This window comes from Cavia porcellus, unplaced genomic scaffold (assembly GCF_034190915.1).
Source record: "Cavia porcellus strain 051 isolate PalLab524CR breed Dunkin Hartley unplaced genomic scaffold, mCavPor4.1 scaffold_4, whole genome shotgun sequence".
Classification (NCBI taxonomy): Eukaryota; Metazoa; Chordata; class Mammalia; order Rodentia; family Caviidae; genus Cavia; species Cavia porcellus.
In genome coordinates, this window is record NW_026947487.1 from 56,802,746 (window position 1) to 56,946,924 (window position 144,179).

Consider the following 144,179-nt stretch of genomic DNA (forward strand, 5'->3'; position numbering starts at 1 on the left):
AGAAAGGAAATATCACCCAAGAGAAGTAGGGACCATCCCAGTAAAGGTTTGTGTTTACAAAGCCTTCATAGAAAGTGGAATGACCAAGCTGGTGAACACACCTTGCCTTTTCCTCCTTGTCCTTTTGAGATGTGCCAACCCTGCTTCAAAAAATTCCAGATGTCCACTCTAACCCCATACCTTTGGTCCAGCAGAGACTGATAAGATGCATGACAAGATGAAAAGATCACCACCTTCCTCTGCATCTCTTTTAGGAGCATTAGCAGAGATGAAACTGAGAGAAAATCTGTCCTCACTCACTGAAGACACATAGGAAATCATCCCTTGTTCTCAGCAGCTAAGTGAGGCTCTGGCCCTGACCACAGGTGGACAAGATCTTGAATTGTGAGAGCTCAAGACTGAACTCTCTGATCTCTGCTCTGCTAGGCATAAGATGCACAGCTGTGAGTGATGTGCCATTTTGCCATCATCCGTGCTCAAGAGTTGGCATAGCCATGAAATTAACAAATGACAGGGTATCAGTTGCCCTGAATGTGAGCACAGGATGCATGTGTGGAATAATATATTCTAGCTCAAGGAAGGTGTTGATCCTGCACTGATCCCAAGTCAGGTGTTGTACTGTCATCAGCATTATGATGATTTTACCTTCTTCACAGTCAACAGCCCCAGAAGTAGCAGCTCGGCACCACTATGGGCAGATAGTGAGCAAATCTTACCAGGTGAGAAAGAGGATGCACAAAGGGCAACAAAGCAGAGCTCTGGGAGAGGTAGATACACAGGGTGGATGCACTATGCAGAATATCCCAGCTGTTAACTTTACTGAGCCTCATTGCCGAGGGCCCTGGCACCAACTGGTTTTAGTAGGAGTCACAAAAAGGAGATGTTGAGCACATTCATTCCCAGGTCATTAACGTTTCAGGCTCTGTGATAGAGAAAATTAAGTGGAAGTTCCCTCCATAGTGAACTATATACGAGGGAAGAAATAAAGAGGTAGCATGGGAAAGTCTGCTCCGGCTTCATCCCTCCATGTCTCAGGTTTCGTGCCTGTAAAATGAAATAGCACCAGTCCTTTCCTGCAGAGAATGAAAGCGTGCATGTGAGCACTGGCCTTGGTAATTGCTAACTGCCAGCATTACTATTACTCTTAGCAAATGTTGCTGCTTGTCAGAGGAGACCCAAGATACAGGGGCAGCTGGGGTCTTGAGGGCATCAGCAATGGAAATGATTGTGATGACCACGGCCTCTAGGGTCTCAGCCAACTTCATTGATCATAGACATGCTCTTCCAGTGCCCATTCTTAGGATGAACTTCATAAGTTGGCTCATTTTATGTGTCAATTTGGCTAGACTATAACTGTGACCAGTTGTTGAGTCCAACACTGATTTAGGTGTTTCTATAACGATATGTTTTATGATGTGGTTAACATTTACAGTCAGTTGTTATTATCTAAGGCAGATCGCCCCTATATAAAGTGGATGGGCCTCATGTACTCAGTTGAAGACCTTAAGAACAAAGACTAAAGTCTCTCAAAGAAGACTGCAGCACATGTACTCTGTCTGAGTTTCTAGACTTTGCACTAAAGACTGCAGCATTAATTTTTATCCAAGCCTCCAGGTTTCCAATTTGCTGTATTGTAACATGAGAGGTGTTATTCCAGTTCTTAAAGTAATATTTTCTTAAAATCAACAGATAGCTAGATGAAAAGTAAAGCAGAGAGATAGCTAGATAGATGATAGATAGATACAGATATAGATTTACAGATGAATATTGGTTCTGTTTTTCTGAAGAACCATGATTATTAATACAGATGGTTTCAGTACAGCTAGCTGAACAACCGGCCTCAAGATGGACGTATGCATGAACTTACAGAAAGTATTTAGTTCTCAAAATACATGACCAAAATTGAGCTCTGACCTGCCAGTAAATGCCATTTCACATGGAGAAATTATTGGTTCTCCTATACAGTCTTTGCCCACTTCCTCCTAATATCTCTTGCAGAGAATGACCAGGAACACTGTAGTAATTCCTGGTGTTTTGCCTCAGCCACTTGCCTCACAAGCCACTTCCTCTGCCTCCTGGTGAGGTGGCTGTTTCTCAAGAGTTGGTGGCTGGAGAGGCTTCAAGACAGAGAATGACACCTCTGTCCTGCAGATGGCATGGCCACAGGGACACACATCCTTCCTGGGAACAGGTGCATGACCTCTGAGTGCTTCTTGGAACAGAATACAGTCCGAATCTTCTTGGAATAGAACAGTTTGATTTCCCTGAATGTTAGAGAAGAGGAAACAAGAACTACGACTTTTTCAGATTTAAAGATTCATAATGCCTCACTGTACAAGTTGGGAAACTCTGAAGTGGAAATATACTTGACACTCAGTATGATCTCTTATATAGATGGATCTGGAACTTGTACATAGCCTCTAAAACAGTGATAGCGAACTTTTTTAGAGCTTTCAGTGATAACAAGCAGCCCACTGTGACATACATGCCATAGGTTAGCCCCCACAGCTCTAAGATATACTATATTTTCTGGGATCCTTGCTTGCTAGTTATACTTTGTCTTCTTAACTCTGGGAATGGATGGTAAAAGCACGGAGTTTGGAATGAGTTAACCTAAAATTTGAGCTCCATATCGGAAGTTTTCTAGCTGTCTTTGAGTGTGGTTCTCAAACTCTCTATGCAAGAACTTAGGATAAAAGTAATGTGATAGCAATTGTAATCCCTATCAGTCAGGACAGTTAGGTTATGCTGTACAACAAACAGCTCCAGAAATCCCAGTCATACAAAATGAGAGAGATTTATTGACATACATACTATATGCCATCACATATTGGCAAGGACTCTGCTCCATGACATCTTCATTCCGTTAGCAGGCAGAGGCACAATCTGAAATTTTACTGGCCTTCATAACAAGGTGAAGAGAAAACGAAGAAATAGGAATTAATTTTGAAATGCTCCTAGGTAGAACTGGCACACATTGTTACAAAACCACATTTAACTTTAAGAGAAGAAAATGCATGGATGATTGGAAAGGAAGGAGTAATGGAAATATAGCCAAGCAAGATCAATGTCCTCCATGCCAAAGGTCAAGGAGCATATAAGATAATCCCTTATATCATGGAGTATTTGGACACTGTAAAGAGTTTTCACACTCCTAACTATTCTCACAATATTCTGGACCACCTTGTAACTAAGAGTATCATGCTTTCCAATGTAATACTTCCTTTTGTGTTTATAATGTTAATATCAAGAAATACAAGTATAATCACTGAGGACTAAAAAAAAAGAACATAGATGCACTTTAGTTTGAGAATATGTTTTAGTGGCAAGAAAGAACCAAAAGACAAATGTATTGTATGTTTCCAGAACTCAAAAGAGCATCAGTGTAAAAGACCACACCAAATTCGTACAAGTAGAAATTTGACTTTGGAAATACAATATTATTTCTTCTTAAATACTTGAAAATTGAATGTTACTCATGTTTAAGCTCAAATTACATTTATTTCATCAAAATATTCAGATATGATAGTAATTAAAGGAATATAAGCTAATTTCACATGTGTAATTTATAGGTGGCACTTGCTAATCATTTGTCATCTCATGTTTGAACCCTCTTTCTCTGATTGTATTATCACAATTTTATGAATCAAGGTCCACTTCTTAATGGGGAAGCCAAAAATGCCTGTGATTTGCTTTCACAGGTTCCCTTGCAGCTAAAGAATAGTCACATGACCTGCATCCACCAATCAGGCACACTCTCACAGATTTTGCTCAGAAACTTGTGATAGAAAAAAGGAAAGAGGTTATCTAGACCCCTTTATGAGATGTTAGCAATAGTGGTGTCTGGCCCACATCCAGAGTGCAGTCAGATGAGCCTGCAGAGATAGTTCTGACATCTACCAGCCTCAGCAGGAGCAGTTTCTGTATTTCATTTGATGCTGTGAGACCTCTGCTTTTGCTTTCTGGTCTTCAGAGAAACTTTATAATCCACTCTATATCCTTTCATTAATGTGTCTTTTAAAATTAGCCACCATTGTTTTCTACTTGTTTGAAACAAATACATAAATATTGAAGCGATGTTACAACAAAAATATCTGTGTCAAAGCTTGGAAGCCACAAGAAATTCATACCCACAAACTTCTTAAAAGGGTTGAACATATATAACCTAAAATTAAGAGACATAAATCTACTGGGACTCTTATTTTAAAATGGGAAAACTGAGGATGTGAGAAAGAAGTGACTCTTGCTTTACAATCCTCTAACAAGTAATGATATTCAGACTAGGATTTGTATATTTGCCTTTAGGTGCCAAGTGCCTTCCAACAAAACAGCCCAGCCAGGGCAATACTGGCTTCTCTGGGCCAGTGACAAGGTAGTGGACTTGAAGCATAGAGGAAAGTTGATGATGGCATCTGATGAGCAGTCTGTACCCCAGCAGCTGCTCCCCTAAACATCCTGATGAGGGTATCCCATGATTGAGCACTAAAATTGATGGCCAGGCTTGGGCCCAACAGCATGAAGAGGGTGGGAGGAGCAGCCCTTGCCCTGGAGCCACAGACAATCACTCTGGAGTCCCCATCTCTCCAGTAAACAAGCTGTTGTGCCTGAGAGAACATGATAATAGCAGGCCCCGCCATCCTGCCCTCTCTCTGTGCTGGGAAGGGCTGCAATTATTGTCTTAACCAACTCAGATACGGCTTGCAAAGGGTATACATTTCCTAAAGCTGTATACAATTTTTGCAAACTTTCTCCTACACTCCCTTCTGTAGGCCTGGGGTTTCAGGTTCCCTCCCTCTCACCTCGCCTCTGAAACTGCTCCTGGGACGAAAGTGGCCAACACTTCAGCGTTCCACATGACGCTTGCTCCGTAGGACATCACTGCAGTCTTTCTTATCCATAACTAACATTCCCAGCTGTCACTTTAGTCAGGCTTGAGGGAGCACAGCAGAAAAGTCCTTGTTAAATGGGGCTTCCTCCCCAGATCTTTACTGTGCTACAATTTCGTCATCAAAGAGCCAGTCCTTTTGGCAAACCTTGGCTCTCACAAAGTACCTGCTTGACAGTGTTTATCCTTGAGGATATCAAAGGGGCTTTTTCAGAGAAGCCAGTGGTTCCAATTCCTGGAAAAGAGCCTATGGAAAAGGGTATCTGCCCAGGCATGAGTTGAGGGACAGGGTGAGTGTTCTCAGGAGCTCTGACATGAGCCTCTGTGAAGCAGTATTTGGCACTCCCCATTCATTGTGAGTTCTACAACCCCAAGAAGATGTCTGGGCTAAAGATAAATTTACTGAGATTGTCTGATTATGATCTGACTATAGATACTTAACCTTTGTGTTTTTGTCTCTTCATCTATAAAATGAGGGTAATAATTCCATCAGTCAGGACAAACCAGGTTATGTTGCAAAACCGAACAACCCACAAGTCCCAAACACTTCAAATAACATTGATTTCTAACTCCCATTGCAGATCCATCATGGGTCAGGAGTCTCTGTGTCGTAGTCAGATTTCCAATACAGTAACCAATGTTTGAGAGAACCAACTTATAAAGTGAAAAGATTTGTTTTGTCTCACAGTTTTGGAATCTTCAGTCCATGAGCAGGTTATTCTGCTGCCTTTGCTCCTGTAAAAAGACAGCACATCATGGTAGGAAATGTGTGCAGACCTAAGCTCCTCACCTCGTGTCTGAGATGTGAAAAGGAGAGGAAGAGAAGTGGCAGAGGATATACTACCCTTTGAGGGCATATCCCCTGTGACTTTAGGACCTTTCACTAAGCCTTACCTCCTAAAGATCCCCCCATCTCCCAGTAGCACCAAGATGGGATCCAGGGCTCTACCACATGGACCTTTGGGGGATACCTCAGATTCTACTTCCTCTATAGAGAATAGCTATTGACTCATGCTCTGGTTGACAAAGCAGAGGAAAACAAGAATGATGAAGACCTTGAACCAGCAATTAAATGCTCTGGCCTGTAAACATCACATGCCCCTTCTGTTTACAACCCATTGGCTAGAATTAGTCTTCTGCCCTGTGCAACCACAAGGGTCAAACAGTGTAGTCCTACTGGAAAATCCAGAAATACTAGTGAACAACATCAATCCCGACCATAATAATCACAGGACATAGCTCTAGGGAGGTTGGCAGAATTAAATAAATTATATTTCTAGTAAGTTATATATAATTAAAGCTGTTTATATTATATTGATGATCATTATCAATAAAACTATTAGAATAAGACACAGTTAACTACCAATGAAAGAATAATCATTGTTCTAATTGACATTAAATAAAATTATATTAGAGTACCTGGTGTGACGTCAAAAAGAGCCAAAGCCTGGCTTCACCACTGATTCACTTGTGTGAGCCTAAGAAAGATGCCATTCACCTCTCAGACTCCCATTCCTCATTTATACAATAGGTTATTGAGCTCAATGTCCAGGAATGATCCTGGAGAGTAGGTACAGTGGGAATGATGGGAGTCAAGCAGCTGGCTTTGGTTTATCCCCATTAGAGGGGTGTTTGCACCCCCTTGGTCTTGTGCTAAAAATCCTTGACATTGAAGCAGTCTGCATCAGGCTTATGAATATCAATCGCCAAATTATAGGTGACAGTGGCTTCTTAAAGAGGAAATGAATTGTTGCAACACAATCCAGCCATGTTGTATCGATATGATTAGCTAGTTATCCATGGAGTGCAGTAATTTGCTTTGATTTTTAAGTATCTGTTAGCAGCCAAGTCCTAATGAGGCGACTCCAAATTGATTAGATACTCCAAGATACAGCACGGTTCACAGACTGTTTCAGAAAACTGTCAAGATCCTGAGACTGGCATTTCATTGGATTTAATGATTGCTGGAGAAGGTGTGCATCTCAGCCAGATACAATCACATTTGTCAGCATGATCCTTTTAAGCACAATTCAATTAAAGTGTTATTCTCTAATTTTATTAGAACTGGAGCCCAGAGCTAATGCAAGCTCCCGATATTGCATCAGGAGGGGAGTGTGCACAATTTAATTTCCCTAATTGGAGTTTAGTGATCTAACATGCTTTTCATATCTTAATTCTTGGGATAATCCCTGGTTTTTGCACCTGCTACAGTTCCTTTAATGGAAATAAGCAATCAGAAGCAATGGTTATGCCTCATGTAGAATCACTGGGTCACATCTGCCTCATTGAAAGGAATTTGCACATCTGGATCCTTAGCTTCTACCTGATACTTTTCCACTGATCTGAGCCTTGACCTCCACTGATAAAGAGGCTCTCATGTCTGGGGGTAATCTGCTTTTCCAACATAGTTGACTATTTTAGAATAGGGAGGAGTGGAAATAATGTGGCCTTTTGAGTTAGCCTAGGATGCATATTCCATTGTGGGTCCATCCATTCATTCACCAGTATTTAATGGGTCCTTACTATGTGCCAGGCACTGTGCTAGGTGTTGGGGTATATTATGAACAAATCAGAGATGGCTCCAACTTCCTAGAACTTAGGATCATCAAATAGTAGTGACATCAATAACAAGATAGTCAAGAACTATGGAAAAGAGACCTCCTCCTATTCCAGGCTTGAGATTAAAGAGTGACTTTCTGAGGATGTGACATTTCAGCCAGGACCCTAAAGAGGTCCCCATGCCATACTGATCCAGGATGAGGAAGACCAAAGAAAGTGCTCTGAAGCCCCAAGGTCTGACCTTCCCTCTGGCTGTTATGCCCTTCCGCCTTCTTAGACAAGTCTAATTCTTCAGATCTTAGGCAAAGCCCTAAGGTGAGAAGCTTGAAAGATTTGTGAGGCTTGGAGTGGATGGACCCTTTTGTTCAAATGAAGAGGAAACCATCAAAATAATAAGAGAGGTGGGTAAAGGTCATATCCCATAAGGCCTTACATGTCTCAGTTTACACTTATTTCTGGCATAATTATTAATATTTCCCCTTTCAATCTCCCAAGTGTCCCAGGATAGGTGATAAATCGTGGTCACCCAGTTACAATTATATGACTTCCCAGTATGGGGGACTATTTTATTACTGACTTTTCTAGAATTTCTGGGGCATAGTTATTATAAAGATGAATTTCTAGTTGATTTCCTTATTGTTTTTACAGTATTTATAGATGATAAAGCCCTTATTGCATATCTCTGTGGCAGACCCCCCCATGCTGTGCCCCACCACCACCACACTTGGTATTTTGATGTTTTGTGTGTGTGCTTGAGATCAAACTCAGGGTATTGTTCATGTTAAGTTCATGCTCTACCACTGGCCTACACCCCACCCCAATCTTCCAAGTTTTATCCAGTGAAAACAGGAAACCAGGGCAATGTGAAGACAGTTGCGGTGCTGTATCTCCAGCACCTGGGACAGACACTCTTGGATGGTTTTATTTATTTTAAAGATTGCTGCAATAAACAGATGGAAAAGAAGGGGGGAATGGACAGTGGAAACCGGGTAGCCAATGGACAGGTTGTTGTGGTTTTTCTACGGGAGACCTTGTCTAGGAGGAAGCAGTGAAGATCCTGAGAAGAGGAGAGGGTTAACTTCAGATGCTCATTGGCTGTGTAACCTTGGCCAATTCACTTAACCTCACAGATCCAGTTATCTATAAAATAAAAGGGGCTATTTCAGAGAGGTTTCGAGAACTAATTTTGTACCATGCTGGGAATGAAGGATGTAGTGGAAGCATTGTTGTGTATGAATGGATGGAGACTACATCAGTTGATTAAAATGGTTTTCTAAGCAGTGAAAACCATTATTCGCTCTTGACCAATTTCTTCCAGTTGGGTACCGAGGATCTTTGGCTTAGTGACCTAGGAGTTAAGGGAGTTACCCTACCCTAGCCTGCTCCAAGGGCACAGTGAGCCCTCTGCCCAAACTTGAGTCTCCAGGGCTAAACAATTTCCTCATGGTTTAGTGAAAATTCAGTGTCATCTCTAGGGGTGGGCAGGCCTAACTCTCAAGGTATCCGAGGGAACAGAGTAAGGAAAAGGCTAAGTTCAATTACTCCCTATTAATGGGTGTCTGAAGCCACACTGTAAAATGAGGCAGAGACACCAGCTTCAGACAGTAATCCTACTTGTAAGAGAGTACTGGCTGAAACAAAACCATACAATAAAGTCTAACTCCCACCTCTTTCCTTCAAGGATGCACACTCCAGGGAGTTCTACTTTTCATGGTAGTATAAAATACAAAAAATAACTAAAATACACTGAACTCTAGTTGCTCAGCTCTTCTGGGTACCAGGTTGTTTAAGGCTATCAACATCCAGAGGAGGATGCTCTGATTGGTCCTTTTTACAGAGGGCAAAACTGGGACTCAAGAGCAAAGTAGGTAACTTGTACAAGGTCTTCAGGAGAGTCAGGATTTAACCACAGCTTTGCTGACCCTTATCTAGCACGGTGAACTGCCTGACATCATAACCTTTCTCTTCAGCCTCAGCCCTCAAGCACAAGGCCAACTAAAGGGCAGGTTTTCCGAGCACTGGCTGTGCAGAGTGCGGTTTCCACAGCCCTGTGAGCCCCACATGCTTAGCCTTAGCTCTAGACCAGCCCAGACCGATGGAGTTCCAGCCAGTATCCACTAAAGGGCTCAGACCCAGCTAGGTCAGCTATTCCTGGTCTCTGTGGGGATGTAGACCCCCAGCAGGGGCCACAGCTAGATACTAGGCAAGAGAGCACCTGATGGTTAAAAAAATAATAATAATAACTTCTCATATTCTCAGAACTTAACCGTTATCTTCTTTTGAGGCCCTCAAGGCTCTGGAAAATCTGGTCTCTACTGCATCTACCTTCTCACTCCTACCACTCTCCCATGCTTGGCCCCTCTGGCCTGCTTTCTGCTCTTCGCTTCTCTACTGATCCCCAATCTAGAATGTTCTCCATCTAGAACCTTCTACTCACTCTCAAATCCAAACTCAGATGTCACATCACAGAGGCTTTCCCTGATCAACCAATATAAGGTATCCCCCCTGCCCCAGTTCTATGTAGCTGTTCGGTTTTTTATAGCACTTATCACTACCAAAACTATCTGGATATGTGTTTTTTTTTTATTTCTTTTTTTCTCAGTACTGGGGATTGAACTCATGACCATATGCTTGCAAGGCAGACACTTATGCCGCTAAGCTAAATCCCCAGCCCCCGGATACGTATTTAACAATTATTTATTGTCTTTCTCCTGACTAAAACATTAATTCCCTCAAGAGAGTTTTTTTCTTTCTTTCTTACTTTCTATTTTCTTTGAGACAGGGGCTCACTATGTATCTCAGGCTGGATTTGAACTTAGTATGTAGCTCAGGCTGGCCTTGAACTGGCACCAATCCTCCTGTCTCAGCCTCCCAAGTGCTGGGACCCCCAAGTATGCACCATCACACCCTGCTCCTCAGGAAAGCCCATCCTCCCTGTTTGTCAATCTATTTACTGCTTTGTCCTACCCTGGGACACCGATTTGTGCATAGCAGATGACTGAGAAGTATTGGTGGGTAGGTAGACGGGTGGTTGGATTGACAGCTGTCATAGAATCTTGGACTACTAGGACTGGAATGACTCTCTGAATGAATGCCCAAGCCTTCTTCAGAAAAATAAATTTAAGCTTTGAAATCCGAATAGATATACCCAAATTTAGAGAGTGAGGTTATAGTCCTATCTTTGAATCTGACCCCCAAAAAGAGTACTGAATAATTATAAGAAGCATAAGTGGAAGGTGGAAAGAATATTGGATTGAAAGCCAAACCCTCTTGCCAAATGGACAACCTTAATCAACACGATTCAACCCTATTTGACCATTTGTACTCTTAGCTGCTTGGCAGAGGGAGGAACCTAGCCCAGGTGTCTGGATGACTGCTCACCTTTCCTTCTGTGTAGCTGCTAAGGGTTTCTCAGTCTCTCCTCTGGAGCTCTGGGCCCCTAGAGAATCCAAGGCAGGAAAGCCACTGAGCTGGGTGGCCAGATTGACCTGAGCTGCCCAGTTCTACCCCACTCCTTGGAAATGGCAGGAGGAGCACACAATGGCAGTAACACCGTGATGTGGTACAGGCCTATTTGCAAATTGGACCTGACCTGTAGACTCAGTTTATTCTACTTCAGCACACTCTCTCAAATTTCAGATTTATCTCTAGCATGTAATATCATGTAAAAATCCTGACATCTGACTTTCCTGAGAGATGAGAACATGGGGGGATTCTGAGCCCACCGGCCTGCTCTCGTTGGGTCACAATCCGGCAGGTCACTGAGTGATGGCTGCTCTTGCTTCTGCTGCTCATTGTGCATCTGGAAAATCTAAACCCACTTCAGCAGAGGGAAGCGAATGTCAGAAAGATCACCACAAGTGTACTAGAAGAGCTGAAAATCCAGGCAGGAAGGAGAAGGTGAGGCCACTCTACGATCAGCAACTTGGACTCAAAGGACCCAAGGGAGTGGTAGGATTGGAGGCTACAGCCAGAGGCTGGGACATGGACCTGCCCTCACAGCTGGGACCTCAGAGAAATGGGTTCCCCAAGGAGAAAGAGCTGCTGTCAGAGACACAATCTCCAATGAGGAAACGGGGAGAGAGCCCCTGGCTTCTTCCCACCCCCAGTGTCTGGTTGTACCTCCTATTGGCTCAACACAGCTGTCAGCCAGGTGCTAAAGAAGCATAGGAAAGTGGTCCCCAGGGGCCTGCATGTTAGGAAACAGGAAGGATGGGCCTGAGGGCAGGCAGGCAGGCAGCTGGCCACTCTTCTATGACACAGGCGCCATCTTGTTGCCTCTGCTTACTGGATCCATCATGTTAGCTTCCTGAGCCAAGGGTCAGGCACATGTGGGACCTGTGCTGTTGACAGGGGACCCAAGAGCTGAGCAAGAGAGGCCATCTGTAAAGTGTTGCTTCCAGGGCACAGGAGGTCTGTGTAAGTGGGGTGGGGTGAGAATGGAGGAATGAGACCCTCCTGAGGATGAAGACATAGATCTGCATAGACACATGACCTGTGACTCACACACCTGCCTTGGGACCAGAATACTTTTGATTCCTATCTCTCCCCATGCCGGATGTCTTAGCTTCTTCTCACCCTCGCCAGGTGACTTCTTTATGTGACACCCCTCAAGTGAGTTTCTATTTTTTTTTTTTTTTTTTTTTTTTACTTTTTTGGTTTGTTTGTGGTTATACTGGGCACTGAATCCAGGACCTTTGCATTGAGCTATATTACCAGTGTTTTTTAGTTTCTTATTTGAAGATAGAGTCTTGTTAAATTGCCTAGGCTAGCCTTGAACTCGCCATCCTCCTTCTTCAGCCTCCCAAAGTGCTGGGACTATAGGTGTTCACTATCCTCCTTGACTAAGGATCTTCTAGCCAACAGAACTCAAATGGATCAGGTATTTGGTGCTGCACAATGCTTTCTCCAACCTCAGGCCATCTTTCTGCTGATGATCTTATCTGAGACCATGCTAGCATGGAACATGGGCAAGCCATTACCCCCATTTTCCAGATGAGAACATTGAGACCAGAAAGAGTCCAGGGCCTTGTCCCAGGTTATACTGTGGGTTGCTGCCCACAGCCAGGAAACAGCCAGCACTAGCACCCAAGGAGTGACTCTTAGGGCTTCATTCCTTGGTACCATCTCCATTCTGCCACCAACATTCCCCTCCCAGAAGCTCAACTTCCCCTTCTGCCTGCAGAGCTAAGCTAGACTTAGTCTGTCAGCATGACTTGGATTTGGTTAGAAATGAGGAACTTCTGCCCTGAGCCACCTAACAGGAAGAAAGTAAGGAGAAGGGAAGAAATCTCTAGAGACAGAGGCAGGTGGAAAACATTTCTCAAAGAGTTTCTGCACTATTTGGATGACAGTAATCACTGACACTTACCTGGGTGTTACTCGGCAACAGCCACTCTTCTGAATGCCTTACATCAATTAGTGTATTCCATCCTCCAATAGCACTATGGAGGGAGGCAGGGGTACCATAAGTATCTGCAGTATCTGCAGCACAGAGATACAGTAACTGCTCCACATCACACAGTTATTAGATTGTAGGGCTGCAATTTGAACTCACACTCCTGCCTTAGTCTTCGCCCTTAACATGTGTTCATTCTTTCCATCTTTTCCCTGTGCCTGTGACAGGGATCCTACCGACACCTGCCTTACACAGGTACTAAAACAGGAGGAGGGGTACTGTGCCCAGGGTGTAAGCCTTGTTTCCAGTAAGATGGCATATATGCTTTAGGTGGTCATGACCAGGGAAGAGGGCAAGGGAGGGTCCACACTGACCACAGCTACCGTTGACAGTGTGTAGCTGCTGTTCTAAGTGCTTCATGAATATCAAAGCATGGGTACCTGAACCACATGAAGGAGGTAAAATAGAATCCCACTGTACAAAGGAGAAAACAGGTCCAGAGAGGTTAGAGGGTTCACTGAAGACCTCACAGATTGTACCAACAGCTCCAGAGCTCTTTGGCTTTTCTGCCTTCTCCGCTATACAGAGAACTTCCTTATGCCCAAGGTGCACCAAACACCAGCATCAGCATCTCGAGGCTCAAGGACCATGTCTGGAAGAACATCAGCCTCTCCTCTGGCCAGCACAGGAGGGATGGCTGAGACCTGATATAGACAGGGGTCAGGTGGCAGCAGAGGCCTGGAATGAGAGGTGCTCCCGAGCCAGCTGTGCACGTGGGCAGTCAGGTGGGCGCTCACTCAACAAGGAAACCCCAGGGTGCTCCATCAAAGAAGTGATGGGAAGGTGAGTGCCTCTCTCTGCAGAGGTGACCCGGCTGTCAGCATCCCTGGGGATCAACTCTGTGTGTGAGCCAGACCAGGGGCAAGTCAGAGACAGTGTAAAGAGAGGAGGGAATCATTCAAACTGAGGCAACTGGCCAGGGACATTGCAGGAGGGGACACAGGACAATTGGGAGAGGAGGGGAGGAAAGACATGTGGCACCAAGGGCAAAGCAAATTGAAGGGAACCAGAGAATTTTGGGCAAGCACATCTCCATCTCCCCACCCCCACCCCAGCCACCCCAGGCCCTTTGGCCTGCCCTCTCCAAGTTGGTGATGAAATGGTCCTATAAATAACAAATAGAATCAGACTGGCTTCTCCAGAAAATGATTTAAGGAAACAATTTAACAATTGTCTTTTTGAGGACTGGCCAAATAATATGATTCTGGCAACTTTCTTTCCAGGATGAGGCCACCAAGGTGGTGGGAAAGGAAGGGGACAGTCATAGACCTAGGCCTACTGCTTGGGGTTCTCTCTCTCTCTCATCTCTGTCTCTGTCTCTGTCTCTGTCTCTGTCTCTGTCTCTATATCTATCTCTATTTCTCTTTGTTCTCACTGACTGACTCTATCTCACTGACTCTATCTCTCTGTATCTGTCCATCTCTATCTCTGTCTTTCTTGCTCTCCTTTCCTTCCTATGCCTGACACTCGCAGCCCAGCAGACTGTCTAGGCAGTGGAAAGTGGCATGCACCTCTGGGAAGGCCAAGAGACCTAGAGACAGGCTCCAACCTCCCTCCCAACCTGAGCGCCCAGACATCAGCCACCATAAGGACAGGACACCCTACCCCCAGTCCCCGGCAAGCTCTATAGCCCTGGGATCCTGTTTTAGGGGAGGGACCCCTGCTGTCCTCCCATATTCTATGGAAAGCTAGGTCCCACCTGGTCACAACACCTCCTGGTAGCTGAGGGTAGGGAATGAGGCTTCCATGGCTGTGTGGGTTTCACAGGAATCAAACGGAGAGATGAACTTGTCCTTCCCGGGAAAGAGCAACTTTGCTTTGACTTTGCTTCATGGCTCTGGCTCCTGCCTCAGAGCTTCAAATTCAAACCCAAGCTAGATGAGGCACTAGCAGCTCTGCTTTCAGCTGGGATCTTAGAGGCAGTGCTGGTTCCCTTTCATGTGTCTTCCGTCTCCTGCTTGCATGAGACTCCCTCCTCTCTCTTTTTTCCCTGTCTCCCTTCCTTGGTGCTCAACCCTGGGGATGAAGTCTGGAACTAGACAGACAAAACCTCTGGCCTCATGGCTAACTTACATGCAACAGAGAGATGAGCATGAGCAGAGAAGTTCACAGTGGCGGTCTGAGCAGTGTTGAGCCCTAGGCCAAAAAAGTCCCGAGGCCACAGCGTGAGGCAGCATTGGATGGGGTGGGCATAGGAGACACACTAGATAGGACGTCAGCAGCGGCACAACAGAAGGGGGTGTGAGGGCAAGCAGAAGAGAGGCAGGAGGGTGGGCAGGATGGAGGACACGCAGCCAGATCACAGAGGTGCCCATCTTGCTCGGGATGAGATGGGAGATACGGCAGAGGGCAGCCTGGTCCGTCCAGGAGATGTGCCATGGGTACAGAGGTAGGGAGGCCAGGGAGAGGCTGGGAGAAGCAGTGCCGATGGCCGAAGTGGAGTGGAGATGGGACTGGATGTATTTTGGGCATGGGTAAAACTTGCCTAGGAAACGGTGTGTCATCCCTCGGGCCCTTAAGATGAGTCCTGAAGGCACGGTACACAACGGTCCCCTGTGTGTGAGACCAGCAAGCCTTCCTCACCTCCACTGTAGCTCAGCCTCCATTCTGGAAGGGAAGGCAATGAGGCCAGAGCCTTACCCTTCTCCTCAGAGCGCCCTGGTAGCCTCCTCACAGAGCATTTATCCTCACCGCCTCTGCCGGGGTCCTCTCTGCAAAGTGTTATTGCCCCCTTTTTGCACAAAGGAAAAAATATGCCTCGATTTCCATTGATCCATCCTGAATCAATGCTTTTAAAAAATCTCACGCACATTTGGCTTAAGAGCCAAAGCATGCATTTTATGTTTTGACATGGTGTCATCGATTGGAGGCACGCGTGTGCGCCTCACCTGCCAGAGCCCCGCGCCCACCCTCAGCAGCTGGCCTGGTCGCACCACGTCCTTAATGGCCTTGCCCCCGCCTGCACCTTCCATGCCTCCCTTGGCCCTCAGCACGGGGTCCTTTCTCGGGTTTTTTGAAAGAATCGATAAGGTGTCGAGGCCTCCAGCTGCTGCCTGTCACTCACACTCCGCTATTCCATAAATTATGTATCTGCCTCTCTCCATCTCTCCCTCTGTCTCTTTCTGGTTCTAATTTCTGTTGCGTTTGTTGATGGCTATGCGATGGATGACTTTTCTTAGTCTCAGAGGCAGGGGTGCAGATGAACTTGAGTAAAGACACATGGAGCAGGGGCACCAGGCAGAGGAAGATGACCAGGATAAGGGTGGAGTAAGAGGTTGCAACTGCTGGCTGTGAATGGCTTGAAGAGAGGAGACCTCACTCATCACTACCTGTGACCCCCAGCCTTCCAATAGGGCAGAAGGGATCAGAACCCATCCTCTCAGCCTAGGAACAAGGTAAGCATTTTGGGGAGAAGGGAGACACTAAATGGAGCACCCAAGTTCACACACAGCTGACTGTGCTAACCAGGCCTCCAGGCCAGCAGCCAAAGGTGGTAGGGTCCAGCTGTGGGAGGTAAAGGCAGGAGGCATTGCATTGGTTTGCAGGAAGTGGGCTTCCTCACTAGGAACCAAAACCTCGCCACTACCTGTGACATGTTAAAAGAGCAGTAGACTATTAGATAGGAGGCTCAGTCTCTGTCCCTCGTTTATTGTATGACCAGAGACAATTCTGTCCTTTTCCCAGGATATATAAACAGGAGAGTGAAGTGGTTGATATATCAAATATAGCTTCTATCAAATATAGAGTACTTCCTATGTACTACCTCCTTTTATCTCTGTGACAACCCAATCAGTGTGGGCAAGTACAATCCTGATTTGCAGATGAACAAACTGAGGCCAGAGAAAGTAGTCAGGTCTCCAAGGTCATATGCTAAAGGAGAAGGACATATGAACCCAGGCCTTTCTGGTGGAAAGGCTGTATTTCTATCACTCTGCCCTCTTGTCTCTTTATGGTCCCCCAGATCCTATCTGCTCTCTGAGTCTCTGTCTTAAAATACATCCTCTTCCCACCCGTGTCCTCCCTGTGACTGCTCCACTCCCTCTGTCCCTGCCCTCAAGCCTCTTCGCAGGGTTGACCCCAGCCACCTCTAAACAAGCATCTCCTCCTGACCCCTTCTGTCCGTCACCCTCCGTCTCTATCACTCCCATGCCCCTCTCTCTGTGGACAGCACAATGGTGGGCAACATTGTGTTTTCCCTGCCCAAGTATATTTTTGAAATAACAGCTGAGAAAAAATGAGAACCAGAAGTCTAAGTTATAATCAGTCTTGCATATGAGCTGGCACCAACCCTGTCCTTCATTTTGACCAATGTCCTCATCTGGAAATAGATATAAAGTAAGGCATTTTTTTACCTATCTTGTGATGGAGCTAGAAGAGATGGGAGAAATGGGTTAGGCTTCAAAACCAAAGTAGATGATGAATGAGGAAATATTTTGAAGTGCTAAATGTTAATGAAACACATTGGTACAGTTGTTGGTGCTAACATCAAGAAAGTTCTATTCTCACCTCGGGAAGGACTCTAACAGCAGTAGGCAGATGGTTTGAGTGATATTGGAGAGAAACCAAGAGGAAAGTCCTCTTTGCAGCTATGGAGACGACTGCTTACTGATCTTGGGGTTCCACCAAGAGGTGAGGCATCTTTCTGGACATTCAACAGCATTGTCAGGTTGGGACCCCACCTGTCCCCATTCCACTGATGTGAGACCAAGACTGTTACCCTCAAAACAACTGGGGCTCAGAACTGGGAATGCATGTCTCCAACAGAGAAAACCTCCAGTCCTGAGCCAAAAACCATGCAGGGGGACCCATCCATTTAGTGCTCACTCCCATGTTTAATAGATAAGGCAATATCTGCAGAGCACTTGGTGCAGTGCCTGGCACATGGTAGGTGCCATATAGGTGCCCACACTTGTCAGTCCCTCGTGCATTCCCTCACTCATAGGGCTAAACTGCATAACTCCAAGGGGAGTTTGCATATTCATGCAAGGGCTCTGCTCATTCCCTCTTTGCAGATTCTGGGTCAGGTCCTTTGGGCTTCAAAGATAAATGAGAGTTTGGTTTTCAAGGATCTCACAATCTGGTAGGAAAGGGAAAAGCCTTTGAACACCAATAATTCCAACAAAGTCCTGAAACAAGCAATAGTATCTTCTAGAAAGAAAGAAAGAAAGAAAGAAAGAAAGAAAGAAAGAAAGAAAGGAAGAAAGAAAGAGGGAGAAAGAAAGAAAGAAAGAAAGAAAGAAAGAAAGAGAAAGAAGAGGGATCAATTGCCTGCTAAACTCCAAAGGCAATCAACCTAGCAAGCCTCACAGATGGGAGGTCTCAGGAGGCTGCCCCACCTGCAGGGGGCAGCAGCTACCCATCCCCAGACAATCCTCCAGGAAGGGGGATTGCAGGTCTTCTGGCTTCATAAGAGAAACTGGAAAAGAAATATTTTTAAAGTGTATATGCTCTTTAAAATATAATGCAGGGAAAGTAGGAGGAGAGGAGAGATGGGACCAGAGATGAGAGAGGAAAGGAGAAGGGGGGTGACAGTTATCAAAGTATGTTATAGTTTACTGTGTGTAACTAATATGTGCTGATTTTAGACCCCCAACACACACACAAAGACAAAAATACAGTGCAGTCAAGGGACCACCCAGGTACTACTCTGGTTTGAGTTGATTTGCAAAAAGAAAGAAATCTCTGCCCAGGGAGGGCCTCACATTTAAACTGACTTTGAGGGTCTGGGAAGACTTGAGGGTGGAGATGAGAGGACAGAAGGTCAGGCAGTGGGAACAGTGAACCGTAGGGGCTTCAGTGAGACTCTCAGCTCACAGATTCGGAGGCTCCAGCTAGGGGTTCAGCTTTCTTAGCTGCTGAATCACAAGGGTGTGAGACAGGGAAGAGTTTGAAAGAGTACACTGCAGATAAACTGCAGAGGACTTTAAATGCAGCCTAAGGAACCTGGACTTGATTGAGCACAAACGCCTAAAAACTGTCCCTTCTGGAAGAGGACTATGCTCCAGGACCCACTCACTAAATCTTCACGGTACAGTTATGATCATCTCCATTTTACAGAAAAGAAAACTGAGGTTTAGAGAGTTGAAACCACTTTCCCAGGTTCACCCAGCTGCTAAGTGGTGGACCAGGGACTCACATCTAGACTTCTCCAATGCCAAAGTTTATGTTCTTAGCCGCAGTGTTATACATCAAGAGAAAACCAAAGCCGTGCACTTTAGAAAGGGTTCTGTTGCCTTGACATATTTTTAAATTGTCTAACTCACTTGCTCCCAGAGCTCTGTTATGTTTTATTGACTTGAAGATCAGGTTTCTACACTTCTTGAGAAGTCTCACCCCTCCCCTTTTTAAACACAGCTGTCTTGGAGGGTAGGGAGGAGGAGTGTTCTAAACAGGACTTGTTTAACTAATTGCCAATTATCTCTGAATAGGGTATGGTTTCCAACAGCTGTGAGGGATTTTGGGCCCCATCCATCGCCTACTGTTGCTGGTACTGGAGTGTGCTGAGGTATTCGTGGCCTCTTGCTGCAGAGCTGAGCCAGGGTTTGCCCCTCCTTGATCTGCACAGGCTGCCTCTGCCCCTCTTTTGTGCTGGCTGGCTGGCTGGTGGGCACTGCCTCTGGCTCGAGGGTGATAGCTACAGACTCCCCCTCTGTCAGTGCCAGACCACAGTCTTCATGAGGGTGGAATGGTGCCATTGGACTTCATGCCCACACCGCCAAGGCCCCTGTGTTTTACCATCTCCTCTGTGTATGTGGAGGGTTCTTGCTCAAATCTGAGACCAGCCCTTCGCCTCCTGCTTTCCCAATGGAGCAGAAAGTCAAAAAGAAAATCTTCTAATAGGAGATTCCAGGAGACCCCTGTGTAGATGGGTGATGTTAATTGTCCCTTCGGGCTCTGTCTGCTGGATTCCTGGGAATAGGCCGAGGGGCAAACCTTTGTAAATGTTAATCTCCTTATGCTTAAGATATCATGCTGTCTTTGATGTTCTCAAACATGTTGACTCCTATCTTGGTGGAGGGTGTGGGGCCTAGACAGGCAGCAAGCTTGTTTTGTCTGTTGTCTTCTTCCAGGAGTCCTCAGCGATGGTAAGCTCCTTACCAGTGGAAACAGAAATGGCCCAGCCCCCTTTTGAAGCTAGGTTTGGGGAAAGGGGCACAAAGATGCAGCGACACTGTGACACTCAGAGCCACTCTGTTCCCATCACCAGAATCCAAACATAACTGGAATCATTTTCTCTGCAATTCACTAGACTCCAGTGTATGCTTATTCATTACAAACTCTTCCTGCCAAAATGGAAAAGGAAAAGACTTTTTAAAATCCTTTCATATGTCCACTGGTTAAGGTAATGCTAGGTGCTGTAACAAACAACCAAGATGTATAACTGCTCAAATATGATGGAAGTGTGTGTATCCCTACTGTCAAAGCCAAAGAAGATTTTTCTCTGAACGGTCACTCAGGAAGCCAGATCCATTCCACCTGAAGGTTTTATTTAACATATAGGACTCTAAGGCTGCTGTCCTTGTCTACAGCTAGCAGTGGCAACAGAAGGCATAGTCATTTTCTACCTGCTATTGGTTGGAAGAAACATAAATCACTTCCTATCTTACTCCATTGACTTTATTCAACTAGTCCCAGGACTTTGTCTGGAAGGGAGACTAGGAAAAGTAGTCCCCAGTTTGCATCCCACTACCAGCTTCCACCATGGAAGTGCGGGCATGGGTCTTTGGTATACAGGAAGCCTGAGTGGCAGATCTTTGCCCTGAGAGGACAGTCCTGTTATAAAAAGAGAAAGTAATCGACTCAGAGTCAGAAGATGAGCAATAGGTGCAAGTTCTAGAGTCTGGCTCTATCTCTTTGGGTGCAGTGTTTGGTTTCCTAATCTGTAAAGTGAAGATAAAGGAGAATAGAAAAAAATAATAAGACTTACTATGCTATATACTATCAATACCTGTGATTGCCAACTAAGCTTCAACCTTATAGCATTTTAGGAAAAATACGATATAGTTGGCAATTAATATGGATTTCAAGTTTCCCTGAAAAAAAAGTAGGGGTGCTGGCAACATTGCATCTGTACCCCCATATGGTTACAATTAGGGAGAGCAGAATGTAATAGGCCCATCGCTGCGAATTGCCCTGGGATGTGCATCACTCCCATTGGCCCACTTGGCCCGTGGACATGGCAGTTGCCACCATGACTTTGAGATCCCAGAGCTTAGAAGTGTCATCTAGATTAATAATGATGATCATGTACAGACTTCAGAAGTGATTTACATCCACTTTTCTACTTTCCAAAGAACTTAGACATTTCCAAACCTCCATCCCAGATGCAGAATCTTGTACATTGCTTTAATTAAGTAATCAGCTCTATAAATTGCTTATTAACAACTAAAGCTGATGTATATAATATTTTAATGGTCAGTGTTTTGTCTTGGCAGAGCATTATGTTCTCAGGACTGTGCCACAAATTTTAGAACCTTGCTAATTTTCATGAGATAATGAATGAGAATTTCTAAAGACAGTTTTAGTCCAGCACTCAGAGCCCCATGTGCCCAGTAATATGATTAGGATGTTGGCCTGCTGAGGCCTGTTCTGGGGAGGATAAATGACTGACAGCTATAATTGATTGGCACTGGTAAGGATGCCAGGGGCATGACTTTGTCCAGGCAGGCTGGTTATCCCCTGCCAATGTCCACTTGAATATTGCTGGGAAGGCAGGAGATGAGCAATCACTGAAGACTTTTAATGATCTGTTGACAGAAATAAGAAATAGGATCATAGGACTGCTCAGCATAGCAAGTCAGCCAGGAGAGAGAAAAGAGAAAGAGTGAAACAGAGAGAAAAAAAAATACAGAAGAAACAGGAGGAGACAAAGAAGGAGAAAGAACAAGAAGAAAAGGAGAAGGAAAATAAGAATTGTAAGTATGTCACTAAGGATCCTCTAAGGTTTGATACTATAACAAAAGATTCGGTATCGCAATGGTTTAATGCAACAAAGGTTTATTTCCTGCTCACGGATACATCTCCATCACAGGTCAGCAGAGGTCTCCACTCCATGTTGTCTTCAATCTGGGACCCAGGCTGATGGAGTCTTCATCATCTGGAACAGGATTGTGGAAAGGAAAGAGAGGAGGGTGAATCATGCACTGAGTTTTAAACAACCGGAAGTGACAACTATCATTTCAACTGCCGGAAAAGAAAGTCATGTGTCGTGCCTGACACAGGAGAGGTCAAGTGCAACCTAACCTTACCACATGTCCAGGAGGAGGAGAAACAGCAGGATGTTCGTGAGCATCCCTAATATCTACCTCAGGATCCTGGTTTTGGAAGGGGCCTCTTAAGCTGTAAATAATAGAAAGTGAAACTCAAACTATCCAACCAAATATTGACTCACTAAACCAAAGTCAAATAGTAGGTCCAACTGTCTTCAGGCAAAGCTTAAGATAAAGAGTTATATCCTCTAAGAGTTGGTCTTTTTCCATCTTCCAGCTCTGTTCCCTTTCACTGGAACTTTATCTTCAGGTTTCATGTTCCCAAAGGTTCAAATTCAATGTGAAAACAAAGCCTCCCCTTCTTTTCAATTGGAATAAAAATCCTAGGCCTCAATCTTGCTGGGTTAAGTTGGGTTACGTGTGCATTCCTGAACCAATATCTATCTTCATGTGGTGGAATATCGGTCATGCCTAGATCATCTTCCTAGACCTGGACTCAGAATTGAATTAACTTCATTAGAAGTGTGTGAACCCCTGGATGGTTCAAGAGAAAATTCAGGATGCTAAAATGGAATCTGCATGCCCCAAACAAGACAAAACAAGCACCAACCAAGTAAAATAACACACATCTACTACAGGACAGAGATGCTACAATGCAGAGTTTTTCAAAATGCTTGTTTGTAGTGTGCTCAGGAGTTGCCAGTGAACACTGGAGCAGGGCCTCCAGTCTCATCTCTCTTTCTATTAGACCAGCTGTGCTTCCCTTGTCATATACATTGGGATTCAACATAAGATATTTAAGGAACAAGAAAAAAAAAAAAAAAAAAAACAGGGTCTTTTGCTTGCAAAAAAAAAAAAAGTCAAGGACATTAAAAATCACTGTTCTTTGATTCCAACTCATTTTACAAAAGATTGAGATTCAGAAGTTAGTAGACTTCTCCTCATATCTCCTTGACCAGAATTGTTCACATAGCCACCTAGCTGCAAGGAAGGAAAGGAAAGCAACAGCCTTATAAAGGAGAACAGAATTCTCACAACTGATGCAGATATGAATGGTTTATCCCCTAGGGCTGGGTGCACTATTACGCCCAAACAAAACTGGAGTCCTCTTAGGAAAAAAGAAGGAAGGAAACGGCTCTCAAATGCTTCAGCCATGGTCACATGAGTATGGACTTATTAAAAATTCCTTAAGGCCTAGATCAGGCTTATACTTCTGTTTATTTCTCCATTTCTGAAATTTGCCTGCAGTGATCACCTTTAACCCTCCCAATAATCCTCTGAGGATGCTGGCATTTAAGGTGTCCTCTTGGGATGGACTCCACATTATGACTGTCCCATTTTAGGGATGGAGAAATTGAAACTCAGAAATGAATTATGTATGTAAGGTCACACAACTTGTAAAGGTAGAAAGGGTGTTTTTAAACATGTTTATCCTTCATTTATACCTTTAGCACATAGAGGGGCAGAACACTGATTGAGGAGCTTTAAGCATACACCTTTGTACAGCCTATGAAGAAGCTGGACTGCAGGGAGAGGAGGACAGGGGAGAGACAGGTGTGCCCCACAGAAGAAACAGCGTGTGAAAAGGCCTAGAAGGGAGACAGACCTACACATGGCATTTCCCAGAGTGAGAGTGTCAAGTCTGATGGAACATCATACTAGAAGTCCTTGTATATATGCAGGTCCTCATATGAGAGCCACGAGGACCATCAAATACTTGAGGCAAATGACTTGTGGTGGTACACATGCAGTCTATCCTCAGTGTGGAAGATCAACTTCAGGGAGCAAGACTAGTGCTGGCCAGCCATGAGGAAGTTAAAGGATGACGCTGGATTATCATGGGAGAAGAGTAGCGAGTCAAACAAAGAAATGGAAGACATTGGACCAGTTGGATTTGAAAGCCACAGGTGATGGTTCAGAGAACTTGAAAAACTGACTCACTCTCTTTTTCTAGATGGTGGTGGCAGTAGCTAAGAGAGCCAGATAGAGGAGTTCATAGAGGAGAAAGCACCCAGGCAGCCTGACTGTGAACCACACTCTCCATCACATAAATGCTGGGTCCCTGTAATTATTCTACAGGCAAGAATGAGAACTCAGGACAGGGCTGGAGCATTCAGGGAGGAAATCCCCCTGATTGCAATGAGTGCATGGGATGTCAGCTTCTAGCGAGTTCTGTCCTCACCTTCTCATGCCCAAATGCCAGGGCAGCTGAGAGCTACCTTCCTAGGAGCAGCATGCGGGCTACTTCCCCACCTCCAGCCACTCTGAGTCTCAGCTTGCCCCCTGACCCGAGGTGAGACACTTGCATCTCAGGTTCACCTCAGAACTGATTTCAGGGGCTCCCTGCAGCTACTGGTAGAACAATAGCATGCGCTTGGTTACTTTCTCAACCTTAGAGCAGCACCTGGATGCCTCATGTCCATGACCCAGCAGCTAAAACCTTGTGTCTCACTTAGGAAGCTGCAAACCTAATGAGTTGAACATATAAGGAATTCATCATAAATGTGGGGCAGAAGAATAAATGCCCTCAGACAGCTAGGTTGAACAGTTTTGAAAAAGAAAACCAAAATGTGGGCTAGGGGTATAAGTGATAAAACACTTGCCTGGCACATACAAGACTCTGGCTTCCATCGCCAGCACTGATTAAAAACAAAGCAAAAAGCAAAGCCTACTACAAGTAGCCCTCTTGGAACAAACAACCTGGCACTGGCTTAAGATAAGTGGGCCGTGAGAGCTCAGAGCCAGATCTGAGTTTTCACAGGAACACACATGTGCACAGACAGCACAAAGCTCAAAGTGTGTGTGCTTTTTGAGATTATCTTCTCTTCCATCTTCCATAGGGGTGGGCACGCAGTGTGTGACCAGTGTATGCACCTGGCTGTGTAGGCGGTGCTAGAATGAGTGAGTTCCAAGGTGTTCTCCAGACATGCTTACACTCATCCTCAAGACCAGCTCAAAGACACAGAGAATATCAGCTTATTGTTGGGAACTGAAGTTCTGAGAGGCTGAGATGCTTGCCAAGGTCACACGGCTGCTGTGTGGCAGAGTTTGTGCACATCACTGCCTCATGCTCAGCAGCTGCCCCACGTGGAGAGAAAGCCACACTGGCTGGAGCCATGGGAGAGGCCTCTCCCTAAGTCTCTGCAGCACAGGTGGACATAGATAGTGGTGGAGGCATGGCAATCAGGCTGGGAAAAGGGCTCAGGAAGCCACTATTCAGCCAGTATGACCCCATCCCCATCAGGTGTTACCATGAGGAGACTTGAGGCCTATGTTTAGATAAGGAAGTGGCCCAGATGGTGAAGGGCTTTGAATGATAGAGGATTTGTGACTCAGTTTTTTGAAAGTATAGGTTTGATTTGTCCTCTTGTGTTGTACAATCTTTTATAGCCCCAGGGTTAGTTTCCTGGGTAGTAAGAGTACAGAGATGGAAAGATGGAGGCAGACCCTGCACACAGACCTATTAGGTCGACATGTTAGTCCAGGGCAAGCAGACCAGAGACTGGAGGGTAGGAAGTACGAGTGTGCCCTGTGGGGTAGGGTTTTGTGAGATGCCCACACTGGCATCCTCCCACTTGTCTCACCAAATTGAGGACCGTTGCTTCCTTGCAGGGTCAGAAAATAGTTCAAGCTTGGCAAGTAGCAGGTACCATGTTCTACTCCTGGTCGATCCGAGCCGCACATGACCAGGAAAACAGGTCACACTAAAAGCAGTGGAGAATGGCCAGTAACTCTGCGCTGGCTCCATCCAAGCAGGAAAAATGACAGCCAGACACCCCTAGGCTGTGGCCTTATGTTGGCACCAATTTAGGCAAGAAACTTTCCAGTATCTCAGTTTTTTCACTTGCTTCTACTGAATGTAAAATAACTGTTTAGATAGCACGTTAACTTTTGAACTCTGAGATTAGCAGATTTCAGCAAAAGAACTGGTGTTGGTAGCCTCAGCTATCATTTATTTAACCCTCACAGCAAAGATTTGGACCTTATGTCTCAGAAATGGCAGAATTTGAAACAAATTCAATTTCTTTCAATCGTCATTTGCTGCTGTTATGAAGATCACTTGTTATAAATAGAGACCTAGATGGACAGACAGTAAATTATAAAGACTAGATGTTTTATAGCCCCTGTTTGAAGTAGTGAATGTTATTTAAAAAAAAAAAAAAGACAGAAATAAAAGAAAAGAAAAAGAAAAACCAGTTCTCCCACCACAAGTCCCTGCTTGTATGACAGAAGTCCATGGTGTCACCTCTAGGAATTTTCCTTATTCAGCTCTTTCTGGAATGAGTGATTGATGTAATTAAAGTTATTGGTAAAGACTCAGTTACCAAGGGACAGATGAGTCAGCAGCAAGTTTAAGTAATGAAATAATGTTCCAAGGAATGATTCTTAAAATAAGCTTTTTTTTGGGTTCAACACATCTTAAACATTGTAGGTCAGCAAAAAGATGAGAAGTTGTTAAAAAAAAAAAAGGCAAAAACACACTATACAATTTCAGAAATTCTCAGATGAAGTCCGTTTCAATCTTATTAAATAATATTTATTGATTTATCATGGCGGGAACTCACATTTACTAAGAGTCCATTGTGTGCTTTCTGAAGGCTTTGTATACACAGTCTCATTTACCCTCTGAGATCCAACCTGTCATTATTGCTGTTTTAATATGAGGGCAAGAGAGGCAAAGGAGTTTGCCCAGGGCCGCGCAGCTGGCAATTACAGGCAAAGAAGGAACCAGGAAGGTGGCCTACTGGATCACCTACTCCAGGTCCTGAGCTGCTTTGCTCAGATTCCTTGGTGCTTAACCTGGATCACTAATATACCCGCTAATAACAGAAAGTGGCCGTCAGGATTTGAACCCACATTTATTAGTCTCTCATCCACTTTCTAAATTCATAGGCAAGTTCTCTAAGAAAGTACAAATATTTGTCTGAGAAGCCACTGGATTGTTTTCACTTCTCTTATCATTGTTGAATACACAGGATCAACCTTCGAGCTGCAAATTGGTGGTACAGAGATGACTGGGACAACTAGGGAATGGGAGGACATGGCATAGTCCATGCCACAGAGGACAATGGTTCAGACTAGAGCCACAGAAGGGAAGGAATGAAAAGAAATCCCTCAGAAGGACCCAGGAGACTCGAGGGCAAATGCATGTGTGGGAACAGAAGAAGTCAGGAGGTTTCTAAAGTGTCCCTCCACTAGGAGACCGAGCAAGGGATGGTAGCAGCTGATCTGAGGTTAGAGGAACTGAGGTGTGTGTGGAGGGATGTCTTCAGCTTGGGACGTTTTGAATTGCATGGGATCCTCCAGCAGCAGACACATCACAGGTAACTGGATGTGTAACTGGGAGTTAGAGTGAGAGCAGGGCCTGATGCAGCCTCAGAGAGGTACACCTGCCTGCAGGGCAGATAGGGAAGAAGCTACCTGGTTGCCTGTGCAGAAGTAAAGGCAAATTAGGATATATAAATAGTAACTCTTTTCGATTTCCTATTAACTTGTTTTGAAGTCCTGTAGTACTCCCACGATCTTGTTTTGACTGATTAGACTCTGTTCCATTCTATATGATAGTATCAAGTTTGAAGAAATAGGCAACTACTTTGAAGACAATAAGATTCACTAAGATGCCCATTCTGGTTTGACTATTGTCTTCTTTGGAAGTCCTGTAATGTTTACAGCGCCTAAGTTTTATTGGTCTTGTTCTCTACTGTTTTGTCCAACTTTATAATATCTAATAAGATAGACAATTCTTTTTAAGGAAGCAAGGGACAACGTTGATAACCATTGTTGATAAACTTGTACTCTGTTCTACACCATGTGCTACGTCTATCCTTGGTATTGACTGACAGCTTTGTTTTGCCATATTTGACTGTATTCTCCCCCCCCCCAAAGAAAGTAATAAGCACTAAGGAGTAATAAAATCCAAGATGTGTAAATTTTGTTGTAAAAAAGAGAGGGAAAAAAAAAAAAAAAAGAAAAGAAAAGGAGCTCTAACGGATATAACAGCAAGTGTGTTTGGGGGTGTTAAATAGCTGACTTTATCAATGTTTTTGGAACATTGAACACAGCTGTTTGCAGTCTCCCTGTTTGAATGTCCACCTTGTGTTCTTTGATACTGTGATTTGAGGAACTATTTTCAAGAAAATAGTGTGTAATCTACTAGCAGGTAATTTCTTACTGTTATGGTTTTTTGTTTTGTTTTGTTTTGTAGTTCTGTATTGCGTGTACCCTTACGCCGCTTTGGTTTGTTTTGTGTTTTTCTCTTTTTCCTCTTAAATAAAAAAAAAAAAAAAAAAAAAAAAAAAAAACAGAAGTAAAGGCAATGGTATTAATTTGAACAGCATTGCAACTGGGAACCGAACAACCCCCCAATTCTTAACATTAGACAGTTGCTGTGTGTTGCTAGGGTTGGCTGCAGGGATGAGAGGAGTAGGATAGGGAGCTCCCAATTAGCGTAGCTAAAGAAAGGGGACCTGGGGACCCCTGGGCAGAAACCTCTCTGATGGAGATGACATCCACCTGCCCAAGCCCAGAACCACCAACTCCCTGCCATGTCTAAACTTCACCCAGAGCTGGCGGCTCTAACCCCTCTTCTCCCTTGCAGAAGGAAACATGGGATTTATCCCCAAAGAGTAAGCACAGACAGGAAAAGGGAACCAAGGGTGGTCTAAAACTCCCATTTGAGTCCTGCCTCCCCAGAAGCACAATCTGAGATGAATATTTGAGGGAAGGGACTGATTAAAACAGCTCCTGGAGTAACCACAGTGTAGGGAGGTCAGTGTAGGGAAGAGAGGCAACTCTCCCTGGCTCTGTGTCACCAACCGTGTGATCATAAATTGCCTGATCTCTTCAATTTTCAACATCTGTATCTGCCAAAAGGGGTAGGTGTTTTTTCCCAAAATTTGGTAAGAATCCTAGTACATTGGTATGTACCTCTGTTCCCACCTATTTGAGAGCCTGAGTCAGGAGGATCACTTACGTGCATGAGCTGGAGACCAACTTGAACCATGTAGAGAGACCTCAATATCAAAGCAAACAAAATTCAGGAGAAAAAAAAAAAGGCCTGGAGGGTGTAGCTCAGTGGTAGAATACTTGCCCAGCATGCACAACACCATAGATCTGATCCTAGGACTACAAAACAAACACACATACATTGGGGGGTACATGAAATGATTCTAAGCTGGTATGAACAGATACACATATGAATAACCACGTCATTTTAAGGGCAGCTTGCAAAGCAAAAAGATCAGGCTGGGGGAGCAATCAGAGATGCTGAGAGCTACCATTTGCCTTCAGAGCCCAAATGGCCAAGAAGTTCATTGAATTAATTTTTTGTCTTTCAATCACAGGAGCAGTATAAGCACTCCTTTACAAATCAGTAAATGGTATCAAAATTTGAAATAAATTATTCTATAAATATTAGTTCCAATAATTAAAGGCTATGACAAAGATCTGGAGCCTGGGGCTGGGATGAGTAGGTTTTGAGGAGCAGAAAGAAAAGGCAAGGGCAGTGCCTTGAGTCCTGAATGCTGAATATCCTTCTCAGACTGCCCTCCTGCACGCACTGGGATCTATCAGGGTTTGCCAGGCTGAAAGGGAAAATTATAAAGAAAAATCTGGACAGAAAAACAACTTCACCAACCAAATAAACCAGGCCAGTGATTTTTCTGCCCCACTCTTTATAAGAGCGAAGAGGTGATATTTATTCCAAATGAACCCTTTCCCAAGTTGCCACTAATTTACTCTCTTATGCGATCCAAGAAAATTGGTCCTCTGTACCAGTGAATGTCTCTGCACATATGAGTACTTAGGAAAAAGGCCACCTATTACTACTAGGTTTAGATTTTGATACTGAGTACAAAGAGAGAATGAACAGAATAAACAAACAACAAAAATAAAAACAAACAAACTTGTGGTTTGGATCTTTAAAAAGTCTCAGAAACAACAATGTGGTGAATCTGATGTCAAATTATGTTAGCAAGGAGGGTGTCTGGAACATTCTGGAACAGTGAGGGTATTTGAAATCTGGGGCTCACAGATGTCTCACTCTGCTTGAAAGATGTTGAGATGCTGTTCCGAAGGGCCTCTGGGTTCCCCTGGGGACAAAGCCACTGATAGTTTACAGAAAAAAAAAAATTCTCCAAGCTGACAACCATATATATGAAATACAAAAAGTCAAGGAAAGAACTGAAAAAAGACACTCAAGCTGAGACTTCAAAAAAGGGGATTCAAAATAAAAGAACCATGGTCTAGGACTCTGTCCCCAACTCAAACCTGTGATAGAATTTGCTCTGTAAAATGATGGACAAAGGAACATTAATTTTTGCTTACATTGTGTGAGGTAATTGGGGGCGGGCAGAAGTCATTTCCGCTAGGAAAAATGAGCAAATCCTTTCAGAAAGCAATTATGTAGGGGAGAAAACACTCTCTGGCAGGGACGAGTCCCAGTGCCTCTTGTTGTTGAGTCTCGGAGCGAGATGGCACATCCCAAGCATTTCCCCATCTGTACTTCACACACGGAGTCCTGAGGAGGCAGCTATCCTCCAGCAGCGTTTGAGGAGGGCTAAGATGTTTCCCAGCCTAGCCTAAAAATATCTCCCTTGACAGCCTGTCACAATGTCTGAGATTCCACCATTATAAATTCATTCCTCTCTGTTAAGGCATTTTGTTTCTAGGAGTTCTCTGTTAAAATACAGATATCTGGGAGAACTTTGCATAGACGAAGCAGGAGAAAACTCAGGCTCAGGAGTCAGGAGACCTGGGTTTGGAATTCAGTTCTGTCCATGAATTCAGTGCGGCAGACTTGAGCAAGTCATTTTCACTGCCCAAACCTCAGTTTCCCCACTAGGGAAAAAGGACAGAAATAAAAAGGGAAGACATAGCCAGAGAAGGCTGAGATTGGTGGTTCCAGGAGAGAGGCTCTGTTCACTTCAAAATTTTCTCTGGATCTGTGCTTCTCACCCTGGATATTGGGTACATATTTTGCCACTGGCTACCCATAAGCCTGGTGTATATGTCCATGCGAGCAGATATTGTGGACCATACGGTTTAGGGGTGAGGCCAAATCCTATTTTACCTCTTCCTCCCTGAACGAAAAAAATTCATACCCCGAAGTGGGCAAAGGGTGATAGCTGTGCAAGCCTCTAACCCTAGCACTTAGGAGGCTCAGGCAGTAGGGTCATTTAGGCCAGCCTGGACTACACAACAGAGTTCAAGACCACTCTAAACTACAAACCAAGACTGTATTAAGAAAAAGAAAAAGAAACAAAATTCTCTGCTGCTCCCGTGTTTGACATCTCAACAAATGGCATTCCTACTCTCCCAGGTGCTCAGGCCTGAATCCTTGGAGGAATCCAGGGGTTTCCCCCTTTTCTCATGCCCCCATGGCTAACTCAGCAGCAAAGCCTGTTGCATATACCTGCAAAATACACTCCAAGGGCTACTGCCCTGGCCCAAGACAGAGTCACCTCTCCCTGGATCCTCCATCAGCCTCCTAACTGGCTCCTGATTCCACTCTTGGTTTACCAGAATCTTAGCTCCTTACACCAAGCCATCCCTTTAAGACATCAGTTAGATCCTACCACTCCTTTAGAATCTTCCCCACTTCTCTTTCTCTCTCTTTTCATAAATCCCAAAGACCTCACCAGCACCTACAAGACTGCATGCAGCCTGCCTTTGCTTTGCCTTGTCTCTTCCACCCCCAGCTTTTCCACTGTTGCTCAGATCTGCTCACAACTCAGGGACTTTTGCTGTTCCTTTTACCTAGAACTTGCCTCCTCCAAATGTCTGCATAGCCCATTCCCTAACTTCTTCAGATCTCTGCTCAAATGTTACTTCCTTAGAGTATGTTCCTTATCCAATTTAATTTTTTAAAAGACCCTCATCACCCAGACAATGTAATAAGTAATTAACACACTCATTTGTTTTCCTTTTGCCTTCTAAAATATAGGCTCAAGAATGGAATTGAGATTTGTTTTATTCATACTGTATCAAACCATGACCAGTGCATCTGTCATATAATAGGTGCTCAATTAACATTAGTCAGAAGAAGGAAGCATGAAGTTTTTTAAGTGGAGCTTCACTAAAAAGCAGCTCAGTGTAAGTGTTCCACCGGAGCAGACAGTGCTTAGGTCTTTCTTGCCCTGTTCCAGCAAGGCAAGATGATTTTTCAGAGGCACAGGCATGGCCCACGGCTGGGAGATCTGGGAAGGGAAGGGTGAGGGGTATAAGGTAGGCAAGGAAACTGTTACAACCAGAGAAAACAATCCCAAGCTGAACTTACAAGTCCACATGCTGCAGGTTCTTGACTGAGAATGGCAGAAATCTTGACAGATTCCAAAAGACAGGAGTCTGCAGACAAAAGGTTGAGTAAGAGCCGGAGGGGTCTGACCTATGCCTAGCCTGAAAAATTAGATTCTGCTATTAAAGGAGCCACAAGGCAGCTCCAATAAGTTCCCCAAAATTGAGCCTTATGTAGGTAACACGCCCATACACACCTGCCTTCCTAGGCTTCTCCAACTTTCCTGTCAATTTTTTAGGAGTGATGCCTTAGCTAGGAGAAATGAGGCACACTAAGGTAGACCGAGGCAGATTCTGTTTTCCACCCTCTACCTTTAGCTCACACCTGGGCAAGTGTCTCCTGAGAACTTGGATAGCATGACTTTCATAACTCCTTTAAGGATACCTATGTGCTATAATTCACACAAAACCTAGGTAATACCCACCCTCTCCAAAGAGGAGGACACCAAGGCTCACATAGGTTACAGGACCTGTCAAAGGACACAAAGCTAGTAGATGGCAGAGGCAGGGCTGACCTGCCCAAGGCCCAGTCACCTACCCTGTGAACTAAAATGTCTTTGGACTACAGTCCCTGTTCACATTTCCAGACTGCCTCAGGCTCCCAAATCACATTGGAGTCCCAAAGGCCTCCAGTTATCCAAAGGAACTGCAGCCTGCCTGGGTCTGAGCAGTCTGCCCACAGCGGGCAATGGTGCAGGCACTTGAATCCCTGCTGGAATTTCCTCTTGAATCTGTGGACAGGGACCACCAGCCAGAAGCAGTCACGGTTGAGACAGGTAAGTTCCCAGGGCCGGGAAGTTGGGGAAACTTTAGTAGTGGCTGACCCTAGAGGCTGTACCCCAGTTGTGTTGAGTGAGCTACAAGGCCTCGGATGCTCAGAACTCTTGTTTGATGTGCAGTGGCCAATAAATTCATTAATCATCATTTTATGCTTCATCGAACCCCCTCCAAGCCCCTCCATGGGAGTTTCACAAATTAGCCCCTGAAAAGACAGTAATTTCAGTTTAGCGAGGTAAGTGCTTTCTGATGGGCTCTGTGCACAGAGCTCTCCTGACAAGCCAATTCATCAGCTCCTGGGGATGGGGGCTCCATGGGACCTCCTGCCCAGCCCTGCCTCACAGGACTCAGCTGGCCCCAGTCTCATCACGTCCAGTTCTCCTAGCCCTGCCCCTTATAACCTGTCTGCCCAAGACAGCCTTGTCCTACACTCATCCTCCGCTGCCTGTCTCATCGGGCCTCTTCTTTGCTCACACTGACCTCCTCTCCAGCCCTTTCGAGCAGCGAAGAGACTTCTCAGGAAATTTGAAGACCAAAAATTGGAAAACAAACTCCAGGCGCAGGAGGATGCACTGGCGTTGAGGCTCTGAACTCGTTTGCCCCAACCTCCTCCCCCGAAGAACCAGGAGGCAATCCCCTCTCCTAATATCTAGTTTGTCTGGGTTCTGCTACTCTTAAAATTATTTAAGTGTCCTGTGTATTTGGAGGAAGAGAGATTAATCCACGGAGTCAGACTGATTCTGGGAGAAACCCTAGTCTCCAAAGAGGGCCATTTACGTTCTGAAAAGGGTCCTCCTTGCAACGCTTCCACTGGACTCTGAAAGGTGGGAAAGTGTGCTTGGTCTTTTGGGGGCCCACGGTCTTTCTTCCTGAAAATGTTTCCTGGGATGAAAAGGCCTCGCCTGGGGAAGAAGATAGTATTTTTTTTTTTTTGATAGAATGGGCCCCCGTGGTGTTACCAAGACTGGTGTATTATGCAAGACAGAGACTGGCCAAACTGGAGAATACTGGAGCGAGCATTGGGGCCTTGTACACACTATGCCACCACCGAGCCTCCTCACTATCCCAGCCTTGCCGCTGAGAAGGTCCCGCAGGAACCCCACCCGGAGTGCAAAGCCAAAGCAAAGCAGATAGACAACGAGTCGCTGAATCGCAGCCTACGCGGAGCGGAGCCGCGGGCCAGTGCGCCACTGCGGAGCTGAAGCGCTGAGCGACGCTCGGCTCCTTCATTAGCTTCCCCTCCACGCGGCGCTGCACGCCTCGGAAAATAAGTTAGCAAACGGGGAGCCGTTTATCTCTTTTATCTTGGGGCCTGATCCAATTAAATAAGTGCACATTTACATTTGCATCCATCAGGCGGGAGCGCTGAGAGCCTGGGGTTTGCTCCGAGCAAATAAAAGCAGATTTCACTGGGAAAGTGGCGTCTGGGCGCGCTGGGCACGTTCGGGCGCTGGAAATCAGTGCAGCCCATCAGGCGGCCGTGGGGGACCCAAGATTGGGGATGTTGGCCGCCAAGACGACGGGTGGGGGGAACCCCGTGGCTTCAAGAGGCGGGCCAGTGCTGGGGCTCCAGTTAAAGTTGAAGCCATGCCCCTGAGGCGCTATCTTGTTAGGCCGAAGTCTGGTCCTGCTTAGTGCCCGGGGCCCAAGCCGCATTTGTCAGCAAAACGAAAAGAAGACCAGATCTGGCCTGGTCGTAAAGAGAGATCCACAGGGTGAGTTTAGGGATGGTCCCCAAGCTTTGGGTAGTTTGAGGGAAGAGCAGATCATACGGTCCGAATAAGGCGAGATTTGTCTCTTGTTTGGTGACTGAGTGGAAGGGATATGCTCCGCCAGTATCTCTGCACGCGAGTGAATAGAGTTCACACGTCCCGTTAGCACTTCAGAGGGTAGGCGGACTCCAGCGGTTCTGTGCTTAACCAAGCCAACCTCATTAAACGTGCTTTCCAAACAGGAGGGTTCTAAGCAATGGGAGGGTAGTTCTGTTTGATTTGTTTTCCCTTTTAAAAATAATGTCCACCCTCAAAGCCAAAAGCTATTAAGACCAAAACGGTCTCGGGGGCGCGGTGGCGTGGTAGCCCCTTCGGGACATAACACACCGCAAATTAAACAGGCAGCGCGCAGCCCGGAATGAGACCTTGGCTGGGGCAGCAGAGGCGGAAGTGCGTGCACCTGGGGCCAAGCGCGAGTTTCCCCCTCCCTGCGCCGCTGGGGCTGTGCTCCATTAAAGACCCCTCCAGGGCTTCAGTCACCCACATATTTCTCAGTTGCCTGCTACCTGGTTATTTAAACAATGCAGAAGCCGTGGCGGCAATCCACAGGGTTAAAGCTTTTTAAATCAAAGACCCTGCTCCCCAAATCCTCAATGCTAACTAGGTCCCGAAAACCAGGCCTGAAGCGACTTGGGGTGGTGAAGCAGTTTAAATCTGAGAGTTAAAACTCTGCTGCGGTGGGTGGGGACCTGGTCTGGTTTTGCCTAACTCGCCCCTCCCGGAGAACACTACGGCTCTGGGGGACCAGTAGGCGGCGCCTTTCCTGCAACTGCTTCGTTGTCCTCCTCTGGCTCCCTCTGGAGAACGCAGTCACATTCCTTTCGCTTTAGGCACTTTGCGATGCGCTGTTCTGTGCCTTCAACCCAGTTGGCAGGTACTTGTGGGGGACAGGTAGGCTGGGGGACCGGTCTGGTGCCGAAACTGCACGCACGAATCTTCCCCTCAACCTTCCAGGTCCCAAGAACTGCGTGTTCATTCTTCCTAAATAGCCCTGAGGAGTTTGCAAATGAAGAGGCTTCCCAGCAGGCTCCGCACTCCGAGTTGGGGAACGACATTTTGGACCCCAGCACTCGAAGCTAGGGAGCAGGAAAGTGAAGGACCCCTTCCGCAGTCTCAACGGGACGGGGTGGGGGTGCGCCCTCGGGAATTTTCTGAACCCTTCTCTCCTCACTCCCAAAACTCAGGAACTGATTGGGCCGCCACAGACAGGCTAGAGGAGTGACTACCTGGACAGACCTAACACGGTGACTTCACTACCCTTGATAGTAGGGATTGATGCAGCTCCTCCAAGTTCCAAGGTTCCAGCCAAGGTGCTCCTTGGGGTCTGAAGTGACCCAGCCCGAAGCAGGTGGCCAACGCCCGCGCAACCCCAGCAAAGCAATATCTTAAGCTCTGCCTCTGGAAACCTCTGCGCCCCGCTCCATACCTTCCAACACACTCTGACCCCAGCACACGCAGGAAGGCCCCCACTGTCCCGCACTTCTAAGATCCATCCCTCCTAGATGGCTCTTGAGGCAACACCACAGAGGTTCATTTCGGTAGGGACGTGGGACTCCAGAGACACGCAACTGCATATTTCCTAAGTGTCCGCGGACTAGATTTGCCTGGCAAGCCACCTCCAAACTGGTCACCAGAAAAACCGCAGGCCACTCAAACCCAGCTCCTCAAACAAAAAGAATCCCAAACTTAATTGGGGGCTTGTAATCAATAAAGAAGTATGCAAAGAAAACCATGGACACTTGCAGAGGCCAGTCTCCGGAGGGATGCGAGTAGGGGACAGGGACTCAGGCACCAGTGAGGGAGCCCTGTGAGACTGCACCGTTCCTTGTTGGAGGAGAAAGGCTGAGTGCCTCCCGATGCAAGATCCGTTCCCAGGCAGCCCCGCGGGCATTCGGCTCGCTGCTCCGCCGAGCTTCGGCAGTGGGACCTGGGAAGCCCGGCCTGGATATTTGCATATTGTCGGGAACACACAGAGGCCTGTAATTTTCTTTTTAAAAAACTGTTCGGCCGGGTTGAGGGACAGTGCTTCCAAAACCCCGCCGAGTTGATGTCGTTCTTAAACTCTGTTAGAGAGGGGGACTAGCCTATTCTTCCGACTTTTTTGGAGGCGAAGATGATTCTTGGAGCCGCAGATTCAACAGGGGGGTAAGAGCTGATTGTGATCCAGGCTGAGGGGGAGGGGGTTTGGAGGAGGTTGCGGCGCTGGAGGGGGGAGGGCAAGTCATCTCTGGAATTCAATTGTTTAAAAAATCATTTATAATTAAAGGGACAAAATAAAATACGATCGTCTCATGCATATTTAATCATTCACACTTCCAGCTTTAAAACCACTTTCCCTGAGTGAATTTTCTAACTTAAACCATGAAGTTGATCACTGTTCACTAAAACATCTTCACAATGCAGCTTTCGAACTTTAAAGTCGAATAAACGAAAGGAACCTCGCTGTAGACTTTTTAAAATAGCAGAAGCAACAACTCCAGTGAAACTTTGAGGTGTGTCTAAAGCAGAGTAATCCTGAGAACAAATGCAAATATGTGCATTTTGATTTAGCCTAATTAAACCAGTGTTATGTGCAAACACATTCTGTCTCCACACTCAGGCTTGAGCTTAATCGAGCAAATTAATTCCCTTTGCTGGGGTATGTTTCTGTTGTAACACACTCCACCCCATCCTAGCCCGATTCCTGAAAATTTCCCACGAAGAAACACCAGCGGCGGCTCCCTAATCCGTTGCAAAATGGAGACATGGGCACTGCCACCAAACCCCAGCCAACAAGGGTGGCTGGCCTTGGTCTCAGGGTGGTGTCTTTTGTTTTAGGATTGAGATGTATCCTGAATTTGCATTTTGAAGGAAACATGCAGGATTAAGAGAAGAATAAAAATCTTTTAAAAATATTTCTATAGTTTTTTAGACTCTTGAATCTGAGATGGGGAAAGTGTTAAAGCGACGACAAGCCTCATCGAGTTCACCAGAGTTGGCCTCCTTATCTAGGCAAATGGCCTCGAGCTTTTGAAGACCACTTGTCCACAAAGAAGTTCTAGGGGGAGGGGTCTAGGGATCCCTTCGGGGGCTCCCCGCACTTCTCCGAGTCTCCGTGGTAGCTCCCTCCTCCCGCTGCCTCCCATTCTCTGGTCTCCGGGAAGTGCAAGCTCGAAATTCAGGACAAGTGTGACACCTACCTGTGAAAGGGGGGAACCGTCCCCTCACTGGAGGCTGCTCAGGCATCTACAGGGCCTCCCGCCACCCGGGCGGTCTTGGATGGATCGTTCACTAATTTAATCAAATCCAAAGAAGAGATCAATGCCCAATTTTGAAGGGGTAGAGAAGACAGTGACTTGGGAAAGGCTTCCCCTTGGCATCCCCTAACGCTCCCCGCCTGCATCAGCCAGCAGCACCTTTGAAATAGTAATAAGGGCTAAATCCGGCATAAAATCGAACTCATTAGCAAAGTTCACCAGCTGATTGCTTTGCATAAAACACGACACTGATTGGAAGTAATTAGGTTAAGCGATGGCACTTGAGTAGTGCGTGTCTCTAGCTTGCTTTGCCATCTTTTCTCCCTTCTGGGCACAGGCTTGGGTCTTTCTTCTCCTTTCTCCAGGGTCCAATGTCCCCCCAAGTGGCCCTCATCAGTGATCCAAATCCGAATTCCCAGGCAGGGCTGGGTTCCCTGGGGCTTCTAGCCTAATTATGGTTTTCCCCTGGCACAGTGAGAGTTGATGGAACCTTTCATTCCCCACCTCAAAAAAAGTTGCATTTGCACCTTTTGACCAAGGCAATGGACAGTTTATTGAAGCTTCTAAAAAGTAATAAGTGGCTCTGATTATGTTAAAATCTCTTTTAATTAAATATTTTGCATTTTACAAAGGCGGCTGCAGTTTCCTTTACTTTTTAAATCTAAGAGTATAACCTGTTTCCTTTCTGCAATAATACTTTATAGTTCATACCCCCCCAAAAATCAATAGGTGTAAAAAATTAAATTAAACTTGTATTTTTAAACTATGAAACAGTTTTGAGGGAAACACAAATGTATATATTTATATTACAAAAAAATTAAATGCCTGTACAGGTGTCTTGATTTCATAATTTACTTCAAAGATATTGAATTATCAATTTAAATACAAAAATGCTACATTAAATATACAGAATAAGATTTAATACAAATCTTTTTTTTTAGTTTTTTTTTCTTTTCGGTTGGTTAAGACATTTTTTGTGTGGAGATGTTTACATTTTTATGTCATCCATCTCCATAAACTATAAACTTTTGAATAGTAAGGGTCGTTTATTATTTTTCTCTCTGTCTTTCTCTGTCTCTGTCTGTCTGTCTCTCTCTCTCTCTCGATGATGGAAAAATAACTGCCAAGGCCATGTTTTTAATAAATTACAAAGTCCGGGACCGGCGCAGCCCGCGTTAAATGTCGGACATACCTTTCTTCAATTCATAGGGAGAGTCTTTGCAGAGGTCTAGCTGAGACTGGCTCCGCAACATTTTCGGGTCTTTAGCCAAAGCGTCCGCTCGATTCAACACGGTCTGGTTTAATCCATTGAAATGAGAGCCAGGACCCGTAGTGGGGCCTGGCCCGGGCCCCGGGTGGCCATGAAGGTGTCCGAAGGATCCATAGTTCGTGTAGCCGGGATAGAAGGGTGCAGTGTAGTAGAGGGGCCGGGACAGCACCGTCCCGCCTGGGAAAGGACACTGCGCCGAGGGCGAGCGCGAAGGCGCCGGGGCGGGCGACGCGCGACTCCCTCCCAGCGCTTGCCCCGCTACAGGGCCGGGGCACGGCGGGCACGGCGATCCCTCGCTCCCGCCGCCCCCGTCCTTGACTTTGTCCGAGGATGTGGCGATCTCGGCCAGAGACCACAGTTTGGGCTTGGCGAGCACCGCCGGCGGCGGAGGCGGTGGCGGCGAGTGGATGACCGAGGGCCCGCCGGGACCGGGGGGCAGCTCTCCCGCAGAGGGGTGCGGGCCGGGTGGCGGCGCACCCGCGGGATAGTGAGGGGCCGGGTCCTCCGTGAGCCGCGCCGCCGCAGGCCCGACCGGGGAGGGCACCCCGGCTCGAGGGGGCCCGGGCAGCGGGTCTTGGCGGCCCTCCGAAGGCGGCTCCTTAAAATCGGAGTCGCTGAGGCTGCCTTCAGTCTCCTTGCCGGCGGGAGTGGGAGGCCCCTGCAGCCTTTCACAGCCCGAAGCCGCCTTCTGCTCTGCTCCGCCTGTGGGCAAAACCCAGGCTGTCAGGGGCGCAGAGGCCAAGCGGTGGGGCCCAGGTTCCCGCCTGCCCCGGAGGCAGGGTCCCTCGCCCCAACCTCTGGGCCCCGCGCGCGCCCCCTCCAGGCCCCCTTTTCTTTTCTTTTTTAACTTCAGCTCAACACACCCTCTCCCTGCATCCACCAACCTGCTTCAGTGCCCTCGGGGTCGCTCTTATCCTCAGGCTTCTGGGGCTCATCCTCGTCATTCTTTTCCAGGTCAATGTTCTCCTCTTCCTCCTCATCCTCGCTGCGGTTCCGCGGCGTCCACGTCATCTTGTTCTCCTTCTTGAGGCGCCGGCGCGCATTGGCGAACCAGGTAGACACCTGGGTGAGGGTCATCTTGGTGATGATGGCCAGCATGATCTTTTCGCCCTTGGTGGGGTAGGGGTTTTTGCGGTGCTCGTTGAGCCAAGCCTTGAGCGTGGCCGTAGCATCCCTGGTGGCGTTCTTCCGATATGCGGGGTCCCCATACGGGTATGAGCCCAGAGGCGCTGCATATGGGTGGTACCCCAAGGAGCCCGCCATGCCGGGTGTGTGGTCATAGGGAGAGCCCTGCAGAGGACAGGTAGAGAGAAGGTGAGCGTGGACACTGGTCTCCACTGTCACCTGTACACCGGAAGCTCCACTTGCCCTGTGCCCTAGGGTCTGCGCGCGCGGGGGGGGGTGAACCCCAGGTTCCAGCTTCCCTTGCAGAAGGGTTGACCGATCCGGACCCAAGAGCAACCCCTCCCCTTTATCAGAAGGCAGTGGGGACCCCAATTCCAGCGCATTGTCCTTCGGGAACCCTTGAAACTATCACAAGCTGGACACCATCCTAGAGGCCCCCATCTGCCCGGATCCCGGACGTGGGTGCCCTTTGGGCAGATCTGGCCTCTCTCAGTGGTGAGGCCCTGCCCTCTGTCCAGCTAGAGGCCTGGGCGGCAGAGCGCGTATGTTGGGCGCAAGGGGGTAGAACAAGGAAAATCAAAGCTCGCCATTCTTTTATTTTAATCTGCCAAGAAATGCAAACGAAAAGCTGAACCTTACGCAGCGCGCCCACCCTTCAAAAATGCTATCCCAAACCGAAGCCACAGCGCTTTTCCAGAAATTGCACCCGGCCGAAAAAAAATCCCGGATGCATCGCAGCTCTGTCGATTTTTTTAGAAATTTAATACCTCCAAATCGGATTGCGAAGATAGGATTACGGATTTGCAACATTTTGCAGGATTAATTAAAGGCGAGGCCAAACACATTTACATAGATTTAGCACACTTCTGTTCCGATTTCGAGTCTGTTTCTTTTTGAACTTTGCCAAAATGGTAAAACCAAAAATAAATAAATAATGCAAGGAAGCCCTGAGTTTAAGTTTGAACTAAACACTGCTCTTTAATTGCAAGGACCTCTCTCCTTAAAATCCCTCCTGCCAGCTCAGCGATCGCAGAGGCACCTCTTTCCGTGCAACTCCAGAACCCGAGGCCCGGGCAACGCCGAAATAGACCGTCGGCCAAGTTTCCTTGGGCCTCGAGGTTTGGTTGGGATAAGGGGTCGACGAGTGGCGCCTAGGCCCGGGTCCCTCGCAGCACCCGCCCGCTCTCTTGGCCCGGATGACCCTCACCGCCGCAGATCCAGCCTACTCACCACGTACGAGGAGAAGGCTGCGGCGGCGGCTGCCGCGGGGTCGGCGCCGTACTGGAGGTGCGAGTTGTAGCCCGGCGAAGGCGCCGTGAAGGCGGTGGAGCCGGCGTAGGGGGAGAACGCAGAGCCGGAGGACGAGCGGCCAAGCTCATCCGTGCGGGGCCCCGAGATGACGCTGGTGCTGTACGCCGGGCACGAGTAGAGCGCCAGCGAGGCGGACGGCTGATACAAGTAGCCCTGCGGGTAGGACATGGCCACACACGGGCATGGGGCGCGCCGCGCCGCGGCCGCCAACGAGCCGGGCGGCGCCCTACGAGGGCGAGCGGGCGGGCACCTGGACTCTGGCTGCCCCGGACCGCCGCTCTTCGAGCCCGGACTCCCGGGCTTCGGCCCGCGGCGCCTCCTCGCTGGCTTCCCGCGCGCCTCCGGCTGCGACTGCCGCGCCCGCTCCTCTGCGCGCCTCGCTGGCTCGAGCTTGGCTTTTCCCCCTCCCCTCCCTGGCTGCTTTCTCTTTGCACCGGGGGGCTCTGCTTTTGGCTTCGCAAAGGTCCTGCCAAGATGCTAAGTTGGAAATTGAGGATTCTGACGCCTTGTGCGCGCCCGAAGCTCCTCCTTCCCGGGGTGTAGTCGGTGGGAGGACTGGCAGGAGCCTCTGCGCGGTCGCAGCCAACCCGGCCGCCAGGCGCGCCTCACCCTCTCCCTCTTCCTTCCCGGCTCCCTCTCCCGCTCGCTGGCGCTTCCCCTCGCCCCTCCCTAGCGCCCGCCTCTCCTCCGCCGTCCCCCTCACCCCCCTCTGCCCTACCACCCGCTTCTCCCCTCCCTGGTCTAGCTCTTTCTCTCTCTCTCCTTTTCAGACTCTAGAGCGCCGGCCCCAGGATGACAATCACATCCCAGGCGCGCCGATCTCTTCCAACTTTCCTTCCCTGCTAACTCCGGGCGGAGCGGCAGTCTGGACTCGCTGTGAGCCCCGATAGCGGGCCGGGCCACTCCGAAGCACAAAGGGAAAAAGAGACCGCAAACCGTGCTTGGGTGGACGCTCTGCGCTCCTATTGCCACAGCTAATCGCACACTTAGCGGATTCCTTTCTCCAAAAGGCTGAGCTGGGAGATGGCTAGTCACCCACTGCTCCTACGGCTTCTCCTTCAAGTTACGGGTCCCCAGGGCGAGCTGGAGATCCAAATTTAAGGTCCCCAGGAGGGCTAACGAATGCCCGTGCCCAAGGCCCAGGGAGTCTGGGACCACGGTCCCTCCCTCCACGCTGCAGCAGCAGGTGGGCGAGAGCCAGGCCTGGGGCGTCAGCAAGTCTCGAGCTGGGCTTTTCTTTCCCGAACTCCGTCCGACGGTGAAGAAGCTACACTTGGGGTCCGGGACTACCGGGGTAGTCTTTTTCTAGAGGAGAGGTAGGGGTAGAACTGGCCGGCCCCGAAACCAGCTGCGCCCTAGTGGGTTTTTCCACCGCCCCCGTATCCGCCCTCAGGGTCCGAAGCCGCTCTCTGGGAGCTTCCAGTGGGTAGTTTGCTCTGCGAGATCCTTGGCGGAGGAGGGTGCGGGGTCCCCTGCCCTTTTGTTCAACCGAGTAGCCGTCCTCTTCACACGCACTCTCGCAACCGCCCAAGCTCCACTGCAAACACTCGGCACAGCAGCGCCCAACCCAACCACTGTTTGTTCAGCGAGGCGCTGGCAAGGCAAACACACACCACTGAGTCACAGGCGGAGCCCTCACCAACCACAGCCACATAGTTAGAATACAAAACAGATCCTCTCCTCGTTTCGCTACCTTCAGCCGCCACAAGTCACCGACGCACTCGAAGTCTGGGATAGGGGCGCTGGTGAACCAGGGGAGGGGCCGGCAAGGTGTGGGGCTAGCCAGAGGTGGGTGTATCCCGGACTCTGTAGCCTTTTGGAGTGGGATTACAAGCAGGCCGACACATAACTATTTATAAAGTTTCTCGCAAAGACTCTGACAAGCTGGACACACTTCACTTTCTGAGCTCCAATCTCGGCACACCCGAGCTCACCCCTCTATCTGGCACCCGCTCGCGGCGCAACTCCACGCACGCGCGCTGACTCCTCCTCTCCCTCGCTCTCCTTCCAAGGTTCCACCCCCTCCCATTCTCCCCCCAGCTGACTGACCCCTCCAGACTACATTTTCCGAGAACCTCTAGGGCGGCCGAGAGCGGGCCCTTCCATTGCCCTCCCTTCTGATTGGACAGTGCCATCTAATGGCCACGCCCCCTTGCAACGTAGATCGTTTCCCTCAGAGTCCTGGAGCCAAATGGGCAGGAATGGGCGGGGATTACCCTGCGCTATTGTCATGGAGACGGGAAGCCAGAAGCAGCATTGGCGGGTCCTGCGGGCCAAGAGGGTTGCGGGCCCGCAGAGACTAGAGCGAAGCGAAGCGGCCTGGATGGCTAAAATATGGAAAAGCGTGGAGCCGGCCACTGGCGGTCGCTCCGGCTCACCCTCTTGTGCTCGGCGCAGGCCCAGGTCGCGGCAAGGAGCACTCTGGAACGTCCCCGCCTTGCTGTCTCGGCTCCCGCCTCCCGCGGCCGCGCAGCGCCTCCTCACCCGCCTCGGGCTCCGCCTGCTGCCGCTGCAGCAAGTCGCTCTAACGGTCGGTGGCAGCCCGCGTGCGCCGCCCTCCGGGGGCTCGCGCCTGCCACGAGGGAGCGTCCGCGCTGCAGAGGTGAACCGCTGCCGAGCCGGGTCCCCTGCCTGCCGCCCGGCCCGCCTCCGCTCGGGAACAACGTCTGCGTCCCCTTGCGGGCAGGCAGGATGCGACTTGGCTCCGCGCGTGGGCCGCACGAGCGTCCGGGTGACCCGCCTCTGTGGGTGTCGCTGTCAGCCGGCTGGCTCGCGTGGGCGTGTCTTCCTGGTTCACGAGTGTTCTATCACTGTCGGCTTTCGTCCGGGACGACGGTTTCAGAAATGGAGCCATGGAGGTTGGTGCCACCGAGAATCTGAATCTGTCACGCAGACATCCTCATTACATAATCCTGCCTCTCCGGGCCACAGGGCTATGTCTTTTCTCCCTCTTTCCCCACTACTCCACCCCCCGCGTTTTTACTTTATTCTGCTTTCTCTTTTTCCCCCTTTTTGGGGGGTCAAGGACTAGAGTGAATCCTGCAAGATACCGAAGCATTTAGAATTTATGGTTCTGTTGCTGTGGTTGTCACCTTCACTCTACATCAAATTTAAGACTCATTTCTTAAGGATGTCTTTATTTTCTGCTTTATTTGCACATTGATAGTTCTGCTGCTCGGCTGGCCACGGCCGTCCAGCGTCTGAGAGAGAACCGTGTAATAAAGGAAAGGGCTGATCATTAGCAGGCAGGAGGAATTCTGATACCATCTGGCGGATTTTCTCCATTTTTATATGAAAGCTTTCTCATTTCACTGGTAAACACGAGGTTTTAAGTTTTTATCTTGATAGTGCTGAGGATCTGTTCCCCTCTCCCTTCACCATTTCCTCCCCCTCCCTTTTTCTTTTTCATTAATCAGCGTTTGCGTTTGGGAACCTGCTTACTTGCTAGAGATACTTTCATTGACAGGTTTTTTTTTCCTCTCATCCCAGGTTTCCAAGAATTTTTTAAGAAGATTTTTTTGTTTATTCTTGCATTTGTATTTCTGAACATGTTAACTTACATTAAGGATAGGTTTGCTCTGATTGTTATTAATTTAGGGTTATTAAACTTCATTTTAAAGCTTCCTCGGGATTTATTGGTTTGTCATGTCTGCACGAATCCAGTTATGCATGACTCTTGAAATGCAGAGCTTTAAAATAAGAACCACAACTGTGTTGCCCAGACATGGGGAGCTTGCTCTTCAAGTTTTGGCTGCACAGTTGTCATTGTTTCAATCAAGTGCCAAAGAGGTTACTCCTGTTTATTTAGTGTAATAGCTGTTTACAGTTAAAACTTTAAAGACTCATAAAAGTAGGTCTGCTGTATTGTAAAGATCTCATCATTCTTGTGCGAGAGACACAACACCAACACCAAGAAAGGCAACAGATTGCTTCTGTCATATCGCCTTGCTGTTTTCGAGTGTACTTAAAGGATTATGATTGATAAGGCTGTCTTGCTAGAGAATGTTGACACAGGTGTGCATCGTTATCTTAATTAAGATCCTGAGAAAATGTTGTCTATAAATGGAGACAGAAGAAGGATGGCATATTTTTGTACAGTTTTGCTTTTGGAGAATTTAATTGCACTTGAAACCTCTCTTTGAGCTTCCAGATTTTGTGAGCAGTTTGGCAACAAAAGTTTTAGAGAGAAATGATTTTAATGTTAAGTGTCCCAGCATGTGCTAATACAACTTGTGGCCTTTTGGCATTACCTTGTATCAGCTTTCTTTGTACCCTACCTTTGTGGATTAAGGGGTTTTAACTTCAAAAGAAAAGCATGAAATAGAGCAGCCCATTGTTAAGCAAACATTTATCAATGTTCAAAGTAAATCTATATAAGAAGGCACACTTAATGTGAAGAAATGGTATATGTAAATATATGAGAAATGTATGTCATTTAATTTTTATGGAAAAGATGGTCTCATTGACTGTTTTATGGCTCTCAATTTCTTTTACCTCTCAAGTACCTAGCTAGAATATTTATGGAATGCTTTTTTATCTTTAGAAATAGAGGAAAACTTGTATTTCTTTCAAAGTACTGTTTTGTAAATTTGGACTGATGAGCAAGTGGAGATACTTCTTTAAGGATCTGAATCATAACCTGGATGACCACTAAAATAATATTACTATTTTTTACTTCAAATCTTCAAATGCAAAAAAAAATGGCAGTCCTGATGGATGCTGTTGATTATATTATCTTGGCTTATGCAGCACCTCATACCCTTTAACCTAAGTATCACATTAAGATTTCTCCCTTTTCTTGGTAGCTCATGATTTCCTGGAAGCTGGCTGTCCATTAGTGTGTGTCTAAGATGTATGTGTATTTTCTTTTAATATTAAAACTCATCATCGTAGAAAGAGGAAATGAAAGTGGAGCAGACCTTAGGCATACGATAGAGAAAAGCCAGGTACAGTCACAGCGCATTCCTGACTCCAAGGATAATTAGCTAGTTAGAATTTCACGTTAAACTAAAATCAAAGGGAGACTTACTTAGATTTGTTTGCTGAGAGCAAAACAAGAGGATTAATTTTGAGATAATTGCTTTATTTATCTTCCAACCAACCCATCAATTTTTTTTCCTCTGGCAGCCATAATCCCCGTCCTTATGTTATTATCTATGTGTTATTTTAAAATCTTATATGTTAGGTAAAAAGAAATGAAAGATGAAATAGGAGCATAAATTACCTATTGTCATTTTCAAATATAAATAATTAATATATTTATACATTCTAGAAATTCCAAAAACTTAAAAGTGTTCTATAGTTGAAGTAAATGAAATCAGGTAGTCATAAATTGAGTCAAATGTGTTCTGTTAGATTATGAATTGTGAAATGGCATAGCCTGTTTTGAGTCAGTAGTGTCTCAATATTTTAGTATGTTTCTCTTCAACTTCTACAATGTGTTAACATTCGTATTTTTAACATCTTTTTTATTTTTGTTAGCTGTTTCATAAAAATACCTTTTTCTTAATAGAATAGCAGCAGTTCAAGTAACGTGTAAAATCTAGAGTTGTTTTCCTTGTTCAATAAAGACAGTGGTTTGCTTTCACAGCACTACTCTGAAGTATGATACTAATAACTTATTTCTGCATAAATTTTCAGTGTTTTTATAGCTGTAGCATACCTAAGCACCAATTTAGCTTACCAAATTAACTTAGATGCTTCAGAATTGAAAACCAGTATATTCTAATACAGTTTGAGTCTTCATTACTAAGGGTGCACTTAACATTTGGTCAGGATAAGGGAACATAATTTTTCTCTTGCAGTTGTCATTTATGCAATCCATTTTCCTAGCCTTTTCTTGAGCTAATGATATTTCATACTTTGATACACCTTTTGTTTACTTGCCATAATATGGAGAGTGATACTTCAGAGAAAATTAGGTTAGATATTCACATCAAATATCACAAAAGTATTACTATTCTTCTGTGTTTCCTTAAACAGAAACATTTCTATTTTCTGTGCAGGTGATAAGTATGATGCCTGTGTAATACATTTGGATGTTTCCCACTAAGTTCACTTTCTAACCATGAAGTTCTTCCAAATGGTGGCCGACATTTGCTTAGTACATCCCAAGGGTCATCTGCAAGTGAGTGTCTGCACACGGTGGGTGTGCTTGTGTATGAAGTAACCCCAAAACAGTATTAGGTTAGGCTTTACAAAAACAATTTTTATTGGTAATAGGGACTACATGCAAAATGTTGAGAATGCCACTTGAGGCCTCTGATTATTAAAATTCTATGACTGCATTAAAGAGGAATGCAGTAAATAGAAAAATACACTGAATAATTTATTTATTTTTATTTATCATTTATCCTGGAATTACCTTGAATAATTTATTTTAACATTATCATTGGAGAGTGAAATTTATAACCTCATTGCTTTTCATAAAAATCAAGTTATAATTTATAGAAATGAAATGGTTATTTAAAGTGAATAATATGTTTATACTAAATCAAAGTTTTGAATTATTTTTAATATCTACCTCTTTGAAAAATAAATTCAGTGGGAATATCAACAGTACTCATTGAAACCAGACTCTTAATGATAGAGTATACAGGTATACACAAAATTTGTCATTCCTCAAATCAGAGTAGGATTGTTAACTACATGTAGAAGAAAAAAGCTGTGAAAAAGATTTATTTTGCTGAAAAAGAATTATTCTCTGTTGTGTAGTGGGCAAAACAAGGAACTGGAATTGACACTTAACATTCTGTTAAGTAATAAATGTAATTGTGTGACCAAGAGAAAGACTAATTTTACACAAGGCAGCTATAGTTAGTGTAGCCTTCAACAGAGCAAATGCTTCTCTATAAATACTTTCAAAGGCATTAAAGTTATTTTTAATGTAATATGAAGTGATATTTAATTATTCATAAATAATAGACATGTCCTATTACTGACTAGAACTTAAGGAATTGGAGTGTCATGTAAAAACAAGAGCTGAAACATTATAGCAAATTAGAAAACACACAATACAAATATAAAGAAACTGGCTTTAAGCAATCTGATTCCTCTTTGTATATCTTTAGACTTAGTTTTTTGTTTTGTTTGTAAAGCTTGTATAGAGTTGTTGAATTTAAAATAACAGGATCCAGCTTTATGATTTTTTTCTTTGTAAAAATAGATATAGGGACTATCTAAACATATGTAGATTTGTTAATTTCTCGTGTCATCAGCCTGACTGATTAAGATTCATACTTCATATATATTGTAGATATTAAAACGTATTAAAACTCTTTTCTTTTTATTTATAATAGATGTGTAAGAATCCCTCATACTTTTGCAAATAGGAAGAGAACATCTTTTCAACAGTTATGGGTCATGATTGATTAATTGTGAAGGTTGTATTAAACGTTCTCTTGTGGAAATAGCTAAAGAGTATGCTTTCTGAGAAAATGTATCATCCAGGAATAAAATCAATTGAAGTACTGGTAATTAAATTATAATTCCATGAAGGAAGGAAGTAGTATGAGAGACGAAGCTAACTATTGGTATTTTTCTCTTTAACAGTCCATAGTTCACCACGGCTGCTGTACTGGCTGTTGGAAGGAGGAGATTCAGAAGATAGGGAGGTAATATTCTCTCTTTTAAAAGAGTACCTTCCTCGGCAACCCGTACCCTTTATTATATATAGAATTTTGTTGAGTACGCAGCATGTCTTTAAATTTGGAATTTGGGGACTACCTTACTTTCCTTTGCTAAGTTTTTGAGGCTGCTTCTCTGAGGGCTACGGGCTGTATTGGGAGAGCAGAGAAATGCCATTTCGGCATACTCAGCACCCTTAAAATAGCCTCTTTCTGAGAATTAGATCTACAATGGTGTCTTGCACAGTTCTAGTGGGTGACACTGTAGTTTGTGGTTGACGTGCATGCATTTAGCATGTGGTTGGACTGTCCTCATTTCCTTCCCAGTCCTTTGTTATATTCACTTGGGGAGATGTGTCCTTTTCAGGATGATTTACTGTCCATCACAGCCACGTTCTGTGTGGAAGACTTGGTGGCTGACTACTCTTTTCTTAGTTCTGGCAAGAATTTGACTGGGACCAACCATCCTGGGGAGTTGTGCTGAACTGGAGCCCAGGAGAACACACCCGGGTTCTTTCTCTGCTTCAGAGCTGCAGGTCGCTTCCCACTTATAGTGTAACCCTAGGCTATGGCTAATATTTTCCTTTTCTACATGCTGGTTGGCTTGCTGCATTACGTACTTTGCAGCTGTTGCAGAGATTCACAGGGAATGGAAGACTCTGGTTTATTTTGGACAATGTCTTTGATAATTTACCCGTGTGCTTTTTCATTTTCAAAAACCTATTGTTAGCAATGTAGAAATCTTAGAGTCTTGAAGAAGGAAAACTAGATTCAGCTTGTACCTGTCGGAAAAGTTTCTATCTTTTGATGCTGTGTTGCCACAGTAACAGTGCAGATCAAATTATAAATTGGTCTTTGTAGAAGGCTAAGTACTTTGGCGAAGAATGTTTATACAAGATTAAATTATGTAATGGTATGTATATCTATGTGTTTTCCTAAGAAAAATTATATACTTTTGTAGTCACCAAATATATCTGCCCCCTGAACTATATCGGGGGAGGAATATTAATAAAACAATAAAGGACTTCATGGTCTAATTATGTAATTAGGCGATTGGTAAGAAATGTGATTTCTTCTACTAAAGGAACTAGTGTATATTTAAAAACACAAACCTTTGGAAAAAGGACTCTTTAATCTTCAAGTCAGATAGTGTTTTCGGTTAACAAGAAGGGGAAATATATCAATTTGTAGGTTCTTTATTTATGCCTATGCTGAAGGGATAAGCAGCTAAAGAAGCCATAAGATGTAGTCTAGAAAAAAAATAGTGGTATCAAAATTATTATTTGGAGATAAGTTTACATTTGTAAAGCAGACCAGTATTATGACTTTGGCCAGCTACGAATATTTGGGTTATTACTCTAGTTTTTATCACTCTGATATAGCTTGTGTAGAATGAAAGAATGTGTAGAAAATGGCCAAATTGACCATTTCTTACTGATCATTTTAAAGTATGTTTCAGTATTACAAATTTGAATAGAAGAAAAATACAAAATTCAAAATCTAGGCAACAAAGAACTTTATGCCTACTTTTAAGTCATAAAAGTATGATCTTTACATTTATGACAATATTTTTTGAATTTTTTTACAAGATAAAATATGGATATCCTGCATTCCAAATGTTGTGTTAATTCAGAATTTATTGTATGTAATGGGCCTTTAAAATAAAAGGCATATGTTCTTCAGAGAATCTAATTTGAGTCCTGGGCTAATTTCCTGGGTATGAGTACACAGAAAGCAGCCTTGATTAATTTAGAACTGCGAAAGGGGCAGGTAAAACTGTTTTCAGTGGAAATTTACTAATGTAGCAACCATTTAAATTAAATGTTCGTTAACATAATAGTGATGGCATTTTCTCCTCCTCCTCCTTGTGGTTTTGTCCAGCTAGATGTTGCAGTGGCAGTTGCACTGACTGTTAAGTGTTTAAATGATGACACCATTATGTGAAGTGATTTTGAAATGAGAGATTCCAGCCAAGAATTACATCTGCTCCCATCTCCTTCAAATCATACTCTCTGGCAGTACAGATTATGATTGATTTGTTTGTGACAGATTGCAGGAAACAGTCATTGATTTTTCAATATTTTACCTTAAAATTATTTACAGTTGTAACCATGGGGAGGTATTTCCATGGGCTGTCAGCCCCTGAAAGACTAGGATAATATTCCCTGCTCTCTGACAAGACAAATTACCTGTAATGAGTGCAGTAGCTGAAGGGTATACTTTTATTTTAAAATATGTCAATAACCCCAGTGACTAAACGAATATTGATTTAGCATAATGAAGCCTGAGTAATGTGAAAATGAGCTTTTTCAAGGGACATGGTAAAGACTTTCTTTTTAGCTGGTTGTAAGAAGCGTTTCATTCTTTTTAGCTAGCTGCTAGAAATACAGAGTTTTATAAGCAGACCATCAGGAATAATAGTGTCACTTGTGAGAACCAAGGGACCGAATATTTTTATCTTTGTTTTAGCACTGCTTTTCAAATCTTATTTTGAGTCTTAATTTTGGTCATAGAGTAGCTACTGATTTGCTTGATGTTTTCTTGAACCTACTTAATATCTTTACAGTTTTAATGTATTTTGCTTTGGAATTGCTAGTAATGAATATTAAAATACAACTATAACTATAGTAGTTTGTAGATGACATCATGACTATATTAAGATATTTCAAGTGGGTCATTGTAGTATTTAATGTGCCATATTTTATGGTAGACTAACTTAGTCTCTAGACATCAGATTGCTTTCAGTGGAAATGAAGATTAATTTACTTAAGTCCTGATTTTTTAGGCATCAGTGCCTGTTTTCATTTTTGTCAGACTTTTGTTCCCTTTTTAATGAATTTAAGCTCCTGATACATAAAATCCTTCAAATAAGCGTGATAGTAAGAAGTATATACTGTGTGTTTATGTGTGGAGGTGTATGAAGATTTTATGCCTGATGAAGTATCTCCATATCTAACTTGGTAAGGGGAAAATGGGGTAAACAATCCTGTAATATATAGCAGAAAAGTATTTAAACAAGATGTCAAATTGATATTTCATGGGAACCTAACTCATTTTATGGTAACTAATAGTCATAAAATCATTAGGTAAAATCCCTTTAGAAATTAAAAAATTAGTTTTGATTTAAAGGAAATTCAAATGGCTCATTGTGAGTACTAGCTGCCTTATAGTAGGGCATTCACAATGTTGAAATAAAATGGAAATATATCTTTTAATGGCAAAAAGGGTAGACTAGAACACCAAATTATTGTTTTATGTTTTTCCTGGCAATTTGCCTAAGGGTACAACATGGATGATCTCTGTCACTTATCTTATGTTGTGTCCTGCAATAAACTGAGTGCTTTATAAAATACTGCACCTGTGATTCTGTATGTTTTAGGATTTGATTTCTCCGTTATCCGCTGCTCCCCAAGTTCTTTCTCTTTTTTGTAAAATGACCTTTGAAATATAGAAATATGAAGGATATGTCATTATCATATATGTAACTGTTAGTCCAAGTTCTGCAAGCATTAATTTTTTTTACAGCTGTATAACCATACGATATCCACAGAATTACTTGTGCCTTCCAGAAAAAAAGAGATTTGTTCCTTCAGGAGATTTTTAAATAAAAATCTTTTCATCAGTAGATTTTTAAATAAAACCTATTTTCTTCATACAAATCTATGCTAAGAAAAAAAAAAACACCTGTAATTGTTTAGTTTATTTTGAAATGAAATTTTAAAAATGTTGTAGTTACCACCTCATGACTAAACTATCATTTAGTTTGAACCTGTGTTCATTTTATAGAACATGAGAACTATTCATGTGTTAAATTTAAGAAATGTATAGATAAGGGTCTTTTTGAAAATTACTCTCTTTTTTATACTATGCCCTTTTCTTTTCTCCTCTTAAAAAAATTTTACCCTGCCCTGTTGTTTTTTTTTTTGTTGTTGTTGTTGTTGTGTTGTGTTATGTTTTGTTTTTGTTTTTGTTTTGGAGGGGGGAAAATCTCTTCATATACAATATTTTTAAATTACCCAGGTTAGTACCTGGGGTTGTTAAAAATATTTGTTTTTGAAAAGGAGACCTACCTTTTAAACTGTTTCTTATACTAAAATAAATCATTTACTTAGATATGGTACATACCAATCTACTTAGTTGATTTTTTTCAGAATTCAGTTTGCTATGACTTGTCTGACCTTCTATGATGATTTAATATAGCAACAAATTAGCATATAATTTTATTTTCCAGTGACCTCAACCAATTGTAAAATGGTTTCTCTACTTTTGGGGAGCAAAAAAGTTTCTTTGGACTGTACAGATGTGTACTTTAAGTATTTGCAAATGTTCAGTGTATCCTGGCTAACATTTTTGTAATCAACAGTGCTTTAAAGTAAGCAGTTAGAAGAAACACTTCACTGTATTGCTAAGTTATTAAAACGCCTCCTAAAGGTAGCATTTGTAATTAGTGTACATAATTGACTAGTGATTTGTCTTCTCCCAGGCATAAAGCAGCATGGTAAAGTTAAGTACAATTAGTGAAATTTAAGATAGTAAGGACTGAAGCTGACAATGACCATAACAACTAAATGACTTTTTCTTTTAGATTCAGCCATCAGTCTCTGGACTTTTCTGAGATCTATTTCAATCTAGATACAAAGAATATGGGAAAATTAAGTGCTCAAGTGATTTAAACCTGTTTCAGATGGTCCTGTTTATAGAGTACAGTATTTTTTCAATTAAAATTTTCAGTTGTCACACAGAAGAAGGTTAGGCTCTTTTTGATCATCAGCTTTATTGAACATACTTACTGCTTTACAGTATGACTGTATATTTTCTGTTTTAATCAAAGTATAGGAAAAATAAAAAATTATGTTGACTCTTTTTCTAAAATGTCTTTGTTGGTCCAAATAAATATTCATTCTTGAAAAAGTTTTAAAGTCTTTTTATCATAATAATCTTTTGAGCAATCAGATATCACTAGAGGAATTTTAAAAATTAGTTTTCAAATTTTTATTTTGATTAGTACATGTTTTCAGTACATAATGATTATATTAATCCTGGGAGTTGGTACATATACCTAACATATCTTAATTTTTTACTTCCACTCCCCACTTTCTAATGCAGCTCTTAATTATATTCATGAGAGAAGACTTGGAAGTTATCCCTCTGTATATTTTAATTCTCTATATTTTAGCAAAATATATTACCTTAACTAGCAGAGCATTTACTATGTATTGTTACATTTGATTGATGAAAAGGCTGATGTCCAGGTCTTTTCATGGAGTTTCTTCTTTTGGGTAGACTAAGTAATGACTGATTACATTACCATTGGGAAATTCCTTGTCGTGGGCTTTGTGACAGCTGTTGGAAAAAGGAAAGATTCTTCTGTACAGGAGGCATCCATCCCTTGTTTTGTGGACTATTAAGGTGTATGCCTGGCCAGAAGTGGCCTTTAGCGGGAACTGGAGAGATTCACAAATGTCCAAAGCCCAGAAACTGCTGTGACTCATTGCGTGAATGATTCAGTTTGTACTTCATCTGCTTCCATGGTTTGTATGCATAATCCAAATGCCATGATGGATTCTGAATTATGGATCTCAATATGGCAAAGTAACAGTATTAGGTTATAATATTTTCTTCATTTTTATAATTAAATTATATTTTGAGAAAATTACAGATTAACATATAGTAGTACAAAATAATATAGAGGTCCTTGAATCTTGTACACAGTTTGCCCCAGTAGTAACATCTTGCCGTGTATAGTTTAGCATTACAACCTGAATGTTGATATTGTCGTAATCAGGAGAGGAAGCATTTTCATCACTACAAGCATCTCTTATATTGCTCTTTCATAGCCACATATATTTGTCTCCTTTTCATTGCTTTCTTTACCTTAGCAATCAGTTATCCATTTCTATAATTTCATCCTTTCTAGACTGTTATATAAATGAAATCTGAGCCAAAAACTTTGGCAAGTGTTTTTGCTTCTCCCCGGCGCTCCAGCATTGATTTCTAGAGACTCAGCCCATGTGTGTCAGTAGTTCTTGCTTTGCTGAGTAGCAGTCCGTGCTATGGCAGTACCAGTTTGTTTAACCATTCATTAATTGGGACTTCAAGGTTGTTTCTGATGCTTTACTATTACAAATAAAATCGCTGTAAACATTCATGTGGAGGTTTTTGTGTGAATATGTTTTAACTTTCTTGGGACAAATGCCCAGGAATGAAATTGTGGATAATATGTTAATTACATCAACTGTTTCTTTATAAGACTAGAATTGATTTCATGGAGGGAGAGGCAAGGAGAATGTCTGACATTCTTGTAGTATTTTTGCATTAACTACATGCATTATTTTAAAACATAGACCCTCTTGTAGTCGGATATAAGAAAACGTTTTTCTGCAATCTAGATTTTATTTTTATTTAAGAGAAATACTTTTTTAAAATGCTTTCTTTCTGACAATTTCTGTGTAAAGGAATAAAAGCACATAATACAGAATAAATAATACCCATATACTAGAGAGTAAATAATATACATATGCTGTAGAAAACGTGTTGATCATTACTTAGGAAAATTTTCCAAGTGTTAACACAGAATTGACATTCAAGGATATATTGCAATAGTCTCTGAATTCATAAACTCTAGTTTTGTTGTGTGCAGTTTTTAAAACTGGCTCAAGTGTAGAATAATTCAGTAATATTAAGAAAAATGCTCCTTTAATTGCACTTAGTAGAAAAAAGATATTTTGAAAAACTATCCTTTTTTTAGTACATGGTCCCTAAAAATGCAGTTATTTACACAGTGCTAAATAGAAGAAATGAATTGGTTTCCACCAAATCCTGGTATCTATACTAAGTTCTGTTTGCTGAGATTTAGTGTTGTATGAAACCATATATGCTGTTTTGGAGAAACCCATGGGAAAGATTTTTCAAGGAAAATTTTTACTCTGAGTTCCTATCATATATACTGACTTCAGCATCTTAACAAAAGATAAGACAATGTCTGTCTGTCTTTCTTTCTTTCTTTCTTTCTTTCTTTCTTTCTTTCTTTCTTTCTTTGTACAGAAATATAGGACTAATGAAATGGGCCCAGTGATCCTTCCAGCTGTAATCAGTATTATAACTCTACTTTTTTTGAGTCAGGTACTAAATTTAAGGGAACTTTTCTTTTATTATTTAGTATGGATCCATCCTTAGTCTTCTGTGGTTATGATCATATGATATAAGCAGCATGAGATATTAAAATAGCTCTTATTCTTAAAAGTGACCTGGATAAAAGATAGGAGATATATATATATATGGAATCTTTAAGTTTCAATATGAGGATTGGAGTATCCTGTGTTCTAGTGCTGATGGAGACTGGGACCCCCACAGTAAGGAATACAATGCAGCCCCTGTTCTGTTAGCAGGGCTCTCATAGCTCTTAGATGTGGGTGGGGAAAGTGTAAAATGAAACTAAGATCCAACATGATTACACCCATTGTTAGAAACCTAGACTTCAGCGGGAGAGAAACATTCATAGAGCTGAAACTGATGGAGCAGGTCTCAGAAAATGACAGGCTTGAATCTGAATTCTGAAGAACATACGTATAATATGGAAGAAGACAACAGATAGGGACAGAAATGATCTAGAATGTGCTTTGTTGCAAATGGGGTAGAATCTAGTCTGGCTAAGAATTCTTGGGGCATCAACAAGGTACATCATTGTTCAAAACTATATTTAACAGCATTCTGTGTTTTAGGAGCTCACCAGAAATGGGACATTTCTCTTTAAAAGAGTCATATTTCAGACTTAAATATATGGGTATTTGGGCTGGGGATATAGTCCTGTGTTAAGACTCTTTATTTTAGGCTTAAAATAACAAAATAATGTAGAGCTCTTTTGAAAGAGTTTCAAAATTAAAACTATAAAATCGCATGTGGATAAAGCATTATATAAAGAATACACTCATAAGATTATACACCACTCTGATGGCATCACTAAGACATTTCTTTGGGTAAATGAAGAAAGCTACAAGTATTTCTGTACATTATTCTTTAAAGTATGTAAGGTAGTAGGAGAGAGCTAAGAACCTTTGCTGAACATTCTGTATTTTCAGTTTACAGGGCTAAAGTAGGTTCCTATAATTTAATTTGAAAACTGAAGATAAGTTTTTAAAAATGTATATAAATCATGGATTTGACCAAAGTGATTATAAAAATATTAAAATTAAGATATTAATGATTTATATGTAATGATATTGATCCCAGTATCCTCAGCTATATGACATTGCCAGTGAAGAGGCCAAAATGAGTTGCTCTATGAAATTGTATTTTAGGAAAGGGCAAATTAAGCCAGCAATTTAAATATTGTGATTGTGCATGAAGACAAAACATTGTGGAATCATTTTTTTTCAGACTGTTCATATAGCATTTAAAAATGAAAGAAAAGGGAAATGGTACAATTTTACAGACTTTAAAAAATTTTACTGATATAGTGAATCATAGGTTGGTTCCTACTAGGCCCTCTAAATGCTACAGTGATTACTGTATTATATATATGTATATGTGTATTTCCTTAAATACCAGACACTATAAGTTTGTCTATAATTGTGTATAGTTTCCTCACATAAGTTTTTTGAGCAACTTATTGCTATATTATAACTCATTCTCCATCATTAAACCTTATGTATAAATATATTAAAGGGTTAGTTGGGAGATACACTAGGGACCTATTTTGTTTTTTCCAGACGCCTTCTTATTTAAACTTCAAACTCAGTGCGTAAAAAGAGCAGACCATTTCCACTTGTGGGTTTTGAAACTGGAGATTTGTTTCTCTAATGAGGAAAAGAGGCCAGAAAGGTGAAATGACTTGTAGTAGGTAATAATGAGGATTTAAACTTTCCTTTGATTCCAAAACAAATTCTGTCTACTCTAAGGTGGTTGTCCCAACTTCTGAAAATTTAATTTACAGATGTTCCTATGGTAACTCTATTCTTAGTATGTTTTATTCTATACATGTCAGAAAAATGTCTACCTGTTATCTATTCATGTCATACAAACATTTTGGCACCGAATGAGTGTACAGGTAGCAATGTCAGTGTGTTTATCTGAGAACTGGACTTCGGCCAGTAGAATACTGCATTTATTCATTGCTATGCATATGTACCTGCTGTGCTTTAACATTATGATAAGTCCAGGGGATCAAAGATGAACATGACATCTTTTCTGTTCTACATAATGGGCATTGGGATCCAGCCAGGAGATAAACTGATGACCAGCAGATAGTCTGTGCCTCTGTAGAGCTTACAGCTCAGTGTCTGCTGTGGAGGCCATTTTCAGCTAGCATGACCAAAGAGCAAGGGCACAGGGCACAGGGCACATCCTTCACCTGCCGGATGGAGGGGGCGAGTTCAAGGAAGGCTTTCTAAAGGAGGAGGTTATTGGCATTGAGCTCTAAGTGGAAGAGGACACTAGACACTTGAAACACCAAGACAGCTGATAACCTTTCAGGAGTCCAGTTTGAGAGGACCATGAGGGATGTTCGCAGAGAAGGGCAGAGACAGGGCCAGGCTGGGAAGGGACTGTTAGGCACCCTGAAAAGGTGGTTGAATTTCATCTTGTGGGCTGGTGGCCCCAGAAGGTATTAAGCATTACTTGGTTAGGTCTGGATTTTGTATGTATCACTTAGGCCTTAGTGTGGAGGATGTGTTGGAGACCAGTAAGGTTGGGTGTTGAGAAATCAGTTAGATTTTGGAAAGTTAGATGTCTAGGCAGGAGGTAACATTTATGAGTGGACAGCTTCTCCAGGGAAAGAGATGTTATGAAATTGATGAGCATCCTCAGATGTTAGAAAGGGAAGGACCCTATGACTAACGACATTAAAAAGCAGAGGAACTATAGCAGGGTAATAAGGGCATGCACGAAGCTTAGCAAAATGCTGTTATATTTTGGAAGGGGACCCTGGAGGGGGAGGTCTAGTGAGAAAACGTGTACTCAGTGAGAGCCCAAAAGTTGGTTTGAGACACTGATAGAATATCCATACAAGAGGTTTGGAACTCACAAGTAATTCTTTCATATTGGTGTATTTCTTTTTCCTCTTAAAGGCAAATTTCTTAAGAACTTTTTTCTTTTATTGTGTGTGTGTGTATATAGCTCTAATGTCCTATGCAAAGCAAGTCTCAAGATAATACTGTTCAGTATTCTCAGGCAACATTTGTTTTGAAAAAGATGAAGGTCCAGAAGTATATGAAGGAAAGAAAGAGAAAGAATACTCCTAACTGTTCTCTAAATAGTATAGAGAATTAAGTATAGGAATTTCAAATTGTGAATTTAAATTTAAAGAGAGAAGAGGATGAAATAATTCAGAGAAAAAAACCACTTAAAGGGTTTATATTTTTGGAAATTTGATGAACATGGATTACAACATATATTTAAATGGTCATTATCAGGTTTTGATGGAGTGTTACATCAGTTCTTCCACAAATACTTAATACCTAGTAAATTCTAGGGGTTGGGACAGCATTGATCTTAAGAGTGCCAACCGCAGTAGCCATGAACCTTCCCTCTGGGATTTTAGTCTAGCTGGTGGCTTGAAAGTCTATAATGTGGCTTTGTATGATATTCCTGTTGGTATCTGGTTAATGTAATCATTGAATAATGATTTATATTTCTTAAAAATCTTGTAACAATAAACGTATAGCAAGGCCCCCCAGAAGGTATTGCAATGTTCACAGATGAAAAAACAAAAAGATGAAAGGGAGGGAGGGTCCAGTGCTCTCCTGACTTGCTGGCTGTTGAGATGGGCAGTGGATTTGTTCTGAGCTAGGAATAGGACCAAATATGGACAGTAGTTCTTGGTTATTCCAGAGCAGCTAACAGTTAGACTTATGACTTTATGAAGTCATGACTTACGAACTCAAAAGGGTAGAGGCAAAAATAGATATTGAAAACACAGGTTTTAGAGTTAGAAGGGTGTTGGAACCTTGAAACTTTCATTTTGAAAGCCATCAAATCTGCTAAGATGAACTAATGTAGATTTTAAATTGTACCATCAAATGACATCACTTCTGAGCCAACACAATACATTATGTTTCTATCATCTTTTCTGTGCCCAACCTCATCTCTGTCCTTCATTTTTTAGGGGAATGGGTATCACTTCTGTCTGTATAGTCATTTTTTCTTTTTGCATTTTCTCTTGAATTTGTTTTTGTTGTTTTGAGATAGGGTCTCACTGTGGAGCTCAGACTGGCCTCAAAGTCACCATCTTCCTGCTTCCTCCTCCCAAGTGCTGCAATTGCAGGTGTGTACCATTGTACCTGGCTCCTCTGTAATTTAAAATGTACTGTTTTCATTATTTTTCTCAGTGATCGAGTTCTAATCAGCCTTTGTAGACTCATCCTTCACTTGGAACATTTGCCTCCTCAGCTGCTGAGCTTGTGGGAAGCTGTGTTTACAGAAATGTGTCTTCCCCTCAAATCTCTCCATTCTCCTTTCTCATTCATCCTGTGCCATCAGGTTGTCTGCTTGCTGCTGCTTATGGTTCCCAGCCCCCCCCCCCCATTTAGCCCAACCTGGTCACTGTTCTCTCAAGTCTGCCCTCCCATCCTCCCCAAGTCTACTCCTTAATCTGGCCCTTCTGTCGGAGAGACTGAATGGAGAAAGAAAGGTCTCTGTGCCCAGAAAGGCAACAGTCTTCCTTTTAATGTTGTCCAGGATCTGTGACAGAACACAAACTTTTTTTTATTAAAGTGGGCTTTATTTAGAGAATTTTTAGTTTTATACTAAAGTTGAGGAGATGGTACAGAAATCTCCTATGGATCACCTACCCAGCCTCTCCCATTTTCTACTCTCCAGATTGGTGTTTTGTAGGCTAATCAGTCAGCTGTCATTGACATCAGTCATCCAAACTCTGTGGTTTCCATTAAGGCTCTTTTTGATGTGTGCTCTCTAGATCTGGACAAAGGTATGGAGACTTGGATCCACTGTTGCGGTATCCTACAGAATCATCTCACTGCCTGTGTTAGTTTTTTTTCCTGATGCTGAGACAAAATAACACCCAAAGTTAAAGGAGGAAAGGTTGATTTTTCTCAAATACAGAGTGCTTCAGTCTAATTGGCTGGCTTCAAGGCAGAGTGGCATCACAGAGGAGAAACAGTTCATGGCAGGCAGAAGGCAATTTCCACCAACTGCGTACAGGATTGCAATTTCTTCACGTTTGCCAACATTTTATTTGGGGAGTGTTTTTTTGGTTTTGTTGTTTTTATAAAAACCAACCTAACAGGTAGTGATACTGACTTGCATTTCTTTGATGATTAGTGATGTTGAATATCTTTTCATATACAAAGTGGTTATTTGTTGTGTTCTTTGGAGAAATGTCCATTCAAGTCTTTGTTCCTTTTTAAAATTGAGCTACCTTTTTTTTTTTTTTGCTATTGCAGAAATTCTATATTTCTAAAATTAACTTCTTATGTGACATATGGCTTTCAGATATTCTCTGTCATTCCTAAGGTTGCCTTTTCGCCTTGTTGATTATTTCTTTGGCACTGCTGAAGTTTTTTGTTTTTTCTTTTTAATGCAATACTAGTTCTCTACTTTTGCTTTTGTTGTCTGGGCATTTGGTGTTATATCTTTTTTTTTTTTTTTTTTTTTTTTGGTCTTTTTCCTTTTTATCGGTACCGGGGATCGAACTCACGACTGCCTGCTTGCAAGGCAGGCGCTTATGCCGCTGAGCTTAATCCCCAGCCCCCATTTGGTGTTATATCTGTAAAATCAATGTCATAAAACTTTTCTCCTATATTTTCTTAAGGTTTGGGATCTTATATTTGCCTTTAATTCATTTGAATTAATTTTTGCTTATAGTGTAAGGATTAAATTTCATTCTTTTGGGACTGGGGATTTAGCTCAGTGACACAAGTATTTGCCTGGCAAGTGCAAGGTCGTGGGTTTAATCCTCGGTAGCAAAAGAAATAAATTTAATTTTTTTGCATGTCGATATCTAATTTCCTATTATCTTACTAAAGAGACTGTCTTTACCCTATTGTATATTCTTGGCAACATTATTGAGGATCCATCAGCCATGTAAGCATGGGGTGATTTTCCATCTGTATATATCCTTTAGTGAGATGTTAAAGTCTTTGATCCATTTTTTAAATTTTTAAAAATCAGACTGCTTATTTTCTAAACTCATTTTATTTATTTATTTAGGTACCAGGGATTGAACTCACAATCTCGTGGTTGCCAGGCAAGTGCTTGTGCCACTGAGCTGTATCTCCAGCCTGATTGCTTGTTTTTTTATTGATGAATTTTGAGATTTTGAAATATATTTTGATTAATAGTTCTATAATATTGATATTCAAGCGGATATATAATTGACATTTCTATAGACCACACTCAACAACAACAAAATACATTCTTCTCAAGCTCACATGGAGCATTCATTAAGACAGAGTACATCAGATGATGTCTAGGTATTTTTCCTAGTTGGTGATTTGTCTTTTCATTCTCTCGACAATGTCTTTCACAGAGTAGAAATTTTTAATCCTAACAAAGACCAAATTATCAGTCCTTTATTCCATAGATTATGCTTTTCTATTGTATGAAGTCATTGCCAAACCAAAGGTTATCAGAATTGTCCTGTGTTATTTTCTAGTTGCTTTATGATTTTCCATTTAGGTTTATAATTCGCTTTGAGTCAGGTTTCCTTAAGAATGTAAGATATGTGTATTGTTTACATGTGAATTTTCAGTTGTTCCAACACAGTTTCTTACAAATACTCTATTTTCCTCCATTACATTGCCTTTGTTTCTTTGTGTGGATCACTTCACTCTATTTATGTGTGTCTATTTATTTTCTCTTCTGTCCCATAGATTTGCTTATTCTGTCCCAAATTTTCTCTTCTGTCCCATAGATTTGCTTATTCTTTTACCAATAGCACAGTGTTGTTCTTACTGTACATTTATGGTAAGTCTTGAAGTTCAGAGTATCACTCCTCCAACTTTGTTCTTCTTCAGTATTATGTTGGTTATTCTGAGTATCTTGTATCTCCACATACCTTTAGTGTTTTGATAGGCACAAAATAACTTGCTGTGATTTCATTTCTTCTCTAGGTCAAATTGAAAATAACTGACATCTTAGCAGTATGAAACCTTCCTATCTATGAACATGGAATACCTCACTACTTATTTCATTCTTGATTTCTTATATCAAATTTTTGGACTTTTTCTTACACATATCTGGTACATACTTAGTCTTCATGTGTTACTTTTCTCTCATTGCTGAGACAAAATACTTGATGGCCACATTAAAGAGGGAAAGGTTTATTTAGCTCACAGTTTGTAGAAGTTTCAGTCCATAATGAGCTGGCTCCATGGCAGGATGGCATAATTGAGGGACAACCATTCATGGCCACAGAAGACAGCAAAAGCAACCAGAGCAAAAGGAGGGGAAGCAAACCTAAGTTCCTCCCTTGTATTAAAAGCAGGCTACCTGTCCTGGTGCAGGTGTATCACTCACATCTCCTCCTTGCCCTCTTACACCGGCTCAGGATGTTTACAAGTGACAGGACCCTGGCCCTTTGCTGAGTCATTTAGTTAAACTTCTAAACTTCTCAAGTTGACACAATGAACAATATCCTAAAGCAGTAAGGGCATGTCCTCTATACTCTAGGATGCAGACCTGCTGAGTTAATCAAGTTTCTAGACTTCTCAAGTTGACACAATGTATCAACCATTACACTTGAATCTGGAGAATTTTAATGTAAATAGTATTATACTTTTCAAATTCTGCTTGTTCATTGCTAGAATGTAAGACAGCAATTGATGTTTGCTTCTTACCCTTCTATCCTTTTCTATAGTTTTTATTTTCTGTTTTTGTTCATTCTTTCCTTTTCGTTTTACATTTAACTTGCCCTGATTTTTTTTTAACTTTCCTAAGGTTGAATATAGATTCTTGGTATCATATCTTTTTTCTTTCTAATATACTTATTCAATAACTTTATTGAATAATAACTTACTCAATATAACTTTATGTGTGTTCCACAATTCTTTAAGATAGCTGGAGATTGAATCTATTGGTTTTGCACTGAACACACTCCAAAGCCCTTTTATTTTTTGAGGCAAGGTCTTAGTAAATTGCTAAATTACCAAGACTGGGTCCAAACTGGCAATCTGTCATCCCTCAGGTTCCCAGGATGCTGTTAAATTTCTCTTACATTTCTTCTTTGGACTGCATGTTATGTAGAAGATTATTGTTTAATCTCCAGGTATTTTAGTTTTCCTGCTATCTTTTTGTTAATACTTCTAATTTAATTATATTATGTTCTGAAAGTAGATATTGTATGATTTATTTTGGGGGGTTTTTTGGATTTTTGTGTGTGTGCCAGGGATCAAACTCATGACCTCATGCTTCCCAGGCAGGCGCTTATGCCACTGAGCTAAATTCCCAGCCCCTATGATTTGTATTCTTTTAAAATTTTAAGACATGTTTAATGACTCAGGATGTATTCTCTCTTAATTAATGTTCCACATGAGCTTGAAAAGAATGTCTATTCTATTGTTTTTGGCTATAGTCTATAGATGTCAATTATATTCAGTTGAATACTGACTGGTATTGAAGAGCTAAATTTTACTTTTACTGATGATCTGCCTGTGGGATCTGTCCATTTCTAATAGAGATATGTTGAAGCTGCCAACTGTAATACCATATCCATCTGTTTCTCTTTGCAGTTCTATGCATTTTTTCTCATGTATATATTTGACTAATGTCTTATACATTAAGGATGTTTGTATTTTCCTGGAGAATTAACCCTTTTATTATTATGTAGGGTCTGTATAAATCCCTGACAACTTTCATTGTTGTGAAGTATACTTAGTCTGAAATTAATATAGCTACTTTCACTTTTTTGATTAATGTTATCATGGTGCATCGTTTCTCTGTTTTTTTTTGTTTTTTGGTTTTTTTTTTCCATTTTTGGTTACACTGGGGATTGAACCTAGGGTCTTCACACTGAGTTCCTCAGCCCTCCCCCCCCCTTTTTTTTTAAATTTTGAGGCAGCGTATCATTCAGTTTTTCAAGCTGGGCTTGAATTTGGTGATCGCTCTCCCTCAGACTCCTGGAATACCGGGATTACAGACATATACAGCCACGTCCCCTCCATCTATTTTCTTAAAGTTCCCAGGTTGTCATGGTAAATTTTTTTAAAAGAGCACTACAGTGGGTGTATAATGTCCACATTTATTTTTTAGGAGGATTTCTGTAGATGAATTATTTTTTTTCAGATCCATTTTATTCATAGATGAAAAGAAAGAAAAAAAGAAATACAACAAAATTTTGAAGTATATCAGTTGGGGTAACAATGGTACATACATTGCACATTGCCGTCTCCAGATCATTCACCCAGAGCACAAGACATCTGCCTTCAATTGTCCAAACAGTACCAATACAAATCTTTCTCTTCAGAGAAATCAGTAATATAACTCTTAACTACTTTTATATACATATACATACACATATAAATTTTTTCTTTCAGCTTGTCACACTAGTGAAGCAATATGCTGTTTACATATGTGTGTCTTATTTCACTAACAAGTATGTTCTCAAGGTGCATCCATTTACCTGTAAAAGTGTCCAGTTTATCATTCTCTGTGACTGAGTAGTACTCCAGTGTATGAAAATACCACATCTTTTTTTGTCCATCCCTCAGTCAATGGGCATTTAGGTTGTTTCCAAGATCTGGCTATTATAAAATGTGCTGCTATAAACATGGGTGTGCATGTATCACTGCATGATGCTTTTAATTCTTTTGGGAAGATACCCAGAAGGAGAATAGCTGGGTTGAATGGGACCTCTAATCCCAGTTTTTCTGAGGAATCTCCACACTGATTTCCACAGTGGTTGTACCAGTCTGCATTCCCACCTCAGTGGAGAAGGGTTCGTTTTTTTCCCTGAAACCCCTCAAGCCTTTGTTACTGGTTGATTTTTTGATCCTGGCCATTCTTTCTGGGGAGAGGTGGAATGTCAGTGTTGTTTTAATGTGCATGTCTTGAATGACTAATGATGTTGAACATTTTTTCATGTATTTATTTGCTGTTTTATTTCTTCATCTGGAAGTGTATATTCATCTCAGATGCCCATTTTTGGGCTGGATGTGTAGATGAATTATTTATTTTAATTTTCTGAGTTTTATTATATTATGCAGTGTGTACTTAACAGAAAAACAAAATATTAATAAAATATTAAATTTGTAACATGTAATGAGTGTTTTGAATAAATATATTTTCAACATCAACTGTTTACTTGCTTACAAAATCTAAAAAATAGCAACAGGTATATATTCTTATGTGAACTACAATGAAAATACTTATAAATCTTTTCCACAGAAATAATGTTTATTTGAATTATACCTAAGGTGATCTTCACACATGAAAACCACATGTTCCATATACATGTATTGCTTACACTAATAGCACATGTGTTTTGCTTTCTTGTCTTTTTTGACAGGTCATACTTATCACCTCTTTTATCTTCCTGATGTATCAGGAGGCTTGTATTATATTATGTGATATATATACTTAGCAAGAAAATAAAATCAATAAAATAAAATATCAAATATATACAGAGTGTTTAGAATAAGCATAACCGTTTTCTACATCAACTGTTTGCTTACTGAATCTAAAAAATAATAAATAAATTCCTATATGAAATACAATGAAAATATAATCTATTCCAAAAATATCTTTACTTGGATTTTATCACACCTAAGGCAGTTTTTGCATGTTAAAACTGTGTTTCATACACAGGTGTTGCTTGCGTTGATAGTGCATGTGTTTTGTTTTCCCATTTTCTTTGGTAAGACATACTTGACATTTTGCTGGTTTTCCTGTTTTCTTAATAGGTTCTTAGGATGTTTCACCTGTCTGTGCAGCAGTCTGCTTCAGAATTCTTTGGGCAGATACATACTGTCTTCCTCTGTTGTAATTGATCATTTGTCAATTCCAGTTCCAAGCCTCTAAGGAAATTTCTCTATGATATTTTGTGCTTGTTCATACCTGACACATGTAGGATTATGTAAAACACCAGCTTTGCCCCCCACTTTGTTTCAAGTTACATCATAGTTGCATAGATGCATAACTCATCCTTAGTATCTCCTCTGCCTTTCATTTTGTTGTAAGTGTAACTATTTCTGGCCTCATTTGTGTTTAAGTCTCAGGGTCAATTTTTTTTTTTTTTTTTTTTTTTTTGAGACAGAATCTCAGTATGTCATCCAGGGTGGTCTTGAACTCACTATGTAGTACAGGCTACCTTGAACTCAAGGGACCCTTCTGGTATTATAGGCATATACCACCACTCCTGGCTTCACTATCAGTCTTTTCCATCATGGTGTAATAGCAATACTGATTTGTTTTTCTTTGCCATATATGCCAATGTTATGTCTTTCTGAAATTCAAAGATTATCCTATATATTGCTCTATTGTGAACTTGCAACTTTTTTTTGAGTAATCTCCACTTTGTTTTTATGAATAGTTTCTGTACTGGTCAACTGGTTTTTTTTTTTTTTTTTTTTTTTTTTTTTTTTTTTTTTTTTTTTTTTTTTTTTTTTTAGCAAATGTAATGTCAGTGGATACCTAGTGAACCAATGGTTGAATGGGACCTTTGGTTACTTTTTGAGATACATGCAACAGACCTGTTGTAAAAATCATACAGTTTATTACTGCAAGAATAAAGATCTGGTGGCTGGTAGCCAGGATAAATTTTTAAATTTAAGATGTAAAATGTCTTTACATCTACCAGAACATATATATTTTTATACCATCATTTGGCTATTGCTGAAAGCTAAAATAATCACAAAATGATGCAAGTTGTCCAGGTGTCATGTATTTGGATGGCGTGTAAACTGCTTTGACAGTTAAAGAGTTTTCAAAAAAAAAATGAGCAAATAGCGGCCAAGCTATTAGATTGTTTTGTTTCTTGGTAGGTCTTTTCATCATCAAAACATAGGCAATTTTGAAGGAAACCAAATCTCTTGAGTGCCATTGCTCTAAAAATCTCAATGCCACATCTGTCACTTTGCTTCTGGATACTGACAATTAGAAAGATAAAGTCTTTTTTTTTTTTTTTTTTTATCTTTTTCCTTTTTATCAGTACCAGGGATCGAACTCACGACTGCCTGCTTGCAAGGCAGGCGCTTATGCCACTGAGCTAAATCCCCAGCCCCAGAAAGATAAAGTCTTACTATAAATATTTTTAGTCCAGGTAGTGAGGTGTCATGATAAATATATTTTTGAATATTACTATTAGTACATATAGAATGCTTTACCTGTATTTCATTATTAGTGTATTTTACTTGTATTTCATTATTAGTGTATCCACTGACATTTTGTAGCATACCACCCGTTACAATTTCCAGCATGAATGGCAACGTTGGCACTCCATCCAATGGGTTTCACCCCTGGCAAGCACCTAATAACATTTTCTAACCTAGTTTTAATATTGGATCATTCAAGTATACATGACCATCTTAGAGCATTTTGACTAGTCAAATATTTATTTACATTACTGTTTTCTTCTTCATCTGAATCCAGGTCTTCATTCTGTACTTCCCTATCTGTCGTATCTTGTTCCATCTCACTATAACAACTTTGGCTTACATGATCCAAGTCATCATTGGTAGCCAAATTACCTGATGACTCACTTCCAGCCTCCTCACAAAGTTGTAAGAACAGATTTTCACACAGCATTATACTGAGTTGGGCTAACTCCGTAAGAAAATTTTTTAAAAAAATTTACTGAAACAAATCATAAGTTCACAAAAATGTAACGTGACACTTAAGGTGGGCAAAACTCACTGCGTGTACTTTAACACACCTAGAAATATCTTGCTGTCCATTTATCAGTCTATGATAAAATTAAAAAAGCACACAAAATGAAAGCATTTAGGATTGTATACCAAGAATATAATTTTGTATTTTACAAAAAACTCCCTGCAACTGGTATAGTTTGGATCTAAATGTCCCCCCAAAGCCTTTGTGTTAAAGGCTTTGTCCCCAAGGTGGTGCTATTGGAAGGTGGGAGAATCTTTGGGATGTAGGTCCTAGTGGGGATCCCTTATGTCATTGGGCACAGATGACTTTTTAGTAAGGATTGAAGGACCCTGGCTCTTTCTCCTCTTCTTTTTGTTCCCTGGTTTGTAATGTAAATGGCTTGGCTTTGCCATGCTGTCTCACCATAATGTGCTGCCCCACCCCAGACCCAAAGCAATGGGATCAACCAATCACATACTGCAATTAAAACTATAAAGTAAAGCTTTTCTTCTTATAAGTCATTATTTAAGGTATTGTGCTTTAGCAAGAGCGGTTAACTGATACAACAGCAGATTATAATTTAGAAACAGAACAAAGCAACCACCACTACAGATAGAAACGACATGGGACCAGGAGGTGGTCAAGAGAATGATCATTTGAGTGATGATTTGGGAAGGAAAGCAGACCTTCATGCAGTTGTCTGGATGTTCCCTAACACCCAGGGAAGTTCATATTATCTGGGTATACTTGGAAAGATAGATAATTAAAGATTCTGTAATACACATAGTGAGTAAAGCACAGATGTTTCCCACTTTATTACCTTACCCTTGACGTCAGAGGGACTGGCTAAAATGAGATCTGATTGTGTCATGCCCTTACTTAAATTCTTCAGGAGGACCTGCTGCCTAATACTTCTCAGCTTCTCAGAACCATTCACAAGATCACCACTTGAGTGGTGGACTCAGCCAGCTTCCTTCCATACTCCCAGTCTGGACAACCTTCTCTGTTTTCCTAGAGGATGTGTTTCTTGGCAAGATCTCATACAACTTTTAACATCTTCCTTGGCTTTTGTTTATTGTTTGTTTTTGATCTTGAGGGTGGAACTCAAGGCCTTACACATGCTAAATGTGTGCTGTGCCTCTAAGGCCACATCCTAGCCAAAATCTTTCTTTTTGAGACTTGCCTACATTTGAAATCAAAGGCTAGACCCAGAAGCTCAATCAGTGTTGTGTAAATATAGAACAAGAAAGGAAATTTATAAGCTAAGCCACACTTAAGATAATTTCACTGTGTGCATCTTCATTGGACATTTCACAGCTGAAAAGAGGGATGTGTCTTAAACTTTGTCTTAGTTACATTTGGTCATTGATAGAACAAAATACCCATGACCTACAATTTAAAGAAGGGAGAGGTTTATTTTGGTCATCTGTTTAGTCCATGGTAGGCCAGCTCCAAGACAAGAAGAGATGGTGAAAGAGCTTGGGCAGAGAACTGTTCGTGGCATGGAAGGGAATTAAAGGAGAAGGCTGGGAGAGAGATATAGCCTTGTAGGCTGTGCCCCTAGTGATCCACCTCTTCCAGCCAGACTGTACCTAGTAACAGCATGTCAGCTGTAAACCCTCTAATCAAGTCATCTCCCAAAATCCCCTCCTGTAATCACATGACTCTTTGGTCGGACATCTAAGTATGAACCATAACATACCTTTAGTCAGGAGTCAATATCAAATAATGCAAGATCTGGCCTCTCAGCGTATGAGTCTGGTTAGGTGAGTGTCTTAGTCATTTTCTCACCACAGAGGCTCAGTATTGCACACCCACAATTTAAAGGATAAAGGCTAACATTTTACAGGAATTTCAGTCCATAAACAGTGGCTCCGTGGCAAGAGAGCATGGTAGAGAAGCCTAGCAGGGGAGTAGCTGCTCATATCATGGCAACCTGGAAGCAGAGTCCAGGGAGCAGCCAAGGAGAGAGCTGCTGCCTTGCAGAGCGTGCCCACAATGACCAAGCTCCTTCCCAATCTCACATTTAGCTATGCACTATCAGTGGGCTTATCCATTAGTGATCATCCCACCCTTTTGATCCAGTCACCTTCCCAAAACACAGCATATGAGCACATGAGGAGTTGGAGGGACATCATGCTATAAACCATGACAATGGGTGTTGATAGGGGCAAGGCTGCTTCAAGTGGGGTCTGGGGAAGTAGTTTTCCAGAATGGAGGATATTCGCAGAGATTCATACCCTTCTCAGGTAGAGATGTTGTGCAGAAGGGATTGGTCAACTTTGTCTCCAAAGAACCACATAGTGAATATTTTGCGTTTCTTTTCCAGGTAGTCTTCCCTGTGACTGCTTTGTCATTGTAGTCCAAAAGCAACCATAGACAAAGGCACATGACTGTGATTTAGTGACACTTTTACAAGTGTTCCAATAGCATTTGTTATAGACTGGATTCCAAAGGAAAACGAATGTCATCCTTCCTCTGCTCTGCCTCCTAACAGCCTATTACAGATCTCACTGAGTTTACCATTACAGTTCTTAAATCCCCAGATCTTTCCTCCCTCAAAATAGCATAAACAATGAATAATCGCTTATTCACTCATTAGTTGCAGAGTCTAAGATGTCCTTTGATGGTACAGTGGAAGCTGTTTAGACTTTCCTGTGTCCTGTATTTATAAGATCTTTAACCCAGTTTGAGAAGGATTAATACTACTAATATTGTTCATCTTTTTTTTTTTTTAACTGTGGCATCCAGACTTTGTAAACTACATTTGAGCTCAACAGTAATTTATGGAGCACCTATATCTTTACAATGTAAAAGTTGAATCAGAATGGTATATTGCTCAGCTTTCCATTGCTAGGACAAAGTACTTGACATTTACGGTCTAAACGAGAAGTTTATTTTTGGCTCACAGTTTGAGAAGTTTTAGTCCCTGATCAGCTAACAACAACACAAAAGCATCATGGCAGAAAAGTGTATTGGAGCAAAGCCGCTTCACTCATGGTACCCAGGTACCAGTGAGTTGGAAAAAGCCAAAGAGGAAGGACAGTCCTCAGGGGCATGTCCCCTTGACCCACTTCCCCTAGGTAGGCCCCAACTCTGAATAGCTCATTCACCTATGAATTTATCAGTGAGTTAACTCATTCATGAGGTTAGTGCCTTCCCACCTCAGCACTTCTCCATGAATCTCAATCCAATCAATTGATGATCAAGGGGAACCATCACAGATGAGAGGGCATATTAATTAGTTGGTCATCACACAGATGCATACACTGTTTGTTATCCTACAGCTTTTCCCCATGAGTGTAATGTGTGTAAGTTTTCTGTTTCAACCTCTCTTCTCACCATTTATCTTGGGACATTTATTTTTTTTTTTTCATTTTGAAAGGCCACTTTGAATAAATTTATTGTCAATTCTAGAGGGGACTGGCTTATTTTAGTTCATTCTAATGTTATATACTTTTATGCTTGAGTTATTTACTGTGAGTTTAGTTATTGACCTATTTTATTTGTCATTTTATAGCACACATATTTTCAGTGGAGACGCTTAGGCTCAGCTATATTTAGTTATACCACAGTACATTAGCCATAAAACTATCTACAGTAAAACCACTATAATCTGAAACTCTAGGGAGTGGATTATTCAAAGTAGCCAAGTTTTAAGCATTAATATTAACTATTTGCGTTGGAAATCTTTTTGTAATATGCTTACTTCTTAACCTGGAAACAATGTATGAAGTCTCAACTTTGACAGTAACTCATGGTTATCTGTAAATCAGCGCTCATGAAATGACTTAAGTATTTTGTTTTAGTTGTTTGTTGTTAAATTGTTTTAGCTCTCACTGGAATTACTTAAAACACTTCTGTGTTACTGATTGCTGCCAGCTGCATTTTTCACTGGCCTTATCTTGTAAGTCTCCTTCTGATTTTCAGATCTCTGCTGTTAAGCTTCTGCGGACGTGGAGATCACTTAGTGGAGCTTGTTAGAGTATGGCCAGAGCATGGAAAGGCTTCCTCAGGGCACTGATAGTCAGACTCTGAAGTCATGTATTTACTTACAAGCAATTCTGGTCCCTCTTTGGAGTCTTAGTCACCAGTGTGTGAGTTTTAAGTCCTGCACAGTGAGAAGGAAGAGCTGTCATCCTAGCTCCTCTGTCCTTCCTTCTCCTCTCAGAACTCTGCAAAGGCTGCTTCCAGCCAGGTCAGGAAAGCTCTGGGGCCTGAGTCACAGACCAAAGGGGACTAGTTGAACACAATCCAGAATAAAACAGCAAGTTTAAAATAGACCTTATTTTAAGTGTGTAAGCTTTTTATGGCTATATAATACATACCCTTATAAACCCCTCTCCTCTCATTTGTAGTGCTGGGGATCATACGTCTCACACATATAAGGCAAGCACTGTACCACAAAGCTACACCACAGCCCATCCCTTCTCTTCATCCTATTGTTTAAATAAACCTTAAGCATATGTTCTTTTGGTTTGTACTTCACTAGGACTAAAGCTAAAGCTTTCATTTAAAAAAACAAAAACTATCTCTGTATAAAATTGCAAAGCCCATAATAATTGCAATTTTTGTTTTTGACTTACTCATCATTTTAGATGCACTATGTTATGGCCTGTGCCTAAACTTTCTCTCAAAGCCTCATGCAGTTATTGGAGAGGCTTTTTCAGAGATGGCTGGATCTAGTGTGTTTGGCATTGGAATTGATTCATGATATGGTGCTAGAATCTAGGGGACTAGGATTATGGGTATAAGTGCGACCTGCCTAAAATAGCCTGGATAAAATATAAGAAATAGAAAGCTATGGTCATCCCTAGTTGTTTTGCTACTTCCTGCCTACCATGAACTGATTCTTCTCTGCAATGCCACCCTGTCTTGGAGCCAGCCAGTTATGAACTGCAACCTCTGCAAACTGTGACCTAAGTGAACTTTCATCCTAACTTGGAGTAGTGGGTATTTTGTTTCAGCAACAAGAAAAGTAACTAAGATACATTATGTACTGTTCTTTACTGTACCCAGGTTCTTAGCATAGTACCAATGAAAAAGGCTTTGATGAAAGTGCCAGCAGATGAACCTTAGACCTGAGCTTTGGGGTCTTGCATATTGTGTTCCACCTTCTCCATTGTCTATAAAGAGTGAGATAACTTTTTCTCATCGTGGCCTCAGAACAATACTTTTGTCATAACCAAGAGGCCAGAGGTGCAGAGATATAGAGTGACTCATCCAAGATCACCCCACTCGCAGGTTTGGGCCTGTATCCTCTACTTCCAATGCCAGTGAGTTTTCCAACTAGTTCTAGTTCTTATCTTGTGGATGATAAGATCTAATTCTGACTGTGTAGCCGGGGGTTGCCAGATCTTTTGAGTACATGGAGTCTCAGGTCACATAGACAGAGGGAGGAGAACTTGATCACAGGGCATGTGACCCTGAGAGAGAAAAGGCTCATCATCCTGTTGCCCCTGGATAGGACTGAGACTGCCCATTGGATATTCAACAACCAACTCCAGCTGGCCAAGTGCATGCAACAATTTAGGTTCATTGGTACTAAATATAGTGGCCTTAATGTTCTAGTTTTTTTAGAGAACTAAGGTATTATTATTATTATTTCTTTTTGATACAGGGGATCGAACTCACAACCTTGTGCTTGCCAGACAAGCACTTGTACCGCTGAGCTAAATCCCCAGCCCAGAACTAGGTATTATTTTGCTTAGTTGTGGTTTGGTCACGTGTTAGTAGTCACTTAATGAAAATGTTTTTTAAAACTAGGTACGTGTTTGGTAATAAGTTCTTAATTTATTCTGATCCAATTCTTAATACAGTATATGTATTGCTTATTTTGAAAGGATAAATTCTTTTGCTCTTAGATTTTAAAATATAGGTACTCTTTGGGTTTGAAAAACAGTCTTTGTCAAAAATAATTGATATTCACTTATAAATTCTATAACTTATTGGTTTTAATACTTGTTAATCCTTCCCAGCAGCCCTCTCCCAAAAAAGTGTTAATGAGAAAATGTATTTGGCAAATTTTTTGATGCTCTATTAAGATGTTACTTTCAATACAGATTAATTGACCCTTCAAAAATTTACATTTTTCTTTGTATTTATATGTAGGTATGTGTATTTGCTGATGGACCTCAGATTGCTTTGTGAAAAGTCAACTCAACCCCAGAATTCTAAAATGTCCTCATTATCCTCTTTAGTTTTAAAAGAAAATCAGAAATTTAGGCTGATCTACTTATATTCAGTGACTGGTGCTACTAAGTTAATCCTGTAATTAGATTCATTTCTTAAAGATGTTTCTATAATCTTAGAAATATTAAAGATTTAAACTCTAAAGGTTGGTATGGAAATGATTAAATTTTCCCTATTATTTCCCCCTCTCTCCCAGAGTGATTAATTTCACTCTCTGTGTCTTACTCCATGATCCATTATGCGTCTGCTGAGACGCCTTGTTCAGTAAAACCTGTTTAGGGGATCATCTCTGTTAGACAGACAGCTGCCGAAAGGACATTCACTTCTGTGAGCATGGATTTTAGATTATGGCCAATCAAGACTCAGAGCTGGGAGAACACCTGTCAGAGACGTTTTTCTACAAGAAGATGGTCTCTTTAATCACATTTCATTCTCCTTCAGGAAAAAAGTTTATTTTAAAATGTGGCATCTGCTTTTTTGATTCATTGTTTTCAGCTGAAACACCAATTTGGAGTTGATTTATGACGTCTTTCTATGGTGAAATCACAAACTGTAACAAAGTGTTTAAGAAAGGAGGACTTTCCCAGACATTTGTTTTGGGGCTTTCTCTTTTAGAAAAAATTTTCTATGATTTTATTTTTGAGCTTTTCTGTATGAATAGAATTAATGATAGGAATTCTTTCAAGCAAACTTTCGAGTTATTTGAACTAAACTGTGAAAACATGTGATAGAATCTGGGGAACTTGCCTATGTTGAAATTTGTTACGTTTGTCTGTGAATAATGCAAAGTATTATTGATACTGACTGCTGTTTAGAGAAACTGTGCTTGACTTTGAACTTGGCTCTAATTGGAGGCACTGCTAAATACTCAAAGCATAGGTACTTTCTCACATCTGCAAACTATATTGAGTGTAACTATTAGAAGACAAACTTCATTTTGCAAACTGTAATTTAGTGGTATAACAGTGTGCAGAACAGAATATCAGTTAATTTTCAAAACATTTTATTCTACACCAATTAGCTGAGGTCCTGGAGGGCAAAATGACAAGAGGTTACTCGTTCACTATGTATTTAATTAATTGAAAAATGCTCAAATTGCTTTTACAGTTGTTATTAAAAAGTAGAATCAGTGTTGCCAGTGCTCAACCATAATTGGAACCCCAGGGAATTAAATATTTAGCATTAGTAATGTAACAGCACTTAGGACACAAATTTCTATTTTCGTAATGAAAGCTATACACTGTGAGTGCAGGAGGCTGAAACGACAGCTGTGACAAGTGAAACGGCCTGGGATATTTCAATAAGACACCTCATTGGACAGCAAGTCTTACCACATTACCCGTTTGTAAGAGATCTGCAAGTTTAATTCCCAGTAGAAACCCGTTACCCAAGTATTTAGATTTCTAATTGCATGCAGGATGAGCAGTTGGGCAAATGTCTTGCCATAAGTGGCTGAAACATATAGTGCTTTCTAAATAATCCTATATAAGTTCATGCCTTTGTCAATTTAAAAAGAGCAGGACTGTCGGGGAATAAAGATCTTGTTTGTTTTAAGTTTAATTGCATTTTAAGCATACAAGCTTTCAGTGCTACAATGAGAAAAGTTGGATATTGGGCTCTAATGAACTGCAGTGGTAGACAGCTAGGGACCCTAAGGGATTCACTCCGTAAATTAACTGGATAAAAGTACTTGCTTAGGATATAGTTGATGGCTGAGCTGTTCTTAAAACCCAGTTATAGAGCTGTCTCTCACTCCTGTTTTCATTCTAAACAGGCCCTGTAGAGATTTTAACAGCCGCCTGTTACAACTGTTCAACTTGTCAAAATGTATTATATTATGCTACTAATAAATAGTATTAAAGGATATTTGCCTTCATTTTTCCTTTTCAGAGGGGATCAGGTTGATAAACACAACTGGCTTACATTGGCCTTATTTTTAATTTGTTTATGTCATCTAAAGTGATATTGAAGGCCCATGGTTTGAGTTTGCAAACATTACTTTCCTGGAGATGTAAAACTTAGCAAAATATTATGTACATTGGAAATAATGAATGGCCGACTATTTACTATAGAATGTTTGTTCTTCAAGATGTATGACTTTCACATTCTTAACCTACCTCTGAAGTATTTGAAAACCCATCACTAATTGATTCTTTGAAGCACAACTAGACTAATTCCTTTACAAGTCTTTCTTTTCTTAGAAAAAAGATATAATTTCATAATATTTTTTCTTACCACTGTCCCTATTTTTTGGATAATTTATTCTAATTGACCATGATTTTTTAAATCTATTTTTAAACAGAGTGAAGAATATTAAATAATCCCTTTAAAAGAAAAATACAGTTTATTTAATCAATTCTCCCTTTAAATCAAAGTTGGATTCTTTGGCCCTATCCAACTTCCTTGCTTGGTGGTTAACTTTGGTGACAGTTTATAGTCTTTCTATAACATTTTTGTGTGCATACACAGAATGTATGCTTGTATGGGTGTATGTGTGTATCTAGTGAAGACCAAAATTCAGAGAACTCCGTAAAAACCCGTGACTTGCTTTTTTTTCTCACTTAATTTATTATAGAAATCTTGCTATATTGGTGCTCCAGATCATCCTCATGCTTTTTAATGACTAATTGTTATTCTATGTCTTAAAGGTACAAAATTTATCCATCTGCCATCTATTGATGTAATTCATGGCATTCCAGTTTTGCTGTGGCAGGTGATGCTCTGGTGAACTTCTGTGTAACTGTGTACGTTGCTAGCACATGCAAGTGAGCATCTTTGTGCTTATGTCATAATACATACACAATCACCATTACTGAGAGAATACTCTGCATGGGCATTATTCAGAACACTTTGTGTGTAATAACTTATTCCATCTTTACAATAATTCAGAGTTAAGATGTATTATTGTCATCTCTTTTTTCATATAAGGAAACTGAGGCTCACAGAGCTTAACTTCCCCAAAGCTGCATTGTGAATAGTCAGCAACAGGACCTTTGTTCAACCCTGATTTGGCACATCAGTGTCTGTGCTTTTAGTGAACATTTTGTGTCTAGAGAAATACTTTTTTTTAAAAACGTGTAACTTATCTTTCATTATTAGTGAGTTGGATATTTCACATATTTATCATCATCGCATTTCTTCTGTGAATTGGACTGTTCATGTCTTTTGCTCATTTTCTTTTAGTATTGCCTTTTTGTCAGATTACAGAAGATTTTCATTGATTATGAATGCTGGTTCTCTAGGACATAAAGTACTGGTTGCTTCGTCTATTGCTTTTATCTTACTATTATTAACATGCTTTATGGACTGGGGTATAAGGAAAGCTTTCACCATCCAAGATTACAGATGTGTTTTTCTCCATCTTTTTCCACTATTTAATTTGTTTTCAAGTTTTTGCAAGTTTTCAAGGTTTTGCAAACTTTTGTGTGGTTTATTTGGAAGTGTGATGTGAATAAAAGTTATACCTTTCATTTTCGGGAACATCTCAGGTTTCCTCTTGTGAACTGTCCCGTTCATTTTATTCCATGACCTAAAAAATGCCGAGTCTAATGCCATATTCCACCTGTATGTTTCCAGGTTTCTGAGTCTTTGGGAGTATTCTGTTTATGGAATATTTATTCCTAATCCTGAAACATCCCATTTTTTATCATTGTAAAAGTAAGTTTAGGCCAGGTATTTAGCTCAGTGGCACAAGTGCTTGCCTGGCAAGTACAAGGTCATGACTTCAATCCCCAGTACAAAAACAAAGTAAGTTTAATTCTTTTTAACGTTTAAGAACTACTCAGGTACTCTTAAACTATGAAAGTGATACATATTTGTAAGTTAACAAGTACAGCTAGTTTAGAGAGGTATAAACTTGCAGTGGGCAAAATAATGTCCAAGTCCTAGCTCAAAGTTACCTATGAATACACTACATCACTAGCTGCAGAAGAAATTAAGGTCACTAATTGCTCTGGATTATCGAGGTAAATCTAATGTCCTTAAATGCATGAGAGGGGGAGCAGAGTTAGTGTGAGAAGGATGGAACATGAGAAAGACTCAGCTCAGCCTTGCTGGCTTTCCACTCAAAGGGACAGAGCCATGAAACAAGCAGTGAGGGCGGGCATTGGTTACCGTAACAGGAAGGAAAAAACAGACTGTCCTCTGGGGCCAGGTTGGGAAGCAAACAGAGCTCTGCCGCCACCTTGACTCTTGCCGGGAGAAATGCTCCAGACCTGTAAAGCAGCAGCACTTTGTATAGAAAAGAATAAAAGTATAAAATTATAAACCATTCAGTTATGAAAGGTAACAAAATCAGGATATAGAAAAACTCTTGGACACAGTTAAAACTGAATTTAATGGATAATTTGTATTTATTGAAAAATCATGAGAGGTGACCAAAATAAAATAGGTATTCAGTCAAAAGACCCAGAAAGGATCAATCATAAAAGTATGGCAAAATGAAAGGAAGAAATAGGACGGATGGAGCTCAGGTCCCACTATCCCGAACATGGAACCTGGAAACAGAAACAGCAGAATCAGGAAAATCACACACACACACACAGTCCCTCACCCATCCTCAAGTGGACAACAAAGTCAGGAAAGGTCCCCTCCCACCCTGTCCCTCTTTTCTCCCTTGACAGCCCTCGTGACAGGTGCCCCAGAAAGAAGGAATATTGTAGAGCTGTGCTGAAAAGAATCTGAACACAGGCCTTACAAAGTGTGCCTCAGTTTATTACAGGCGATCTTCCAAATCATAATTGGGCACAACTGTGTACTTTTCATCAAATTGAAGCATAAAAATGTACAAGTTCCTCCTGTTTCTTTGATTCTTCAGTTCTGAAGGCCTTGTCATCACTTAAAACTATTATTTAATACTTTTTTTTTTTTTTTTTGTACTAGGGATCGAACTCACAACCTTGTACTTGCCAGGCAGGCACTTATGCCACTGAGCTAAATCCCCAGCCTTGATTAAATACATTTGTATGCTTTTTTTCTTACTAATTTCTCTTTTGACATAGTGGCTTTTGCCAGAAACCTTATGATGAGTGAGGAAATTTTTTAAAAAAGCATTTCAGTGATTAATGTTTTTGGAGGGAGAGAGAGAAAGACAGGGACAGTTTCCCCACACCCTCCCCCCAATTAGAAAATGGATCTGTATGATTTCTACTTTGAATAATATGTTGTGATTTCCTTTGTAGTTAAATGCTTTAAGTTTTATAAACATTCCACATGTGTTTAAATGAAATATGCGTTCTCTGTTTAGGAAAGTGTCTGAAGCCTCCTCATCAAATCAAGCAGTTTCTAGTCCCTTGAAATGTAATGTGCTGCTGCATGTATGCAGTGAGTAGGTGCTCAGTACGTACTCACTTGTAGAGGGTATGGGTTTGTCATAAAGGACAGACTCAGGAATGGAGACTCAGACACGTCCTGGCTGGCCCAGCAAGGAGACTATAAACAGTAGCCTAGTAATGAGATCACTGGGTGTATTTTTGTTTGTTTTTGTTTTATCTCATGTCAGGTAAAAGAAACTAATGAGACTAAGTTTCTTAATTACCTGTCATTAGTGTAGAATTAATAGCATGAATTCCAAGGAAAGAAACCATGTAGAGAATGTGGATGAAGCAATTTGATTCATAATGCATTTATTGCCCATTTATTAAATGTGAGTAGCCTGGATGTTGTGAGATGCATTACTTCCAGGATGTGGCTAACTAATGGTCATTTTGTAACACACAGCTGAAATGAATCTGCGAGGTTCTGGGTGTAGAAGGTCCGCCTCAGGATTGTTGCCAACAGCATGAAAAGACAACTGCAGGGGAAGATGGGGTGCCGTTGATTCTCCTGGAGAAGCTTGTCACGCTGGTGTTCCTGATGTGAACTCAGCTGTTATCACTGGAGGAGCTCAGGTCCTCGCTGTCGCAGGATGGCTGTGATTCTTTTCAGGAGAGCTTTGGGCCTTACCTTGAGCATTGCTTCTTGGCTCCAGTGCGGATTCCTCAGCCTCCTGGCACAGGTCCTTTATCTCACTAGCCCAGACTCTAGCCTCCACTATGGACCTTTGGGGCCTCCCAGCACAGATCCTTGATACAGACTTGCATGACACATTGTCATGGGCTCTGGGTCTCCAGCTGGACTCATAGAGGATGTTGCCATGTGCTCTACACTTCCAGCCGGACTTGTGGACAACATTACTGTGGGATCCAGACACTCAGATGGATTCCTTGGGTCTTTAGTGTGTGGACAGATCTCCTGTACTCTTCTACATTTGACTTTTTGAGGTTTATTATAAAATAAACCTATAAATCATGTGTCCTCTATTAATCTTTTCCCTTATAAACCCTGACTACAACACAAGATTTAAGTATAATACGTGTTTTGAACTCAAATCACAAGACATTTTTCTTGCCCCTCCCCCCTCAGCTCCCATGGTTCCTGAGGTATTCTGCTTAAATGGTTATGTTTTGATCTGCGCTGTTTCGTTGTTATGCCCTCTTTTATCTCAATCTCCACTCCATTATTTACTTTTTTATCTTTATCCTTTTAATCAAAGGAAAAAAATAGCAGGATATATTATAGTAACCCACTTTGACTTTTCATTACCTTGATTTAAAGCCCTGTATTACTCTCACCATCTGGTTTTTAACTGATGTTCCCCTATTCTGTTTTGCTGGATAGTATCAGGTTCGAAAGTTTAGGCATCAGCTGTGAAGATAATGAGATTAATTATGACGCCCATTCTTGTTGACTTTTATCTACTTTTGAAGACCTACAATGTCTCCAATGTTTTGGTTTTGTCGGTTTTATTCTTTACTGCTTTGTTCAATTGTATTATAACTAACGATATAGGCAATTCTATTAGAGATAGCGGGAGGCATTATGGTAACCATTGTTGATCACCTTGTATTATGTTTTTACATTATCTATTATGTCCACCCTTTTGACTTGACCGATTCTGTTCTGTTATGTCACATTTGGTTTTACTCTCTTCCAAAAAAGTAATAAGAACCGTGGGAGCAATGAAACCTAAAATGTGTAACAGTCATGGTACAAAAGAGAGGAAAAGAAAGTGCTCCAAACTATATAACTGCATGTATATTTAAGTGTATAAGATAGAAAATGATATCACAGAGTTTTATTGGATCAATGAACAGAACTGTTTGCAGTATCATTGATGGAATGTCCACTTTACAAGCTTTAATTTTGTGACTTGAACAATTATTTCTAAGATGACAATATGTAATCCATTAACTAGTGATTTCCTACTGTTCATTTTTTTCTGTAAATCTGTATAACTTGTACCCTTTCTCTGCTTTTTTTTTCTTTTCTCCTTAAATAAAATTTAAAAAAAAAAAAAAAAAAAAAGAAAGATTATGGAACGGAAGGAACCCACTGAAGTAACTATATCTCATATCCTGGGGCTGTTTTGCAAACTGCCACATGTGGCCCAGTGTATTAAGTCACTAAACATTTCTGCTTGCTGGCACCACCAGTGGGCCCTCACCTCCTACAGAGCTCCTTTAGGCTTCAAAACACCTTGCCAGGCTGTGGAAAGAAGGGAACGGGAGAGGGCCTTTACTTAACCACCTGTACTCACGTTCCATATGGGACCTTTCTGGTTATTAAAACCATGTAAGAGACAAAGGAAAGCGGAATTCGAGGCGTTTCTCCAGAAAGTCTGATATTTGAATGAGATTGCATTCTCCTAGAAGCAGTATTTTTAAAAGCATAACTAACTATAATTTCATATGGGAACATACAAATGTCTGAGGATGTCAGTATGCTGATAGGTTTAGGAAGGGCCTTTGCACTGGGCTGTATCCCTGTATCTTTATTTTGAGACAGGGTCTTGCTGAGCTGCTACATTGTCAGGCTGGTCTTGAACTTTGGGGCCCAGAGTACTGAGATTAAAAGCCTCTGGCCTTTAAATTTTTTTTTTTTTTTTTTTTGCCTATTCTGTTAAGAGTTTTCAGAATTGAAGAGTTTTTAAAGTCTTCTACATAGTTTTTAAAAATAAGCCATCATAAGCATTATTTTGTTCTGCTTTTATATTTTGGAAGAAATTTTTAAGACATATAATTAATTACTTTAAATCTGCAAATTTTGGCAGAATTTTAGGACGGTACAAAAGGTTACTGCATAAGCAAAACTACTCCAACAAGCTTAATAGAAATGTGATCATAATTGGTTAGATTAAGTGAATTGAAGTAGCTGATTTGTAGTCTAAAATGTAGTCAGATATGCATTGTATTGTGTACAAGAACTACAATACCAAATTTTATATGGTTGTGCTAATGCCTATAAGCCCAGCACACTGGGAGGCTGAGGCAAGACTATTGAAAATTTGAGTCCAGCCTGGAAAATTTAGTGACTTTGTAAGACCTTTTTCAAAACAAAACAAGGGCTGGAAATGTATATCAGAGTTCAAACCCCAGGTTCAGTCCCCTAGCACTGCAAAACAAAGCAAAGTCAAACCAAACTAAGCCAAAACCAAAAAAACACTATAATGGTATGTTTATTACACTAGGAACTTACTCTGTTCCTGCTGCAGTGATACAGACAGTGCCTTGAATAAGGCTTATTTGTGATGATCTTGGGAGAAAAGCCTCCCTTTCAACAACACCTTCCTGCCTTTTGTGGTTTTCCCAAGGTGATGCCAAACTTGGTTTTAGTCAGTTTCTCTCTCACTGTCTTTCTCTCCTAACCCATAGGGTGGACTGTGGTGGGAGTTGAGCTGGCAGTTTTTGTGTAGAAAGCTATTTGACCCATTTGGGGCTTACTCCTGGAGTCTTGGACTTCTCAGCATCCTTCCTGAGATAACCACTTTGGAAGCAATTGCTGCTTTGTTGGTCATTTGCAGTGGCTTTCCATCGGGGGTTAGTTGACTGCTGCCACACAGCAACTCACTCTTGTAGAGCTTAAGTTCGTAGTATAAAAGAAAACCATATTTGAGCTTCTGGTATTCATACATTGCCATCTATGCTCAGAATTTGTTCTGAGATCCTCCATAACAATGTGCATTTATTGAGCATTAAACAGTTTTGAGTGCACTAAAAATTGACCAGCTAAGGGCTTTGTTAGTGCAAAAGGTTTTCATTATGTTTTCAAACAACAAAGATTTTTATTATGTTTCATTATGGTTTCAAATAACAAAGATTAAATGTAAAGAAATATACCTTTAATGAAAAGCATTTATTTCTTTATAAATTCCAAATTGCTTACTTCCATAGGCTATTGAATGACCTCCAGTGTGTACAATCTTCTGATTCTCTAGGAGCCCTGTATTAAAAGATGGGGATCGCAGGAGCCCATTGGCCAATGTCCAGATGGGGAATGTACATCTTTTTTACTGCTGTTCTCTATATCCCAGGTGCCATCTCTATTCCATTTTAATGGCCTGTCTTGACTCCAGATATGACCTGGGAGCCATTCTTAGCCTAAGTGTCCAAGGAAATTGGTTAGAATTGGCCTGTGAGGTGAAATTTATGTGCCAGCTTAGACACAGGTAGTTTCATTCAAGGAAAACTCAGTGTACTGCTATTTTCTCACCCGCGCTGCTGTGTTTTGTGTATTCTGATTCTCTTTCCACCATGATCTTTGAGAATGACTTCAACATGCGTTGATACTCAAACTTCCAAAACTGTAATAACTACAGGAAAGTTTTCCAAAGTCACATGCAGTTCCAACATTGCCATATGATGAACAATTATAAAAGCTGATTTTTACCCAATGTTTGATACTTTGCTTGAAAAATATTTTGTCTTCTAAAGTTTTAGGGAAAAGTTAAAAAAGTTTCAGAAAAAATTTATTGATTAGAAACAGCATTTTAAAGATTGTTTTAATATCTCAGGACATGTTTCTTTAAGCTGAGACAAAGGAACAAAGGCTGTGTGTCCATTTGTATTCACAACTGAACTAATGGTAAAATCATTGATGAAGTACTAAACTGCTTGCCAGGTACTGTGATAATCATTTTGAATGTGTTTGTTTTAATTTGCTAGGGATGTAACAAAATGTTACCAACTAGATGACTTACACAACAGAAGTTTATTTTTGCATAGTTGTAAAGGCTGCAAGTCCAAGATGAAGGTATTGCCAGGACTGGTTTCTCATGAGGCCTCTCTCTCAGACTTATGGACAACCACAACACAGATACACACACAGCATGTCCTCAGGGGCCTCACCTCTTGGCATGTGCGTGCATGATGTCTCCCTGTGCATTCAGATTTTCTCTTCACAAAACACACCAGTTCAGTTGGATTAGGGTCCACCCTGCAGGCCTCCTTTGAACTTGATCACCTCTTTTAAAGAACAGAATTGCAAATTCAGTCACATTTTGAGGTGCTTGAAGTTAGGGCTCCAACATATGATTTCAGCATGAAAGTAGGGACACAGTTTAGCCCATAGCAGTGCTGATGTCTCACCATTTTAGAGAGAAGAAAAGCTTCATACAAATGTGGTCACTTTATTGTAGTGAGCCTAGCATACCCACATGCTCTGTGTTTCTTTCCTTTTTTTTTTTTTTATTTAAGGACAAAAAGAAAAAAACAAAAAAAGGGTACAAGTAATACAGAATTTAAAAAATAAACAGAAATCACTAGTTAATAGATTACATATTCTCATCTTAGAAATAGTTGTTCAAGTTACAAAATTGAAGCATATAAAGTGAACTTTCAGACAGTGAGAGTGCAAAGTTTTGTTCAATGATCCAAAAAAACTCAGTAATATGGTTATCTATCTTATACACTTAAACATATATGCAGTTATAACCTTTAGAGCACTTTCTTTTCTTTTGTACAATGACAATTACATTTTAGGTTTTATTACTCCCACAGTTCTTATTACTTTTTTTGAAGAGAGTAAAACCAAATGTGACATACCAGAACAGAGTCAGTCAAATCAAAAGAACGGACATAATAGGTAATGTAAAAACAAAATACAAGGTGATCAACAATGGTTACCATACTGCCTCTTGCTATTTTAAGAATAATTGCCAGTTATAATAAAATTGAACAAAACAGTAAAGAATAAAACCAAAGCATTGGAGACATTACAGGACTTTAAAAGAAGATAATAGTCAACCGGAATGGGCGTCATAATGAATCTTACTGTCTTCACAGTTTTGCCTATACTTTCGAACTTGGTACTATCAAGCAAAGCAGAATAGAGGAAAATCAGTCAAAGCAAGATGGTGAGGGCTATACAGGGTTTCAAATCAAGTTAATAGGAAATCAAAGTAGGTTACTATAATGTATCCTGCTATTTTTTATTTATTTTTCCCTTAATTAAAAAGATAAAAAGAAAAAGTAAATAATTTTTAAAAGGGGGGAGGGATTGAGATAAAAGAGGGCATAACAACAGAACAGCACAGGTCAAAACATAACCATTTAAGCAAAATAGTGTTTCACCTCAAGATATCCTGACATAAAAATAGTTACCATAGTGTCTCTTTCCTTGAAATCTTTGAGTATAACTTCGTATACTGTAGCACCAAACATATCAAGACACTATAAAACCATTTAAGAGAATGACATTATTACAGGGTATTTAGAATCAATTAACAGAAAATGAACAATAGTTTCTGTATAATCTCCTTGTCTGTAAAAGTTTTTACTTATATTATCATATATAATAAAATCCAATAAGATACAACCTTTTAAGACCAATGGAGACAGAAGGATACAAGTTTGATGGGACTTCAAAGCAAGATGATACTAAATCAGCACTAGCTAGTATGATGTCTTGTTTTCTCCAAAATAGCTATTCCTACCATCCGATCTTCTCTGCCTCATTTCTGTTGAGCTCTTTTTCTGTTGTTTGTTGTCAGTTTGTCTTCTTCATTTTGCTTTTTGCTCCATTCATTGTGGCCTCTCTGCCACTGTTTCTGAAGTCTTGGTATTTTCCTTTTTTAGAATATCCTGCAGTATTCTCTGTAGAATTGGTGGTTGCAAATTCCCCTAGTTCCTCTTTATCCTGGAAGCACCTTGTTTTTCCATCAATTTCTAGGGACAGTTGTGCAGGATATATCAATCTTGGCTGGAGGTTATTATCTTTCAAAGCTTGAATTATTTCCCCCCATGTTCTTTGTGATTTGATGGTTTGTGCTGAGAAGTCTGCTGTAATTCTGATGGGTGTTCCCTTGTAAGTGATCTGTTTCTTGTCTCTGACAGCTTTTAATATTCTTTTCTTATATTAGATTTCTGGAATTTTGATTATTATATGCCTGGGTATAGCTCTGTTTCGGTTGTAGGTGGCTGGGGTCCTGTATGCCTCGTACATGTGAGTATCTTTACCATTTGCTAAATTAGGGAAATTCTCTTGGATTATTTCTGTGAATAGCTTTTATAGCCCATTTGTTTGTGTCCCTACTTCTTCTTTTATGTTCTTAATTCTTAAGTTATATATCCTCTTATCATCTTCTAGCCTTTGTATTGTTGCTGGTTTTTTTGTTGTTGTTGTTGTTATTTTTAAGAATTTTTTCATTTCATGCTCCCATATTGCAAATCTGCCCTCCAGTTCAGATAATCTATCCTTAGTTTCTTTCAAGCTGTTAGGCCAGTTTTCGATAGAGTTTTTAGTTTCCTGGTAATCTCTTTGAACCTGCTTCATGTATTCTATGTTTTCTCTATTGTCTGCATTATACAATTCTCCCCTTTTTTTCTGTTCTTCCATTCCACCATCTGCTTTTTCTTGGGCAGTGTTTAGCATTTCTCTAACTGTTCTACTTATATCTTGCTTCAGGTCATTAATAACTTCATTCCTGAACTCATCTATGAGGCTCTGGAGGTAGCGCTTTATGTCTATTGGTGCTGTGTCTGATACTGCATTTTTCTCAGGATTGGAGGCCAAGGACCCTTTCTTGTTGCTCCCTCTTCCCATATTTTTGTTCCTTTTATACAAGCGAATATAGGAGGCCCAGTTTCTTTCTTTGTCGGTTACAGTTCATTTGAATTGTGCCAGCTAGGTGTTCCCGCCCACTGCAGTATACTAGGGAGACAGAGACCTGGGCAGCCTATGCTGAGCCTACCCCTCCAGGTCAGCCTACCAAAGGCTTCACTGCTAGGGTGCACCTCCAGGCGCTGGGACCTGGTTTGGTCTCGCCTACTGGGTCTTAATCAGCAGCATCACGCAGACCAGGCACTCCCCACCAATCCTGCTTGAGAGGGGAATATGTGACTGAAGTCACTGCAACAACCTGTTCCGTCTAGTCTGCCCGGTCCCAGTATGTCCTTTGCTGAAGCCTCCTATGGAAGGGTCCCCAATCCGCTCACTCACCACAGTCAATGCAGGGCTCCTGGCCAGTCCCGCTCTCAACTCCATTCACTGCTTCCCATTCTCAGAGCTTTTGCACCTCTCTCCTTGCCGCACCAATTGGGATGCAGCAGCGGCTGCAGGAAATTCAAATCACAGCTTCCAGTGGCACAAGGTCTAGCTTCTGCGCTGAGACCTTATCTGTTCCTGTTATATCACCGGGATTGCATTTCCAGTTGGTTTCTCTTAGTTTAGTTTATTCCTGGGTCGGCAAAGTATATCTCCCCTTGCTTAGGATTTCTCGCCCAGCACCATTCCTGGATTTTAAGTGCGGTTTCTCAGAGAGCCTACGAAGCTGCTGCTACCTATCTGCCATGTTCTCCCGGAAGCTCACGCTCTGTGTTTCTTATTTGTCAGAAATAAAATTTAGTTTATGGAATGGACTTTAAAAGACCCATTTAAACTCTCTTCAAAGTGGTATATTAGTGGTATATTATAGTATAGCAAGATTGGTAATAAAGCCTCTGCCCCTTACTGGTTGTGTGACCTCAGCCAGGTAATGTCACCTCTCTGGGCCTTGGTTTTCTCATTTATAAAATGGAATTTTAATGATTTTGGCTTTATAAGACTGTTGAGGGAATCTGAGTTAATTTACATAAAGTCCTTATAGCCATGTCTGCACACATAGCTGTTTGGTATCTATTGACTGTTGATACTGTACTGTTGTATATGATGATGAGCTATTATTGTATATTATGATCATTATTCTAAGAAGGGTTCAGGTTTAGAGTGGAACAAAGTAATTACTGTCTTTCTATCTTAACATTTGAAAGTGTCACTGGGGCCTGGATATTTATCTGTATATATTATTAGGGGGTATTCATCAGTGCTTACTAGAGTCACATGTAGACGAGTGCAGAACACCTGTCTGCACGCTGGAGATCTGGAGTTAAGGGTCTGGGAGCCCACCGCAATGTCCCATGCAAGTCCCTATCAAGAACTGCACTGGAAAGGCCCAAGGTCCAGTGGCAGAAGCTAGAAAGTCTGGGTGGGCACAAAGGAGAGTCAGTGCCAGAAAGCCGAGGGATCTGCACTGAAAATCAGGAAGCAGCATCTAAGGTGAAGACAAGGTTGAAGCTCTTCCAAAGGAAGATAGCAGCCAAAGCTCCTTTGAAGAAAAACCACCAAAAACGCAGCTTTTTCTGGAAAATCAACAGCATGCAATCTTTCCTTCCCATTTGCCTTTTATGTCCTCAGCAGCAGTCCTCAGGTTGGTCTTCCACGCTCAGAACCACACTGACTTGAGTTCAGCTGGGCAGTCCCATTCAAGTTGACCATTAATTAGTCCACACACAGTTTTAATTTTACATAGCATCATTTGCAATACGTTATGTCCTTTTACATTGGTGGCATGTCAAAGGCCAGTCTCATGTGGCAAAAGGGTGTGCTCAGGCACAAAGTGAGCAGGTAGAACGTTGTGGAGTGAGGTCCACTGAGCCCCCTTGAGTGATGGGAGGGGATGAACCTCTCTAAACAAACCCCTGTGCTCCTGGTCTTCTGTTTGTAAGAACAAATTAAAGTAAAATCAAATGAATTAAATAACATTAGAAATGTTTTATTGATCCTTGGCCTAGGTAAGTGACTGCATAAGTTATTTGGTTAATTTATAAATATTTAATTTTTGTAATTGGGTAAAATAATACAAATAAATGGTATAACATAAATTATTTTGATAAACACACAATACTAATTTTATATTTTCATACCACATGATACTTCAACTGAAAATATGGAAGTCTTGAAAAGGTATATTTTTGTCATTATCAAGACTCTTACGGAAAGATACGAGTTTAGTCTAAAAAAGAATTTTGTCTTTCAGTATTCTTTACTATTACTGAAAAAAATCAAATGCACAGTGGTCAATAATAGTTTCTAGGGCATCATTCTAGAAGGTAATTCATGACTGACTCTGGAATTTAACTGGAGATTGGATGGTGGAGCGAATGAGGACCTCATAGGCTTACCGTAAAAATGACAAGAATATTTAGCTGAAACCATCAATGTAATCCATGTAATAGTCCTATTAACTTCTTCCAAGGTTGCCGTGTAATATTTTTAGTTCCTTCTTTTTCTTCCTTTCAGGAATTAAAGATTAATTGATCACCTATTTAAAACTATGTCATCTGTCTCTCACATTATACATGGATTGAATATATTTAACCAAATTAAGCGAACCATTATCTAATATGGTTATACAAATGATACCAAAACAACTTCAAAGAATGCACTGATAACAGTGGTACCTCATTTCATGAACTCAGTTCTTTGCATGATTTTGGTCACAGACTGAGATGGGTAAAAACTGAATCAAATTCAGTGGTTAGGTTCAATGTTGACCTTACAGGGAAGTTTGATTGGGTTCTCATCCAGTTTGGTTTGTGAACAGAATCATGGAGAGAATTGAGTTTGTGAACTGAAGTACCACTATATCAACAGCAGCCAAAAATCTGAGCATACATTCATGTTGTAATTTTTTGGTTTCCCTTGGCTGTTGGTATAAATCTGAAGCTATTATAATATTCCTATGCAGGAGTGTCACTGGAATGTCACTGTTTGGGTGTGGTGACCAGGCCTTTCTAAGTTGGTTTGCACAGCCCAAGATACCCTGAGGCTCTCCTAGGTGCCATATTCCAGGAGCCAGGCTTCTCCCTGTGACAAATGGACATGCTGATGGGCACACTGGCTCATACCACTGCACTGCTTCACACTCTGAAGACCTGGGGTCCTCACAATTTAATAAGCCTCCTGAATGGCCCAACAAGTGGTGAGTTATCAGCTTCAGTGTAAATAACTAAATACCATGTGAGTGTTGATTATCTCCTACACCCCTGCAATGCACCCTGAGTAATCCTTGGTGTGGCACTACAAGGTAGATATTGACCTCATTTTATAGACAAGGACACTCAATGTGTCCTGTAGATGTCATATTTTCTTCTTGGGCACACAAGAAGATTGCACTGTCCAACCCCCTTGTGTGGGAGTGGTTAGCCTGGGACTCCATCACTAGGCTCTGGTCTATAGTAGACAGAATAGCATATGGGACTTCCAGGCTGAGTATGGAAAAGTAAGTTTGAGGGCTCAATAGTCTCTCTTCCCTGTCATGTGTTGAGCTGATATTGTCACTAATCAGAGGCATCCAGTTATTCCATGGAAGACAACCAGCCTGGAGATTACCTGATTCACAGAAGATTTCATCTGAGTATAATAAACCAGTATTATATATAATCACTAAGATTGGGAGGTTTATTTGTTATTGAAGCATAGCAGAGCTGATCCTGACTAACACATTGAGTTCTAGGGAGAATAAGTTAACTGGCTGTGATGTCATAGATGCTGCTGTAGAACTTTGGCTCCAGTTTATGACTTCAAAGCACCTTTATCCTTTCTGCTATTGCCTCTGATTAGGATATGAGGGGGGCACTGAAGTCCCGGTTCAACCGTTCCAAAAGTAGGCTGGTATGGATTCTTATAATGCATTTTTCTTTGTCCTCTTACTTTTTACCAACCTGTGGGTGTACAGAAAGGATGCATGTTGGTGCCTATATTAGCATATTTATTTCTTGCCACCTTAAAAAAAAAAAAAAAACCAACTAAGGTGTAACTTGGGAAATAAAAGTGACCAAATGACCCATTATTCTTTAAGAATGGGTGTTTTTAGTTGAATCATTATCCATATTCATAGACTTTGATCCATTTTCTGATCAGGGAATTATCAGACATGTGAAAGGCATAAGGGAGTGTCAGAACCCCGGATTGTAGAAGCCACACGTCTGTAAAATTGCTGCCCACTTCCCCGGAGCTTCCACGCAACTCCTAAAGCTGCCGTACTCGTCATGTAGTAGAAGCAGAAAGATGGCTTTGCAGCACAGAATGAGTCAGACCAGGTCTGTTGATTTGCAAAGACTTGGTGACTTATATTCAGCATGCATTCATTGGTAATTTTTACTGTTTCAAGTTGTTGAACGGTCTATGAAACAAGCGCCCTTAACCTGTAAGAGCTAACTGTCGTAATGGGGAATGAGGCAAGGGAACAGGTATGACGTAGTAGGTAGATGTGGGAAAGTCGAGGACCTGTGGCAGCTCTTGAGGGCTGGCTAGTCCAAGCAGAGAGCTACGTGTGGACTGATAAGGCAGGTATCTTTCTGTCCTGGAGATTCTCTAAGGCAGATAATCGTTACTCTCTGGGCCTGAACCCACACTCAGTGGATCTATGTTAGGGGTTCTACAGAATTTCAGGAATTGGACACACAGTTGCTGTTATCAAATATCATAATTTATGCCAACATGGTAGCTAAAAATAGTTTTCCCAGCTACTTTGATTTGTATGTTTTTAATTATGAATCAGGTTATACATTTGATATATTTATTCTGTATGTTTTCTATTTTTATTTGTGAATTGTCCATTGTTCCATTAAGTGTCTTTTCTAGCTCAGTTAATGTAAACCGTTTGTCAATTAAGGAAATGAACCCTTATAAAACTATGTGTTGCCAGTGTTCTCCCTGATTTAACATTTGTCTTTTGCTTTTGAGACAGTATTTTGAGACATATTTTAAAATGGATATATATATTTAAATTTATCAATACCTAGGAAATGTGTTGAGAGCTAGACTAGATGGCAAGATCTCTACAAGTCTAAAGAATAGTTTATAAATATTGTACTGACAACCACAAAACTTTAAGATGATGAAATCCAAGTGGTGGGTTTTTGCTGCATTTGATGAATAAGTGAAGGTCCTGTCTGTTCTCTGGGCTGCTCTAATACTTCACTTATCTCTCCTTTAAGGTCCTCTAATCTGTATTGTAGCAGTTCAACAGTTAATACTATACTCAAAATAGGATTTTAAAAACATCTTTGTGACTGTTATAAAAATACTGTGGTTTACTGCCTTGGTAGAGTTTTTTAAATCCAAGCTATAGTACAATGCCTGGCCCTCAGATTTTGATTGAATGGGTCTTCAGAGTTTTTAAGGTAGAAGGAAAATGATTGAGGGAGGGATGAGCCTCCTTGGAGCTCAAGGACACTAAGATTTCTTCAGGAGGTACAAAAGAAAGAAAGAAATTTGGATGAAGACTTATTAAACTACTTTGAGACAGAAATAATTTATGATACAGTTTTAAACTATTTTTGTAAAACATGGACCATCACACTTGTAAGCTTTTACAACTACAAAGGATAAGCTTTTAAGGACAATCAGTCATCTAAATTACAGAGCTTCTTAAAACCTGGGTGTGCATATGAATCACTGGTGATCTTGTTAAAATGCAAATTTTGATTTGCAGGGGGCAGGGTAAGACTGAGATTCTGTGTTTCCTACAAGCCGCCTGACATAACAGCAGGCAGGATCTGTAACACACATAGCTCTTGAAAATCCCATGTACCCACCACCCCCAACCCACGGATGTACTCTCTCCTGCATTCTTTCTCCTCTTTCCTTCCTTGGCTTTCTCTTGGCCTAGGATCAGAGAGTATTTATGTGTGTGCCTACACATGCTTTATATATGTCTTTATTTTCCTGTTTCCTAAAACATTGATTAAGAAGTAGACCATTTTTATAGAAACCACAGCACATTTCATGAAAAACCATTGAGTATAAAAGCAAAACACTGACAAATTGATACTTTCTTGCTTCGTCACGCTTGATTTAAGGAAATGAACCCAAAATGGGCTGTGTGAATTGGAAATTGACTTCAGCCACATTTAAATCGTTCTCTTTTAAAATATTAGCAGTTGAGTGTATAAGCCAATATTTATTTTTTAATCAAAGGTTTGCGGCAAATGGTTTATAAAGGAAAGAAACGAAGAATGCTTCAAGAATATTTCTAGTAATAGAATTGGAAATAGGATATCTTATTTCTTTAAATAGCAGATACAGACCTCTGAACTCCTTCCCCAAAGAGGCAACTGTTTGGGAAACTGATCATCCTATGAAAGCCTAAGGCCATCACCCTCCACAAGACATCATCATAAAAATTTTCCTGTGGAAATAAGTTAAAGATCTCGCTACAGTAGGGGTGAGCCTATTAACAGAATAATTGTAGAGAGGAACCTTTAAGAAAAGCTTCCCAAATTCCATTATCTGAACTGTCACTCGCCACTTGGATTTGTCTTGGCACTGTGTGTTTTCATGAATTACCAGAGCTGTTTGTTTTTCCTTTATCAGTCATCACCTTGTCAGCTGGGCCATTCATAACAACTTTTGGCAGCTCATCAGGGGAGTTCAGAGCTTGAATAGGACCCTATCAACTCTCACACCTCATTGTGTGAAACTGTTTACCAGCATTGCCTTTTTCTGTAAATATAACAAGCAGAGCCCTGAAAGGAAAGATGTGTGAAAACAAAATGGCCCAACCAGTAGCAGCTGACTGAGAAGGCAGATCTGGGTTGACACAATGTACAAGTCCTTGTGTTTCTTTTATTCAGCTGAATCATACCTCGTCTTTGGTCTTAAAGTCTGTGCATGCTGGTTAATTAGACAGCATTTAATTTGACTTCACATTGGTGTCAGCTGAATGGAAGTGAGACTTTGTAATTAGGAAGTACAGATCAGATCTGTTTCTGTCACAATTCAGTTACTTCTAATTTAATGCTCACATTTACAGTATTATTTTTTCTGATAACAAGGAAGCCCATGTGACACAACCACCAGCAAGTGGACTCTGTCACTGGACAGAGTTTCTGCCAGATTCACTCCTTGGAAATAATTTTCTGTATGATGTGAATGTCAACAATCCTCTACTGAAGCTAATGTTGCCAGCCTGCAAATGGTACACGTTTCTTTAAGCCTTTATTTTTTATCAGGAATATAGGCACAAAGTTTTACGACAAAATAGTTCTAGTTTTATGGGGAAAAATAACAGCCTACCCAGTTTCTCCTCCCCAGAGGAAACCACTTTCAGCTCTGTGGCAGATTATTTAGAAAATAATTTCACAGTAAGAAATTTATTGATTCACTTTGCCTTTTTGTGTGTGTGCTGAGGATGGAGTTCACTTTGCCTATGAATGTTATATAAAGTGGAAAGTATTGTGACTTCTTTCACTTACCATTAGGAATTTTTATAACCATTTTAAAATTAAAGGGGTATAATTTACGTACACTGGAATGCACGCATGTTAAATATACAATATACTGAGTTTTAGCACAATAGTATTGCTTTCTCTGGGGTTTTGCTTTTCACTGTTTTAATACTGGCATTCAAATGTGGTCTGAAAATATTAAGTGGAAAATTTCAAAACTAAGCAATTATAAATTTCAAATAACTTATTATAGTACATTGTTATAAATTTTCTATTTCATTAGAAGTTATTGTCATTAGTTTCTTACTGTGCCTGTTTACAAATTAAACTTTGTTGTACGTGTATATGTATAGAATAAGCAAGTCAGATGTCTATTTGGGGTGTTAGCTTATATCACCCATACATAGAGGGGCTCCTACACTTGAATACCTTCATATAACTGACCACCAACCAAGGTACAGCACATTTCCATCACCCCCAAAAGGTTCTGTCTTGTACTTTTTTAGTCTGTCCTCCTTCATGAGGCAATGACTTTTTATTGCTATCATCATAGATAAGATTTAGGTTTTTTGTACATGGAGCCATAGAGGAGCTACTATTATGTGTCTGGCTTCATTTGCTTCTTTCTTTTTAATTTGTATGCCTTTATTATTTTTTCTTACATTCTTAAATTAACTAGGACTTCCAGCATAATGTTAGAGACAAAGAAGACATCTTGTTTCTTAACTCAAAACATTCAATTTGGTATTTCACTATTAAATATGAGTAAAGTCATCAGAGCTTGGGATTTTCTTTTTTTTAAAAAAAAAAATTTAAGGTTATGAATTTAATTTTGAGAATTGATATAAGATTAGTTGGATTTTTCTATCATATCTTGATAACATTGATGTGATATATTTTTTAGGAATTTGTACTAAACTTGAATTTATAGGCATAAAGGCATAAACTTGAATTTATAGGCATTAATTACCCTGTCTTCTTAGAGAATTAAATGCTTTATTACATTGTAATAGCCTCTTTCACTGGTAATTTTTCCTGTCTGATGCCTACTTTGATATTAATAAAGTTATTTTAACTTAATCTGTGACTGCATAGTATAATTTTTTCCATCCTTCTAATCTGTGTATATCCTTATGTTTAAAATGAGTTTTGTTGATAGTAGTATTTGGGTCATGCTTTACAGACAGTCTAACAATTGCTATCTTTTTATTAGTGTGATTTACATTTAATGGGGCTGTTGATATGATCAAATTAAAATCTCCCACCTATCTAGCTACTTTCTATTTGTTCTTTTTTCCTTTCTTTTTGCTCTCTTTCTGTTGAGAAATATTTTAATGAGACAGTGTTTTCTCTACTGTTAGATTACTATATACACTCTTTTGAACAAATTTAGGAGTTGCCTTAGAATTTTGCCATGCATATCTTATTTGATGAAAGTCTACTTTCAAATATTCTTCTGCTTAATACTAACCTAAGAACAGTAGATTCCCAATCCCTCCCTTCCATTCTTTCCCTATTGTCACATATTTGCTCTTAATATATATTAAGAACATACAAAGCTACTATTTTCTCTCTTTCATTGTCTTTCAGTTATAAGTATGTTTAATGTTTAATTAGGGCTTTTAATTTCTTTATATGGATTTGCGTTCCCGTCCTTCTCCCTGAAGAACCTTGGCATTCCTAATTGCGCAGGTTTCCTGGCAGTGGATTCTCAGATTTATTGCTGCCGTTGTTTTCTGTTTGGGGCTGGGGAAGTCACTGTTTCTCCTTTTCTGAAAAGTATTCTTGCTGAATAAAAAATTCTGCATCGTCAGGTTGTCTTGTGCCATTTCTGTTGCTATAAGAGAATACCTGCCACAAAGTGATTTATAAAAAAGGGAGGCTCATGTCATGGTTCTACAGGCCAGGATATCAAATTCTTGATGTTCAGCAACAAAGACAACATTCTAGTAACTTTTGGCTTGCATAGTTTCTGATGAGAGATACACTGTAGTTCTCGTTACATTTAGTTTCTCTTTAGTTGGCATGTCACCAAAGAAATTTGTTGCTGCTATCTTCTCCTCTGACTCTCCATATTCTGTGGGTACACCTTTTAAAAGATTTTTCCCCTTTGTTTTAGTGATATTTGAAGGAAATAAATGTGAGTGCATTTGTGCAATCTGCCATCTTTATCTGGAAGTCAATGTTGAATTTAGTAAAGTAAGCTTAATGATTATAAGCACTAAATTTCCTAATGTCTTTGAAATAAATTAATCTATTATATCTTATTTCTAATTTGAAAGGAATGTTTCACTTTGCCATAGAATCACAAATAAGAATAGGTAACCTTATATTATTATGTGCTAACGTTATAAATGCTGTTCTTGTATTAAATTATTGCAGTAATTTCTCTATATAGATACCATTATTATCCTGTTTTTTAGAGATGATAGTAAACTGAGGATCAGAAAGATTAAGAAATTTGCCCAAAGATGCAGAAACAGTGACAGAATCTGGTATCTTGGCTACTACATGTCAACTGCCTCCAGCACGTGGAAGGTAATGGTTTTAGGTAGCATCTTTGCTTTGGTATCTGATCCTTTATGTGTTGCCATTACATCTCCAAGAATCTTAATCTGTTAATTAGCAAGCACAAATGTAGCTCTGTTATGTACCCAGAACATTTTGTTCACTCTGGAGGTATAATGGAATTTAGCAGAGCTATGTCCATTACAGAGTTTACACTTTCTAAGGAGATTTCTCAGAAATCTGAAAGTGAATGTTATGGTACAGAGTAGTATCACTACTCAGGGAAGAGGGAAACTCAGTTTGATCTGGGTGCTTGGCAACAGTGGGAAACAAAATTTCAAGAGGTCTATTAGTCTCTGGATTGTTTGTGCTGCTTTTCCTCTTCTCTCTATACTTCTGTTTTTGCATCGTATTCTTAGCTGGGATACTGTTGTTAGTTCTGAAGAACAGAGTGAAATGGGTTCTTTTAAATTCAAAAAGTCTTTCTGAAAGTTTAAAGTTCGTAGGCTCAAATTCTTGGTAAAATGCTTTGAATATATCAGAGTTATTTTTATCATAGTTATTCTCTTTCTCCATTGAAACGGTTAACTAAAATTAACATGTATTCATGTTAGGTATTCCCTAATACTTCTGAAATATCTGTGAGTCAACAGAGGGCTTAAAAATGCAGTGTTTTGTTGGCTGGGGCTATAGCTCAGTGGCACAGCCCCTGCCTGGCAAGCAGGAGGTTGTGAGTTTGATTCCCAGCACCAAAAATAAAACAAAACATTCAATGGTAAAATGTAGTGTTCTCTTTAAATTGCTTAGCATAGTGTCTTACTCCTAATAGGCACCTACCAAATATTTATCCTCACTGATAGTAAGTGAAATTAAAGGAACACTTAGATGAGTCTTTTTTTATTTTTATTTTTTGTTCTTTTTTTTGAGACAGAGTCTCTATGCAGTTTAGGCTGTCCTTAAGCTCATTTTGTAGCCCAGGCTGGTCTCGAACTTGCAATGATCCTCCTGCCTCAGCCTTCCGAGTGCTGGGATTACAGACGTGAGCCACCACACCTGGCTGAGTCTTTTTTTAGATGAACCTTTTTTTGAGTAATAAAGAAAATCTTTATAAGTTATAATCTAATTTGAAGAACAGCGCACATCAGCATATCCTAGGAAGGAAGCTGTAGTCAGTTGATTCATTATTCTTGGCTAACAGCTATGCAGAATTAATAAACTTGACTCATTCATAGCTGAAGACTATGTCCTCCCCAGTGTAGCACCTGGAAGGTAGCAGATGCTTTATAAATCCTGGATGAAAACATGGATCAGTTGGAATCTACATTGATGCACAAGGAATTCCAGATGCTATTCAATATTCTATCTTAAAGGCATATTCTAGGCAAAACTAATAGTAACCATAGAGTAGTTATTCAGGAAAAACACATTAATGAAATGGTCAGACTTTGTATTTGCAGATGTAGGATCAGGTCCCATTCTTCTACTTTCTAGCTAGATGTGTCCACCTTAGGAAAGTTACCTCATTTCTCCAAGTCTCAATTTCTCAGTCTTTAAAATATCCCATATCAAAAACTTACCTCATGACCAACTTCAGTAAGTGCTGGTAAATAACGATGAATAATTACTGCTGTACAGAGATTTAAGAATTGAGACTTATCTATTAAATATGTTTAACAAAAATGTGGAAAACTCAAGAGAGATGTCTGTGCTTTCTAGATTTCTCTTTGCTTTGTTTAGGAATGTGGAGTGAATTTGTTTGGCAATGTAAATTTGTGGAAAGAGATGGGAAGGGAGCAAAAGATCCTTTCCACTTTGAGAAAAATGCTCTCCACTAAGGATGTATGCTGACAAGGTGGCCTGGGCCCATCCTCAGCTGACTACGAAAACAGCTGGAGACAGTGGGCTGTGACATAGTGATACATGCCCATCTCTCAGGTGTCGGCTGATATGGTCCAAGGACATGGTGTCCAGCAATTCCTGGAAATGGGTAACAGTGATACCACTTATATACAGCCCCTCTTCAGGTTTCATAGGATTTCCACACACACTGTCTGTTGATTTTTACCACAATGTTGTGAGAAGCTGGAAATGTGTTTTACCACTCCTGTTTTATAGGAGAGAAGTGAAATAATGATGCCCAAGGTTATTCAACTACTCACTAATTGACTGGGCCCTTGAACCTAAGTCGTAACTCTGGATTCACTGCTTTTTTAATTTTCTCAATAAACTCAGGAGTGTTTTTATTCTACAGAATTTATTATTTTTATTATCAAGAGTGCTTGTGTGCGTACAGGCTAGATCCTTAAGAATCTGTGTGTGTACGATTATTTCTTCCTGGGCTAGAGTAGCCGACAGAGGCAGCCTGATTTTTAAAGCTTTTGTGTCTTTTTGGTCCAACAGGGAACAGCATTTGTCATGCTGCTACAGTGGATCGTTGATGTCGTCAATAAAGAAAAAAAACATCTACACCTTTGTTAAAACTCTCAGAGACTGAAGATTGCTGCCCGTCAAGTGGACAGCATAGGTTGTTGCTGTTTCGCAAAACCACTCCACGGATGGCCCGTGGCTGCAGAGCAGTGACCCTCAGGACAGACAACACTGGTCCCCTTCAAGGGCACCCTCAGCAGCAGATGAGGTGGTAATGAGTTATTCCTGGTAATGGGTTTCCTTTCGCCTCTCTTTATTAGATTTCAAGCTGTTACCTAGACTACATCCCACTATATCTAATTAATGTACTAATCAAATTTGTTTTGAATGGAAAAGGAGAAAATATGTTGATACTCCTGCTGGCAGAATAGGAAATAAGCCTGTGGTGGAGTATCTTTTTCCATCATGGAGAAAACTTAATCTCTATAGTTCTCAAAAGTGAATCATTATTTTGTAGTTGGATTTCTGCCTGTATGGCTTCAGGTTATCCTTCATGAGTTTCCTAGTGACTATTTCAGAAAGATTCTCTCCAGAAGCTGTTCATGAGGCAGTTGTCAAATTCCTTAATAAAGAATTGGAAGCCAAATTTACTAGGCTAGAAGCACGTAATCAGTTGGCAATAGACTGATGTCCAACCCCTGAATTTTAAACTGCTGCAGAATCGAGAGACCCAGCAAGGAGGAGTGACTGCCCGTTCGGAGTCCTCCAGTCTGAGAGTAACCACCTTGCCTTAGTCTTGCTCTGTCCTCCAGCTGTCTTGTGTATCTCCAAGCATCCATATGTGTGATCCCTCCACACACCAACGCCTCCTGGTGACATATTGGTCATGACAACCATGTGAGCCTTGAGCATGTCATAGTCACTGTGCTCTACCTTTAAGTCTTTTGTTCCAGTGACAACCATTTGAAATGGGAAGAATCATTTCATCTTATACATTTCAAAACAAGACTTTGGGTAGATTATGTATCTTGTCTGTGGCCACACAGCTAATTGTTGTAGTAAAGATTTCTGTCTACTTCCTACCAAACCCCCAGCTATCAAATGTGTCATTTCTATTGAGATTCTGTCTTCCCTGAAGCAACTGTTAGAAGCTGGAAAACATGAGCCACAGACAGCTTTTAAATATGAAATGATAATTGTTGCCTACTGAGATTCCCTTTCTAAAACCCCGAGGAAGAGAATATTTATATATTTATTTAACATTTATTACAGTGTTTACATTTACAAAGTGTTTTACAGTATAATAGAATGGGCACTGATTTTTTATAATTGTCTTTTCTTTTATATTCATTTATTTCTTTGATTTATATGATGTGTCCTCCATTTGGTCTTCTGAGATCATGTACAATTGTAACAAACTTAGAATAATATTAATAAAAATTATTTTGTATCACTCATAGGGAAAACTGATTAAAGTCATGTAAGTCTCTGCTCTTCATAAATATTATGCAGAAAAACTTTATATCACCCCCACAATATTGTCTGTAATATCAGCTGTATTAAATTTTAAAATATGCTTAGCTCTCAGTTATCATTTTATGTGTAGTATTTACTTTCTTCTTTTCAGGCATTTGGGATTTTGATATTTGGGGCAATAAACTGCTATGAGCCTCCCTTGATAAGCTGTACTATTTTCTCTGTTGAGCACGGAGTACAAATCCTCTGTAGAGCATTCACGCTGCTCAGAAAGCTATGCCAGATGGCCAGGGGGCAGCTCTTTCTGTTCCTTCAGACCTGAAATGAAGGGTACCTTCCTCATAGGATGGACCCAGATCCCAAAGAACTTCCCTGCTCCAGATAGCTTAGCATTTTCCCTCTCCTTTGTTCCTTAGCATGGAGTGCTTTGTGCTAAAAACCTCAAGAGTTTCAAGGTTCAGTGAGAAAATATTTTAAAATATAACGGCAAACCAATATTGTGTCATTTTCAAGTTGCATGGTATATTTTTAAATGCACCCGTTAAAGGACATCTTTCGCCTGGCCACTGTATTTTCAAAGTCTGTGGTGCACTGCTTGTGTTGTCAAGGAATCAGATCATTACCATGGTATGGCATGCAAACTATGGCTAGGGACAAGGTCCTCTATTTGGTCACCTTACAGATCCCAGAAGAATGTGTGTATAATCCGTAGATTAAAAAGTTACTCTCAAAAGTTGTTTTCATCATTCATTTTTTTTCTTTAAACATTACCTAAACTGTGGTTTAGAAGAGTATGTGTAGAAGAATGCTCAGGGTAGTTAAGTGCTTCCTGACCTAGGCTGTACATTATTAATAATCCTACCAACGGGACCATCTCAATTAAAATCGTAGTGGGTAGAGCCCAGGCACAGGTTTTTTAATATGGCGAATGATCAGATGCACAATTTGAAATGAGACCCAGGGCATCAGAGGCTCCTAGATACCCACTCCTAAGAAACATGCATGACCCAGGTGGCAGATGTTAGCCTGTGCCAGGCAGCGATCATCGGAGTCTCACACAGCTCCAGCTGAACTTAGAGATTAGCATCTCCCTGCCCTCCTGTCAGTGCTTCTGAAATGTCTTACTGTCTTTCACACAGCCACCAAAAATGTGATGGTGCCACTAGGATACCTCTCCTGTGTGTTTTTTGTGTGTCCTTCAACTGTCCTCCAGGACTTTCAGCCTGCTTATCCGGTGCCTGGCCACTGTTGCCTTGGCTCCTGCCATATCTTTACAAATTCAAGGCCTTGTCCCCCATACCCTGAGCCAGCAGCAGGGATGCTGCTTCTAGATGCTGCCTCACAATGGAGTGTTGCTTCCAAGTTTTTGCAGCCTGGAAGCTCCTACTGCTGTCAACTCCCCCGACAGGCTGATCTCCTAAAAAATGGTGTCCTCTATGAATCACTGTTTTGATTCATGGAGAAATCAACCTTTCCTGTTTAGCAAGAGGCTGCAGAAAACCACATGAGGCCTGACTCCAGAGAAGAAGTGAAAAATTGGGGCTACTAATGCAATCAGTCAACCACAGATGGAAAGCAAATAAGGCAGATGACGATGAAGCATTTCTACAAAAGGAGGAAAAATAGAACATCAACAATACAGAGAGTTTAAAGTGAAAATAGGGTGTGTCTGGTGACAAAATAATCATGTTGCTGTGAAACATCCAGAAGCTTGGCAGTTTGAGAAAGGTATATGAGTTACTTAGGAAAGTTAATAATTGAAGCTTCACAGCGCTGCTCACAGGATTGAAGTAGGGCAGGTGACAGGCTTGAGTTTGGTGCTGGCAAAGGTCAGAGGGTCCTGTGCAACGCTGTGTTACCTCAGGGAGGATTGCTATGCTGCAAGGGTTGGGACCACTAGAAGCCTCTGTGGACTTGGTGGTACCAGGTGCACTCGATTGCTCCTTGCCAGTTCGTTTCAGGGACAGGAGCCAGGCTCCTCTCCATGCACCTGGATGGACTGCATTTTGAAGGCTCCTTGAAATGTAGGCGAAGGTGTCACAGAGCACTTCCTCATCGAAGCAATTAAGAGAAACCCCTCTATTTTGATGCTTTTCTTTCCCTACTGTAGATCACATGCTGAAATGGCAACATTAAAAGGTGGAGGAACCTTGGGTCCCTCAGTGACTATAAATAGCACAATCATCCCCCGACTCTTTCTAGATGTGAAACATGAGAAAAATGTTAAGCCACTGACCACTGGGGTTTGTTTAAACTACAGCAGTCTGCTCTATCCTGAGGTCTTTGATCATGAATGTGCCTCCGTGAACTCCTCTATAATTTTAATTTCCAACCTTGGAAAGTAGATGAAAGCAATTTTTTTCATCATTGAGGTCAAAAGTTTTTGGCATTACTTTCTTACTCCATATAATATATATGCACATCTATATACTAGGATTACAATTCCTGAAGTGTAGGTAGACACATGGGACAGAGGATGAAGGGTAACACATTTGTTCACTTCTTATTCCATACTAGGCACTGTACTAGAAATTGTGCATGTAATCAACCTTGAACATTAAGGTCAGAGTTTGATTTTTATAACATAGATAAGGAAGCAGAATTCAAATGAGGTGAAATTCCTAATCTGTATACTTAGTGATGTTAGAACTGGCACCAAAACTCAAGTTCATCTGTCCATACAACCCATGTTCTTTCCTGTAACAATCACACAAAGAATGAGCTTCTAACTTCTAATTTGTTGGTATCTTCCACCTAACCATAATCCCTTTAGAATACATTTTAGTTAGATCCACCCACTACTCAAAGTTATTATTCTTAGAATGATTTTGCTCTTTCATTTTACCAACATTTGTTTTTACTCACCTCTGACACCTGAGGTGCTACAAATCTGTGTGTTTGTTTAAACTCCAACCAAACACCCTCATGCTTGTTTGAAATAAGAATACCATTACCTGGATCTCTGAAAATGTTTCTGCTAGAGCTATAGGCTTTAAAAAGTGTGTGGTTTTCCCTGTATGATGGTGACGTTGATGGGAAATAAAATGAGGAGTAATGGGAGTAGGTTTACTAATGAAACGGGGGGACCGAAAGCCTTATTGAATTCAGAGGCCCTTTGGTACCTAAAATATTTTCAACTGCCATCACCATGCCCCTTGGGACTATGTAAAGCTTCAGTTTGAGAAAAATCTCAGTAACTCTCAGGGCTTTACCAAAACAAGATAAAATTGCAGTGCAAATCTGGGGACTTAGTTTCTTCTTGCAGACAGGACAGGTCACCTGGCTTTAAGTGCAGTGAAGCCACTGTGCTCAGAGCTGGGTGCAGACCAGACCTGTGCTTGCAGTCTCTGACTCATGACATGACTTCTCAATGGAGAGCCAAGATTTTTCTCCCGTGTAACAATATTAATTATCAAGTCACTTTAAAACACATGTGATGTATGTGTGCATTTATTTCATAGGAATGGTATAAAGATTAAATACTTAATGAATCCATTTTTCATATCAAGGATGTATTTGCCCTACACCTAAATATATCTCTCCCTCCTGTTTCTCATGAGAAATATAGCTATCTTTATTATGTAATCAGTAATATATCATTCCTTCTAAGCAGGATCTAATTTTAGCAACATGATAAATGGCTCAGGAATGGATTCTACTGCCCTCTGCAGAAAGGAATATATATCAGACCTGCTCAGGTGTGTGTCATTTCTTTGTATTGGGGGCTTCTAACTTCCCAGATGGCAGCCTGGGTTTTTCTGGCTGATAGTTCCAAGTTGTGGTCTCTGTTTGGCTCTGTGGATACCATTAGGAAATGACCATTCATGAACAATAAGCAGATTGCTAAATCACCCGGAGAAGTAGCTGTCTCTTCTATGCCCAGGTGTATTGTGCCAGCTAGAAAATAACCAGTTAAGTGTTTTGTTTTGTTCTGTTTTGTTTTTCTGTTCATGCATGAGCAGGATCTGTTTGTGTAAGATTATGCTAAGTCGTGCTTTCTCCCATTATTTTCCTCATTTAGTCTTTAAGCAAAGGTATTTTTTGACAAATGAAGAAATCATTCCTCTTTGATCTTACTTGAACTCCCAAAGAGAAAATTTATGTTTTCTTTTATACTGTCTGTGAGCTTTATTGCAGCTTCTGCACATTTATGGCAATATATATCTCGATAACATTTGAACTTTAAAATAGCTTGCATTCATCTTTCAATGGATCTATGGAAGAGCCATGGTCATACCTTTATCCCCATTTTGTGGATGTGAAAAATTGAGACTCAGATTAAATGACATTCAGATTTGGAATTATGGCCTAGTAGCAACCAAAGTGTCAATCTCTGTATCACATGACTCCCTATGCTTCAACTTTTAATGACATCTAAGATGAAAGATAAACGTTACAGAGGTTTATTTATGTAACAGTCATGTATGTGAAACTGACTTTCTTTGTACAATTACTGTATTTGTTGATTCGGACATGTACTTTTTTCTCATGCTCGTGTTTCTGAAACAGGTGCATTGTCTGATTAGTGAAGTATCGTAATCTATTTGAAAATAGTTTTTCTTTCTTAGTGACTGTAGCAGATTGATTCCAAAAATGTCCCAAATCCCCTTTCTTTCACTTTTTGTAGTACACTTCACAGTTCATCTCATGAGCCAATCGAGTCATTTTCCCTCATCAGAATGGGTTGGTCTTACCCTTCCTCCTGCAAAAGATGCTGTTGGTCCTCTCCCTGATCGGCTTGCCGTTACCATTGCTCTCTTACCATTGCAGCCTACCTGATTTAAAAACACACCTGCATTTGTTTCCCTGAGGGCTGTCACTGGCTGCCAAAGCTCTGCTTGCCTAGTATAATGACTGAAAAAATACATGGTCACAGATTATTTGATATTCCTACCTCCCCTCTTGACTGTAGGCCTGACTTCATGACTTGACTTGCTTATATCAAACAAAATATCGTAAAAATGACTGTGACTTTCAAAACTAAGGCATAAAAGGCTGTTGGATCACACTGTGAGGGGGTAAGGCATATGTATCCCTCGTAGTGAGGATGCTCATGCAGTCAAAGGGAGGTATCCATATAAGTTGGGGAACTTAGACCTTCAACCAGCAGCCAACACCACTTAGCCATGTATGGCCATCTTGGCCATCTCATCTCGGAAGCAGCTCCAGGCCAGCCTTCACATGACTGTCTGCCAGTTTCTTTATTCCAAATTCTTGGTGATGCTTAAGCCACAACTAGCCAGCAAGTTACTCCAAAATTCCTAACCTTCTGTATAAGATGATAAATACTATAGTAAGCCACTAAATTTTGGTAGCATTTGTTCATGTCAGTCTCTAAACCCATCCATATGACAGGCTTCAAGTGCTGGCAAGTCATTTCCAGAAGGCATCCCTGTGCCAATGACACCTACTAGTTGGTGTAAGTACTGCAGCTCCTTTGTCCCTTGATGAATTCTGAATTCCCAGAGTTTTCCTAGGGGTTGAGCTCTAGTTCTCTATAATGGTCACTGGGTCGATACTGTTTCTTACTGGCCACCTTACCTTCCCTGCCCCAGTTTTTCATGTGCCTGCCCATTTTCCCTCACCATACTGATTTCTTGCTCTGAAGTCCTTGACTCTAAATCATTTGGGGCGGGGAGAAACACAAACTAAGGCAATTCCATGTGGGCAGCTGCCAAATCCTATACATTTCACTTAAAATGCTCTTTTCAAAAAGTTCAGCAACAACATGAATCTGAATTTATGCAAAAATGAAACAAAACCTCACACTTCACACATACATAAACTTAGAGCAAAATACCGGTCTCCTTCACTTAGTACATTTTCAAACTCAAAACCAAGAATGGAAAAATCTTCAAGTGCCAAGTATAAAGAAGACGGTCAAACTTAAAATGATAACAGGGAGGGGAAATAAAAATGCTCCTTTGTGAATTAGGATGGAAGAGGAGCCTGGGAGCTCCGAGGCACTGTGAACAGGGGTCTGTGGGCCTGAGCCCGAGGAGGGCAAGAGCAAAGACAAGGCCTCCCGCAGAACACCAGGCATCCCAACGAGCTCATTAGGTACCATCTAAATTAGGGCCAGAAAACCACCTACTAGCCTAGAGAAATAGCGAGGAAGCTTGTAATTTTCTTGAGCTATCAAAATAAGCAAATTTGTGCTACAAGTGGTGTATGGCCTGAATTGCTATCATGCAAATCCTAGAGGGAGCCCAAACTAAAATTATCCTGAAATCTGTCCAAAATTGGCCATATAAAAACATCCCACAGGGGCATATGACACTTAACTCTCCTATTGCTTTCATCTCCATAAAAAAGAAGAGCTTAGTTTAAATAAACAAAGAACTTACTGTACCGTAGCATTCTGAGAGGCTGAAACAGGAGGATTGCAAGTTGAAGCCCAGCCTGAGAAATTTAGACCCTATCAAGTAAATAGTACCTGGGTTCAAATTTTAGTACCACAAAAGAAAAAATGAAAAGTAAATAAGTAAAAATACAAAAGGAAGGAAAAAACAATGAAAGAAAATCAATAGGTAGAAGAAATGGGAGAATTTGCAAGAACTGGACTAGCACTGAAGGTGGGTCAGTGGTCGAGTGCTTTGCTACATGCACAAAGCCCTGGATTCAACACCTAGCACTCCAATAAATAAAAAAGCAAATTTGAAATAGTAGTTCCTAAGAACTGGAAAAATAAGAATCTAAGCAAACTTTAAAATGAGGATGTTTAAAATATTTACAGACCTCAAGAAAGGAATAGAAATCACAGACCAAACATAAAGTTACTTGAAAAAACAGGAAGGTTGAGGAAAGCAATCTAAAACTAAAAAATAAAAGCATTGAAATAAAATATTTAGTCGATTATATAGGCTATAAGGTAGATGTGGCTACTGAGAGAATAAATTAATTGGAAGACAGAGCTGAGAAAATCTCCCAGAAACAACACAAAAGAGAAATAAATGAAAACAGAGAAGTCCTACATTTGCCTATTGAGTTCCAAACCAACCAACCAAACAAAAATATGCAAAGAGATAATAGTCAAAAATTCTCACCACAACTCCTTTAAATTATGAAGCACTTCAGTTGTCATTAAGTATAATTAAAAACAAAGACACTTTAAAGTATAATACTGCAAAGTATAAACCTAATTTATAACTACCAGAGAGAAAATCAAATGAATGACAATTAGACTGAAAACACACTTTTCACAATCAGAAAGTGCTGCCAGGAGATGGAGGAATCATACATTTAAAGTGCTGAGTAAAAGTAAAACAAAGTCAATATTAGACATCCGATGACTATTTTGGCAAGTAGTCTATCAAGATGTACTTTGGCAAGAAGCAAAGTCTCCATGAAAAGTACAAAGCAAGAAATATGCAAAAATAAATGTGCCAGTGAATCTATATCAGTAATATTAGTTTAAAATAATCATTTGTTAGTGTTTAAACTAAAATAGAAATAAATTTCCATTCAACAAAACCACAGAAGACAGCAGATCAGAGTTAAAGCATACAATATTTAAAAGGCAGTGATTAATACTGATGAGTTCTACATATTAATTTGAATATGAATACTAATTTTAAAATGACCAGAATAAAAGCAGTGCATAGTTTCCATAAGTGAGCTGGAATGTTAGCCATCCAATCACAGTAGTTTCCTCTTGGACAGGGAAGAAAAGGGATAGCAAAGGGGGGGGGGGCAAGAGAAACCACGTGAAATATTCTGCATTTTGCAAATGCTTAGATGAGCTGGGGATAGAGCTTAGTGCCTGCATGGCAAGCGTGAGGTCATGAGTTCGGTTTCTGTTACAAAAAAAATAGAAAAAGTGAGAAACGGCCCGTGTTTCATATTCTCTTTTCCTCCGCCTTATGGTCAAGCTCTCCAGCGACACTCAAGGTCCCTGGTAACTGGCTCCACCCATCCCAGTCAGCTTAGTTCTTTCTCCTCTCCCCAGTATATTTTTTCACTCATTTCAGGCCAGCCTCCTTTTTCTACATCCTTTGTTTATTTTAACAGTCGTGTCTTTGTTGTGCAGATCCGCCAGCTTTTACAAGTCCTTCCTCCTGTCACCTAACATAGACAGTAAAGATAACAGAGCTGCCCATACTGCGTGGAACACAATTATGTTCTGGCAAACTTTCTTGTATAAACTCATATTTTATATTTCAGTTTTACTCATTTTCTGTTAGTCCAAGTATTTCCTTTAAAAATTTATAGGATCCCAGAGATCGGGAGCTGGTGTTTATTAGACCCTACCCTGGAATCTTTCATGGCATGACCTATGGCTAAGCTCATAGTAAATCTCTGAATAAATCAGTAAAATTGAAAGCGGTTCACTAGAGGAAAGACAATAATGAAGAGAAAATGACTAGAGGAAGTTTTGACCATTCTTTGGCTTTTAAATTATGTAATGAAATTATATAAGCCACCATGTCCAGGTTACTTACCAACCTTGGCCATCTAGAATGTATTTGTTTTCTTGTTTTTGTTTTCATTTCGATTAGATTTTATTGGTACATTTCAGATGTACTAGAATGTATTTGTTGAAAGTGTTGGTTAAGACCTTGGGGTTTGGTATCAGACAGATCTTGCTTGAGTGTCAGTTTAGACATGTTGTTACCCTATATATGGCTGTGGACAAGTTACTTAAATTGTTGTGAGTCTTAATTACTCATGTACTCCATCAGGGACGTAGCTACCTTCACCTATGAAGTACTTAACACAGACTATGGCACAGAGTAAAAGCACTCAGCAACTACAAGCTGGGGTTCTTACTAGCTAAAATGTATAAACCAAAGCCATACGTGAAATAACCTACTTTTCTCCAATCTTCTTTGCCATGACACAATTGCGTTTATCTGCCCTCAAGACGTTACATGTGGGCACGTGATTCATGTTAGCCAATGTCATGTCAACATAAAGACACACATGGTTTCCTGTGAAAGTTGTAAGAGTTGTTTCCTTCCCCTTCCAGTGTAGACATTGTGGAAGCCTGGGTTGAGCTAGAGCCTCTGTGAGCCTGGGTACCAGCGCGCTATGCTGATGACAGCCCTCCTGCAACCCAAGTGGACATCTGACATGGGAGGTTTGATCAAAAACTACAGTGAATGCTTACTTCAAGGTGTGTGTGTATATATGTATGTATATATATATATATATATATATATATATATATATATATACATATATATACCACATGTCATTAACTTCTCTTAAAATACTATCTGTTGGGGCTGGGGATTTAGCTCAGCGGCATAAGCACCTGCCTTGCAAGCAGGCGGTCGTGAGTTTGATCCTTGGTACCAATAAAAATGAAAAAGACAAAAAAAAATAATAAAATAAAATACTATCTGTTGCCTTTTGTGAATGCCTTTAGTTGCACTGTTCTGGCTGCCTCTATGTCCTGAATGAACTCAAAATGTTACATGGTCATTTTGACTTTGGAGAAGAGTCAGGAATCCCATAGTGCCAAATCTGATGAATAATGTCCATGACACATTGTAACATTTTTAGGAGCCTGCCTTTCCGTTGGATGGACTCAGCACAGGATTCACCACCAGCACTTCTAGAAATGCGTTGGAAAATGGCCAGAACAATAGGATAAATGTATTCAAAGTGATGGGGTGTATTTTGTGGATAATGACAGTGTGTCTTTTACTGTAATAATTTTTTAAAATTTAAATAGTCATTGCATTTTGTAATTATACTGTGTATGTGAGAAACAAGTTTTGCTCTGTTAACCCCTAAGAATTTGGAAGTTTTTGTCTCTGAAGCAAAACATAGTCCATCCTGACTAATTTAAAACATTGAAAGTTCTCCTCCCTCCACCATGAAAAATATTACCCAAAGCTATGCATTTAAAAATACTTTTATACATCTGGCTTATGTAGTTTTCAATCTCACAGGATGTTAGATGCAAAATACTGGAGCAGAGACAACCAGAGGTGGGCTCAGACCCCAGTGAGACGGGAGATTTTCAGAACTGTACAAACTAAAGTTAGATTAATCATGGAAGAAGATGAGGAAATTCAAAAAGCATCATGATCTGGGAGCTTTTAGAGTAAGTGAAAATAATTGTGCTTCCTCGAAAGCTCTGGGTTCTCTATATAATAGCTATGCTTACTCAGTCTATTACAGTTGTATCACACTTTTATTTTGCTTATCAATTTTATTTTATTACACATTTAGTTTTTACTGCAATTTTTCAGTGAATGCTTACTTACTATCTCACAGATGCTATGCCAAACACTTGGAATTTGTAGGAAGTTGCTTTCCCTCATGGGATGTCTCAGAGGTGGAATGTTTCACCCACTTGACTGATGGGAACACGATGCTGCTGAGATATCTGTGACTGATGAGGTCTCTTGGCCAACAGGGTAGCACACTGTGGTGTGAACCTGGTCCCTCTGGCTCTGGAGCCTTCTCCCCACCACATACCCTCATGCATTCGCATAAAATCATAGCATGACCCTCAATAAAGTGTATCTGATGCTTCAGTAAAGTCTCTTTTCTTTTTTTATACCTTTCTTAATGTTTATTTTTTGGAAATAAAATTATTTTTTCAAACTCAATATCATTTTTCATATAGATTAACATTTTGATTCTAACATTTCTGTAAAAATAAAAAAGATTCAGAATAGTCTAAACAAATAAAGGCACAGAAATGGAGCTTCACCTTCCATAATGCCATGACTTATCACAAAGTTACACCAATCATGACAAAATGGCATCAATATCAAGTTAGACAAACCACCAAAGCACCAATATGAAGACCCAAAATAAACACCCACATAACAGACATTTGATTTCTTGCAAAGATACAAAAGCAATTAAGTGGAGAAAGGATTGTTCCCTCAATAAAAAATACTGGAACAACTGGATATCTACATGCAAAAACCAAAAACCTTATATCAAAAATATTTTAAAACACCCAAAATTCAACTCAAAATGGTTCATAGTGGGTTAGTTAAAGTGAAGGCAGGTGTGGCCTGAGTTGTTGCTTGGCTGAAGCCATTCTCTTTGTGACCAAATACATATTTTTCCCTTATCATATTAATGAAACAATGCAATGATTATGCATGCATATTTATTTCACTAATAAGTGTGTTTTCAAGGCACATCCATTTATCTGTAGAAATGTCCAGTTTATCATTCTTTATGGCTGAGTAATACTCCATTACATAGAAATGACATATCCTTTTTAATCCATTTCCTCAGTTGATAGGCATTTAGGTTATTTCCAAGATCTGGCTATTATAAACTGCTACTATAAACATGGGTGCACATATATTGCTGTGATATCATGTTTTTAATTCTTTTGGGAAGATACCCAGAAGAATAGCTGGGTCAAATAGGACCTCCAATCCTAGTTTTTTGAGGAATCTCTCACTGATTTCAACAGTGATTGTACCCAGTCTGCATTCTCACCAACAATGGAGAAGCATTTCTTTTTCACTAAAGCCCCTCCAGCATTTGGTATTGGTTGATTTCTTAATAGTAGCCATTCTTTCTGGGATGAAGTGAAATCTCAGAATTGTTTTAATTTGCATCTCTTGAATGGCCAGTGCTGTTGGACATTTTTTCATGTATTTATTTGCTGTTTGTATTTCTTCATCTGAGAAGTGTGTATTCATCTTAGATACCAAGTCTCTTCTCAAAAGCTGGGAAACATATATGACTTTGGAAAATTTTCTATTTAATTTTTTTTTATTTTAAAGGTAATAAAACCAAACCAAACAAAACAGAATAAAGCCAATCAGAACAAAATAATGAAAGCAATACAAGGCTTCAAAACAAGATAATAGGAAATCAATAGTGGCTACCATGATGTCTTTTGTTTTCTTCAAAATAGCTGTCCATACCATCAAACATAATAAAACCAAACAGAACAGAATAAAGCCAATCAGAACAGAACAATGAAAGCAATATAGCACTTTGAAACACAATAATAGAAAATCGACAGTAACTACCATAATGTCTCTTATTTTCTTCAAAATAGCTGTCCATACCATCAAACTACTAAAACTAAACAAAAACAGAATAAAACCAATCAAAACAAGAAAATGAAAGTGTACTTTAAAGAAAATAAAACTAAACAAAATATAACAGAATAAAGGCAGTCAAAACAGAACAATGAAAGCAGTATAGGACTTCAAAGCAAGATAGTAGGAAATCAGCAATGGTTATTGCTACCATGTCTCTTGTTTTCTTCAAAATAATTTTCTATACCATCAAACATAATACAATCAAACCAAAACAGAATAAAACCAATCAAAATAAAACATTGAATAAAACAAAACAATAAAGTAGAGCAAAACAAAATAGGACAATACTGGATTTCAAAAACAAGAAAAGGAAATCACCCATATTGCATATTATCTTCCTACTAGGTGCTCAGACTATGAGCTTTAGGCTCACAAAGTTAATCAAACAATATAAGCATTAAGTTGCTTTGATACCTCAGTTGCTATCAACTCGGCCTCTCCTATGGATCAGCTGGTTGCTTACAGGGTGTGTGTGTGGGGGTGTTCTTGTCTCCCAGCCTGTACACTGGTTGGCTCATGGGAAGGATGAATCGGCTCCTTGTTACTCCTCCCAGGCCCAGCATGGCTTCTGCCACTCATCGAAGGAGGAACTGGCTTGTTTCTCTTCCTGACCCCCAATGGCTTGCGCCAGCTCATGCAAAGGATGAACTGGCTGCTTGTAACTCTTCTCAGGGCTAGGATGGCTTTTGCCAACTCATGGGAAGTACAAATTGGTTTATTTCTCCTCCTGGGCCCTGCGTGGCTTGTGCCAGCTCATGAGAAGGGCAAATTGGCTTGTGACTCCTCCCAGGCCCAGCATGGCTTCCGCCAACTCACAGGAAGGGTAAATTGGCTTGTTTCTCCTCCTGGGCTCCACATGGCTTGTACCAGCTTATACAAAGGGTGAATTAACTTCTTGTTACTCCTCCCAGGCCCAAGATGACTTCCACTAACTGACAGGAAGTGGAATTTTTTCTATTTAAAAAAGATTTCATTTAAAAGTTTCTGATGCTTTTGAAGAAATAAAGTTTGAGTCATCAAAAAAGCCACACATAAGAAAGAAGCAGCTCTCTCTCTAACATAGTGAAATAAGCATCTTAAATTTCAGTGATCTTACAAACACAACAGGAGCACTAAGTATAAATCTATAAAGATGGAACCTATATTTTTAACCGTATAAATTTATTTTTTGCTGAACCTTTCAAACAGAAAAGTTTGTTTTGCATTGATGGGCCCCTTGCCTCACATGCTCCCTCTCTACTTCACCATACTGGGAGACTGAACCCAGGCCCTTTCCATGGAGGTGTATCTCCAGCCCTTTTATAATTTTTTACTTTGAGGCAAGGTCTCACTAAGTCGCTAACTTGGATCCTCCCATCTCAGGCCCCCAGAGGGCGGAGATGACAGCTATGCACTACCATGGCCACTCAATTCTTTGATTTTTTGTAGCACAAGGGAAAAGCAATACAGATAGGGAGAGAAGGGACTGAGGAAAGGGAATGCACTACAGCCAGGTCAGGTGGCTTCCAGAGCAGCCCCAGCAGCCCTCACCTCTCTGTCATTGTTTCCGTAGGAAAAGGGTCCTTAGGAATACCCAGAGGCCTCGGCTGTGAAGGAAAACACAGAGATCCCGAAGCTGAGAATTCCAGCAATGCTTCCTTCCCTGAAAGACATCTGGTAGAGAGCATTTCTTATCTTACAGCACTGGACTGTCACTGCTAGAATGACATCTCCGGAGTTCCCTTAACCTGCTCCAGTAATCGACGTTTTCCCACATACTACACCCAAGATTTTATTCTCGCCCAAATATTGTTTCTGTTTTTGCATGACCATTCAACAGGTATCTGAAATTTCTGTCCCACAGCTGTAGTGCTGATATTTAAATGTGGCAAAGGCAATTTCAATTCTCTGGAAAGATTGTGAGGGCGTTGCGTCTCCTTCTCTGTGTGATATCTTCCTGCCATTGCATTAACCACCTTCCTAGTGGCTGGGGTGTGCCAGGAGCAGAGTGACTGTGTATGCTTATTATCAGGCTACCTCTGACAATTCCTAATGTAATCCATATCCTACACATACATTCTAGTTACAGGATTTATGAGGTATAACCTGGGGAGAGAAGTGAAGCTGGGATATAATTGTGACTGATGTGAAACAGACATGTAGAATGAATGGCCTTACAACATTTCCTTTGAAGTTTGTTAAAAGCAGTAAAGTGATATTCACTCTAAGTGAAACCTGCTGTTAGAGATATCCACTGGCATGGGGAACATTCTCTTTTGACTTTATTTCTTGGATTTTAACTTGCCACTTGAAGGCTTTTAAAACTTCTCTTTAGACATGGGATGGAGGAAAAAAAAATAAAAATTGTGGAGTACCTACTGTGTGCTTGTCCTATTCTGGGTGCTTTACAAGGGCTAACTTAGGAGACCCAGTAGGCAGAAAGTCATAAAAAATGTGATTTAATTTCTTCAAAAATCATTTTCAAAATCAGTGGAAATAATGATAAGTATACTAATTTCATCATATAATAAAATGAAAAAATTCATATAATAAATGACAATCAATATAATAATTACATACAGCAATGAATCCCACCTGGGATTGCCATAAGGCAATGTGTCAAGGGCCCATGGAAGTCATCAGGCAGCTTTGCTTCATATAAAGTATCTCATTTAACTCTCCAGAGTGATTGTAAAAGATGAAGATATAGAGATACTGATGCTTCAAAGATTTAAGAAATAATCTTCTTAGGTTCTTATATCTAGGAAGTGATGGTTCAGGTCTCAAGACTCTTCTCTAAAGCTTTTTACTGAAAAAGGGCTTAATGTCTAAGCAATTCTACACTGGAAAACCTGGGGATAGGAATGAAACGTGTCACTTACATAATTGGCACAAAAGAAAGAAATGGAAAATCAAGTTTAAAACTGGCATGTATTTTTCTGTATAATATAGGAAGATACCTAGAAATATATGTAAGCCAGATGTCCCTGAATTCACTAGCTTCAAAGTCAGGATTCCCTTTCATACTGAAACAATGCTCTGAGGCCCTGTCCTTCTGTACCACCGAAAGTTCTGGCTGTCTTCCCTCCCTGCAGGCCTCCTGCCTTTCTCTTGGGACCTTTGAAGACCTTTTTCTTATTTCCCCAACCTACGCAACTTAACACACTAACCTCAGCCAGCTTCCTTGCACTGAACGTGGGGCACTCCTCCGCTTGCCACATCTGTCCTTGGACTCCCTTTCCTAACACATGGGTGTAGGCCCCTTCCTCTGTTCTCCAAATCACTGCTGAGACCTCTAACTAGCTTTTCCTGAAGTCTTTGGGACATTAGTTTTACAATAGCAGCTAACACATGACTAATACCCAGACTTACATTAGCCTGATTTATTAGAGCTAGAGAAATTTCCAGGGACTTTCAGTTTTAAAACCAGGATGGTCTTGAGCAAACTAGACGTTTTTTCCCTTCTACCCACTACCCCTGCCTATCCTCACTTTGGGCTCCATTTCTGCCATAAGCCTACTTCAGCTTCGCTGACTGGCTTGTCCTGATCCCTGCTCTTTTCTTTCATTCCAGACCAAACTTGGTCTGAGAGAGGAATATAGGGAGACATGTCTCCTCTAACATCAGACCAAACTCCATTCCTGACTCAGCACAACTAACAATAGCAATAGCACTTCCTTACCTGGGAAAATCCTATGTCTCTCCATAAGCATGTCACTAAACTCTCATGGCTTGGACAGGACAAGCCTACTACTCGGCAGGATATTACCAAACCACTTGATCTTAACTTATACTCTATATAGACCCTAAGAGTCTCATACAGCTAGTTCTGTAGCAAACCCAGCACAGCATCTTATTTCAGTCATTTGGTGTGCTGGATGAAAGGGAGATGGAGGCAACGTGTTTATATTTTGCAGTCTCTTGTGGGCAGTGGTTAAATTAGAAAGCCATCGCATCTCCCTGGGACAAAAAGAAATTTTTAGGTAAATGTCAGTGTGAATGAATCTGGATTTGAGGGGTAAATCAGTTTATAACCTTCCAGGAGCACAGTTGGTGAAAACATAATGTATATATTGGCAAGTGCAGTGTGAAGTATTTTCAGTTTCGTTACTGTGCTGATGTTTCAGGACTTTTGGACTTTTTGGACTTTTTGTTTAAGACCAGTGGGTAGGTGTATTGGTCAGTTTTCCCATCACTGGGATAAAATCCCTGACACCCATAACTTAAAGGGGAGTGGTTTCATTTGGTGACTAGGTTCAGTCCATGCTCAACTGGTTCCAAGACAGAAGCATCATGGCGGAAGGGTGTGCTGGAGCTGCTCTCTCCATGGTAACCAAGACACACAGCATGGGCCAGGAGTGCCAGGGAGAGATATAGCTTCCAAAGGCATGTTTCTAGTGACCAACCTCCAGCTGGGCCTCACCTCCTGTCTTGGTTACTTTTTACTCATCACTGAGACAAAATATCTGGTGTACCAAGTTGGGAAAGGAAAGGCTTATTTCTTACAGTTTTTGGAGGTTCCAGTCCATACTCAGTTGGCTCCAAGGCTGGGTGGCATGGCAGGGCTGCAGTTCAAGGCAGCTGCTAACAGCAAGGAAGAAACTAGCAAAAGAGAAAGACATGCCTTCTTCCTGCCATTATATCACATCCTGGCTCCACCCCTATGTGGGTGTAGCACTGACACCATCAATCCAAGCACTAGACAATGAACCATCACAAATGCATAATGAACGCATGAGGCCTGGGAGCCACCAACACAAACCATGACACCTCCCAACAGCACATTTAGCTATGAACATCAGTGAATTAATCAGTGTATGAGAGTAGTGCTCACAAATTTCAATTACTTCTTCAAGACTCTCTTAATTTGGTCAAGTTTTGACAATTAAAAAACTGGCACAGCAGGGAGAGTGATCCCTTGGTAACTGTGGGTACAGGATCCGGGACCCTCTGCAGATGGAAAGTCTGAATGCTCAACTTTCTTATATAAAACAGTGTAGTGTTTGCATGAATTGTTTGCATTCTCCTGCAAACTTTAAATCATCTCTATATTACTTATAAAATCTAATAAAATGTCTGTGCTATGTAAATAGTTTCATGCTATACTATTAAGAGAATAATGGCAAAAAATGTACATGTTTAGTACAAACACAACTTTTTAAAAAAATATTTTTAATACACAGATCTGAGGATGTGGAACTCATGGACAAGGAAGTTTGACTAAACGTGTCCTACATACACTGTTGACTAAAATAACTTTCAAACTATAGGCTATAGGGCATCGGTGTCACGGGGAGGCTGTCACCAGAGATAATACTGTATTAACTTTACCAAGTTTACATTTTAAAAATTGTTGTTAAAGGTTGGGTTGTGGGCTGGGGATTTAGCTCAGTGACTCAAATATTTGCCTGGTAAGCACAAGATCGTGAATTCAATCCCCAGTACAAAAAAAAAAAAAAAAAAAAAAAAAAGTTGGATTGTAACTCAGCTTATACGGGGACTTGAGTTCAATCCTGAGCACTACAAAAATTTTTAAAAATCACCATTGTATCTTCCTCAATACCCTACCATCTTTATCCTTCCTATTTCCATTTTTTTGACCAAAGATTTTATGTGTATATATTTCTCAGAGGGTTGGTAAACTTCAAATTAAAAGTAAAACTAGCTATAAATGATTTTATCACCCTATATAGTACATGTTGTTTCCCTTTATTTTTCTACGTAGATAATAGCAAGAAATACAGACGAGGATGAGCATTCAGCTATGATTCAAAGTAGACCTAAGATGTTTGTTGTACTCTGTGGTCTGGACAGATTTAGGGACATGTGACTCCAGGAATCAGGGAAGAGTAAGGTCAGGAGACAAGAGCAGGGCTATTTTGTGTGTGAGTTAAAAGTCAGAATTCTGCTAGCTCCAAAAGGACTGTATTAGAATAAATCAGGAGGCGCCAGCAGCCCATCTGTGTAAGGAAGGTCAGGACAAGATCTGCCTGCTCAGCCTTAGCTGGTGAGAGCTAAGATTCCCCAGGACCAGGAGCCTGGGAAAGGGAAGGGGAAGAAGGGCCAGCGAAGGACTGCTGACTCAGGCCAAAGAAATGTGCTTTCTCTATAGAGCTTTTCATGTAATTATATTCTCAAAGTTGAGGTTTGAGGCATGAACATTCAATAATACTCATGAGATGTGGTTAGCCCAAAACATGTCCAAAAGGGCCTAGATCAAATTCTACATCCATTTCTGACTCAAAACTCAGGAAAAAAATTTTGGTTTCTATCATGTCGGAGTTCTGAGCAGTGAACTGGTCTCAGCTCCTTCAACAAGTTCAGGACTGGATTACACACATGGTGTAACTGCTCTCAGACACTGCATAAGTCCTCAGGAGAGGACTGCTACACTCCAGAACTACCCCACACCCGGTCGATCTGCTGGGTCACTGTGCCTAGGCATGGAGCTCAAAGCTCCTAGATCTAAAGAGGCAGGAATTAAACTTCAGGGTTGGTGAAGCCCCTGGAATTTGGAGAATAGATTATTGGAGAACTCATACAAGGAACTCAAGAAATCTGAACAGGGACCCCTATGTCTTTGGGAAAACCCAAGCAGTCTTGAAAAGACCCTGGGTCTGTGAGCAACCCGGACAGAGACTTGAAGGTTGCAATGTTGAGATACATAGATAGTGTGGCAGTGCAGAGTGCAGAAATCTTGTCTATTATCCTAAGCGGATAGAAGTCATACCCCTGAGAAGTCATACCTCAGGATAGAGCTACTAGAGACCAACCAGAACAAGAGCAAGCTAGTGAACGTGTTAGGCTCTGTGGGACACGTGGTCTCTGTGACAGCTGTTCAACTTTGCGGTAATGAAAGCAGCCACACATAAACACACGAGTATAGCTATATTTCAATTAAGCTTTTTAAACTTTTTAATTAAAAAAGTTAAATAAAAAAGTCAGTAGGATACCGGAGATATGGCTCAGTGGCACAGTGCCTGCCTGGCAAGCACAAGGTTATGAGTTCAATTCTCATTACACACACACACACACAAACTAAATTCAAAACTATTTAAAAGCATACAGAAAAATCCAGACCCCTAACAATGTAGGTGTTATAATATTTAACATATAATAAAAATTAGTAGGGAATGAAAGGCTGGCGCAGGAGAATGGCAAGCTTGAGAACAGTTTGGGAAAATTGGTAATACACTGTCTCAAAATAAAATATATTTTACAAAGGGTAGGACTATAGTTCAGTGGGAAGATCCTTTGTTGAGTCCTTCATATTGCCAAAACAAGACAGAACTCTTCTGCTAACTTGGTAACTCTAAACCTGAAAAATACCATGGCTGAGAAGAAATGTTTAAATCGTGTCATTGGTTTGACAGCAGATTGGACACTGAAAAGGAAAACATCAGTGAATTTAAAGATAGGACAAAATACAGTGTACAAATGGAAATTCAGAGAAAACAGACAAAAAAGATAAGCAGACTGAATTCTGAATGTTGTCAAAATACCAAGTGATCTTACATAAAATTTTTTCAAAAAAATTTTTCCAGTACTTGATGAAAAATATTAACATATAAGTTAATATTAATAAAAAAGATAATGTTGTTCACTTTCATATATAAATATTAACAAATTCAACCCATTTAATGTGCATTTAAAATAGCAATCAAAAAGTTTAACAAACAAATTTTTAAAAACTATTCTTGTGCATATAATAGTCAAATTTCTGAATCAACAAAAAGAAGTAAGCAATAACAAAAACAAAATCTTCAAAGCACTCAGAGAGAAAGAAATGTGACATTCAGGACAAGGAAGGTGAGAACAAGTGCTGACTTCCTCAAAGTACCAGAGAAATCAGAAGATCTTGAAAGTAGTGAAAGAAAAAAATAAAAATTATTAACCTAGAATTCTACATTAAGCAAAAATATTTTTCCTAAAGGAAGGAAAACATTTAAAAAACTCACAATAATTTGTTACGAGAATTAGTAAATAATGGTAAGCAAAGGTCTTCAAAAAGGAAAAGAGAAAGTTGGATCTCTAGGAAAGAATTCAAGATGATCTCCACAAAGGAATGGAGAGCTCCCGAGACGGTAAACAAGTAGGTAACATAAAGGATTTATTTTCTTATTCTTTAATGTCTAAAAACATATAATTGATCAGAGACAACTGAAAAGTATTAGCTTTTTCTAATATCTGTAAGTTTAATGTATGAAAAGTCATACAAAGAAAGATAAGACAGTAATTATATAGTGTAACAATTTTAAATTAGATACTAAATAGTAAAGTATAAATTCATGGGAAAACTATAAGTTAAGGGTACAATTGCAATTTCTAAGACATTAGAGATACAAACAAAGAAAAAACAGCAGAAGACATGGCTAAAACGACGTGGAAGAGATAGAATGAAATACTAAAAGATTCCCCACCAATGCAAAAGAGCAGAAAATAAGCTTGGGAATAAGAGAGAAAGACAGATGAACAAACAGAAACATCGTAGATTGAAACCTAAGTGGCTCGAAGGTAATATTAAATGCAAATGGACTGTACAATCCATAACAAGCAGAGATTGTCAGACAAGATTTTTGAAAAAATCAAACCCAGCTATGTGTTGTCTACAGTGGCTGCTCATCAAATGATACCATCAAAAATATAAATACTTAAACTATAGATGAGAAAAAATACCACAAAGCATACGTGGTAAAAAGAAACCCTGTGTCTAGAATGTGTGATGCACCACTCACTGTTAAAAAGAACAGCTTTTTAAAATACCCAAAATCATAAACAGACAATTCACAATAGAAGAGTTACATGAGATCAATAAATACGGGAAAAAACACAACATTGTTATCAGAAAAATGTTCATTAAACACATAATGGAATACAAGCACACATCCATTTGGGTGACTAAAAATCTAAAAGACTGACAATATCAAATGCTAGAGTATAGCATGTGATAAGAATTTGGATACATCACTGGTAGAATTTTAAAATGGCACAACCACTTGGAAAATGCCAAGCTCTCATAAAGCTAAACATACAAAGGTGTAATTAAAAAAATACAATGAACATGTTTTTTAAACGTGTGCTATATAGATATACCAATTCCACACAAGCACTGTAAACTCAAACATGTACAAAAATAAAGGACGGAGATAAAGAGATTGGTGGAGCGAGGAGGAAGGGAAAGGGGATGAAAAAAGGAATGAAGATGTGTTCTGTACATGTACCAACGCCCCATAAGGGACGGAAACATACACTGAACACATCTACTAATAAACCAAAATAAAAATTTTAAGAATGTAGGGGCTGGGGATTTAGCTCAGCGGCATAAGCGCCTGTCTTACAAGCAGGCAGTCATGAGTTCGATCCCCGGTACTGGTAAAAAGGAAAAAGGAAAAAAAAAATGTGTTATAGCAAAAGACACATGCTCATTAATCTCTCTCAGAACACTAGCCCTTGCTGTGAACACACTTATCTCATCATTCTTGCCACTTTCTGAACATTTCTGGAGGTCCACTTTTGTGAGTGTCTCTAGTTGCACCGTTGTAGCTGCTGTGATGTCTGAAATGTTTCCCTTCATGATGGTTCTGACTTTGGAAAAGAGTCAGACGTTACAGCTTGCCATATTCAGCGAATAAGGTAGATAAGGACACACCATAATGTTTTTATTTGACACAATTTACCACAGAAAGTAAAACGTTTATAATGTTCCTTTTTTTTTCCAAATACATTGCCATTATTCTTGGCAATGTGTCTTTTACTGTAAGAAGTATTTTTAAGAATTTAAAGATTCAATGTCCTTTTGATTATCCTTGTATTCTGTGATCCAATGCTCATCCGCTAGCTGTATCATGAAAGAAATGAGATCACAGATTCATAAAAAATGTGGAATAGAGTGTTCATAGCAACTTGATTCATAATAGCCATAAATTGCAGACTGCTCAAATGTCCATCCATAAAATACTTGATAAACTGTAGTGTATTCATATGATGGCATATTTTCATCAATAAAAAGGTACATACCTTTGATACAAGCAACGCATGAATAAACACCAAAATTATGCAATAAGAAAGAAGTTGGACACATGAGGTGTGATTCCATTTATACCATGTTTTATAGCAGGCAGAATTTATCCACAATCCTAGATGTATATTAAAGAGAATTGAAAACATACAGTTACACAAAAATTTCTACACCAATGTTCACAGCAGATGTATTCCTACTAACCAAAAATAGAAGCATCCCAAATATCTATCAATTGATGAATGAATTCATACCATGAAATAGTATTTTTTCATAAAAAAGAAACGAAATACTGCTACATGCTACAACATGGGTAAACCTTACACACATTGTGTTAACTGAAAGCCAAGGACAAAATGCCACACGGCATATGATTCCATTTATACGAAATGTCCAAAATAGACAAATCCATAGAGACAAAAAGTAGATTAGTGGTTGCCAGGGGCTGGAAGGAGGAGGAATGGGGAGGAACTGCTAATGGATGTGTGGTTTCTCTTTGGGATGATGAAAATGTTCTGGAATTAGAAAGTGGTGATGGTTGTACAACTTTATGAATATGGTAAATACCACTGAATTGTACACTTTAAAAGTCTGAATTTATGGTATGTGAATTACATCCCAAAAAAGAAACAAACAAAAAACCTAATCTACATCGACAGAAATCTGAACAACATTTACTTCAGAATGGGGTGGATGGTAGATGCCTGAGTTAAAACAGGAAAGAACTTTCTGAGGCAATGAGATGGTATATATATTGTTAAGAGTGTGCGTTACATGGCTGCATGGTTTTTTCACAATTCATCAAACTGTAACAAGAAGGAGCTGTATATTTCATAGGCAAATGTTTGTCTCAATGAAAAACAAAAAGAAAATTTAGTAAAATTGGAATAGAGTATTTCTTTAAACTAGTATGACAATTTTATCATATGCATAATTTCAAACCAAGAGTCAAAGTCATACTTCCTACGGAACCCCTGGAAGCATGTTGGATCTGAGACAAAGATGTACTGTTAGGGATGATTACATTTGACAAGGTTCTGGAAGTGCCCACCAATGTCATTAGTGAAAATAAGCAATAAGGATTCTGCCTTACAAAGAAGGTGGCAAAAGTACCATGCTATTCACAGCTGCTGAAATTGTTCGCCTGAAAAACCTGAAGACACTTAAGTTTTTAAAATAAAGAGAGTTTACTATTCTAATTGTAAAACCAATAACTTTCCTAATAGTGAATACTAATTAGAAAATATAATGGTTAAATCAATCCCACTAAACAAACAAAAGAGTGTTCAGGACCAATGTAAAGAAAGTTTTACTAAGCTTTCTGAAAATAATAATTTGAGAGTTCACCTCATCTTTGAGTGAGTGGGCTCAATACAAGTTTCTCCAAACCATACATCTATCCAGGCTCATGTGAACTCCACAAACATTTTATGAAACTCAAGAACAATCACTATAAAGTGTATCTATAAGGACAAATGCACAAAAAGTTAGAAGAATAATCAGGTGGAATTTTCTTCTACTACTTACAAGTCTTCAATTAATTAAACTGGTATAAAACTGACACAAGAATGGGGCTGGGACTTTAGCTCAGTGGGATAAGTGCCTGCTTGGCAAACGCAAGGTTGTGAGTTCAATCCCCAGCACCAAAAAAGAAAAAAGAAAAAAAACTGACACAAGGAGAATTCAACGGAAAGTAAAAAATAAAGACCAAGGCAAATACCAATGCGTGGATATAGATTAATACAAAGTATATATAGAAATGCAGTAAGTGGAGGAAGATGAGCTTGTTATAGGTTGGGAGAGCTGTCTACCTATAAATAAAAATAGATTAAAGGTTAAATGTGAAAGCAAAACCATAAAAGCACTAGAAAAAATGGATTATCATTTGTTAGACTGGATAAAAATTTTGCACATGGCTTTTAAATTATTTTCACAAAACCAGATATTAGGAGAACTACCGTCTTTAAAATGAAAAACCTATACAACACAGAAGTGTCTTTAAATTAAAGAACCAACTATTAGGGTTAATTCTCATTTATATGACAGCAAAATGTGAATGTGATTTGTTGGCCTCTGTAATTGTAAGGCCTGAGGATATAGTTGACCAGAAGTCTGTTCCAAAGGAGGCAGTTGACTCAGCTGTTCACCTTCTAAGAATCTTCCCGAAAGAGTTAAAGCCATCATTTTCAGTGACACACTCATGCTCATATTTATAGCTGTGAAGTTTATGATAGCCAAATCCTGGCAGTGGCCTGTATGTCCATCAGCAAACAAATGGATATAGAAAATGTGGTATTTATACACAGTGGAGATCTACTTTGTCATAAAAAAGGTACACTTGAATCATATGTAGGAAAATGGATTCACCTTGAGGCTGTAATGTTAGGTAAAATAAATCAGCCACACAGACAAATGTCACATTATGTCTTATACAAGAAATCCAAAGTATAAATAAAGAAAAGAGCAAAATAAAAGATAATAAGAAGTATGAAAATAAATCTTTTGCAAATGAGAGGGTACAAAAAGATGGAGCAGAGTAAGAAGACAAGAGAAAGGAATGAAGAAAGCAATTGAGATGTGCCATGTATGTGTTCCAACTCCTCACAGGGAAGTGGAAATAATTATGCACTGCAAACATGCACTAACGAAACAAAAAAAGAAAGAAAAAGGAAAAACTGAAAAAAGAAGCCATTTGGTTGTCCCCAGCCTAGACCTCCCACCGTTCCAGGTGAACAGTCCCCAGGAAAGAGAGATCAAAAGATTCTTCCACTAGCTCCAGCTGAAAAACTGTTGGATGATTTGGCTCAGCTTGAATCACAAATTCATCACGAATGGGCGTTGCTTCTAGAGCAGATACTCTGACTGGTCAAGCGTAGGTCACACATTACCCTGTGGCAGGGAAACGCAAGGTCATGCTATTGAACAACATGCAATTTACTTATCGTGATACACAATTATTCTATTAACAGATGTCTCAGTTACTTTCTCATTGCTGGGACACGGTGCCCGATACCACAATTAAAGGAAGAAAGGTCCATTTTGACACACAATTTGTAGATGTTTTAGTCCATAGTCAGCTGGCTCCAAAGCAGGATGGTGTGGCACAGGGAGGGGCATATACAGGCAGAAGAGCTCACGGCGCGGTAGGCAGGAAGCAGGGAGATTTCATTCTTCCTTCTCTGCTTATTGTTTCTAGGCATCAAGCCCGTGGTTGGTGTCACCTGTACCCAAGCTGGGTTTTCCCTCTTCAGTTAGTCTATCACCCACCCTGAACAATGCTGAAACAGTCGGGGGACTCATCCTTTATTATACACCACTGACCACTCACCTCCCAAAATTCCCACCTATGAGCACACGAACATTCAAGGGACTAGCTACATATAAGCCATAACAGAAGAAGGGAGAAAGGGTGCTAAAGCACAGAAATAGTGAATGTTCACTAACGTGAAAAGAGCTCTTACAGATCAATAGGCAAGTGTGTTATCAAAGGCCATGAAAATCCATTTCTAATCAACATTTACTTTCTCAACCCCATTCTTTTATACCTCTGATAAACGCCTCCCAAGGTGTAGTTGCTAATTTGACAAATCAAGCTGTAGTAATTTATTGCAAGATGTTAATATATCACACGGAGCTTCTTGTGCCTTAGGTGATGTGGAGAGCATAGATGCTTTCTGCTGTGGATGTTTTAATTCAAAGGAGTACCTCTGATGGTGAGAATTTTAGGAATGATGACTAAGATGCAATCCCTCAGGCAAGATGAGAGCTTAAACCTGTATTTCATGAATTCAATACACTTTTCTTCTTTCATCTCTAAAAAGTACAGGAGGACTTTATTCATATTATTTTCCTTAAAGAACCTAAAATTTTTCAGTGGTTTAATGTGATCATTTCTTAAATAAATTCAGGGTCCTGAACTTTACTGACTTTGTTTCAAATTGTCTCATTGAGAGAAAAATTAGGTTATTTTTCATGTATTTTATAAAGTTTTATAAATGTAAGTTTTTGCCCACTAGTTTTATCCATAGTTTGTAAAAATACAAGTTGTGTGCTTAATACTTGTATGAGATCATTCATAGAAGACTAAAAGCGTAATATTTTGGAAAACCAAAAAAGTTTTATTAACTTAGAATCTCCAAACCCACAAAGCGCAATTTTATAGGGTTTGTTGTGGTTGATTATTTGATCATAGTAAATCTTGCACATTATTTTTATATGTCACTTAGAGAAAGAACCAGAGGCAAAGTGTAAGCTCAAGAGAGCCCCTCCAGGTTATATTGCATTGAATAAATCAAAATGTGTGCTCTACCCCTTACACGCTATGTGCTTAGAAAAGCTGCTCATCCCCTCTGTGTGTAGATCCATCATCTATGAATGGGGATTAAAATAGTATCCACTTTACAAGATCGTTTCAGAGTGAAATGAATTAAAGTGCTTTTAACGGTGTCTGGCAAAAAGTCGGTACACAGTCAATTGGCTACAATTATTTTTTTATGTCATTTTTAAGCATAGCTCCCTTTCCTGACTGCTATGACCTGGTGCTATTCAAAGGGCCTTGAGAGGTTTAAGAATACGTCTTTTTCAGAATGTGGTTAATGAGAGTTGTATACATTCATTTCTTTGAACTACAATTATCTGGAAATGGGTATTACATCAATAGAAAATGAACAGTCACTATCATTACTCAGAAGCATGAAGAACTCTGAGTGTTCTTTGTTGTATCTATTATGATTTACTCACCAAAATACCTGTTTCTTCCTTTAATTTATGAACTCCAAACAAGACCATTTTATTCACTACTGATTTCCCTGGACTCACCATGGGCCTATCACTGATTAGTTGACTGAATACTTGTGAATGAATGAATGAACCAGCAAACAAAAAAAGCCTGCCAGGCTTAGGATTCTCCCACCCTCCTGCTTAAATCCTTCTCTCCTGCATGGTTTGAGCAGAGTGCATGTCAGAACTAGAAACCCCATGGGCCAACTACAGTGATGGTGCTGGGACAGGTTTCATCTCCTCAAAATCTATTTAAGGATCATTCTTCAAAAACTCTTTAAAGCCTCTTTAAAAAAAGGAAGTTTCTTTAGCAAATATGCTTCAGCCATGAATTTCAATTTCTTCTGTGATAAATCAAAAAAATGTTATAGCAACTTAGTAACATCTTTTGGCTACTTTGTTAATCATTCATATATATACATATATATATATATATATTTGCCAAGAGTAAAGAAATGTGACCAAAAAGGAACATGATTTAAATTAGGGAAATTACAATGATGAGAACCAAGCAATAATTGTGGTTCAATTTGCTGTGTATTTTTCTGCTGACATTAACAAAAATATCATCTCCATAAACATTAGATAATTAAACAAAATGAAATAGCTCAATCAGGGAATGTTTTGAAGTTTGATTTGGCTTGGGTGCAGTAAACACAGTCTTTTTTAAAAAAGAAAAGATCTAGGTTAGATTCCACTTGAGTGGTCCTTTAGTATCTACTTCTCTTGAATAAAACTTGACTTCTTTCAAGCTGAGTATAACGCACAGTTGTTTCCAGTTTGGTTCACAGCTCACCAGGGTAATGTGGTTTATTCTGGTGGTGATAGTGCTGTTAGTGATGACATCCACGTGCTGGTTTAATTCACGTGCTTAGAATTTATGTGGGACTCAAAGTCCTCTTCTACAGCAGCAAATGGGGATCCCAAGTGGGCTCTAACGTGACAGACTCCTCAATTAGAAATGTCTGCAGAAGAAAAAGATCTTCCCATTGCTCCCCACAGTGTTTGCATGCCCATCATCCAGTTCAGAACTGAACAAATGTGGGCTGTATGCTTGGTTTTCATGTTGAAACCCTTTCCCTTTTACCTTCAGAATCAATCAAGAAATAGTGGTGAGAGCTGGAAGCAGGGCTCAGTAGTAGTGTGCTTTGCCTAGCATGTGCAAGGCCTTTGGTTAGATCCCCACATTGCATAGATCAATTAACCAGCCAAAGACTGAGTCTCCAGTAGATGAAGATCAAAGCATCATCTATCTTTAACGCTGACCGGCCTCAGTTAAAAGATGAGGCTGGACTCTGTGGCCTAGAAATCAGGCTTCTATGTCTTGTGTCTCACGTTCTCCCCCAAGGCAAGGGACTAAGATTACCCTTTGGACAGCAGACACTTCCTGCAAACAAGGTCACTCTCTCCCAGTTGAAAAGGGTAATGGCCCTTTCAGTTGTCTCCAGAAAGGAGACACTAGGCCACAGGTAGATGAACTTATCTGCTGGGTTCAGAAGCAAGAGGAGAACCCTGGACAGACCTGAGAGAGAGCCAGGCAGGGTCACATCATCCTCAGCCCCTTATTGAGTGCCATCAACCTCATGAGCCACTCACTCCTTCTGCTTTGGGGTAAGAGAGGGAAGAAAGGAGCCAGCACTGTATTGGTGCAGAAGTTCTCTCTCAGCAACATGAGGACCAGCAAGTAGCTGTCCACTCTCAAGCTGTTCACTCCATGCCCTGCCTCGCAGCTCAAAACTGGTCTTTGGAAATCTGTGATGAAATTATTTGAGACTCCCACAAGAGAGCATCTCTGTCCTTGCCAAGGAGTCCTTCTTTTGCTTCCCTGTGGCTACCAACTGGTTTGGGAGAGAGAAACAGAAACAGAAAGCATGCCATGTTTGACTTTGAGAGATTTCCTTCTCCATCATGCCTGTGCCTTCCCCCGGGGTCCTCATGTCTGTCACTGTCCTCACCTTTTAGAACTGAAGGTCAGTGCCCTCTCTTTCTAGAGCAGGCTCCTGAATTCTGTCATGGAAGCCCAGGTAACTGTCACCCATGTAAAGATGTTTTTCTCCTCTCGCCCACCCAGCCTCACCCCCTACCCTTTGCCCACACACCCCAGAAGTTCCAGTGTAAACACAGATTCTGGCCATCTGATGATTGCTGGGACACTTACTGCAGTAATAGGCTTTATTAGAAGATTTCTAGGGAGTTTTAATAGTCCCTGTGTAGACTTGGCTTTTTCTCTAGTTACAGATTATAAAAATCTGAAATGAGAATGCTTAGCTGACAATAATTGCTATTGATTTTGTTGTGTGCTGTTGGTCATGTTGCATGACTTCTTGTGCAGGAGGCTCTCTTTGTTTGTTTATTCATTCATTCATTCATTCACTTATTAGTCTTTCTGAGTATGCCTGGCACTGTGTTGATTCCTAGGATCATAAATTGAAATAATATCAAGCCTGGTCTTTGGGGAAGCAGTCAACAGAAAACAGAACACACATGGAGATATTTTACAGTATGGCCCCATAGGCTGCTTTACGAAGCACATAGATTCTTTTTTTTTTTTTTTTTTTTTTTTTTTGTCTTTTTCCTTTTTATCGGTACCAGGGATCGAACTCACGACTGCCTGTTTATGCCACTGAGCTAAATCCCCAGCCCCAGCACGCAGATTCTTACCTGCTTTAGGGTAAGGGACATTTGGATGTCATTGAACTTAGGTATTAAATGAAGGTCACAAGTGAGAACCTCCATGTAAAGGCTGGTGGTTTGGGGAGGGTCTGGCCTCCTTTCACATGAAGAACAGAGGATGCTTCAGGCATTAGGAGAGGCAGCTGGGCCCAGCCTCTGGATGGCTTTACAAAACCCAGTGCAGAGTCTGAACCACGCAACAGGAAGCTAACAGAGGTTTGAAGCCAAGTGTAACTGATCAGCTTTTTATTAGGGTGATCGCTCTGCCTAGGAGGGATGGCATCCATTCTTAGAAAGTTAATCCTTAAAGGGCAGCAGGCATCTGGCTGCTGAGAAGCCTGGCTTTTAGCTTAGTGTTTGGAGAGGCTCGTGCGATATTGATGTAATTGAGCTTTTAGCAAAAAAAAAAAAAAAAAAAAAAAAAACCCAAAAAAGAAAAAAAAAAAAAAAAAAAAAAGAAAGAAATCGTAATGGCCAATATGTCTAAAGTGAAAAGAACGTGATTTGCCTTATAATAATACACCCCTAAAAATAAATCTTTAATTCACCCTATGAATCTTTAATGGCCACAACGCAGCACAAAGCTTTGAAATTGAAACTTGAGATACAGGCATTGCAAAATCAGCCCTGCACTGGGTTTAGAGCAGACAAATTGAGCAGTATGAACTATTGACACCTCCTGGTGGCAGCAGATGTGTGCTGTTTGCCTGGTCAAAACAAGAGGGAAATGAATCAAAGGCATTAAAAATAAATAGCACAGCAGCCCAGAAGGAAAGGACAGGAGGATGGGATGCCTGGGTCGTGGGCAGATCTGGTGGCGGCTGGGAGGAAGGCAGGATGACAGAGAGAAGCCTCCTGGACCCAGGACAGCCACCACAGCTCTTGGTGAGGAGGCCAAAGGATGGGCAGGCCTAACAAATTTAAAACCAAAAGGTAGATTACTGAGATGGGTGCTCCAGCATGTCTGCTGGCAGTATTTAAAGGAAATGGCTTCATTTTTTAGTTCTGAACATGCAGCCTAATAAATGCATTCTCATAATAATCTCTTTTGATGCCAAAAGCACTTTCTAACCTTCAGATTTTTTTACTTACAGGATTGTGAGTGGCAACGACAAGGAAGAAACACCTGGAGTCATCTTATTTCTCACTCCTGCTTTTTGTATTTACTTATCATTATTATTTTTGTAAGTCATGAAGACAACAGGGCATAGTGATGTGTACCTCTGATCCCAGGACACTGGGAAGCTGAGGCAGGAGGATTGTAAATTCAAGGATAGTTTTTACAACTTGGAAATTTGCTAAGACCCTGCCTCAAAATTTAAAACAGGAATCAGTGCAAATGCCCTCAAATCAATCCTCAGTATCACAAAAAACAAAAACATGAAGACTTGTGAAACTTACAAACATATGAGATACTAAGTCACAAATAACAAACACCCAACAAATGCTGCTGTAGCCTGACATCCTACCTGCTTACAGTGGAAAACCACAAGAAGGCAGAAATCTGGCAGCTTTGGTTTCTGAGTCTTGGGGTTAGCTATGCAAATGAAAATGGGCCTGAAGTGCGCTAGAAGGTATAAAGGTGCTGACAAAATTACTCACTTGCTGGATGGTCTAGGACGCATCCCGTATCCTTCCTGGGCCTCAGTTTGCCTGTAGGAAAGATGAGAAGCTCAACTATGTGAAGATCTCTGAGATCTAGTGGCAGGGCTACATTTGGAACTTCATGGCTTTTAAGCTCTTTTATCTTTATAAACCTCCTCTGTCAAAGAAATAAATAAAATTTTAAAATTATATGCTGCTTTGGTAGAAGACAGACAAATTAAGCCTAGATTATATTCATCTTTATACCAACACAATTGAAGCGTATGTTTTGCTTATTGCATGAAGTGAAACATTTTCAATAGGCCCAAAGAATGCTGTGGGGCCTCAGGCTTAGGCCTGCTGAGCCCACGGGGGCCTGGCCTTGTGTGGGTGGGGGCAGATTTGGACACAGGCAGAGGCAGAGGATCACAGGGTTAAAAGTGTGAGCTTAGTTTAAAAAGAACCTGCAGTCAAACTCACGCCCAGGACATTTACTAACTGTTTGGCCTCAAGCAAGTTATTTAACCTTTCTGGACCCCAACTTTCTCAAATGCAAAATGAAAATAATAAATCATTCCAACTCTACAGGTTTTCTGGAGAATTCAGTGTTACTGGGCCTCCATACCAGGGCCCACCTCGCCCCCAGCCAAGTGAGCAGGGTCTCTTCTCATACACAGTGGCATGGCTTTGGGGTCCTCTCTCGGAACAGCGTCCGGGCAGTCAGGGTGGCCACTAGCTGGTAACTATCCCCAGCCCTGGGCACAAGCTGATGAACCTTGCAGCGATCAAAGAGGCCACTGTCCTTCTCTGTGGATTATGTAATTCCTTTAGTTTAACAGCATTCTTTGGAGGGGTGTATGTATGGACATTATTAAAGAATAGAAGATTTATATACCTGAATTTGTCATTGTAGGTTATTATTGGAAACAAAAATATTTCTTGAAATGTGCATTTGTGTGTGTGTGTGTGTGTGTGTGTGTGTGTGTGTGTGTGTTTGGGTCTTTGGGTGTCCTAAAGTTCCTGTAACTACATCTGCTTAAGATTCTGTGGGTCTGCAAACCTCACATTGTTGATAGAGAAAGGTTATTTTTGCTTTACCAAAGACCCATCACATAGGTCAGTGGCACTTCCTTGCTCAACTGCTATTCTTCGGGCATTAATTTTAATGTTTAAATAGCAAGTGCATTTTCCAAAGGCTGCATAAAGCACCAGATAAGTAGAAGACCACTGGCTTGGGCAGAGCAAATGCTCAGCGAAGCCTTTCGCATAGAGAGAATACTGAATATCTCTACCATTATTTAGCATCAGAATCAGTTATGGTTGTCTGACTGATGGACAATTTCTTCCCGACCCGCTCTCTTTGCAAGTGACCTATACTGTCTAGACAGTTGCATATTATTTATACATTCATTTCAGATTTTATGGAGACTTCTTTTTTTCTTTTCACTAAAGTTGTGCTGGTTTCATGCAGCCAAGTAACTACTGGAAATGTACTCCAGGAAAAGTCATGTAATTGCAGCAGGTGAATGCTGGCTTTCTTAGAGTTGTGACACCATTAAAATAAAATAAAATAAAATGTAAAAACTGTCTTTTTAAAGACAGTGATATGAGCTCTGGAAAAAAAATGAGACCAACCTGCCTAAGTCTTGTCCCTACTACCAAATACATACACACACACACACACACACACACACACACACACACACACACAATCTCCTGTCTTCAGAGTAGCAGCAAGCCATGGAGAGAATTAAAGACAGCTAATTTCAAAGGTTCCTAATCAATTCAAGTTGATCCCATTTGTTGATTAGGGAGTCAGAATGCATTATTTGCATGCTGTTTCAAATTCAGACTTTTTTTTTTTGAGGAGGTTGGAGACTGGAGAAATCTTTTACAGAATGATCCCTGTGGGCAGAAAGGGAGTTAATTTGAAAACTCTGGTGAGTCTGATGAGTTGTGAAAGTTCCACATGAAACATTTATAATGGCTTCTTTCAGGGTGGTGAGTTTTGGTGTGTGTGTGTGTGTGTGTGTGTGTGCGCGCGTTTGGGCACATGTGCATATGTGCAGCCTTCAGTAGGCATAAGCATGTGACTGAAGCTTTACCTAAATATCAGGGTGGGAACTGCAATGCCTGACTTCCATCCAGATTCTTGGTGCTTGGGTACACATCACAAACAGAGGACAAAGAGTGTGGCAAAGTTTAGAGATTGAGTCGCAGAGGCTCCCGTCCTGATGTACTCTGCGGCTGAAGGCTGGTGCTGTGTGGCTCTCATGGCCTTTGTTACACAGTGATGCTCAGTGTGGAACACTGTATTTCTCTGGCTTCTGTGTTGGGTTCCTTCAAGCTGGGGCCCTGGGAAGCTCCTAGAAATGTGTCCTACCTAGCCTGAGTGAGAGGCAGAGACCCTTGGGCTGGCTCTCTTGGGGGACAAATGCTCAATGCAGCCAGAAGTGAGGGCACGCATCTGGAAGTCCCTCCCCTCTGATTTCACACCCCACTGCCTTTTGCTTGGAAAATCCCAAGCCTGCTTAGAATTGATGTGTGTGTCCTACATATCATGAGGAGACTACTTCTTTAGGGCAAGATTATACATTAACCTATTTGCATCTCATTTCTGTCAACTGGGGATGGTGAAGGTGAACATTTCATAGGAATTCTACAAAGGGAGAATGTAACTCCAATGGCATTAAATCTGTTCTGCTGCTGGAACCTTCACCCTTATGCCCTAAACACATAACGGCATGTGCTGCCTCCTACTAGGAGTCGCTACTGACATCTTCAAGTTAACCCTGGCCACCAGTGTCCAACCGTGTCCTTTATATCAGCCAACGCCAACATTTAAATGTAACATTTGCTTGACACGTGACTGAAGTTATCCTGGATGTAAAAAAATCACCACAAGGAAAGGTCACAGTCTTCAACTCTCTCAGAAGACAGAAAGTTTTACTTGCCTAAATAGTAATTCTAAAACACACTATTTCCTTCAATAACACCACAAATGGGCTCTTTTCAAAGGCTGTTTCTTTCTTGGCCTTGATTTTATTTTCCGTTCCACTTCTACAGTATAAGATTAATTCCCACATTCTGCGCATTTCTGGGAGTTCAGTGCACATGTTTACTGAGGTGTACAGCTCTCAAATAACTTTGGGGCCTCTTTCACCCACTGTTAGGAAGTATATTTAAAAGAAATTGCCTTTTATAGATTTAAATTACAAAAGTACTGATATCATGCAAAAGGCGGTTTACTCATGCAAGCATACAAATAGGTAAATCTTAGGGGAAAAGATACCAAGACTAATATGAATGTAAATAGGATTAGCTGCTTGCATTAGCTGTGGCTGTGAAATTCAAAGTATTTGCTGTTAGGTTATTCTTCAAAATACACCTATATTTCATGTGTGCATTTGTAGATATTTGGGAATATATTTTACTTTGTCTTTGATTGGAATTCAGAAGCGAGGATAGACAACAGCGCTGACTTCTGCCTATTGGAATTCAAAGTAGAAGTGAAATTTAACCTTCTTGAAGGTTAAATATTTATGGTTATAAAATTTTAAATATCTGGAAAAAATATGGCAAGTGTGCCTAAGAACATGTAGATTTGTATTATAAAGGAATTTAAAAATTGAATATAATAATATTATTTCCTTCTTCAAGAAATTCTTATTTGTACCAAAATATTAATTGAGGCATAAGTCGAGCAGGCTAACCAGACCAAGGATAGCAAATGACAGCCCAGGTCAAACTCTATCTCTCTTTTTTTAAATTTCTCTCAACATAACAAGGGTTTTAACATTTTTAAATAGCTTTTAAAAATCAACAGTAGTATAACATTTCATGACATAAGTTAGAAAATCTAACTTTTAGGTCCAACAATGAAGTTTTATTAAAGTGCAATCATGCCTATCTTTCTTCAACTCTTGCTTGCTCTTATACTGTAATGGCAGAATCAAGTTTTGTGACAGTAACCTTAGCACCTATGATGAGGTCTAAGACATTTACCATCTGGCCTTTTATGGAAGTTTGCCAACTCTAAGGTTAGAGCAAAAGTATCTTCTTGCATTTTTTGGTAAAGAATCAAAATTGGACTGTTCGGTTTGGCAATCAGTTTTAAGTAGTTTTTCAATTGTCTGTTTGAGCTTAGATTTCAATTTCTTAGCTGGAAATTCAAAAACCAATTATAGAATAGATACAAAAGTATTGGTTTTAAAAAAAATTAATCTACAATGTAACAGTAGCATCCAAGGAGCCACAGGCCTGACACTTTGTGGGGAAGGATATGGCAGGGTGAGGGGAGAAGAGACAGGTTCTGAGGCCCAACTTCTTGAACTCATATTGTGAGTCTGCCACATAGGATATTTGCTTAGCCTCATTTGCCATAGTTTACCAGTAAAATGGAACAATAATGAGAACTTGCCTTACAGGGTTTTTGAAAGAACTAAATGAGATGATACATATAAAATGTTTAAAAGAGTGCCCAGACTATGCAAGGCTCAATTACTGCTATTATTATATTACTATTTTAATAGGATGTTTGTGTGTAAATCCTTGTGAATTCAAGAGTAGATTCCTATTACAGAAGCTTCAGTTGTTTAGGCTGGAACATTTTTGAAGGATTCACTATGGGAGAGTGCTTTGGGGTTTTGTTAGCAGGACACTTCCATGTGAGGTGAGTACTCACTGAGGACAGAATGCTACAAATTTGCCTTCTAAGAGACACTGATTATTTTTTTCTAAACTGTGTTAATCTGACCTCAGAAGATGGGATGGGTCCAACAGAACTGGAATTTGATATGCTTTAACTTAGTCTGTCCTATGGCATTTAACATTAGATCTACTAAAGGATATAGAAGATCATCTAGCCCATCATCTTCAGGTGAGGATATCTAAGCCAAAAATCTGGGATGGACTCATCCAAGGACACAGTGAAGGAGTAACAGGGCATGTGCAAAATCCAAGTCTTTTAATTCTTAGATTTGAGCTTTTTCTAAACAGTAAAAGCCATGCACTCAGCACTCATTCTCTTAACACTAGGATATCTGTCTCTGTACTCAGTACAAGTACTCTTGCTCATGAATAAGATATGATATGTGTATGCACCAACTCTCTAAGACGAATGCATCTATTATGTGTCATAAACATGTACCAACAAAAAAGAATACGTTAATGAATGAGGTTCTTGAAATCTTCAAAACTTTAAGACACACACACGAGAAAGAGATTTATTCCAGTGGTTAACCACTAAAATGGGTGGAATTTTTTATGGTAGCTCTGCCCTAGTTTCCTGAATCTGAGCATCTGCAGTGATTACTAGTATCTATCCCATCATGTTTTCACCAGGTAAAAGTCTGAGTTGTTAGTAATTTGGCACATATATATTCAATTTATGCTTTCTCCTTTACATTTTAATGTATTCATAATTTATAAAATAGTCATGTATTTTATGGCTCAATAAGCAATCTTCAATCTATATTGAAATAAGTATAGTATGCATAAACAAATAAATGAATGGACATATAAATTGATAAAGAACTGTTATGGTTTCAGTGTGAAGTGTCCCCCAAAGACTCATGTAGTGACGGTGTTGACCTCATCAATTGTGGTCCACTGATGAGTTCGTAGTTTAGTGGGCTATAAAACATGGGGCCCAGTTGGAGGAAGTAGGTCATGGTGGTGTGTTTTGGAAGAGTATGTCTTTTGTTTAACCCCTTGTTTTCTCTCTTGCTTTCCTGCTTGCCCTGTTCCATGGATGACATGAAGTAGCAGATTTCCTCTATCATGATTTTCTACCATGATATTTGTGTCTTGGAGCCAGGGACTGAAACCTCTGAAACCATAAACCAAAGTCAGCCTTTCTCTTTTAGGCTGCATACATCAAGTATTTGTGTCAGCAGCAAAAAGGTGACTCACACAGGAAGTAAAGTAAAAGTGTGGAGAGTAAACAGAGTAAAAGAGAGACAGTCTATCAACCATCTCTTTAGATTAGCACACAGGAGGAGATTAATGAACACAGGTTCACAGAATGACTCAATTTTGGAGTGGTTTTAAACCTACACAGTTGTAACAAAATGTTATTTGATCATTAACTTGAGAAAACTGAGTAGATTATTCCAGAATCCTTGAGTTAGACAAAATTCTGGGGTATTTCCTTATGTGGGATCTGGGAATACTAGAGTTCTTAGGTTAGTCTGATATATGAACATCTGAATTCCCAAAACAGATCAAGAAGGAGTGCATATTTGAGGGTCCAGTACTAAATGTTGGAAATCCAAAGCTTTGTTCCCACCCTCGTATGGTTTATAGTCCAGAGGGACTGCTGCTATCTATTACAGTATAATGACACCTCACAGAAAACATGACAGTAGGTCTGGCTTAGTGCTACCTTATTTAGCAAAACATTTCGAGTGCTTTTGAAGGAGGACAGATTGAGGAATACATGAGTAGGAACATGCTCTCCTGGGTTTCAGTGGTTTGGACTGTGCTTCCCATAAGGAGATGACTTGATCAGACTCCAACCACTGGAATTTTGGGGAGTTTCTATTCTTAGTGAAGAACTTGTGAGACAAAAAGACAGAGAAATTTATCTCCTCTAGTTCTGCATTGGTCCGCACAGGCTATTTTTCTAAGGCTGTGTGTACAAAGTCAAGTTCACCTGAAAGAAATGGGAAACAGGTCAACTTCTGACGCTGCATCAAAGTAGATCAGACAGCACTGTGCTTGAGTCACATGTCATCAATTGGTTACTGTCTCAATATGATTATGAATATTCATCTCACATAAACAATAAATAATTGATATTTTATAAGCACTAACAAGTTATGCATTTGACAACTATTTAGTGGAAGCATTTTATGAGTGTCTAAATTATACAAAAACACTGATTTGTACACTGACAGATGAAGCCATGAAGCTGTTTAGAACTCTGTTCCAGGAAGAACCTGCCATTTAGTTGCAACAAAGGCAGTTATCGGCCTCTAACTATCGGCTTTTAGAATTCACCTCAACTTTTAGCTAATGCCAGGCTCTTCCTGGGAAGTCCTCAGCCAATGACCAAGTCTTAGTCATTTTTGTCCAGGGCTGTGCTCTACCAATGGGCAACTTTTGTTCTGGAACTCCTTGTTGAGTTGGCTGAAATTTTATCAGTTGATCACCATGTTCTGAGGCTCTGTCTTCCTATTCCCACTTCCTCCCACTTCTTCGCTTCCTAAGTGTCAGATCTACACTGTGATTAATGGCTACTCCTTGCCAGCCCTGCTTCCTTGCTTATCCCGTGCTGTCTTCTAAGGAAGCTCCCAATGGTCCCTGACTTTCAGGATTTACAGCATCTCCTTGAGTCTAGGCAAAACCTAGTGACTCATTTTTAACAAATAGAGGCTAACAAATGTGATGTGAGGTCACTTTATATTTAGGTTACAAATATCACAACTGTCTGGCCCCCTCTTGTTCTCCCTCTCACATACTCACTCTGATAAAGCAGGCTGCCATACTGAGAACAATCCCACAGAGAAGCCCATCTAGTAAGACACTGAGGATGGCTCCAGGCAACAAGTGAGGCCCTCAGCTCAATAGCCTGCAAGGGAGTGAATCCTACTAACAAACCTCTGAAGGGCCCAGAAGCAGTTCCTTCTCTAGGTGAGGCTTTAGGCGAGACCAGAGCTTCAGCTACTTTGATTACAGCCTTGGAGAGACTTTGATTGGAAGGTACCAGTTAATATTTGTCTGTATCTTGACCTAAAGAAACAACTGAGAAATTTCTTACCGGCAATAGCTAAATAATGTGTTCCTCGTCTAGCTCGCTTGGCTATTACTTGCAAGAACTCTCCTTTTAACTCTAGCGTCTGCCTTTAGGGGGATCCAACTGAAATATGAGCCATCAAGTCAGGTGTGTGGAGAAAAGTCAAGTTTGGAATACAGAGCAAGTTTGGGTGCTTCAAGGTGTGAGGTTGAGAGAAGTGCAAGGTGGGATTTGGAGCTCCAGAAGGAGAGTGATTTAAGAGCTTCCTTTTCTAGGACAGCTTGTTGCTATCTTCCCCATTTGTCTCTATCCCTTCCCAGTTCCTCAGCAAGAGTTTTTGCAGTGATAGAAAGTCACATCAATACTAAGGAAGTATTTCCTGGCTCTGAAAATAAATTTTCTCTTTACTATCTTGTAGTAAATTTTCTCTTTACTATCTTGTAGTTAGGGACAGAGTAAAGCTTTCTACCAAAGTGGTATGTTCCAAGACTTTCTACAAAAAGCCCTGGAAAAGCTGGGAGAGATGCTCCTCCTTCCTCCTGATGTGGCCCTTACTGCACTGTGTCATGGTTGCTGGCTTCATTATCAACCTCCCTAAGCGCTCAGAGAGAGCGCTGAGGGCACAGGAGACATCGCACTCTTTGTTGATCTGTTACTGTTTCACAAGGTTAGTAGGTAGGACGGCTCGTGAGGATGTATGAAGCCAGCTAAACAGGGAGTAAGTGTGATGAACATAACTAAGGAGTCTCTAAGTAATTTATGCAGATGTTCCCGTTTCACCCTTGTAAGTTAATGAGATAGGTACCACTGCTTCTGTCTCACAAGCAGAAGACCACACACAATGTAGTAACTTGCAGGGGGCAGAGCTGGAACTCAAGTTCAAGCTGTGGGGACTCTGAGTTGCCACTTAGCATAAGGACTGAAATACTGAAGTCTCCTGGCCTGCAGCCTGGAGTTCGATTCTGCCACTTGTGTTCAGAAGCTGCATCTCCAGGCAGCAGAATCTGTCATCTTCCTTCTTCCAGCCGCCGGGAACAGCAGGGATGTTCAGTCCTCTTCTCGCTGAGATCTGTGGGGTGCCTGTCAAACACCCCTGTGGCTGACCTTGGAGTTCAGCCTCTTTGGAGGCCAAGGCTGACCTGGAAGCAAGAATAATATTCTATTTCCTGTCGAGCTTGTTCGATTGCAACTTTGCTGGTTTTTGATTGGTTTTGGTGTTGTGGAAACATAAACATTATCCATCTTTTGAATTTGGCCACAAGTATTTGTTGGAAGATGAGAAGCTGAGGCTAGCAGAACACTTCTCTTCATTTTGGGGTCGTTTATCTTTAAACCACCTCTCTCCCACTTTCAGTGAAGCAAATACCTAGTTGTCATGGAGAAACAGTTTCATAGAACTGGTTTTTCCCAGTAATGTCAACAGAGACAGAAGCAAGATGATACACAGGCTGCCGCGACAGCTCTCGAGGCGTCGGGATGCGCATGTTCTCCTTGTCGTGTGGACTCTTCATGCTGGGCAAACATCTGGCAGTCACTGTCTATTCACATTATGGTGACAGCCAGACAGTTGCACGATTATTAAGCAAAGTTTAGTTAGCTGCATTTTTTTTTTTCAGAATTAGAAAATACATGACAAGGGCCATGGAAAGTGTTCTTTTATTGATTAAATGTAGTTAAAAAATTGTTTTGAATAATTAAATTTCTATACAGATCTTTGGAATACACTGCTTTGGTCAAAATCTTTATTATGTTTCTAATATATATTACAACAAAAAGAAAATTGATTTTTAGAAGCCAGTCTTGTTTGTTTTCATTTTTGTTTTCTGTACTGAGAACTGAACTCAGAGCCGTTTATAAGCTAGCTTTACCACTGAGTTACATCCTCAGAACTTTTTTTCTTTTTTTCAAACTTTGCTTTTTAGACAGAGTCTTGCTAATTGTTGGGCTGGGCGGGCTGGGCCCAAATGTGCCATCCAAGTAGAGGTGTGACAGGCAGCACCATCACACTCAGCACTTCCTTAATCTCCACGTCACCTTCCTTCACTATTAGGGACTCACTTCGAAGGCCTGGAGAAAGCAACAGCAAATGGCATCAGAGGATGCAAGGATGCTGCTTTGACGGGGCAGAATCAGTTAGTTCTCTGTAAGAGACACGGACAAGGTCAACAAACCAGCATCTTGGCTTCTTGCTTTCTTAGGAAAAGCCAGTGTATGCACCAATGGCACGAACATTCCTGTTTCTTGTTAGAAATGTAGAATCTTAGGCCCCTCCCAGACCTACGGAACCAGTTTGCAAGATGCCCAAGTGATTGCAATATCCATTAAAGTCTGAAGAATCGCCATAGTTCCACACTTGTCTGTAATCAGCTGTACGTGTCTCTTATTTCCTAGGACCTGTAAAATGAATAATTCTGCCTAGAGCAGTTTGTCTTGACATAGGATCTCCCAAGCTCTAGTATCATAAGATGGTTTTCGGAGAAAAGCATTCTGGGGTCAGACATGTTTAACATTACATACTATTAATTAACAATGTCAATTAGCTTAGTAAAGACTCTGAGAAGTCTTGCGATAAAGGAACATTTTAACTAGCATCAACTTCTTTCACCTCTAAACCATTTTTCACATGAAATTGGGTATCATTCTGTAGAATTAGTGTTCACTGAGCACACTTTGAAGAAAATGGTTTTTAAACCTCCCTTAACCTTCATGATCCTATAAATAAGCATTCTTCTTGAATTTAGGTAACTTTCTGTTGTGACAGATCATACCTCTCAGAAATCATCAACCAAATCTAGATGTCTCCCTTTTCAGCTATGGGAATACTTGGCCTAGAAACTTAGCTCAAAAGTTAAAAAAAAAAAAATGCAGGGTGACCTATCGTCCCTGTTGGCACAAAGATAACCTTGATTTTAGCACTGACAGTCCTTTACCTCTTAGTCTTAAGCTAACCACAACATGATCACTGTAAGAATAAATTATTGTTAACAAAGTGACACCATCTTGATCTTCTCTTTCTTCACTTCCTGATCACATTCGTATCTCTGCCCCAGCCTTTCAAATTATCAGTGAAGATAGGACGGCCAAGAAGTTTGCTAGAATAGAACGACAAGCAATGAGGCGTTGCAGAGTTTGCATTCACAATCATATAGGTTTCTGTTTCAATGAATGGGCTCACCCAATCCAGTTACCTGATACAAGGAAAATCCCAAGCTTAAAACAGTGATTCAGGGACTGGGGATATAA

At 40.6% G+C, this 144,179-nt stretch overlaps 2 protein-coding genes across 11 annotated transcripts; one reads left to right on the forward strand and one right to left on the reverse strand.

Annotated features, from left to right (window-relative positions):
* Nucleotides 1-21,882: 21,882 nt before the first annotated feature.
* On the reverse strand, nt 21,883-42,542 carry Irx5 (iroquois homeobox 5). Of its 3 annotated transcripts, XM_063247087.1 has the most exons (5): nt 41,815-42,542; nt 40,344-40,749; nt 39,382-40,161; nt 32,388-32,455; nt 21,883-21,999 (listed from the first exon to the last, which is right to left on the reverse strand). In XM_063247087.1, the coding sequence occupies exons 1-5, from the start codon at nt 42,061-42,063 to the stop codon at nt 21,964-21,966; spliced, it is 1,539 nt and encodes a 512-aa protein (XP_063103157.1). In that variant the 5' UTR covers nt 42,064-42,542; the 3' UTR covers nt 21,883-21,963. The 3 variants fall into 3 exon arrangements, 2 of the variants coding, with proteins under 2 accessions (XP_063103157.1, XP_063103158.1); XR_010046918.1 differs by lacking the exon at nt 32,388-32,455 and having other exon boundaries at nt 38,133-40,161; nt 41,815-42,480; XM_063247088.1 differs by lacking the exon at nt 32,388-32,455.
* Nucleotides 42,543-44,104: 1,562 nt separating this feature from the next.
* LOC106025187 (uncharacterized) lies at nt 44,105-102,333 on the forward strand. Of its 8 annotated transcripts, XR_001198773.3 has the most exons (5): nt 44,105-44,753; nt 47,901-48,022; nt 49,447-49,508; nt 98,200-98,314; nt 100,685-102,333. XR_001198773.3 is itself a non-coding variant. In XM_013141269.3 (3 exons), exons 1-3 carry the CDS (start codon nt 44,126-44,128, stop codon nt 100,760-100,762), a joined length of 768 nt encoding a protein of 255 aa, XP_012996723.2. In that variant the 5' UTR covers nt 44,105-44,125; the 3' UTR covers nt 100,763-102,333. The 8 variants fall into 8 exon arrangements, 3 of the variants coding, with proteins under 3 accessions (XP_012996723.2, XP_012996725.2, XP_063103159.1); XR_001198772.3 differs by lacking the exon at nt 47,901-48,022; XR_010046920.1 differs by lacking the exon at nt 98,200-98,314 and having other exon boundaries at nt 100,685-100,739.
* The last annotated feature ends 41,846 nt before the right edge of the window (nt 102,334-144,179 follow it).

Coding starts and splice junctions, on each gene's coding strand:
- Irx5 (XM_063247087.1), bottom strand. CDS start 42,063: ATGTCCTACCCGCAGGGCTACTTGTATCAGCCGTCCGCCTCGCTGGCG. Junction 40,750..41,814: donor CAGCCTTCTCCTCGTACGTG/GTGAGTAGGCTG, acceptor TGTCCTCTGCAG/GGCTCTCCCTATGACCACAC. Junction 32,456..39,381: donor TCCCTATGAATTGAAGAAAG/GTATGTCCGACA, acceptor TTTTGTCTGCAG/ACTCCTGTCTTTTGGAATCT.
- LOC106025187 (XM_013141269.3), top strand. CDS start 44,126: ATGGAGACGGGAAGCCAGAAGCAGCATTGGCGGGTCCTGCGGGCCAAG. Junction 44,754..49,446: donor TCAGAAATGGAGCCATGGAG/GTTGGTGCCACC, acceptor TCTCTTTAACAG/TCCATAGTTCACCACGGCTG. Junction 49,509..100,684: donor GAGATTCAGAAGATAGGGAG/GTAATATTCTCT, acceptor TTGGTCCAACAG/GGAACAGCATTTGTCATGCT.